At 45.7% G+C, this 125,364-nt stretch overlaps 1 protein-coding gene and 2 long non-coding RNA genes across 5 annotated transcripts; 1 reads left to right on the top strand and 2 right to left on the bottom strand.

Annotated features, from left to right (window-relative positions):
• The first annotated feature begins 25,727 nt into the window (after positions 1-25,727).
• On the top strand, positions 25,728-85,610 carry LOC135373036 (uncharacterized). The gene is made up of 9 exons (XM_064606349.1): positions 25,728-25,802; positions 31,942-32,013; positions 33,135-33,290; positions 49,870-49,932; positions 50,006-50,059; positions 55,418-55,501; positions 56,153-56,236; positions 72,822-72,899; positions 85,422-85,610. Exons 1-9 carry the CDS (start codon positions 25,728-25,730, stop codon positions 85,545-85,547), a joined length of 792 nt encoding a protein of 263 aa, XP_064462419.1. The 3' UTR covers positions 85,548-85,610.
• Positions 37,975-40,686, bottom strand: LOC135373035 (uncharacterized). 3 transcript variants are annotated; one of them, XR_010416236.1, is made up of 4 exons: positions 39,783-40,686; positions 39,640-39,703; positions 38,214-39,563; positions 37,975-38,105 (listed from the first exon to the last, which is right to left on the bottom strand). It is a non-coding gene; the product is annotated as an uncharacterized LOC135373035 (long non-coding RNA). The 3 variants fall into 3 exon arrangements; XR_010416237.1 differs by having other exon boundaries at positions 37,975-38,299; positions 39,099-39,563; XR_010416235.1 differs by having other exon boundaries at positions 37,975-39,563.
• Positions 85,611-87,414: 1,804 nt separating the features above from the next.
• Positions 87,415-89,130, bottom strand: LOC135373032 (uncharacterized). Its single transcript, XR_010416234.1, has 3 exons — positions 88,961-89,130; positions 88,698-88,867; positions 87,415-88,583 (listed from the first exon to the last, which is right to left on the bottom strand). It is a non-coding gene; the product is annotated as an uncharacterized LOC135373032 (long non-coding RNA).
• Positions 89,131-125,364: the final 36,234 nt, after the last annotated feature.

Here is a 125,364-nt window from a genome sequence, read left to right as displayed (position 1 = left end):
AGCTGCAGATAGGCCTTTTAGATGTACACTACTCTTTCTTTTTTTTTTTCAGTTCTTTGTTAGCTGCGCCCACATGCTGAAGAGAGCACAACACTGTAAGGAAGACGAAGAAGAGCTACGCTTTAGAACACCTGCTTTTTCTGGTTCGTGATTGGGAGTTTTGTGGACGAGATCCCGTATGGCTTCGATAAGGCTGGAGACTTCATCGCCCAGTGGCTGACGCCTGATCACATCCGCGCCGGATAGCCTTAATAATACCCGAAACGAAAATTACAAGATGCATAAAAGACATCTCTAGTTTTTTAATGCCGCACCCAGGGCACCAAATCAAAGAGCTAACATTCAACGGAGGAACACACGGTAAGTAAGGAATTCTCATTTATGTTTCCACTGTATTCAATGTCAACTTTTCATTTATTTCTCAACACTGAGCGCGTAAGTATGTACATGACATGAGGAAGGTGGAATGGCTTTAGCAGCACCACGTTCAGTGCGGCATGCGTAATCGACCGACAGCAAGTTTTAAATAATTAATGAAAATTTGTTCTATATTTGAAAAGAAAAAAAAAAAAAACTAGTGCGATGATTAACAACCCTCTCGGGTACCTTTTTTTTTATGTTGTCTCTTTGCGCTGACCCCTCTGTTCGTTTCAACTCGCTAGCGGATGGAACATGAGTGAAAGCAGTTTTCTTGATATTAGAACAGTCAAACAGACGACATCGTTCCGTTCCTCCCGTAGTTCGTACTTCTATAGGCGACTACCACTCTTTGAATCGTTCGTATTTGATGTGTTCAAGAGTTTCTAGTGCAGCTCCTGAAACGTAGAAATTCTTCTGTGTTGCGGAACTGACCAATGTTTAAAGCGACATGTGGACCGCGAAGAAGACTTTCTGGAGGAAGTGTGGACACTTATTTAACATTGGCTTAGCTTACTTTGTTGGAAAGAAAATCATAAAGTAATTTACAAACAGGTACAATTACGGTCTCACTGCAACAAATCGGGCACTACACCAGAGGCGGACCCAGACCCCGGGTTCGGGGGGGGGGGCGGTTTCTCGGGGGGCCGGTTGTCAAAGCGCGCAATCGAGCGTATAAACTGACGTTCTGCAGTGGAGGGCGATGGTCCCTCTCCGGATCCTTCCAAAACAAAACCTTTCGCGACTGTTTTCATAAACTATTCACTCTGCTGGACAACAAAAAGTAGCAAACGGTACCTAGTATCGGTATTTGACTGCGCGAAACTTGACTGAGTGCACAGTGTTTGCTTACGTCGAAACTACGCCGCCTTAGCTTTTCTAAATCTTTCTGGGTAATTTCAATATTTGTCTGCATTTGATTAAAGCTCTGTAAGCTGACGTTACGACAAAGAGTGAGGACCATTCCTCCTCAGGACAAATACCAAATGGGAGTCTGTGAATGGTGAAAGCCATTCTTCCTTAAAAACCCTAGACAAACCACGCATCGCGAAACAGCCACAGCTGATTTTTTCTTGGTTCCGTTTCTGTGATTGAAATAGTCGAAGGGAAACGTTTATCCGTTCGGATCGAGTTTAAGTTCGACGATAAGGGTCCAGTTGTGGTTCAGCTCCGGAATGCAGCTATAATGGTTCGAACCGTTGTGTTTTTTTTTAGAAGGTTCGGTTCACGAACCGGTTGAGGAAGGGAAAGAAGCACAACCAACAAGTTAAAGCACATTTCCTGTTGTGTTGTACAGTGATTGAAGCAGACAGGAAGACGGCAACGGCCATTCAAGATTTTTAAACAGTTTGCGCAGAGTGAAAGACAAGATTAGTAGTGCTTACGACATCAGTATAACCATGAATTACCGGTTGTGGGTTGTCTGCATCAGCACGTAGCTCATGTCGCTGTGGTGAACAAACCTCCCGGGTTGTTCGCCTAACCTCGACAAGGATATAACAGTCACCCAAGCGTGCTCCTCGGCCTCATTCATTTAAAGGGACAGTCTGGACCCTACATGTGACGTAATTAGGCCTTATCAGATGATTCCTTATATCTTCCCATGCCACTATGGAAAATATTTCGTTTATATTCGGCTCTGAGAATTCATAATGGCATTTTCAACTTGTTTCTTTTGCCCTCGACTGAAAGCCGCACTTCCCAAAGCAGCAAATTACTCCCAAATTAATCAGCAAACGAGCTTCATGGTAGTTGGATTGAAATGGTGCGATTCTGAGCCTGTGGTCTTTGTGCAATATACCCGTTACCGTTAATGACTGACCACCCCCTCGCTACCATGGTGCCGGCAGAGCAGCAGAGTGAAGTGAAGCAAAGACAGAGCACGGGAAAGTGCAAGTGCAAACAGAGAGTGCCACTCATTTTCTATCTATTCACGATTTTTAAATATTATGCATATTGTTACAAATATTGCTTTTGACGTTTTTTATTGTTTCACACGCTCATATAGAACGGGCTTAGTATGTTATGTACATTCTGACCTGCATGAGGGTGACTACCCTTTATTTTCTAAAAGGCTCATGTAAGTTCGCACCTAACATCGCATCTTGGAGCTTATCCTGCAGTCCTACACACGGATACGAGCTGTAGTTCAGCTCATATAGTTCGCCTTCGCAATGCACTGCGCAAGGACAACAGAAGATGAAACCAGGATACAAACGAAGAAAAGAAAATTTCGAATACCGAAAGTCGCACAGTCGACGACATATTTATTTATTTATTTATTTATCTTTTCGCCACGAAGGCATTACAGTATCGGGGATAAAAAAAGGAACGTGACGATATAAACAAGTGTTATACACACACGTCACAACATTGATACTACAAATTAGTGACCAACGAAGAGTAACAGTGAGTAAAACGTGTCAACGCAATTTGCATGAACACCATCACGAGATAGTCCATTCCAATCGGATATCGCTCTTGGAAAGTGAGAAGGTTTAAAAACATCCTTGCAACGAGCATATTCACGGACTACTTTTTTCAGTGATCACTCTTAGTAGCACATAGGTAGGTTGAGTGAAGTAACGTGAAGGGTGCGGGCAAGCCATACCGTGATACAAAAAGTAGAAGAAACTTGATCTTAAGTTCATCCTACGTCCTGAGAAGACGTCGCAACGCAACATGGCCTTGGGTTGGGACACCCAACAACCCTTTTCTCTCCCGTGACGAGAGCAAAGAAACCAAGCAGTGTTATTTTTAGGATTCCGCGTTTTCTACGTTTATTTTTGGGCGGATTCGGCGAATGTTTTCGATGTTTATTGATTTTCGCGAAATCGGAGTTTTTCTATGTTTTTCCTTGCCTGTACATGGTTTACCCGACAGTTATCGCCGAATAGCAATTAGAATGTAATTTCAGTGCTGTGCGCGCCTAATGCAGCCCTAACAACAACAACCAATTCGAATTACCAGTTTTACGAAGTACCAGTCCGAATTGTGTAAGTGCTGCAAGAAATGACCGGAAGGCGTTTGTTCACCTTGTTCGTTATGAGGATTCTTCAGAATCACGTGGCGCCGCGATTGCTCCGATATGCGCGTCGCACCCCTTCCACAGCCCACATTAGCCGTCACGCGACAATACTTGCATACGACAACATCTTCCTTCCCTGAGAGTTCAAGATCTTGATTTTCGCAAACGTTGTCCGAGGCGCTCTTCCTTTTTCGTCCCATCTCGGGTGCCGCACGTGGAAAGTGGAGGGGTATGTACTGTCGTAACATCTACAGTAAACAACCAAAAATGCGACATTCTTCTTGACGTCACGTCCGTAAACGGTTCACAAGTGTGGTGTGGCACATACAATGGCAGAAGAATGAGATCACGAGCTGCGCATCCGATCAGGGACAAAAAGATTGACGCTGGAACACTCTCAGTGTTATCGCAGGTCATCCAACCATAGGAAATACCAAGAAAAGAACCGTAATAAACGAAAGTCTGCTTGGCATGTTGGAATGTTAATCTGGGCATGTGCAGCAATTTATCTGTCATAATTCCTGGCATGTTCCTTTGTATTGGATGTTTTGCGAATAAAACCGAATAGGGAAAAATTTACCCGGCGTATGTTTTTCGATGTTTTTGGATTAAAACCGAATGCACGGAACCTTAGGTGTTTTTTGTACTTTTCTCGAGTAGCGCAGAGGACACGCCAGACTCTCACTGGCTTCATAACTAAGGACACTATACCGCCGGAAGCCCCCTGGTCTCTCCCGGTACCGCCCACGTTTGTACGCCTCCCAAACCTTCTGCAAAGAAGAGATCAGGTCCCCCCTCAAGTCCTCCGAGCCCATTTTCATGCTCTGGTAGACGAGAAGTTTTCTACGTTTACGGCAGCATATACTGATGGCGCATCCCGAAACAACAAGTCCGCCTCAGCCTTCGTCATTCCATCCGAAGGCGTCGTGCACGGAAGACGCCTTTCACATCCAACCTCCTCCACAGCTGCGGAACTCTATGCCATCCTTTTCTTTCTACAACACATCGCTGATTTTCCACCCCGGGAATGGGCAGTCTTTACAGACTCCAAATCTGCATTTCAAGCAATTGAAACTTCCGGCATACGAGGCCCATCCGCACCCCTAGTCACCGACGTGTTAATGGCTTACCACACTATCTACGCCGCAGGCCACAGGCTAGTTCTCCAGTGGGTTCCAGCCCATTGTGGTGTCGTGGGGAACGAGCAGGCCGACAGCGCCGCAGAAGCAGCACTCTCGTCTCGGAACCGGACCCGTATTGTTCTGCTCAGAGGAGACCGCCGTTCAATTCTGCGACGTCTAGTGACACCCCTGGCTTCCCGCCAACGGACAACCGACATTCTTCCCCGCTCTATGTTGAACAGAGTTGATCCCATGCTCGCTTTCCGGATGCCACGAAACACATCTCGTCAGGATGCTGCATTAATCCACCGCATGCGCCTCGATGTGGCCTTTACAGCTCAGTGGCGTTACCGCTTGAGACAAATTGATTCTCCCACCTGTTGCCACTGTGGTGCTCTTGAGGATCTGGAGCACATTCTTCTTCATTGCCCTCACTACGAACCTTCCCGAATCACACTCTCCGAGTCTCTTCGTCAGCTGGACTCTCGCCCTTTCTCCCTACCGAAATTGCTTGGTCCCTGGCCCAATCCAGCCCAGCAACGCTCTGCGCTCAAAGCTCTTCTGACATTTCTGGACACCATCGGACTTCGATCGTTATTGTAAAGGGCTCGTTATTTATTCCCCCATTCCACCAAGCACTGGGGTAGAGTATCGCCTGTTGCGATGAAACTCCCCACTCTCCAAGGCCGAAAATAAAGTTGTTGTTGTTGTTTGTACTTTTTCTATTTGACTCATGCATCCAACAGAAGGAGTGCCCCATAAAACACGTGCATTCGTGCCAGCTGACCAGCCATTGACAACCGCGCAAGGGTAGATTACGGTTGTCCACTCTCTCTCTCTCTCTTCATAACGAAATAAAAGCCTTGACGTCTGCGCACAAGAGTGAAGGAAAGGTTGTCTTTACTGGTTTGAGCAGCGTTTTTGAAATTTCCAGTTAGCATTCTGAGCCAGCGACTGGCCTTGTTGGTTGCGAAACGAATATGTCTATTCCATTTAAGATCCTCGGAGAAAATAAATTCCAGGTACTTGTATTCATCAACATTCCCCAGTATTGCATTGCCTACCCTATAAGTCGCGTGTGTAGAGTTCACGCTCTTCGCAAATGATATAGACCTGTACTTGCACAAGTTCTAGGGTAACTCCCAGTCGGCGGACCATTTAAAAATCATATCAAACTGTAATGCAACCATATCATTATGTAAAGTAAGCAGTGTGCAATATTTGGCGAAGCTTTGATGATCATTATCACCTTCACATCATCTTCAATGATATCGCTAATATAAACAAGGAACAAAAGTGGTTCAAGGATTGATCCCTGCGGGACACCTTGACACCATTCCACTTGACATGCGGGACACTTGATTCCATGACGCATACCTGAGATTAAAAAATCATTAATTACGACAGATTGCCCGCGCTTATCCGCGTAAGATTTGAGCCACGAAAGTACATTGTAAGGGTTCAACGTGGAGAGTTTCTACAAAAGCAGTGAATGGGGAACAAGGTCGAACGCTTTCCTGAAGCAAAACAATACTGGATTTGTATGCCCACCGTTGTCAAACGAAGACGACAGATAAAAATGAAAATCAACAGGCTGGGATACGGTGAACATCTTAGTCGAAACCCATATTGGGCTGATGTAAAGAACCCATTGCGAGAGAACTTTTCGATTAGGTCGCTGTATGTTGCTGTTGTATAAATATATATATATATCATGTTCATATATGTATATCTATGAGTATCAGTTTCTCTGCGTGCAGTCATAGAAGCCTTCTTAATCTGTAATTTTGAATTTCAAACACGTCTAGTATCATTTACTTGTTTCTTTAACGGCTTGTTTCCCTTCATTATAATTCACTGGCTTGCACTGCGGCATTGAGGAGTGCTCAGTCACCCTCCCGGGTGTATATCGCTCGCTGAGTGACCCCTGGTTTGCCGATTCCGAACGATGCGCAGCTACCCAGGGCTGACGAGCCGCAAACACGGCGAAACACGTGTCCTCTGGTGCTGTCGCATCGTTCCATGTGTATTTGTTTCTCGGCGTGCAGCCACAGAAGCCATCTTAATCTGTAATTTCGAATTTCAACACGGCTAGTGTCGTTTACTTGTTTCTTTAATGGCTTTCCCCCTCATTATAATTCACTGGCTTGCACTGTGGCATTGAGGAGTGCTCAGTCACCTCCCCAGGCGTATATCGCTCGCTGAGTGACCCCTGGTTTGCCAATTCCGAACGATGCGCAGCTACCCAGAGCTGACGAGCCGCAAACACGGCGAAACACATGTCCTCTGGTGTTGTCGCGTCGTTCCATGAGTATCTGTTTCTCTGCGTGCAGCCATAGAAGCCATGTTAATCTGTAATTTTGAATTTCAAACACCTCTAGTATCATTTACTTCATTTTAATGGCTTTTCCCTCTTTATATATATATATATATAATGTTTGCAATTCAAGCGTGCCACAATCCCAGCTGGGACGGCTGTTTCGAGCTTCTTGGCTCTCATCGGCACAGTGTAGGGATGTGACACGTTCTTTGGTCGGCACAAACACTGTGTCTCTGCAAGACATCAATGTTCCAGGGTGTTAGCAACATCCCTGGAGGCCGCAGTGCAAAGCCAGTAAGCATAGATACAAATATAAAAATGAGCAAATGCTCCATGGCTGCACGTGAGGAATATGTTTACAATTCAAGCGTCCCACAATCCCAGCTCTCGACGGCCGTTTCGAGCTTCTTGGCTCTCATCGGCACAGCGTAGGGATGTGATACGCTCTTGGGTCGGCACAAACACTGTGTCTCTGCAAGACATCAATGTTCCAGGTGTTAGGAACATCTCTGGAGGCCGCAGTGCAAAGCACGCTTGAATTGTAAACATGTGTAAACACGTGCAGCCATGGAGCATTTGCTCATTTTTATATTTGTATATGTATATATATATATATATATATATATATATAGTTGTGGAAGGAAAAATACACGGACAACAGATTTTAGGGAAGTTAGAAACACTAGTTCAGTTAATGGGCAGAAATTAAAAGTTGAATGAGAAACGGGGTCGACGTTTCGACAGTAGCACTGTCTTCCTCAGGACAAAAGATGCCCAGGGGTTACAGATTGCTTAAATAGGTTTGGTGTGTGACGTCATCATCGGTACAAGGCACGCCACAGGCGATTGTCGGTGAGTCAGGTTCGCGAATATTTCAGGAGGTCAAGTCCGGGTGGTGAGGTCATTCTCCTTTAGTCCCTCTCCGTATTTGGGGAAAAACATTCCTAGGCAGGGTGAGTGCCGCTTCGGACTTTGCTGAAAGAAAGAAAAAGGAAAGAAAGGAACGGAAAGAAAGAAGCTCAACTAGGCGGCCAGATTTCCTACCGTTGACAGTGCTCCGAGATCTTCGTTAATGGTTGATTGGAACTTGTGAATGAGATAGGATTCGCGTTGTTCTCTGCACCGATCTGAGCTAAAATTTGACTGGAGAATGAAAACTGACACATTATTTAGGGAATGACCTGTTGTTTGAAATGACGAGAGACCGGGAGGTTTGGCTTTTTTGTAACGTCAGACCGGTGGTTGTTGAACCTGATCTGAAATTATGTTTTGGTCTTACCTGCGTATTGTGCTTGGCGCATGTCGCACTGAATGACATAAATGACGTTAGATGAATTACAGTCAAAGTCACCATTAATTTTGAATGAAAAATTAGAATTAGTGCTTTTAAGTACTTGGGCGCTTTGCATTAATTTGCATGTCTGACACCTGCGACCATCGCACGGGCGGCAACCCGTTCCTGGATGTTCTGGCTTGCTAACCTTAGAGCTAATTAGATTACCGTGCAGGTCGCGTGCGCGCCTGTACGTAACATGCCGTGGCTGAGGAAAAATTTGTCCCATGCGCTCTGATTGGAGAAGGATGCTGTGGTGACGGTTTAGTATACTGTTAACGCTTGGAATATTGCTGCTAAATGTTAAAATGAGGTTTACGGAACTATCATCAATCATGTGTTTGTGGTTTTGGAACAGGGCTTTGCGATCTACTTTATGGGCTCTGTTTAGTGCGTCGTCAACCAAATTAGGTGGAAATTGGCGATCGATGAATGTTTGTTTGAGTTCAGCTAGATTGCTGCTCAGGTCGTCGTCACTGGAACAGATACGCCTGTACCGAAGTGCCTGACTGTAAGGGATGGCAATTTTAGTATGACGCTGGTGACAGCTGTTAAATGCTAGGTACTGTTGAGAGTCCTTAGGTTTACGGAACAGGTTTGTGGACAAGACTCCGTTGGTTAACTTTACCTGGACGTCTAAGAAGTTGACAGTGAAAGCGGAATACGAATGGGTGGGCTTGATGGCCGGATGTGCTTGGTTAAAGTCGCCGATAAATGTGATTACGTCTGTGAGGGAAGAACGAGGCGCCCGCTCTGCTTCCGAGAGGAAAAGGTTTAATTAACTAAAAACCGAAAAGCAATATGGCGAATATAGGCCCGTGACCACGAGACCCACCTCGACCTCCTTTAATCCGCAACATCATCCCCGGCCGCGGGTGACGAGACGTCTGCTTCCAAACGGCAAAGCCTTTGAACTGGACGGGTTATGGTAGTGCCGCTTGCGAGACGTACTGAGCATGCCCGCACTAACCCATCTCTCCCTCGTACCAACTTCGCTATGCGTCCGAGCTTCCAAAAAGGGGGACGGACATTATCTTCCGGAAGCACCACCAAATCCCCTTCCTTGAAACGACTTTGGGTAGGAGACGCAGTCACGTGGGCAGACCTCAGCTGCAGAAGGTACTCGTATCTCCAGCGCTTCCATAAGAGTTCCTTAGCCTTCAGCATTTCTCGGAAGTTGTGCCGGAGGTCCTCCGCGTCAGGCTGTGAGGTGGCAGCGTGTTCGCCCGGTAGAGAGATGGCTCGTTTGCCTATGAGGAAGTGGCTTGGCGTGAGGGGTACGAGTTCCTCGACAACAGATGCGACGTGGGTTAACGGGCGGGAATTTACGAGAGCTTGCACCTCGCATAGGGTTGTAGTTAGGTGCTCGAAAGCAAGGCGGCTTCTACCGAGACATCGCCTTAGAGCAGCCTTCACGGTGCCGATGAGGCGTTCCCACCATCCGCCCCACCAAGGTGCTCGCTCGACGATGAACCGCCACTGTATACGGCGCTGAGTTGCAAAATCTTGTACATCAGCTGTTGTGGGCGCAGACAAGATGGCTGCGCACTTGTGAAACGTTCGGGCGTTGTCTGAGTAGACCAGGGTGGGCACACCACGTCTTGAAACGAAGCGACGGAAGGCCATTAGAAAGTCTACAGCGTTCATAGAAGATGCGAGCTCTAGGTGGATGGCTCTGGTGACGCCACACGAGAAAAGGACGATGTATGCTTTTCCTGATGCGGCGTTCGTGATGAACAGCGGCCGTGCGAAGTCCAGACCAACTACCGAGAAAGCGTTGGCCTCTGTGATTCTCTCGCGAGGGAGGGGGGCCGTTGGAACGCTAGCGAGTTCTGCGCGCTGCAGGCGGCAGCTGAGGCAGGAGTGTAGGACGCGACGAACCGTCTGGCGTGCCCGGAGGATCGAAAATCGGTTCCTGACTTGGGTGATAGTATCTTGTACTCCGGCGTGCAGGGCTTGTCGGTGAGCGTCGACTATTACGAGATGCGTAAAGTGATGCTTGGATGGCAGAAGAATGGGGTGCTTTATGGCGTCGACCACGTTCAGTTGATGAAGACGGCCGCCGACACGCATGATGCCGTTGGCGTCCAAAAACGGTTGGAACGCATGTAGGGACGATGATGGTTTGACGACGTTGCCTTTGCTGAAAGCGGCAACCTCATGGGGGAAAGCCTCAGCCTGCACGCGACGGATCCAAAAGTTCTCAACATGCGTGATTTCCTCAAGTGTGAGTGGGCCAGACACGGATGGTCTCGCAGATCTAGCGTTGTTCGCAAATCTCAGCAAAAAAGGCGGTGACCCGAAGGAGCCTGGATAACGTCCCGTAGTCCGTGATTTCCATCCATTCTCCAATTCCGACGACTGCCGAAACGGAAGCATGTTTGAGCGCAGCTGGACATTCACTTGCTGGAGAGGCTCTGTCATCGGTTAATCGTACCCATGGCTGGCAAAGCTGGTTTTCTGTACTTACGAAGGTGCCAAACGACGATGAGAGCCAGCCGGGACCTGTCCACCACAATCTGCAGCACTTCAGAGTGGTAGCGGATACGTCCACCGAGTGAGCAAATCAGCGGGTTGTCACTACCGCTGCAGTGGAACCATTGATCAGTGCGCGATGAAGACAAGATTTCGGTTATTCGAGACTGAACAAATTGCTGGGTTTTGCTGCCAGATCCATGAATCCACTGAAGAGCGATGATGGAATCTGTCCAAAAATGTACTGTCACTTGACTGAGAGTCTTCAGCGCTGAAACGTGACGGTAGAGACGTGTAGCTAAGAGGCAGGCGAGGAGCTCGAGACGAGGCAACGACACCTGTTTTAACGGTGCCGTTGGGAGAAATACTCCGCAAGTGTATGGCAGTGCCATAGGCTTTCGGACTGGCATCTGCGAAACAGTGCACATCGACGGGTGAGTTATCTTCAGGGAGAGCGCAACGCGGGAGTCTGAACAGGTTCAGTTCTCCCAGGCTGACCTTCCACTTCTCCCAGATTACGTTGTCTGATTCGCTAACTGGTTGGTCCCACGATAGGCCATTGCGCCACAGGTCTTGAAACAGAATTCTCGCAGATATAATGACAGGTGCGATGTACCCCAAGGGGTCATACACAAGTGAAAGTGCTTTCAGGACAGTGCGCTTCGTGGCAGGGTGTGCGACGGCGAAGACTGCTGCTCGAGTCGTTTTGAGAAGAAGACCGTCCGTACTGCGATCCCAATATAGGCCGAGAACCTTGACGATGGGGTCGCCGTCGGAGGCGTTGTCATAGGACGTGCCGTCCATGAGAAATCTCTCGCGCAGGACCGGAGAGTTTGAGGTCCACTTGCGAATATCCATTCCAGCGGATTTCAATATTTCTACCGTTTCTTGGTATACCTGCAACGCATCACTGTATGACGTGCAGCCGACGACCAGATCGTCGACATAAAACCCCGTCCGGAGGCGGGATACGGTGTTGGGATAATCCGAGCAAACTGGCTCAAAGTGGTTTTGCAGCGTTGCTGCTAGCAGAAATGGACTCGAAGTAGCTCCGAAAGGGACTCTAGTCATCCGCCACTCGACAAGTTCGAGATTGCTGTCGTTGGATGCCTGCCGTACATCCTTTACCCACAGAAAGCGAAGGAAATCTCTGTCTTCGGGGCGAATGATGATTTGCAGGTATGCCTTCCTGATGTCGGCGGTTAAAACCGTGGAGCTGCAGCGGGACTGCAACAGAAGATGTAGCAGGTCTGCGTTTACCTCCGGCCCTTTCATCAGGAGAGTGTTCAACGATTGCTGACCTGGCAAGTGGGACGACGCATCAAATACAACGCGGAGTTTCGTGGTGACCGCCTCTTGTCGCACAACCGCGTGATGGGGCATGTAATAAACGTTTTCTTGGCGGCTGCTGATCCCCATTACCTTTTCAGGATGACCTTCGTCAAAATACTCACGTATGACCTCGTCATACTGAGACAGCAATTCTGGGTCGAACCGAAACCGACGTAATTGCGAGAGGAGGCGAGAGCCGTATTCCTGTTATTGGCGCAAGCAGGGAGCCCTAGTTCTGGTTTAACCATTAGCGGGACGACGTTGCGACCGTCATATTGGCGTACATGGCTTGTAAAGTAGGCGGCCGCGAAGTCATCGTCGGGATCAGGAACCGGATCGCTTATGCCAAGGGCATCCAAGCGCCACGCTTCCGAAGGGTCCATGTGGTCGAAGAATTCTTGTTCCTCGCAGGAAAGGGAGAGGACTGATACCACGGTGGACAGTGTTCGACTGGGTGACCGCTGGACTCCCTGAACGACCCATCCGAAAATGGTCTCCACCGTGACAAGATCGCCAGGTAGACGTTCCACTCGGCCGGTGACCAGCTTCCAATAGTAATCGGAACCCACCAGCAGAGCGATGTCCGTGGTGCAGCTCGTATCGGCCACTTCGAGGCCTCGCAGCGAGAGAAGGCTCATGGTTACGTCGTCCAAGGCTGGCGTAGACACGCGGCATAGTTCAGAAATGCCGAGGGCTTCAAGCTCGATGAACGACCGCGAATCCGAGATGGCTTCGAGGCGGACTTGCACCCGTTCGCAGTGGAATCTTCTGGGGTGGCGCGTACGTGCGAAAGAGAACACGGAGGGGTCCTCCTCACCAGTGATTTGGCACCCTAGCTCCTTCAACAGATCGCGACGTATAAACGTTTGTTGACTACCTGTGTCAAGAAGCAGCCGAATTCGCTTCTTGCCTGCAGGTCCTTCTGCCCAAACCGAGACTGTCTGAAGGCCGTCTCATTCCAGATTTTGCATGCACGTTCGAGGGTGATGAAGACATGACAGTCTGTGAGACGACGTTGTCCAACACTTCGCGCGGTGCCCCCATGTCTGCAGCCGCGGGGAGAGTGGTCGAACAACGCTGAGCCTCCGGACGTCTTTGAATGTCACACAATATGGAAAGGTGATGTCCGTGGCACTTCGAACAAGACAACCCAGCCGCAGATCGGCAAACCCGTGAAAAATGTCCGGATTTGCCGCACCTGAAACATCTTCCCGGTGTAGACAAACGATGGCGCATATCGGCTGCCGGTAAAACCGCCGTGCAGGACTGCAGCGGATGGTCCGGAGAGTGACACAAGGGACAGGGTGATGAACGTGCTTCAGCAGTCCGCTTCGGAGGTGCGGCGTTTGCAGCGGCTAGGGCAGCGGCAGTAGGAAGCCGAACCGGCTCGTTAGGACTCTTGCTGCGAGCAGCCGACGCTGGCGAAACTGCCCGAGTTAGCAACACCTCTTCCCGAGTCTCCACCTGCACCTGAAGAAATGATAGCAGCGCCTGAAGATCCTCGGCGGCCTTGTCTATCCCAGTGCTTTCATTGTTGCCTTGGGGTTGAGGTACTGCGGCTGTATCCCTTCTCCGCTGATGAAAAAGGACACAGAGGTTTTCGGGCAAGCATCGTGTCCTTACATCGTGTCCTTACAGCATATTTGTCCTTAGTTACCCCCAAAGAATCCAACGCTGCCATTCGAATGGTCACATCGTCATGAAGACGTCGGAGCTGGGGAATGTTCTGGGAATTCGAGATGGGACGAAGAGCAAGCAAATGGTCGATGTGCTCCGCCGTAAGGAGTTCCGGTCTACCGTACCTGTGTGTGAGCAGAGTGACCGCAGAGTCGTAGTTGTCGCCGCTGATCCTGATGCTTTCGATGGATCGCTTCGCGTCGTCAGTGAGGTAGGAGACCAAGTACTTAAACTTCTCGACCGGAGCCAGTGCTTGGTTGGAGTGGATGGTGGCATCAAAATGCTGCCAGAATTGTTGCCATTCCTGTAATTTTCGCGAAAACTTGGGTATCTGAAGCTTAGGGAGAGCGACGATTTTTTTTTCCCCGCACGACGCTGTTGATCCAAAGGTGCAACATTCTGCTGCTGGTGAAGCCTACGACGTGCCCTTGTGATCATTCCCTCGAGACATTCCTCGTACTGGAGCGCCCGTCAAGTTCCGCTCCCAGCTGATCTTCCGTGGTTTCCTGGGCGATGCTGCTATCGAGGTCGTAGAGCGATTGCCGTTTTGCCACCAAATAGTCCAACGCAGCTTCAACCTCTTCGACGGACGAGTCCTGCTGCCCCAGCAGGTCGGAGAGCCGTGTCATGGTCCGCGTCAAGTGTGCACGTAGTCCACCTCTTGTACGCTTCAAGCGTTCCATGGCAGGTCACGACGAGATGACCTCCGAAGAGAAAGCGAAGGAACAGGCGGCCTACGTTCCCGGGTTTCGGCACCAGAAATGTGTGAGGGAAGAACGAGGCGCCCGCTCTGCTTCCGAGAGGAAAAGGCTTAATGAACTAAAAACCGAAAAGCAAAATGGCGAATATAGGCCCGTGACCACGAGACCCACCTCGACCTCCTTTAATCCGCAACAAGGTCATCTTCTGAGTGTGGCCACACCATAAAGATGTCGTCGAGGAACCGCTTGTAAAGCGTGGGCTTCTTTATGCGCTTGGTCAGAAATTCCTCCTCTAGAGCTCCCATAAAAATATTTGCGTAGTTTGGTGCCATTTTTGTACTCATAGCCGTGCCATTGACTTGCAACTAATGCTTACCGTCGAATTCAAAGTTGTTATTTTTGAGAATAGGATTGAGAAATGTGGATATGACACACGGATCGTAGGGGGTATCAGAATATTTGGAAAACGCCCTTTCAGCTGCAGCAATGCCATCTTCGGGGGGGGATGTTGGTATACAGAGATGAAACGTCTAGCGTGACTAGCAGACTGGAAGGAGGAGGTTCACATTTACATAGTATTTGAAGAAAGTGGTTGGTATCCTGAATGTAGGATGGTAGTTGCGGAGGTATATACTTGAGAAGGTGGTCTACAAAGCTTGAGATGTTCTCAGTAGCTGTACCGTTGCACGAAACTATGGGGCGCCCTGGATTTCCAGGTTGATGGATTTTAGGCAGCATGTAAAACCTGCCCGCTATGGGGTTTTTGAGGAGTAGATAGTCGTACAGGGTGGTATCTATAATTTTTCTTGCCTTTAGAGCTTTTAGACTGCGGATAACATCTGCTGTAATTTGCTCTGTAGGGTCAGCGTCGAGGAGTTTGTAAAAAAATGTGCACGATAGTTGTCGAAGACCTTCGTTAACATAATTGTTTTTGTCCATTACCACGATTGCACCGCCTTTATCAGCTTTTTTGACGACTAATATATATATATATATGTATATATATATATATATATAGGGAAAAAGACGCCAGAGACTGAAGTAGGGAGTGGGGGAAAGTTATTTATTAAGCCGGCATTTAAAATAAGGGTCTGGGGAAGTCGACGTTTCGACAGAGGCTCCGCCTTCTTCGGGAGTAGCTCCGAGTAGAGCCCTGCAGGGGCCCGGGCCCGAGCCGGGCTTGTTATTGGATGTGTGCTCCCGGCCGGGCCGAGCCCGGGCCGACAAAATACGCTAGCACCACGGGCCGGGTCCGGGCCGTTAAAATACGCCACCATCGCGTGCCGACAGATATGTTTCCGAGAGTCAGGCCCGGCCGGGCCACGCAGCTAATTCCCCACAATGGAGATGCATTAGTTCATATCATCATGCGCTTGCGTCATTCCTGTGCATATTTTGCAAAGACAAGCAAGGCATTAGGCATATGATTTGACCCTCTAGAACATTCTGAAAGCCACTTTACATTGCTCCCCACTCCTCACATATTTCACAAGCACTTGGCAAAGCTCGGTGAGAGGGGTATGGACTGGGAGAAGGAGTTTGTCGACAGCGTCCTCTACCTCCGCAAAATCTTGACAGTGTAACGATAAAGCCCATGCCCGCGTACGTTCTGGATTTAATTTGGTCTGGTGCGGTTATGGTGTTAAACCACCATCACTTGTATGTTTGTCTTCTCTCCTTATAAATTTACTGATAAACTTGTTTGATAATCGCCAGAAACGCGTACGTCGCGGCTGGAAATACTAAGCTGGGATCTACTCGCCGGGTCAAGGGGTCGGGTCGGGCCGAGCCGGGCTCTAGTCACTGGGTCACCGGGCAGGGCGGGGTCGCGTAAAAATATGAATGTCCGGGCACGAGTCGGGCCGGGCCATTTTTCGATGCGCCCGAGCCGGGTCGGGCCCGGAAAAGTCGGCCCGTGCAGGGCTCTAGCTGCGAGTCCCCATCATAGTCCCGAAGAAGGCGGAGCCTCCGCAGAAACGTAGACTTCCCCAGACCCTTATTTTAAATGCCGGCTCAATAAATAACTTTCCCCCATTCCCTACTTCAGTCTCTGGTGTCGTTTTTTGCCCTATCTATATACAACATCCTGGTCCAGCTCTTTGGCTGCACGTATAGCACATGAGGCCCACCAAGGCCGAAACAGCCGTCCAGTACCGGCATGGCGACGTTTGACTTACAAACATATGCTATACGTGCAGCCAAAGAGCTCCTGCTAATTTCTTTCCCCCTTATACACTTGACTGGCTATGCACTGGGCTTTCAGAGGTGTCTTACGACACCCTGATGGGAGGCATCACGTGCCACGTGACCTTCTGACGCCATCCGCTCAAACGTTGCCTGCCTGCGTACTGCTGATGAGGCCCAAGAAGGCCGAAACAGCTGTCTGGTACTGGCATGGCGACGTTTGACTTAAAAACATATATATATATATATATATATGTTTGGAAGTCACAAATATATATGTTTGGAAGTAAGTTTGTAAGGCAGGGTCTTTCACTCTGTAGTGACCCCTAATTATTAAATAATGTACTCGGGATGAAAATTAGAAACCTTCTGCGTCATACTTGTGAAGGAATTTACCGCCCAAACAGGTGGTTTCCATCAGTGTACCTAATTTATTTGTCAAACAAGCTTAATTAGCCATGGAAAGGAAACGTTATATTACGCTAATTAGAAAGCGCATTACCAAAACACACCATTTCAGTCACAAGTACAGGATTAGACGGAGAACCTTTTCATATGCATGCACAACATGCAAAGTTTCGCTCTCAGTTCCGTATGAACCTTTCCTCCTCTGATTGTTGCCTTTCCCTCCTCCGTTTAGGCAGTGACGTCACGTCGCCGGGGCTTCTGCGGCCGAGGAACTAGCGCTGACCTGTGAACTTTACAATTCGTTTATTTAATATCAACGCACTTTTCGGAGGGAAAAAAATAGTCAGTTAGATTTGCGTTCCTTTAGAAGTAGTGCACTGAACCGACAACACCGGCTCCTAAAAAATGAAGGAAGTCAGCGGCAGCATGGTGGCGTTGTAGCCTATTTCCTACCGTTTGTTCGCGCTTTGTTTCTACTAGAACGCCCCTGGCGATGAAACTCCCCATTCGTCGTGTTAAAAATAGTTGGTTATTAGATTGTGTTCGTATTCCATTTCCCAAATCGGCACCAGCAATGTGGTAGAGTATCGCTGTAAGATGAAAGGAAAAGGAAAACTGAAAAAGTTATCCAGTTGTAGGACTCGAATCCACATTCTCTGGATTACCGATCCAGTTCTCTATGAATTGAGCTAAGCCAACACACCTCCTCACCGACTTCAAAGGGCGCGTCATCTGAAGGGACAAACCAACTCTCTCACACGTCCTCCTTTCAATCTTACATTTTTGCTCACTCATACAACTCAGCATCCAGCCATCATTTGGAGTATTGCCCCTGGCGATGAAACCCCCAACCATCATCATCAGATAAAGGTGTTGTGCACTGCGTACCCACGGTACTCTACTGTATTCTCATATACAGGGTACATCTTTGCGGTAGACAGACCCCACACCACGTACCGCTGATGCAGCCAACCCGCACCGCAACCGCCGCTGTGTTGCCCTGTTGTACATAACACTCAGCATATACTGAAACCACCGACTGAGCCATAGACCGTTACCGACTGAGCTACCGAGGTCGGTAAAAGAGACATTTGTTTCTGGCGGTTCAATATATATGGTGAAGGCGTCTTGTTCATCGTCTTACAGTTCACCATTATCTGTTGTAGCGTAGCTGTGGTGGAACTCCTTGGCATAGTCTTACACGCACTTGAATTGAAAAAGTTTAGTCCGCACAGAAATCGTCCATAATTCGAGTTTCCTACATTAACGGGTCCATATTAGCGAGGCACGACAGTATATGTTATGTTTACTGCCACAATCATTTAAAAAAAACTCATAGCATTTTCATAACCATCTCTGGTTCTAAAGAGATGCAGTTAAATTGTGAATACATTCGAACAAGAACAAAACAACAACTTTATTACGGGATGATGGCTGTAGAGTTTCATAGCTGGGGCGATGCTCTACCCCATTGCTGGTGGTAATGCAGAAAATGAAATCATCAGCCCCAAGAGCAAATATCAAAGTTCATCATCAACTTTAATTAAAGCTAGCGATATCCTTCACACGAAATGATAACGCAAAAAATTACAGTATCAAACACTTAACCATGCGTTTGAAATAAGACGGTGTGGGAAATTACCGCCCACAAACCCTGGGAACGTCACCTAGCTACGGAAGGCCAGCTCAGTGCCCCTTCCCCGTCCTTCGTTATGTGGACCTTAAGAGCCAGAATTCGTCTGCTACTGCAATTCACCGTTCTGCCAATTCAAGAACCTGGAAATGACTGCAGCTCACCTAGAATATGTAGACATAAATATTTATACAAAAAGTGCAAGACGCTTTCCAGAATAGCACTTTTGAGAAAAACTAAGACCCTGTTTGCGCTTTATTTCCAAGTTTTCCCATTTGGTACGCGGGAATGTTAGATCACTATTCGCAGACAACACTGGTTCGTCTGCATGGCCACGACCGCTGAAAGTTTGTTTGTAATTGGCTATCGCCATTGAAAGCATAATGCTGATTGGCTGATTCTTAATCGTTACGTCACGTTGACGAGTGTGCAGGCTTCCTGTACCTAGGTGGTGTTGGCCTGGGTCGCTCGACTTCCAACCTGCCGACAACAACCGCAACCCCGAAAAACACAAATCAGTCAACGACAAAGAACAGCAAAAAGCGTTTTTCTTTCTTTTTTGTTTTTGCTTAAGTGAAAGAAGAAACGCTGCTGGCATTCCGTCGGTCCCGAGCAGCAGGCAAACCATTGCCAAGTCACTTTTCTTGGCAAAAATACGGCCATTCCGCACCCATACATAGGCATAGCCATTTGCGTTAGCGTGCTCTGTACTCAATCTCAGGATGTCTTTGTTTTGTCCTGTTAGATTTTCACAAACAAAAAGCTCCTGGTAGGGTTTTTCATTTGATACCTTTTTGATTTCAACTTTGGCTTTAAGCTATCCCTGTACAGCAGAACGCTTCTTAAATCTTATCAGGATGATGAGTTTGTTCTGAAGATCCTACTGGGAGTCCGTGGTAAGCTTCAACTTCAGTTTTGGATAGGGGCCGAACATTAATTTTTAGTACCAACTCATGCAGCGTCTTAGTAATGTCTTCACCAGGGCTCTTACATGTGAACTTCGCCGCACAGTAAACTCCTAGTCAACAATAATCTGGAATTATATCGTTATCTGTCCTGATTTGTTCAGAACGCGAGGCGTACGCCGTTTTTGCAACACTTATTGGGGTAGATAATGATATCATTGGAGATGATGGTTGGCTAGGAGAGTGCTACGCGGTGAAGGTGCAGTTCTATGTTGAATCGGCGGCCGCGCCTGCTCGTTGTAGCTCATTGTCTTCTCCAGTTGCAAAATTTTATCTTTTCTTCTCAAAAGCACCTCTACATCGGGTAGCGTTTCGTCAGTTGCGTCGAACGTTTTGTCAGACGATGATCGTCTTGTCATTTCGCCTAGATGCGGCGATCGTCCCTGGCTAAATCAGAGAGGGAAGGAAAATTTAAGGGCGACTAATCTAATGAATGCGATGAGATTGCGTTGGCATAAGACATTTGTCTTACTTCTGATTGCTTCTCATACAGAATGCAAACCTCGACCACAGCCATTAGATACAGCACACCGCGTACACCACACCACACGCGGACATGGCTCATATGACATAAGCCACAGGGCATGACGCACAACCTCAGCCCGCTCGTGAAACTCTTGGACAAGGAAAGAGACAGGTCTGAACTTTTCCAGAGACGAGGCGCGACGGACAATACGACTCAATCTCCAGGCCGCTGTCACTCCACGCTTCCACTTGACGGGCACCTTGGTCATACCTCTATAATACGCCGGATTCTATTCGAAATGGGGCTTGTAAAGTTAACGAGTTTAAAAGGAAATCAAGCAACTCAGGAAAAAGGTGTTGACTCCAGGATATGACCCTGGAGCCAAGATTTCCCGTCATGGATGCGTACGCTACGCCGGCACAGCAGGATTTTCTCCTCAGCTAGTGTGCTCCAGAGTACATTTGGCCTTTGAGTGCCTTTTTCAAGTGTCTTGTAAGCGCCTCACGAGTCTTAAATACTTGACATATTTGCGTTTTGTAAACTTTGGCACTCAGAAGCTACAACTCCATGACGACGCGCTTGACCTGAGCGCTATTTTTGCGGAAAACTGTTTTCCCGACTTGTTTTGTGCATTGGATTCATGATGTTCATGTCGCACTTACAGGATTGCGTGAAGACTTCAAAACACAACTGGATAATCTCGTCTCTGTTCTTCTCTCTCCGGAGAACCTTGTACCAAAAATGCTAAATGGAAGGCCAGTAACCTGCGACGATTTTAAAGGTCTTCTCCTGGTAAGTCACTTTGCTCTTGTTTGACTTCCTGTATTGTTTGACACCCAACTTATAGTGCCAATATGAGCAGTGAGAGGACTCTACAAGCAAACCATACATGTGTAATCAAATAGACATAAGTTACACAATCTAGTACAATATACTGACCACGACCAGCCAACAACCCCTTTGGATGCCATTAAATTGCAATGGACCTCTACCGACGAAACGTCGCCGCGATGTAAATCACGACGTTGGTAGACATAACGAAACCAAAACAGAGCGGACGGAGAACACAGTCATTTCACAAAACCATGTTCCTACACTAAGGTACACGGGGCTTCTTTGTATAAGTGGCACACGCAAACGGGGTCACGTTTTTAGCCGCTTTCGTGTCTTCATTCGCGTTCCAAATCCACTCCCACCACGACGGAAAGAAAAGAAGGCTTCACCTCAACCGCTGCATCGTCTGAAAGTCATTGCCGTAATCTTTTGCGGAACATGGTTGTTATCACGACTTAGTTCGCTATTGCTTTGTATAATGACACCACATGCACTCCGAGAGGAACTCGTGCCTTCAGGCTCGAGAAGATGGAAGAGCCTGGTAGTCACCCTTAGATAGGGCTACCGGTAGTATGGACCAGAACACGACCATAATAATATGTAAAGAATTGCAACAAAAATATTACAGTATGAGATGCCACATCTAAACGTGGCGTCTTATGACTTATTGATTTTTTGCTATGGTAGCTTCGCTCTGCAAAGTCGGCGGCGCCGTTGTACGATCTGACGTAATTTGTTTCTGAACAGCGATAGGTGTACTAATTAGTCATTAGGACCTCCCAAAGGAATTGAGATAATCCATTGAGTCACCAGACTATTTTGGGAGCATCTATCTCGTGTCCAGAGGGCGTTGTGTGTAGTGTTGTCGGCTAGCCGTGGTCATAATAGAGCGATAGAAATAGAACGGAGAGATATAGTTTAACTTAAAATGAACGACACCACCTCGAAGACAGCGGTCCGGTGCGGCCGCTGGCCGTCACTGGGTAGATAGGTGCACAGACAGTTGACTACCTGGTTACAAAACATCACATCTTCCAAACATCTTGGGACTTCATGTGTCACGTCATCATGGCATGTCTGGACAGGTTAGGACAGCTCTGGACAAGCAAGGAGAAAGACACTTCTAACCTAGGCAGAGGAATTCAAATTTTAAATTTGAACAAAATGAACTTTGACTTTAAAAACAAACTTCAAATTACATTTACATTACTCATTTTAAAGTAAGGCATCATCTGAGTCAATGCTGAACTCGTCGTTTTCATGTCGACGTTATAAATACGATAGGGACACAGAAAAAGAGTAGACGGCTAGACAGTCCGCCACTTGCGACAGAAACACGGCGCATGCGCACATCCCCCTCTCCATCTTGCTTCCCGTTGGGTCTCGAACTGGCTGGAAAACAAACGCCATTTCGCCACTGCTGCAAGCCATGCCTGTGAATTGCGTGCCTTATGGCTGTACGAATTATTATGTGCAGGGCAAGATGTTACGTGTTTTATGTTTCTGTGTGATACGTGATATCCCCAAGAACGCGAAGCGTCGGTTCGCGCTCTAAACAGACGGGAAGCATTGTGAGACATGACAGTATTTCCAGCCGTACAGGAAACACACACGAATTTTTCCAAAGCTTTTCGCAAGATCCCCAACATAAGATTAGTACTCGATACTACTGAAGTCAGAATCCAGAGGTCATCATCTCTCAATGCAAAGAGACATCTTTTTCGCGTTATAAACATTACAACACATATAAAGCAGTTGTTGACTGCGACACAGTAGGCTACATCAGCTTTGTTTCCCGGCTTTGGGGTGGGTCCGTATCTGGTGTGGACATAGTACAGAGTAGAGGATTGTAAGATGACCTCGAAGCTTGTGGTGCCATAATGGTAGATAAGACTTTCAATGTTTCGTGTCTCCCCCAAGGAATTGTACAATCCACCATTTAGGATGAGAGGAGAAGCCAAAATATCCAAGGGTAGTGTTCAAAATACAAGAGAAATTGCCTGAGCAAGAGTGCATGTTGAACGTGTGACCGACGCGGGAAAGAATTTGACATTCATTATCGGGCCTTTCCCATCAGCATAGTGGACATAGCTGGGCAGATATTTCATGTATGCAGCTACCTCAGTAATTTCCAAATGCTCTTAATCAATCAGGTCTTACTGGGCACAGTGAAGCTATTAAACAAGTGCGCATGTATTACCTTATTATCACAATGTAATCTGTGAAGTCACCTGGTTATGAACAAGGTAATAAAAATGACTCAGATATGAGAACAGCATCTGGGAAAATGTTAGGTACACTACATATATGCATTTACTACATTCATTATAAGCAGTTACTACACACACATATGCATCCTGTACATACATTATGTTCACACACTATTCATTAACACTATATGCATTATACCGCTACAGTGCTGCACTCAGACGGGACGCAGGTTTTTAAAAGAAGGCGACAAACGTATCTGCGGACGTGAACTTCCCCTCTTCCTCCCTTTGATCAACTATATGCATTATACATTCACCATATGGACTACAATTTACAATACATGCATTCATTTTGCACTTCACGACTGGAGGCTCTTGACGAATCTTGAACTCCCTGATAATGTCTAAGACAGGGTACCCAGTTATATACTCTTTGTATAGGATACAATGCCCCAAGGTTCCCAGGCGGTGGATGCGTTTGGTGAGAACTTCTGGGACCAGAGCATACTAAAAAAAATACATATATTATGCGTAACGGAAACAAAGTCGTTAGTGCAAGGTTACGCTGCGGCATTGCGAATACCAGAGCTGACGTACCAGCAGCGTAGCCAGAAAAATATTTCGGGACGCGTTCTAGAAGCACGTTACATGGGAGAGGGGGAAATTTCCCTCATTTCCGTCTCCGAAATGCACTACCAAAGGTACCATTTGGGGTTGGGGATTTGAAGATCCATCACTTCCTCTGGTTACGTCAGTGCGACGTACTTTGAGGTGGATTGTCCTGCGTCTGTGTTCTCTTCTCCTCAGCGGTTCCTTAGGAAAACGAGGCGGGGGAAGATGTAAAACATGGGACGCCAGAGAACCAAAATAAGTGAGTGGGTCATTAGTGGCAGTAACAAAAATCACGAAAACGGAATGCCTTCTAAGGACAGCTTTGCTGCATGTTCTCCGCAGCCTAACAGACGGACCTGATCATCAACACGTTGGCCATCAGTTTGGTGGGAACCTAAACCCCCATTCTCAAGGCGAACGCCCTTCCGCTTTGCGACGACGAAAAACCGAACGGAACGAAGTCAAGTAGCGCCAAAACGAGGTTTATTACCGAACTCACAAATGCTCCAGAAACAGGCCGTTATAAACCAAGTCACGCAGGAAAGTAACTTACAATCACCGCAGCCTGGAATCTTCTCTTTTTCTTCACGTCGTGCGGTTTATAACATAATATTTATTATAATATAATATTATTATAATATAATATTATTATAATATAATATTATCATAATATTTCGGTTTTGGGAGAGAAAATTACGTGAACAAAGCGCAAGGCAGCTGTTTAATACCATCCTATTTAGACAGTTCAGTACAGACTATTTAAGGACTATTTACTGCACTGTATAGGGTATAAACATTTGGTACACAATAAAAACATAGTACGATTGCGGCAAGTATCGATGCCCAATTACCCTAGAACTAGCTATGGTTACGGACACTATGTATGACTTATCGATAGTTCTGCATCACTACTACGCGTTCCCTTGGTAGTTTTCTCTCTGGCTTTTTCTTGAATGTGCAGTCTGGTAGCGCAGCAAATTCATGAACACCCCATTTTCCATTTGGTACGTTTGAGGCAAAATCAGCCTCTTTCAAGCGCCGTGAGCATACTTTCCTGTGTCACCACTGAACTTATCTTTTCTCTTGATTGCCAGCAGTCATTTCTGCCCCAGGGAAGCTATTGAAGGTGACTGTAAGGCAAGCATGAGATGTCCTCGCACTAAATGATTGAAACAGTCAGAGTGAACCGTCTGAGGGGCGCATCTGTCCACCAGCGCAATGTACTCAAAGTCGAGTGCAGTAGGGGTGGACGGTATGCATCTTATCAGTAATCTTTAGTTTCACGAGTCTGTTCAAGGCCTTCCACTTACCCGTCCACCCCTATTGCACTCGACTTTCAGTACATTGTGCTGTTATGGGTAAGGAGGACACTCTGTCTGGTAAACAGTCACATGAAATGCAGTGCAACCAAACATGACAGTTATACGGGAGATGCTCAAATAACGAAAACTCAGATTCACCGAGCTGAGGAAACCACAGTTTATACCAGTGCGTAACGGTGCATATCACAGCGGGTTTCATAGCAAGAACTGCAATCGTACTAAGCGTTTATTTTTTCACCAAATGTGTCTGCTGTATAAAGTGCACTAACAAGTTTTCAAATGAGCTGTACTAAATTGTATACATTTCACCTGGGATGGGATAACAGCATCGTTCCACTAGGTTAACGTAATTTTATTGTCCAACCTATGTCACCGCGCTCAACAGTTTCGTTGCAATAAGGAATAGATATATTTGAGGTTTTCTTACCTGGTTTACATTCCCCTTTGAAACGCGCGTCTGATAACATAAGTAAGATATTGAAACAGCATATGTGAGAAGCATGACACGCGAGAAAATTGTTTTATGGCAATCATTTGCATTGCTCGGGACGGGTGGGACGCCTCATACATGGCGGAATGTCGGTAGGTTCTCGGGACTGCTACGAGATGGCGCTCGGTTTTGCATACGGTCTATTTTGATCGCCAAGATAGTTTCATCATTACTCCAGTAGATGGCGGCGCTGGCATAGATGTCTTCTGTTGTGGTATGGGAAACTTACGACGAGCCTTGTGTCGCAGTAGGTTGGTGGCAGGTGTGCGAGAAGGTGAGAACGTTGCAGTTCCCCAGTACCAGGACAGTCTCTGTAACAGTAACATGTGCACTAATGTTCTGCACGTTAAAGGCTCCTATCACCGTATTGTCGTTCTTCCTGACGGGCTGCACCATATTTTCAGAAATCTCAAGAGTAGCAGATACCTTTTCGCTCGTTTAGCGTCTTGCACTGTGAATGAAGTTGGTGACGTTCGTTGTTTTCGCCCGTTTCGCCCCTGTAGCTTGTCGCATTTTACATAATTTGACACAAACGTTGCTCTGAACTCTCCCGCGCGAGTGGTTTCTCTGTGCGCGTTGACACGCATACTCTTGAACTGAAGAAGTTCCTTCGCCAACGACTGCTAGGCCTCGCCGTGACATTTCGGCTGTGACACGAGAGCGTTGGTGGGCTGGATTTCGCCAAGTACCAATCAATTTTAAGCGACAGAAGGAAACGTATTATAAAATAGCACAGTGCTATGATAGATATCCTAGTTGCGTGATGAACACAAATGAAAAAGGGGAGCAAGGAATTTTCCATGTCTCACGAAGATGACGTTTTAGCGCTCAGGGCAATAACTGAGCAGGTACGCGATGTGTTTCTCACATACTTTAATGCCTCTTTTCAGACGCTATTCATCTATTGAGTATAAGAGGGAAGCTGCCTGACGCAGCAGACTGTGACTGACGAAGTATGTTTCGATTTATGATGGCAGTGCCTATAGCATAAGTAATTAAATAGCTAGCTAAACACTACTCTGTGGTACTTCACACAGTAGTGCAAAACCCATTTGCGAATTTTGGAGATAACAACTACTAGACGACTTTAACCGATTTCAAAGCCTAGAGTAAGTTTGTTCCTGAAAACAGTTGTATACTATTCAAGGTTACGTATATTGTACCATGAACCCCATGACCATACCCCGTGACATCATGATTTATGTGATGATCCGTTGTCTTGACTCACATATGATGTGAGACAGACTGCAGTCCCATCGCCCATCGTGCTCCTCTCCTTCCCCACGATGCCCCTGGGTGACACGCTGCTTGATTCCCTCGGCGCACATATACAGTCTCCCACATAGAATGGACAAGCCGTTCTCTTGCTCACACTTGATGTGAGACAGACCTGCGTCCATCGCCATCGTGTTCTTCTTCTTCCCAACGATCTCCCTGAGTGATGCGCCTCCTTGATTCGCTCGGTGCACAAAAAAACCACTCTCCCACATAGAGGCCAAAGCGTTCTCTTGCTCACACCTGATGTGAGACAGACACTGCGTCCATCGCCCATCGTGTTCTTCTTCTTCCCACGCTCTCCCTGAGTGATGCGCCTGCTTGATTCGCTCGGTGCACAATAAACAGTTTCCCACATCGAAGGCCAAGCCGTTCTCTTGCTCACATCTGATGTGAGACAGACCTGCGTCCATCGCCATCGTGCTCCTCTTCTTCCCACGCTGCCCCTAGGTGACACGCCTGCTTGATTCCCTCGGCGCACAATAAACAGTCTCCCACATAGAAGGCCAAGCCGTTCTCTTGCTCACACCTGATGTGAGACAGACCTGCGTCCATCGCCATCGTGTTCTTCTTCTTCCCACGCTCTCCCTGAGTGATGCGCCTGCTTGATTCGCTCGGTGCACAATAAACAGTCTCCCACATAGAAGGCCAAGCCGTTCTCTTGCTCACACCTGATGTGAGACAGACCTGCGTCCATCGCCATCGTGTTCTTCTTCTTCCCACGCTCTCCTTGAGTGATGCGCCTGCTTGATTCGCTCGGTGCACAATAAACAGTTTCCCACATCGAAGGCCAAGCCGTTCTCTTGCTCACACTTGATGTGAGACAGACCTGCGTCCATCGCCATCGTGTTCTTCTTCTTCCCACGCTCTCCCTGAGTGATGCGCCTGCTTGATTCGCTCGGTGCACAATAACCAGTCTCCCCCACAGAAGGCCAAACCGTTCTCTTGCTCACATCTAATGTGAGACAGACCTGCGTCCATCGCCATCGTGTTCTTCTACTTCCTACGCTCTCCCTGAGTGACGCGCCTGCTTGATTCCTTCGGTGCACAATAAGCAGTCTCCCACATAGAAGGCCAAACAGTTCTCTTGCTCACATCTGATGTGAGACAGACCTGCGTCCATCGCCATCGTGTTCTTCTACTTCCTACGCTCTCCCTGAGTGACGCGCCTGCTTGATTCCTTCGGTGCACAATAAGCAGTCTCCCACATAGAAGGCCAAACAGTTGTCTTGCTCACATCTGGTGTGAGACAGACCTGCGTCCATTGCCATCGTGTTCTTCTTCTTCCCACGCTCTCCCTGGGTGACGCGCCTGCTTGATTCCCTCGGTGCACAATAAACAGTCTCCCACATAGAAATCCAAACCGTTCTCTTGCTCACATCTGGTGTGAGACAGACCTCCGTCCATCGCCATCGTGTTCTTCTTCTTCCCACGCTCTCCCTGTGTGACGCGCCTGCTTGATTCCCTCGGTGCACAATAAGCAGTCTTCCACATAGAAAGCCAAACCGTTCTCTTGCTCACATCTGACGTGAGACAGACCTGCGTCCATCGCCATCGTGTTCTTCTTCTTCCCACGCTCTCCCTGAGTGATGCGCCTGCTTGATTCGCTCGGTGCACAATAAACAGTCTCCCACATAGAAGGCCAAACTGTTCTCTTGCTCACATCTGATGTGAGACAGACCTGCGTCCATCGCCATCGTGTTCTTCTTCTTCCCACGCTCTCCCTGGGTGACGCGCCTGCTTGATTCCCTCGGTGCACAATAAACAGTCTCCCACATAGAAGGCCAAACCGTTCTCTTGGTCACATCTGGTGTGAGACAGGCCTGCGTCCATCGCCATCGTGTTCTTCCTCTTCCCACGCTCTCCCTGGGTGATGCGCCTGCTTGATTCGCCCGGTGCACAATAAACTGTTTCTAGAATTTCGGAATATTGTTTCGAGCAGTAAAATTTCCTGACTGGCATTGTAAGCGCTGTGTGTTTAACGCCTAATTTACAGCCGCTGGTACATCCAGTTGAGAGTCTCCGAAACACCGACATCTCGCGTGATCTTTGATAGAATATGAAGTTACCTATCCTTTGCCATTTCCTGATTTCTTAATTGGCAATCGCCTTGTGCTCAGACTCACTGCTGGCAACGTTCGTTCATAATACCATCTGTGTGTGTACTGCCCATGTTGCCATCCGTACTATCCGATCACACTTGTTACCTCGGCATACAGTAAGTATGCACTAGTAAAACAATACGAAGAGGAACTAAAAATTGTATAATCAGTCAGCACAGACGCCCGTGACTCGTGGAAACAATAATTGTAGCATAAATATATAACAACAAAATAAAAATAACAAGGTACTCATGTAGCAATAGGAGACAAGCAAAAAGACGTGAATGTCTCGAATCGAGCTGCGGACATTTCGTGTCAAAGTCCGACACTTTATCTCTCGACAAACAGCGCAGAGGGTGCGGACCGCCTTAAACTCGCGACGTCAACCATATACAATGGGAATTATTTCGGAGTCGGAGGTGAACGGCGTGAGAAGGACGGCGGCCGTGGCGCCATCTAGAATCGGGAAAACCGTGAATCGGAGTTGCTCCCCGACTGGTATGGCCTCTTAACACATCCAACACCAGCGGTGCGGATGAGCCTCGTATGCCAGACACTTTTCAATTGCGTGCAGCGCAGATAAAAAGTCAGTGAACATGACCTATTCCGCGGGGTAAAATTGACGATGTGCTTCAGAAAGAAAAGTATTTCACGAGGAATCCGGGTTTCATCGCTACCGTTGCATGTGTGCATTTGTACATTTTAACGTAATGAACTGCTCAGGGATTATTATTAGTAGTATACTACATGAAGAATGGCATTTAGACTCCGCTGTGGGATCCTTTATTTTTTAATAGATGTAATAAAACTCATATTTCACACATCCCGTGTTTCTTGTCGCGTCGGCCTGTACAAGGATCTTCCGCTACGTCGAGATGCATTTACATCGTACACCACCCACAAAAAGACAAGTCAACAGTGGATGAATAAAATACCAGTTGCTCATCTTCCAAAACTATTTGGGTAGATCACTTAAACGCTCGTAAATTAGAGTCTTGCTCTCAGACGACCTAATTTAATAAAAATTGCTTGGCCTGGTGCAAAAGCCCTTGGCTCTTTCCTTGTCTTTCCTTTGCATGAAACATGTCCCCCACGGCTTCATATGGTATCTTCTACCTGTCTGGACAGCTACTCCTTGCTGCATAGCTTGAAAACGTACACTCAAGTGGCGATAAAAACAAGGAAAAAGACAAGGAATTTGAAGCATCCCTTTGGAGCAGTTGTGAAGAGTGCTGCTGGACTACATTAAACGAATGCGAAGAATTAAAACGCTCCCTTTCTAGGCGATGTACTGTAGGGGACACGGTTGTTTAAGATCAGCACCCCATGATTTATCTCATCTCACATCTCCCGATGTTGCAAGACTTTCTTTTGTGTAGTAAACACATGCAGTGCACTGTCCTTACCTTCAAATGCCATATGGGCACGCCAGTTTCAAGCGCAACTGAAGCAATATGGGTAGGCGAAGTACTGACCGGCAATTTTAGCTAACCTTGTCCCCAGCAGTGCATCAATGGAAGTTGTTCGAGTGAGTAGTTGTCAACTTTTTTCTGCTCACTATTCGCAAATTTTTCTCCTGGGGTAACGGACAAGAACGATATGTCAATAAATTTTCCCCTCGAAGCCATTCTCACGAAAGACACTAGCTGCATTTAAGAAATGAGCTAACACGTGCACTAGAACAGCATGCAAACAAAATACTCACGAGTATTTACTTGCCAGTGTTTTGTTTGTACGCACTTTTCAGCTTTACGTCGACAGTGGCTTTAGCCGCGCCTACCGAGACAATCCGTCTTAAATAAATAGATAATCCAATAAAATACGATAGTTAGCGCCTGTGTGTTCACAGGATTCCTGGCCGTATATCAATAAACGCCCCCTTTCCTGCATGCTCTTTCACTCCCTGCACACATGACATGCTCACATCATGTCCCTGCTTCGTAGCGTCTACTACAATTCGACGTCGTCTTACTGCCACGAAATCCATATTTTTTTTGCCAATCCCGACATTTGCGCCCCTCATCATTAAACAAACTCGAAAATAATGCAATGCACATTTTTTTCTATATTGTCAACTTATCCAGTTAGCTATCGCAAGCCTTACTTCGTGCTACAGGATTAAAAAGTCGTTAATATGCCACACAACATCAATTTGGCTCTGCAATATCGCGCGTAAGAAATCACGGCGATCGCTGAGCGGTATCCTAGGGAGGCAGCGCTTCTTGCGGAGGGCGTCAGAGACAGAGGGTTCGGGCGGCTCTGTCTGATCGCGTTACAGTTGGACAGGTATTCTCGAATATAGGAGGCTATTGTCTCACCGTATCCGCACTCAATCAGCTTGGATCCGCCTGGAAACCTTAGAAACAGATGAGGCTGCAAAGCAGTTCTAATAACGGCTGGTAAGATGTAGTTGAACTAGTAATTATACCTAATTTCAAGACTTCTGTAGTGATTTTAGTTAAACGACTAAAGGGCTAGTTACTGCCCGTTTGAGCTCGATGTTGCAAAGAGCAGTCCTGTGAATCGGAGGCCAACTGTTCGGTCAGCTGTCTGGGCAGGAATCTTTTTCGTGACAAATACGCATGCATCCATATACGGGGGAAAATAAGCTGCTCCTCAATGCTCGCATGTAATGTATGTGGCTTTTAACATCATTACACCAGAAAACGCGGGGGCAGCACCACTCAAGACATTCCTTATTTCAAGCGAGGGGTGGAAGTGGTTATGTGTAGAAGGTGTCCTAGCAACGTATGAGAAGTGGTCCTAGGTAGGAGATATATAGAAGAGAAGTCTCCTTAAAAGAGGACAAAACAGACGTGACAGTATCCTGCCAATGGGCGTGAGCCAAGGGATGAGCAATAGAAATAGGGACGTGTCTGTATCGGTCTTCTGCTGAAATCCTCGGATATGGTCATAAAGGATAACCGGGACACGTGGTTCTTAGTATAATCAGTCTATTCATCTATATTATTTGCCAGACATGTGCAGAAACCGTATGTAGCCAACGGGCGTTTTTTGTTTCTTTTACATGAGCAGCAAGCTGCGTTCGTCCACAACCAGAAGGTCCTGAAGAATATTGACCAGGAATATGAATTAGCCATCACAGACGTAAGTTGCGACCTCATTCCGTGCATGACTTCTTTTTCTGAGGATTGGCGAACGCAAAGCGCCGTGGGAATGAGTGGTCTACGAACGTAGAGAGGTCCTGATACGCCAAGTGAATGGGCATGAGTTCAGTAGTGTGTGAAGTATGCGTGATAAATATCCTGGAAGGCAGAAAGAAAATGTCGGACACAGAAGGAAGAATGTTAAAGCAACCGTTGCCAGGATTTCATTCTGTGACACCGCAGTGTTCAGTGTGACTTTTAAGACACTACATACGAACGAATGCCATTTTTGCTTGGGAACGCAGTTCGTTACTTATTTTCACGAAATACCCATGCTAGCAGTTTTAGGTGAATCATTATGCTTATACTAATGAAACAAACAATGTGAAACACACCACTAACGCGCACAATAAACAGTTGAATTTCTGGTGAAATACCGGCGGTTGATAGAAAAGAGCCGCCTACAAGCATCGAAGGTATAGCCTCCGATTCCTAGAATTCATACCGTTGCTTCAAAATTCCAAATGCGTCCAGTTGCTGATACTTTACACTCTGCGGTGGTCATTGCCATAGATATGCAGTTGACCGTTGTCAACAGTAGCGTAGCCAGAAACATATGTTTCAGGGGGGGTCCTACGGGAGGTATACATGGGGAGATTATTTTACCCTGGTTTTCCCTCTCCCAGATGTAGTAAAAGCACGATTTTGGCGGGTTTCAACCCCGGGATTCCCCACTGTGACTACGCCACTGGTTAGGAAACTTAAGTGAGACATAGGCCATCGCCATCGTATGATGGCGACTTGGTGTCTTTTGTTTTGCTGACTTCCAAATGTAAATAAATCTTACCTGAGTAAAAGGAATATAGGACACGTTTCATTTATTTTACAGACTCCGTATGCAAGACCTAATTGGTGCGAACTTTGTTTATCATGTGATGAGATTTCCGACGGTAGACATGTTGTACAAGAGTGCGGAGTGTTCTTTCGTTAGAGAGCTGTATTCATGACGCTTGCCTACGAATTAATTTACACGTGTGCAAAGAGGACTGGAGTCGAAAAACATGTGAAATGATGTGGCAGCACTCAACATCGTGAGTTTAAGTAACAAACTGTTTCCCGCAGGAGGTTGAAGAGATACTGAAAGCACCAGACGCAGTGGACAAAATCGGCGTGCTGAACAGAGCGCACGACAGACTGAAACGAGAAGCCTTATCAAAACTTGGAAATGCTCCTGTCATGGGGAACAGAATGAATGAACTTCAAGAACAGTTGTCCCAGGCGAGTTCGGGCGTAAAATATGTGATTCGTTACTATTACTTTGCTACGTATCTTGTTACACACGAAACCCTCCACGATGACCATTACTGTTCTTCAGCGCATTCCAGGGGAAAAACTTGTGTGTGGGAATTGTGTAATTTTTATTCAGCACATTATTATGTCGTTGTGGTTTCCGTTGCCTAACCGTAGAGTTCTCTGGTAATGAAGCCGGGGGAAGGCACTTGGAACACTCTTTTTTATACTGCGTCATATAAGCATTCCACGTTCAGGAACGGTCACGCAAAGTGTTTCATTTGGAAAGTGTGAATTTTCTGTCAAAATTGCTTAGCGGGTGGGAGCGCACCTTCGGTGGCCTCGCCCAGCATCTTCTTGCGTCTTGTGATGTCATATGGCAGGTCACTTTTGATGGGCAATCGTGAATTATCTGCTAAGGAGAGCGACCAGTCGATACGCTGGACGGGCTGGGGCGAAATGAAAAGAAAGAAAATGAGGATTAAGAAGGCGCTATCCTCAGTATTGGAGGGACACATGACGCTGCAGACTCCCAGCCGAGGACATCAACGAGGAAGACCAGTTCGCGTCACTGAATGGCTAGCGTGCTCGTCATGCCACGTCGGTACTGGGAGGTACCCTGATTCTGATCCCGGTGCTGACTGTGCCGCCTGAGTTTTTTCCTGGGATTTCTTCAGACGTTGTCAGACATATGTCGGCGCAGTTCCCTTACAAGTCAGCCCAGGAAGCACATTCCCGCAGAGCATTAGTCGTGGCGTTACCCACCTCTGAGTCGCCGACCATGGGTGAGTTCTTCCAGAAGTACCACCACCGAGGAGGGCAGGTCGCGGGATATTGAGAGGGGGAGGAAAGCTCTCTTGACCTCCAGGATTACCCCCTTGTTTTTGGGAGAATGTGTGTCCCAGGACTCCCAATACAAATTTCTAATTCTCCCAATATATCTGTTTTCCAGTCCTCCCATGCTCTTTTAAAAAAGCGCTTTTGTGGCAAATTGTAAGCCTTCCTTTTTTTTTGAAATGTGACTCCTTCGTCAGGTGCCAACTGACTGCAATCGCGCATTGGCGTTTCGCGGCTGCGACACCCATGACGAGTGCATGTGCGCATTGCCTGCAAGGTCATCTCGCATGGCGAATCGACACCCTGGACTTGGGATATTTTTTGTTTTTGAAAAATTTTGATATTTCAATTATGCAGTTCCATAAAATTTTGGTTATCGTTGTTGAATCGGACGTCGAATAAGGTCCATGTAGAACCTCTCAGGAGCTTTTTAACGACACCTCGATCGGCGTCCTAGCTTCTCGCGTTCACGAGATACACTGCCTGCAGGGTACCCCTGTCTCGCATGCGACCGCCACACCTAGAAATTGCGTCAGCCGCTGCACTGAACTTATTAGATAGAATCTTACAATCAAATCGTACTGACGCAGGATCCACATCGCGCAGAATCGTGATTAGGCAGCGATTATGATTAGAGCTGCGCGCGGGTGTGGCTAAACCCGCGGGAACCCGCAGTTACCCGCACATAGTCACGATTTGCAGGTAGGAATTCATGTGGGTAGCCGGTAAAATGCGGGTGCACCCTCACTCCATGGCCAACTAAGTGATACCTTTCTGTAGCACTCGAGCTCAGCAGTGCCCTATGTCGTTGGCCGAATAAACCCATGTGACAGACCGCAGCAGTCAAGTACTTGAGGAGAAGTTCGATTATTAATGCAGACATATACGGCTCTCTGTTGAACTGCAGTTCTATTGACATACGAGTGAACGCGTGTATACCGCTCACTTCCCCCTGCTGGTCTGAATGCGAGTATACAGACAGCACTGTGGGTGCGGGTCGCCGAGATTAAATTGTTGCTTGTGCGGGTCACACACGCGCGGGTACTGTGCGGGTGCGGGTCCAAGTTTGCTTACCGCACTCACCTCTAATCATGATATCCCTCAGGTGCGGACAAAGCCAGTCTGGACGACAGAGATCGACAACGCACCAGCTCGCGTGGCTCAGTGGTTAGCGTGCTGACCATGTCACATCGAGACTGGGAGGTAGCCGGATTCGAACCCCTGCACTGTCGGGGATTTTTCCAGAGTTTTCGTGAGAGGCTTTCCGGCATGTGTCACTTTAGAAGTCAGCCCAGGACGCACATTCTCCCAGGGCGTCAGTCGTGACGTTGCCCACCTGTGTGAGGCCTACAACAAGAAGGCGTTTCACAACCGCCCCCAAATGGACAACGCAGGCACTTGTTCGGTTCGCGAACATGATTACATACTTCAAGGAGGGTTGGCGCAGGCGCAGCGGCTTCCGTTCAGCCTCGCCTTTTCGCTGCTCGCAGTGCCGGTTCCGAGCCGGCATGATGGGGGCGATGACAGCGGCCCGCACGAGCAAAACAACATCGACAAACGCGGGAGTAGATGAAATGGCATTTTTGTTAATGTGAATTTATTTCAGGTAGATATCCCTGGACCAATGTTTTCTTTTCATTTGAAACTTGAGTGGATATTGTGCAAACCGTCCGCAGGACGGCTGCAAATGAAAACCTCGATTCTGTGATTCAATCTCAACTCAGGCACGGTGGTCCGGACACAATCACCAATTTCCCTTGAAAAAATATGTGTTGTATTACAACACGCATACACACGGGAGCAGCAAATATTGTTTTGTGGTCTGCCCGAAAAAAAATTCCCAAAGAAATTGACTCGTCGACGGCGCTTTCTGACGGAACGACTTTGACATTTCATTCCTCGCCATCGGACGGTCCCAAACTATAAATTTTTTTGCACAATATGTCAGGTACAACGACTTTCAGCGTGCGCCGCACGGTCATTTCTATTTTGAACTTTAATTAAAAATCGCCAAAGTTGCAACAAAATCCACATTTTGCTCATATTTGTCTTTACGCTGTACTCCTGCTATACAGGGTGTCCCAGAAAACGTGTCATTGAATTATAATAAAAAAACTACACCACCTAGAGTCATGCGGTCAATGGCATTTGTTCTTACTGGGTTTTTGCCACCTCCTCATGTGAATGTCGTGTAAGGTAAGTTTAATTATGTAAATTTTTGCGAGCTTAAGTCAGAAATTTGCTTAGTAAAGGTCACTTTTTTACCCCACCAATGTGAAGAGCGTGTCTAATTTAGTCAAATTAATGATAATTGACAGGGATATTCAGGAGCTGTCCCATCGGAAAAAATAGCCGGACATTATGCTGTACGGAGGTCGCACAGAATAGCGCACGATGTATTTTTCAGTGCAATCTTTGTCAGTCCGACGAAAGGAGGTTGGAAACCCAGCCCTCCCCGACATCGCAGAAAGAGATAAAACAGGCACGGCTTATCACGTCCGACTTTCGCTGGGATAATGCTTTCCCTCTCCCAATTTTAGGAACTGTTACTTTTTCTACTATCACTCTGTGGGCTGGCTTCCGAACCTCCTTTCGTCGCACTGAGAGCCATTGCGCTCAAAAAGTCATCGCGCGCTATGGTCCGGTGCTCCGAAAATCATGATACACTCTGAGAAAAAAGGGAGTCAAAAACACTCCTTTGTCGGGGCAAAAAGCTGTAACTCCCAGGTGCAAAATTTTAGGCTTCTGAGGAGTTACCTTAACTCCAGGACAAGAGGGAGTAAGGTTAAAAACCCACAGCGGAGTTCCGTTAACCCCCTGTTGCGGAGTATATTAAGCACCTCTGAGGGAGTTGAGCTAAACCCTGTCACAGAGTATAATAAACACCCCCCATGGTGTAGGGTTCAACCTGTGACAGAGTATACTGAACACCTCTGACAGAGTTGGGTTAATCCATATGCTGGAGTATGATGGACCCCTCCAATGGTGTTGGGTTAACCCTTGTCACAGAGTATATTAAACACCTCTGATGGACTCAGGTTAAACCATGTGATGGAGTACACTAAACACCTTCAATGGAGTTAGGCTAACTCCCATGGAAGAGCATACTAAAAGCCTGTGAGGGAGCTTATCAAACACTTGTGGGGGAGTATATGAAATGCCAGTGAGGGAGTATAGTAAGCTCTGATGATGGAGTTATGTTAACCCCGATAGTGGAGTCCAACTAACCCCCAATAGACGATATGCATAAATCCCAGGCGCCAGTGCGATGCAGTGTCTTGGGAGCCTGTTCATTCCCTGGCGCTTCCTTCTCCTTCCTGATGGCATCAGGTTCGGAATGAGGGAGAGAAGGATGGTGCCAAAGGAACGAACAGGCTCACAAGATGTACCGCATTGCACTGGCATCTGGGATTTATGCATATCGTCTATTACAGGGTGAAAATAAACCTCTAATGACGACTAGCTTCCTCAAATTCTTCCAGGACGCACAGCATGACCCTACAGTGCACTCAAAAGCACCACCGCAGTCTTTAATTTTGAAAGAACGTTCCCAAGCAGCACAAAGGACCGGGGCGAAGCCGGTCCAGCATCGGGAAAGAATCCTACAAAGTCGGGGGCATGCCACCAGCCGATACCGGTCCTTCCTCCAGTTTGCAACACCGGGATGATTAAGGACCGACATCGGCAGCAAGTATTCGGTCCCAGCAGGTCCCCGGCGGATCCCCGATAATGCTGGCAGGGGCTCCCCCCATGCATATTTACCCCCCCCATGCATATTTTGGCATTAATATGCTTATTTTTAATAATTACAATAATTTTGAGTGTAAACAGTGTGTGTAGAGCCCAACATTTTATTTTCGGAGAGGAAATAGACTGACACAACACTTGGAGCACCTCAATAGACTAAACGACGAGTGGTGTACACTAAGCAGTCTGCCTGCATCATCCAATGCATGCCAATTGTGTCTGAAATGAAAAACAAAAAAAGAGGGGTATACAGAAATATGCAGCATGTCCGCATAACTACTGTCATTGCCAATGTAGCCTGAAAAGAAAAGGGTGGAAATGGTCTACCGTAATATCCAGCCTGCCTGCGTAACCACTGGCCCTTCAATGGTGTCTCAAAAGGGGGGGGGAACGTACACAGTAAGAGGTGGTCTCTGAAAGGAAACAAAAAAGGTATGCAGTAGTAGGCAGTCTGCCTAACCACTTGCACTTCGGCAATGGCCCTGGAAGAAATGAACGGCTTGTAGCATTAATATTAGACGTAACGGTAAAATTGCTGCATGGTGGGAAATGGTATACAGTAATATGCAGCCTGCCTGCGTAACCACTCGCACGTCAACAGTGTCTCAAAAGAAAGAAAAAGTATACAGCAAGAGGCGGTCTGCCTGTCCAAGTGGTGGTGCCTCAAAGAAAACGAAGTTATGCAGTAATAGGCAGTCTGCCTATCTGCTCACGCTTCAGTACTGCCCAGACACAAAAATGAATGGCATGTAACATTAGACGTAACGAAACAATTGCTGCACTTCAGCACAAAATAGTATGTGCACGGTACGTGGAATGAGCTTTATCAAAATGGTAAAATGCACAGCGTAGGGATTACGAAACTCAAGAGTTACCAAGAGAAAATTTAAATTATGAAAAAATGACAAAGCCAACGACTGGGAGAAATGCAAGTCCAGGAAAGAGAAAATAGTTCACATCCAGCGCCTTTGGTGCAAATGACTAGCAATTACTACAACGAAAACTGTAAAAAATGACAGCTGACCGGGACTAGAGCTGACAGTCAATGGTGTGCGCATATTCAGCGTTCCTTCACAAAAACGTCAATAAGCAAAAAAAAAACATGGTCAAGGAGAAGCATCCCTATTGAAAAAAAAGCGACATCAGGTCTGATGTTAACATCACAGCTGCTCTGATGATGTTAACATCAGAGCTGCGCTGGCTGATGCTCACATCAGAGCTGTCTTGATGCTGATGTTGACATGAGAGCTGCATTGATGCTGGTTATGGCAATCTTGAAAATGCTGCAGTCTTGGTTTACTGAAATGTTCTGCAAAGAAAGCCCCTCATGCCTGCGGTATATGAGTACCGACAAGAACCCTCACGAAACAGGAGATAGCAGCAACGAATCACTTCACCAGAACAATTCACCACTCCGGAGTACGTACCTTTTAACGCATATCCATTTATCATCAACATACCTAAGCGTTGAACTCACGGGGGCACAAAAACTGGTAATGATCGAACGGTGAACAACAGCGCAAAAGAGCACACCTAGGTCCTCATTTCCGGTCCAACTTGTCCTTCTTCCGAAAAAGCACTTCTAAGCGTTGTCATGGCCAGCAAGAGTCCCCACTGCATTTGAACACGGTGCTTGAGTTTCTCTTGCTGAAGGCCGCTGCGTCATACACGCTGAACCTGCAAGAAATATCGTTCCAGAAAATACGATGGCAGGACACCTATATGTAGAGCAGTGTAGAGACATATGACATACCGTCTGCACAAAGTACACAGTCGACTTCACTTGGCGTTCTATCTCCCTGTCGTTGCGCAGATCCCTGCAAATAGAGTAAAACGAACAATGAGAATGCATGGCGCAGTCGAACATATTACTTCAGAGTTATATTAATTACACACCTGAAACGGCAATAATCCTGAAGGCGAAGAACGATTTGGCTTCACATGCAAGGTAGCGTCTTCACTCTTTGACATGTCAAACGAGACCGACTGGTTTGCTCGCGGTTAGAAGAAACGCTTCCACTTACAGACAGTTGCAATATCAGACGGGTTGCAAGAACGACAGCACCAGGTGAGAACAACAATACAAAGCCTCTAAAACGCTTTAGACTTGCTGGAACGCTCGCAATTACGCGAACTACACGCGGCGACGAGAAACGACCGTTACAGCAGCCAAAGCGAAGCCAACAAGAGCAGCGCATGCGCGACAGGCAGCGCGCAGCGCTGGCTGGTGGCATGGAAGACAAGCGACGACGCGCGAGCGAGCGCGGGTGAGCCTGTGTTGAAATGGGCATGGAGCCAACATCTCCGCGCAATGGCTTGGCGGACGAAATATGACGACGGGTAGAATCGTACTACCTCTTGAGATTGTGGCCGTTCCAGGATCTTTCAGAAATGCTGCTGTTTTCATAAGAATCCCTGAATGTTGTGTTTGAAGCAAAATTGCAACATGAGATTGGCCAAAGCTAAGGTATTAGTTAGTTATGATTGTGAACAGATCGGCAGTGCAACCTGACAGTGAGAGATCAATAGAATCAAAAACAACAAAACACTCACTGTTTTGCCGACCCTTTCTCTAGTGTTCTTTCTTTCTTTCTTTTTTTTTGTTTGTTATAATGAAGGAAAGCAAGGTTAAATGCTACATTTTTCTTGACTGTGTGCGATGGTGTACATCGCAGGTTCCTCATGTGCCATGAATCTACTTAAAAGCTGCTGATGGTGGCAGGGATTCACATTTATAACAGTGACCAGAATGCGGCAGGAGTACTTTTGAGGCACTCTGGCCACGTTGACCACAAAACGGCGTTCCGTACTCCCTCCGAACCAAACTTTGCAAAACTTGTTGCTCAGAAACATTAAGAACACACACGCCGGCCATTTGCACCCAGCAATGACAACCAAAACAAAGATGATGGCGATGGCAGTCGCGGTAGCCAAATGCAGGGAGCTCCAGCGTAGTCTTTGCGGGTTTCGGTGCAGCGGTTTTCGTCCGATCAGTTCGACTTGCTAAAGCTCTCTTCGTTTCGTTTCACGTGAGTTTTTCGATTCGGGAGATTCGGTCGTTTCGTTCGGGCGTGGCCGACTCTTCCCGAGTATCTTGTACTTGCGTGCTTTGCAGTGAGGCTCCATTAATACTTCTGTTCAGGGTGCTGCGTGTGCATGTTTTCCGTCATACAACACAACACAACACAACACATGAAGTGAACTGCAGCCCAATGTTTGAAAGAGTTACCTCATACCAGACAGCCAAATTCCTTCCTGAAGGGATGCTTCACTGTCTCGTACAGCTTGGGACAAAAGTTTCTGAAACACGGGTGTTTTGTATTTCACTTCTCTACGCCTCCCCTGCGGCCTAAGGGGAACACTTGTTGAACAGAATCCCCAAGGATTCTGCTCAACAAGCATTTCCCAAAGGTGGCTGGGAAAAGTCCAATACAGAAAACCCGTGTTTCAGAAACTTTGTCTCGAGCTGTACCATCCGATCACGTGTTACCGAATCTGCATAAACATCGGGAGACGAGCGGGAAGAAATACTTAGCCAGTACACCACAGCAGATCGGGACGTTAACGGGGATCCATCGGGAAAGAATCCTGGCCGGGACGCAAACGGGAATCTATCGGGAAAGAATTCTGACCGGGACACGAACGGGGATCTATCGGGAAATAATTTTATGTAGTTTCCCTCTCCCTCAATTCTTCCCCCTCACATAGTCGGGAAGCAGTCGGGCTCGTGACGGCGATATCGGCCACCTCGAACCCATCATCCCCGTTACGTTCCCAGCCGAATCCCAGTCCTTTGTGCTGCTTGGGTTTATTTAGTAGCCTCACCGTGAGGAAAATATCACAAGACAGCAGATACAGGTCTCAAACTCACTCGTATGGTATACATATCAAATGACCTACTTTCCTTCCACTTGGTTCATGCATGCTACAGATGCACAGAACAGACAAGAGGTCACATTTTGGGAAAATTGTTTGAAGTACGAGACAAACACGAAATGCTGCTATTATGTTGAGCCAAGGAATTTTCTTTTCGTCTACTCTCCTTTGCACACTTCCCATTTGAATTTTTTCAATTTGAACCCTGTCCCAGGGAAAGTAATAAGCTTCACATTGAACAGCCAGAGCAGAGGTACTTGCAGTAAGTCAAACCTGGTTCGCGCCATTCTCGTCCATTCTCAGGATTGGCGGCAACCCGAATTCTGGGAACGGGGACAAAATCTCGTCGGCGTAATATCGAAACCTTTATGTCATATGCAAGACAGCGACACAGTAATCGTGAAACAGGTTGCGCACCTTGCTAAAAGGCACTGCACTGAAAATCACGACAGAGCACAGTTTCGGTTTCTTTCTCATAGGCTACCATGTATAATTTTTTATTCGCCAGGGGAACAACAGAGATTAGAGGTAGGTGTGTGCTCCGTATTTTATTAAGTAAGTTACACGTCGAGGTAACCGAATCTGCTTGCGCACTTGCAAAAATTCTAACCGCTTTTCGCGAAAACGCGTTGTTAAGGAGCATTGCAGGGGAAGCACGCTTCCAGGCGAAATTGGCCGCCGATCCTGCTCGTTTATTATACTCTCATGACGGAGTACAGAAAGGGTCGAAGGAGTTACGATAACAGCAAGACGGAGTAACCGCGAGCGTGGGACTTTTCAATGGAGTTATCTTGACCCGGTGGGAGTAAAATAAACTTTTACTCCTGCTTAACTCCAGCTTGACTCCCTTTTTTCTCAGAGTGTATTCGGCTATTTTTTCCGATGGGATAGCTCGTGAATATCACTGTGAATTATCATGAATTTGAGTGAATTCGGCACGCTCTTGTGACCTTTAGTGACCTTTAAAAAAGTGGCATTTAGTTGGCAAATTTCCAAGTTCAGTTCGCAAATATTTACATAATTAAACTTTGAGTACATGACATTCACATTAGGATGTGGCAAAAACCTAATAAGAACAAATGCTGTTGACCGCATGATTCTAGGTTGCGTAGTTTTTTTATTATAATTCAATCACACGTTTTCTGGGACACCCTGTATACGCCATCGAGATATATGAGGTACCGCTGTGTAGGCCAAAGCGCGCTCTTTAAATTGATGTCAAATTTACATGTTTGTACCTTACCCACTTGCGTCAAGACGGTGTAGAGTACAGCTATGTTTTCAAAAATGTTTTTTTTTTTACTCTTGTTTCTGAAAAACCCCACTTCCGATTTCCTTCATATTTTGTAGCTATCGGCCAGGCCTATATCACATGCTATGACCTACATGTGTTCGCAAAACGGAAGGTTCCTTCTTAGCACAACTCGGGATAGCCCGCAACAAACGTGGAGTGCGGAGCACACGATGTACACCGCGACTGGGAGAACCACGCCAGATAGTTAAGAGGATTATTGGTGTCTACTACTGCCGACGTCTCCGGCTTTGAATGACAGAGCTCAGGATGCAGATCTACCGCAAATCCCATCCTAGCAATATATTTTGAGTCTTTCTGACTCGTTTTTCCCACAGTCGGATCTCAATGCCGTTCACGTGAAGTTCAGCGACGTTCTGAGTCGGTGGCTTGTGTTTTCGATATGAACGCCAAGTACAGTATGGATCGCGTGTGACTGTGCTGACTGTGCGGTGCTATGGTATCCATCTTAAACCAAAAAATCAAAAGAATGACGCTTTTGTTATTAGAAACAAGTTACCTAGAAACATACCGGGTCTCAAATAAGGAAGGATGGAAGACAGCGCGAAGCGCTGTGAAAATCCAGTCTTTCCACATGTGGACGAAAAACGTGGAAGGAGATGGACGCGTCACTGTCAAGATGTCCAGTATTCCCAAGGAACAACAAGAGAACCTTCTGAAAAGAAACATTAACAGCGTCGTACAGCCAGGTTATACCTTACACGCTGCGTGATCTGTGTTATCGATTTTCTGAATTTTCTTATATAAACAAACCATTTCTTGACGACTAGATGCTTAAAAAGTGTTCAGTTCTGTTTTATTGCACGCGATTATTACATTTTGATGGTATCACGGCTCAAGGTATCATTCTGCCCAGCATTCCCAACTTGTTTCTGATAACAAAAGCGTAGTTCTTTCGATTTTTTGGGCTTGAGATGGCTAGCATAGCACCGCACAGTCGGCACTGTACAATCCACACGTACGGCAGTCCATACGGCAATCATACGGCATCCAGGCACGGCAATCCATACTGTACTTGGAATTAATGTCGGAAACACAAGCCATCGACTCAGAACATCGCTGAACTTCATGTGAACGGCATTGAGATTCGACTGTGGGAAAAACGAGTCAGAAAGACTCAAAATATATTGCTAGGGTGGGATTTGCGGTAGATCTGCATCCTGAGCTCTGTCATTCAAAGCAGGAGACGTTGGCAGTAGCAGACACCAATAATCCTGTTAACTCTCTGGCGTAGTTCTCCAGGTCGCGGTGTACATCGTATGCTCCACACTCCACGTTTGTTGCGGGCTATCCCGAGTTGTGCTGAGAGGGTACCTTCCGTTTCCCGAACACATGTAGGTATAGCCTGGGCTATATAACTACAAAATATGAAGGTAATCGGAGGTGGAGTTTTTGAGAAACGACAAAAAAAAACACATTTTTGAAAACATAGCTGTACTCTACACCGCCACAAAGTGGGCAAGGTACAGACATGTCAATTTGACATCAATGTAAAGAGCATGTTTCGACCTACACAGCGGTACCTCATATATCTCGATGGCGTATATAGCAGGAGTACAGCGTAAGGACAAATATGAGCAAAATGTGAATTTTGTTGCAACTTTGACGATTTTTAATTAAAGATCAAAATAGAAATGACCGGTGCTGTTTATACACGCTCAAAGTCGTTGTACCTGACATATTGTGCAAACAAAATCTATAGTTTGGGACCGTCCGATGGCGAGGAATGAAATGTCAAAGTCGTTCCGTCAGAAAGTTCCGTCGCCGAGTCAATTTCTTTAAGATTTTTTTTTTTCAGGCGGACCACAAAACTTAGAACCAAAATATTTGTTGATCCTGTGTGTATGCGTGTTGCAGCACAACATATATTTTTTCAAGGAAAATCGGTGATGGTGTCCGAACCACACTGTCTGAGTTGAGATGGAATCACCCGATTACAAACTTACGGAGGGTGCTGCGTGCCCAGCGGGACTGCGCTGACCATTATAGAGGACCGATCCAGATTGTGTGCGACAGTGCGTTATGGGTGTAAAACGTATACGCTCTCTGGATTTAGTCGATTGGTTGGTATCGCTCTATTTCTCACCGAGTTATCGCATCATGAAATTCGGCATAATTTCGTTGCACCGCAAAGTAGTGACAGAATGTCGTTACCTGTCGTAAATCTGCAAAACGGGACTAAATACATTACTCGTTACAGAAAACCGAACAGGTTTCGTTTCAGTAACGTTTCATGATCCACACATCCAAATTATGGACACGTCTTTTTATTATCACTCATATTTCACATTAAACTTAATTTCAGCAACAGATGGTGCGCGATATGCCCATCGGACATTTTTGTGTGTTTTTGCGCGAGAATAGCAGCGGCGATAATGACAAGGTGCTCAACGGAAGCATTTGAAGGGACAACCATCTTCGTTGAATTAATAGACCGGCAAAAAGACGACTCACGTATTTTGCGGTCCCAAATGACCTTCCAACACGGTCGGCAGAGAAGGCACTGGTGCAAAGCATTAGTGTTCATTTTTCGAGCTTGAAATGAACGCCTTCAACAAGTGGCTATATGTACAAACGATATAACAGAAACAAGATATGTGCTCAACATGTTTCCTTAAATTCTAGGAGGATTTGCTGGACGTGCTCAGGCATTTCGTTCTCAGAAGGCAGAGAAGGCACATAAATACTAAATCAGCCCCTACTGGAATTAGTCCAATTCAAAATAGATCAACATATCATTCGGGTTAAGTGGATATCGCATTCACAATTCTCATTGAAAGTGACCAAAATTGCTCATTCTGAATTGACACTTTTGGACAAATACCATATCGGAAACAAGAATTTGTTGGGTTTCGGTGAGAAATCATTGTAAATGTCAATGGGAACGAGGTGGAACTCCGCTCGGTCTGACTGGCCAGCCTAGTCTCCTATTGGCCAAATTCACACCAGCAAGGGTGCTCCCATTCAAGTCACATTGAAATTCTCATTGCCGATGCACTTTTTAATGTGGAGTGATCATTATGTGGCGTCAAATGATCAGAAAGCTTCTTGTCGCTGTAAAAATGAATTACACACAATATCGTTCCTGCGTGAACATTTATTCTTACACATATAACAATACAGTAGATCTGAAAATATTGCAAGTGGCAAATACAAAGGTGAACGTTATTTTGATGTTTTCTATAAGAGCGAATATTCACCAAGCGGTTGAAAATCGCTAGCAAAACCTAGTACACACCAAGAATAGAAACCTAAATGAGCACTTATATGTTGTGAAAGCATGCTGTGCTTCATCAACACACGCAACATGATCCACAATGAGAAACTTCAAAGAGATGTACCCCATGTCGGAGCAGTGCCGACGAAAGAAAAATCTCGAATGCATAATGATCTCCTGTGCTTCGTGGGAGATTTATAATGCCTCGTCCAGCTTGTAGAGGACGATGGTATTCCTCTACATGAGCCCCGACCGGCGATGATGGCATGCCACGGAGAGGCGATGACGGTGGCCTATCACTATGGCCGCGCCGGTGGAACTGAGAAGCGGGTGCTCCACGCGCGTGGCCATCGCTGTCGTCGTCCAGCGTCCGCTACACGGGTCCCCCGGCCGTCAGATGCGTTGCGGACGCATCGCAAGAGCTGGAGTCCAGGTAACGCTTCTGGGAAAAGCTGCAGTTGAGGGCGACCGTGGTAGGCGTGCAGACGTGGTGACGTGTGGTCGAACAGGGGCACGGCACACGTTGGCGGCATTTCACAGAGGATGGAGACGGGAACAGCGATCCGTCAGGTAGAGACGAGCGAGAGAGAGTGAGGCGCTCGGTGGCGTGGTCCTGGGGTGCCGCGACCGGCACGGGAGCCGAAGCTCGAGAGTCCCAGGTGGAGTGAGTGAGGTGCCGAGACGGGCTGAAACGTGCCGAGGCGTCGGCTGCCGCGACTGCCGCGACCGGCAGGTGAGCGCAAGGCTCGAGTGTCGTGGCCGGCAATGAGAAGCGTGAGAAGAGGAGTGAAGAGTACCGAGATGCGGTAGGGAGTGAAGGCGGGCCGTGTGTGCCGGAGGTAGTGCTGCTGGATAGTGTCCTCACAAATTTGGGATGGTGAAGGGCCGAATTGCTCCGGACGTGATGTTCTTCGTCCGGGTCACCAAATGTAGAGGACGATGGTATTCCTCTACATGAGCCCCGACCGGCGATGATGGCATGCCACGGAGAGGCGATGACGGTGGCCTATCTCCATGGCCGCGCCTGTGGAACTGAGAGGCGGGTGCTCCACGCGCGTGGCCATCGTTGTCGTCGTTGTCGTCGTCCAGCGTCCGCTACACAGCTTGCCCCTCTTGCGTGAAAATCAAGGCAATCCAGCTTCGTTGAGGTTTCGTTTTGACCACCTGCCGACAACTGCCGACAAATGTTCGACGCCCCTATCCCAGCCGCGTCGTGCGAGGATCACTTTCAAGTAATACCATTTCAAAACATTATGTAAAAGGTGCTGTAACAGCAGCATGTTAACGTAAGTGAGCATCAAAATATATTACATCCTCTTGCACACAGCGCGGGTGGAAACATACTGACAGCACGATCCTCCCACCAACGGAATGGAAAACGGCATTGAACAACGGCCAGAATGCTTGACAAATCGACTAGCTTAGAAGCAGATAAAATCCTCACTATGAAACCCGAATGACGCCAACTGCTTGTGAGCGACGGCGCACATCCTACTGCTCCAACATTTCGTAAGAAATTGATTAATCCGTCAGTGGTGGTTTCGGCGGTTTCTGAGAACGCGCCCACGTACATGCACTGAATCTTGTACGAAATGCAGAAACAATAGCTTACAGTAAGAGGTTTAATACCAATATACCACGGCACATGTACTTTTGAGGATGTGTTCATAAGCATTTGAAAGAACTCGAAATATTTTCAACTTGCACGAGCTACTTCGTGGTGCGGCACGGGAATGTATTAGAACGCGCCCTCCTGGCGACATCGCGGCCCGCGGTCCGCTAGCCTCCTCAGTTGATTCGTTCCGAATAAATCTTTATTTAAATTTTTCATTCAAATTTGACTCGCAATGTTTTCGATAGAATTCGTAATCTGAAATTCCATTCGTTTGAATTGGACGCGTTCTCGAATTAGTTCATCCACAACACGACCGTACTGCGTTGTTCCTAGTCATATATTAGAATTTAATTTGAGAGTGATGATGTACCGTTGGTCACCATTCAGCTCGTTCCTTCAGCGACTGACTTCTCAGTTACTGTAGTGGCGGGAATGGCAACATGTTGGATCCCATTAAATCAGTTGGAGAGCAGTTTCTCATTGATACACATTAGGCCAGTTCCTCATTCCTTCTGTTGGCGCAGTTTGTAATGCGCAACATGTTGGATCTCATTAAGTCACTTGGAAATCAACATTTCTCATGGACGCCCACTAAACCAATTCGTTGAATTGGTTTCTTACTTCGTTGATGCGGTTTCCGCCACACAGCACGGCGAAGCCCGGTTTCGCGAAGACAGCTTCCCTGCTTAACTTTCTGATTCTAAGTCTCATTTCTCATTGAATCTTATTGAAATGAATGAGATCGTGCCTGCCATTTGCAGCAGGGGCATCGCGTTTCTCCTCTTCCACCTTCATCACACCGTCTAACGCAGGCCAGGGTCACGTCATTGTACTGACTAAGTGTGTGGACCTCCAGGCTTCTGGAACACGGTCTTGAACTTTCAAATAACAAGGGTTATCGTTTTTAGGCATTTCTCTTGTTTCCCGGGTGCGCCACCAGAAGACAAACAGGCGACCGACCGCACGTGTGAGGAGGGCGTACCGAGAAGGTATAAACGCGGGCACTGTTCGCATGAGGCTCCATTCTGAGCTCCCGGTTGACGGTGTTTGTAGATTGCCGTGCAAGTCATGAAATAAGCCTTCCTTTGTTGCTCGAACTTCTTGCTTGCTGTATCTTCCTCGGAGACAGAACGGACGGAATGACGCCCTGAGGTTGTGGGAACACGGGTTTCCAAACGTTATATTTAAAGCTTGCGTGCTGCAAACGTACCGCAGCGGGCACGCGACAACAGTTTTGCAAGACGTCTACTTCAAATAAACATTGTGATTGGCCCTCGCGCGAGAGCTCGTGGCAAATCACAGGTGAAGTGATGCATTTAAACATAACTTTAAGATAGGGGCCCAGAAGTCGAGCGTTAATATAAAGAAGTAGGCGCGAGACAGAACGCATCACAGGTGAAAAACGCCTACCACTTCAAATGGTTTATTACATAATTTACACTGTGAAGCACTTACATACAAAGTGGCTTCAAGTAGAAATTGTTCCATAAATGAGTTGTAACCGAAAAAAAAGGAAAATAAAACACCTGAGGTGGTTAATTATTTTGGAAGCTTTCTGGAGTTAGTGACTGAAGCAGGGGCGTAAAGCAGCGCATCATCCAGGTCACGTTTATGACATTGACAAGTGCAGACAATGTCCCCATAACCTCATAATACCACCCGAGGAGAGTCTGAAAGACCAAGAAATGGTTCTTCCAGAAGGCTCAATGTGACTGAAGGTCCACGTAGAGCACCACTTGCGAGACACAGCGATGGCGCGTCAATTTCAGATGTTTGTCCATACTGCAGCAATAGGGGAACTGGAGAAAAAATAAAATAAGGAGTAACCATACAGTAGCAAGTTTTTTTTATTTTTGCAAAGAAATTCATTGCTAGTTAATTTGAGAAAAGTAACGGAGTCGTTGGACCTTATTTTTACATCGTTCCCCACGAAAGTAACTAGGTACCTATTTGTATGTTACAGATGATCGACGTTTTCTACGCGAAATGCAAGAAGCCAATTGTGTTCCTGGCAAAGGAACCAAAGGTGCGTTTTGTGGGTTTTCGTCTTTACATCAATCTGAATGAGCGCGTTTCGTGAATCATTTTTCTGATTCCAGATGATGCGAAAGCAACGTGCAGCTGAGTCCCAATTCAAGGAGCACAAGAAAAAGGTACGGATGAATGTTCCTCGTGAACTTGCACAAATTTAGATTTAATGATGATTAACTTGCACAAATTTAGATGATTCTCCGAAGTTCATTACAGTGCATGAATGATCTGACGTTAATTCCAGTAACGTCAGTTGTCGGTTATCGGGTTTGGTCTCCTTTTCTCTATAATGATGATATTTCACACCGAGGCTGTGTGGTGAAAGGTTCGAATCCGGTTGTCTGGATTTTCCTTAGACGCTTTAACAGCAATCTCGGCACGGTTCCCTGTGAAGTTGTGCGAGGGCACACGGTCCCCCGTGCGATAATCATGACGTTCCAACTTGAGCGTCCCGCTTACAGCACCACCATCACAGTGTTAAGAAGTGGAATTCGGCTACCCGAGTCCTGCCACCACGACGGTGGAGGCAGCCATCTCCTGTTTCCAGAGATAACCTACTGGACACGGCGGGATTTGTCATCAGTAGAGCCCGGATCCCTAGCAAATGCCAATTTCTTTTGTGTGGTTCTGATAATTCATTTTCAGTACAGGAGCACGGACTGAGAACCTCCTGTAACGTTTTGACAGCGCCTATCAATGTCTATTCCGCCTTTAGTGCATACTTTGGCGTAGGTGCCTAATTCGCGGATTAAACATCAAAAAATGTCTATAATAGTATTTGCGAAGAGGCGATACTCCACTGTGCAGGTGGAGTCAACATTGGTCACTTCGCGTGTCAGTTTAAAACCGTCGGCCCAAGCAGCACAGCACACTTGGACCAGTATTGTACAAATATTGGCAACGTTAACCCAGTATTGGGCCAATATTGGCAATGTCAACCCAATATTGAACCAATATTGATCCAACGTCGGGCGAAGATGTTGTGCTGCGGTGTCCCGTCAAATTCGCGAGTCAAAAATCGCGACACGTCAATATTGCGACAAGTCACAATCGCGGCAAGTCAATATCGCGACACGTTAAAATCGCGAGATGTCAAAATCGCGATACGTGAATATCGCGACACGTGAAAATCGCGAATACGCCATATGCAGGGTGTCCTAGAGAAAATAGGCCAAGGGTTAAAATAAAGACGAAGTGCTCTATGCCAATGAAACCAGCTGTACATTGCTCACAGTTTTGTGAACGATCCATTTTTTTTCATCGGACCTAATCAATTAATTAGCGATAATTAATTTTCTTATTCTTTAATTATTGGTTCTAGTGCCACGGTGCCAATTAGTTGCTGCCAATCAAAGTCAAATTACAGGAATAGATGAAGCCACTTCCATGCCAAAAACTCATGTATATTACACGGCCTGATACTTTCATAGTCCCTGATGTCATTTTCATTTTTGGAACTGCAAACTGACGAGGGGACTGAAATCTCGGTGCTGTACGTGACCAATTTTAATGTGTACCAACAAACAACTGACGTATATTACGGAGCCTTACAGCTGCAACTGAAAGTTATAGGCTATGCCTGTCAAGTAGTCCATGATGTCACGATTTTCATAGTCCTCGGCGATCCTTCTCACACGTAGAGCCGTGTCACGGTAGACTTTCTTGCTGGGCGGCGGCCGAGCGCCCCTCAGATGTTGCTCCACTCTCACCTCGGTGAGGCACTGCTCCTTCTTCAAGCATTTTATGAATTCCCATATGTTAGGGTGAGAGCACCCGACGAGGTTGGCGAAACCTGATTGCCATCCTTCCACGGAGTTGTTTGTGCGCGGAATGTCACTCACCACAGATTCGTAGCAGTTCCACGAGGAATTGGGGGAAAGTGGCTCGCGGCGCCTTCCTCTACGGTCGGTGCGGCCAATCCACGTGTCCTCAAAATAATTTATGAGCTCCACAAGATCAGGCTCGTTCTGAACGTAGAAGTCCGACTCCGGGACAGCCTCGAACGACGAGGCTACGTCGACCACGGGCACGTAGGCTGGCGCAGCGATGTGTAGGGCGAAACTCCGGTCCCGGGCGTATCTCTCTTGAAGGCCGGCTCGTTGAATGCACCGGCATATACATTGCGAGAAATGAAAGAAACACCCCCGAAGCATCGTGCTTGGGAACGCTTCCTGCAGAGAATTCCTTGCACTTCTTTCAAAGTCTGTCATCACAGATCTGGGGCGCAATGATGGTTGCAGTGAGTTCAAAGCAGAAAACGCCATTTGGTATGATGCCGTGTTGCGCTTCTCCATCAGGATATACGCAGAAGGGATCACTTCACTGTGCTGTACACCGTGCACGGTGTACAGCTGCTGAAATCTGCTGGTCAGAACATCAGTTCTTTCATGCTCAAATAGCAAGGGCACGGTCTTGAAAGTCCCATCGCAGTACCAGTGCTCACACTCACTCAGTAGCTGCAGATTGCGCTCCGTGGAAAATATAAGAACCCGATGACCGTCAACCATGTTGTCGTGCAGCAGGAACGGTTGTCCCGCTTCTGTCGTTGCGAAGGTGCCGTCAATCGTTAGGCCGCGCAGGGAATTCGGAAGTGGTGGCAAGGTGGAAGCGCTTGCTCTCCTCCGCTGAACTGTCCTTTTCATCAGAGAGAGGCACGGGAGGAGCCCTACAACAGCTTGTGGCGTGCTGGATACCGCTTCAGATATGACAGCCTGAGTTGGAATCTGGGACCCTATGCTTAATTCCTTAACAACATTGAGAGTCTTCCTTAAAAGTAAATGGCAATACATGATCTCAACTGACCTCAGGCCCCTCGCTGTTATTTTCATATTTCATAGCTTCGTTTCGCTATCAACCAGTCATTGTTAGCTATCAGCCGGTCATGCTCGATTGTCTCTGAACAACTGAAGACGCCAGCTGCATGATGGTATTAAAAAATTATCTCTGCAGCATATACAACAACTGTGGGTCGCTAAAGCCTGTCATTTGATATCAGCGGAATTCCAACAGTGTAGATGTGGCAAGCTTCTCTGACTTCAGCCGCAGCGGCATCCGGAACGTGACTGTGGGCCGTCTCGGAAATAACTACACTATTCACCGTCTTTGCCTTTCCTGGGCATTTCCTTTTTTCCGAGAGGATGCACCTCCAGTGTTGGCGGTCTCCAAAGAGCTTGTCTTTTCTGTACAAGAACCCGTTGTGCGACAGAAGTGGACGATTCTTGTTGCTTAGGAGAAATGTCGCCATGGCTTGTGGAGCTAAAACTCACATCGGAATGACCGAATATTGTCACGCATCCAATGCATCCCTCTTTTTTAACCCTGTACTTCGGCCCTGCCCAATGAGATCAACCACACAGAATGACGTAGTGACCTTCTTTGAACTTCTTTGGAACGACAGCCCAAATTGTCTTTAGCGACCGGTTTCAAATCCGGGGTCGCTACGCCACAAGTGATTACCACCTCTTGGTGATGACATGTCCTAGTTAGAGGTTGGAATGTGCTTTGTTACGTGCTGGGGAAGATGCTCTGAAGAAAAGTGAGAACACAGGACCAACTGCAGCTACCCTTTACTGTTGAAAATTTTTCATTTCTTCTTCTTTTTTTTTTTCTTTTTGGCCTGGAAGCTCCTCGCGCGGGGATTTGGACCGGAGCTCTTAACGAAGAGGTCGCAAATTCGCGGAAACTGAAGTTCGCGACCTTGGAGTGCACGCGAAAAATAATTCCGGAAGAAAAAAGCCTGTCTTTAGCTACCTCGGGCAGCACATCGGCCAAAAGGGAGGTAATTACATGCTAATAATAATTCGGGGATTTACATAATCCCACTATCCTCATAGGCTGCATGACGGAGAACAGAGAGGTAATTAAATCACATTTATGGCCCAGGATGCACTAGAAAGACTAGAAAAAGTAACGAAAACACAAGAAGAAACTCATATGTCCGAGATGTCCATACACTGCCGCGTGTCACGATTCTGACGTGTCGCGATATTCACGTATCGCGATTTTGACATCTCGCGATTTTGACGTGTAGCGATTTTGATGTATCGCGATATTGACTTGTCGCGATGTTGACGTGTCGCGATTTTTGACGGTAGCGATTTTTGACGCGCGGTTTTGACGTAGAACCTTGTGCTGCTTGGGTGTATCGCTTCTAATAACCGAGTATCTCAAACGTACCGGAGTCCAAGCTGGGAACTGAAAATCAGTTACTCAGTACAGTCGCTTACTCGTTGTTTCTCTCTCTTCAGGAATTGTATTGTTGTTGCGTGGTTCGCTGTGATATAATATAGATACGTTCAGTAATGATTTTGTCGAAATCTAGAACTGTCAGCCCGGCCTCTGATTCTCCAGAAGAGCGATTTCGATGTGGATGCGGGAGTTGTAATCCGTTGCTAACAAGTAGTTCTTCCCATTGGCATGAAAAAGATTCATTGCCATCCTTTGCCATGAACTGTCAGGGAAAGGAGTTGAAATAACAGGTTGGCTCCGAGGCAGTTTGTGCTTCATGCAACTCACACATTTCTCCACCATGTCAACTGTATCATGCGATATGCCTGGCCACCAGCAATACTCTTTGGCTCGCCTTTCGCATTTGACTATGCTATGCCCTCATATCCGTCGAGGAGAGAGCTACGTACTGAAGGACGCAATGCTGCAAGTATGAAAAATCTCTGTCCTCTCATCAGAATTCCTTCATGCAAAGTAAGTTCATTTCTGAACTGCCAGTATGCTAAGCAGTCTTCGCACACTTCTGACTTGGTGTCTGGCCAGGTAGTCTGAATACGGTACGCAAAGTTTTGCACACGGTGTCGTGGTTTTGCGCATGCAAAAGTTTCTGATGACTTACATCTGTCACACGCACGCCACGGAGAAGAGCCTCTTCAACCTCTGCAACTTCCTCCGCGAGATGTGCATTTTCTTGTTCGGGGAGTGGGTGTTTGGACAATTTATCGGCGACTACGAGGTCTTTGCCTGGAACATGTTGCATTGTATAGCCAAAGCTCATCATCCTAAGACGTAAGCGTTGAAGGCGCGGTGTGAGGTCATCTACTGGCTTCCTGGTGAACAGATGAATGAGTGACTTGTGATCTGTTTCTACGTGAAACTTCAGTCCGATGACGTAGTCTTTTAATTTCTCACACGCCCATGTGACTGCAAGGGCTTCCTTTTCTTTTTGAGAGTAACCACCTTCTGCCTCTGTGAGTGACTTGGATGCGTAAACAACGACCGGCAAAATTTTGGTATCTTGTCGCTCCATGAGGACTGCTCCAAGGCCATAACCTGAAGCATCGGCCGTCGTCGGTGGGTGATGTCGCCATTGTGAACGTTACAATGGGATTGCCACGTATGTTGATTGTTTCGAACAATGTGTATCATCTGCGGGAAGTTGTTGGATGTAACGGCGTAGACGAAACGTTCACATACACACACTCTAGAGCACATGACCAGCGCATGAAACTACAACTTTTCCTTCTTTGCAGATGGAAGACTTCCATAGGCAGACTGGTGACACTGAAGAGGATTCTGATGAGGAGGCATTATATTGGAAGCAAGCCATTAATAAGGTGTGGCGTGTTTCCATATAGGTTACAACGTGAATAATGTAGAAAACACTATCTAGGAGCAACCTCTGAAGTCACAGCCTCGCCTGCGCTGACGTCACTGCCACACCCACAGAAATCTAGTATCACGCAAGAAACCTTTGCGACCTCGGGCGATTCGTTCCGGAGAGCCGTCGCTACACGGCCCGATGCTCTATCCAACGCCAGTAAAGCATATTGTTAAGTTGTGCTTTCGGTTGATGGCACCATTGTTTTCGAGTTCAATGCTTCGCGCCGTCGTCTGTGGGTGATGTCACCACTGTCCATTGGTGTTTCCATTTAGCCCGTATGAAAATTCCGATCCGACAGTCGCGGATGCGCATTGGTTGTAGGACGCGTAATTTCGCTCAAACGACTCCCTCACTCTCAGTCGGCTCGACTGATTGGCATTGGCATCGCGAAGCAAGATGGCGGCTGCTTCTAGAACGTGGAAAGCTCAGTTGTTGAGTTCTAGTGAACGTTACAATGGGGTTGCCACGTATGTTGATTGTTTCCAAACAATGTGTATCACCTATGGGAAGTTGTTCGATGTAACGGCGTAGACGAAACGTTCACATACACACACTCTAGAGCACATGACCAGCGCATGAAACTACAACTTTTCCTTCTTTGCAGATGGAAGACTTCCATAGACAGACTGGTGACACTGAAGAGGATTCTGAAGAGGAGGCATTATATTGGAAGCAAGCCTTTAATAAGGTGTGGCGTGTTTCCATATAGGTTACAACGTGAATAGTATAGAAAACACTATCTAGGAGCAACCTCTGAAGTCACAGCCTCGCCTGCGCTGACGTCACTGCCACACCCACAGAAATCTGGTATCACGCAAGAAACCTTTCCGACCTTTGGCGATTCATTCTGGAGAACCGTCACCACACGGCCCGACGCTCTATCCAGTACGCCTGTAAAGCATATTGTTAAGTTGTGCTTTCGGTTGATGGCACCATTGTTTTCGAGTTCAATGCTTCGCGCCGTCGTCGGTGGGTGATGTCGCCACTGTCCATTGGTGTTTCCATTTAGCCCGTATGAAACGTCCGATCCGACAGTCGCGGATGCGAATTAGTTGTAGGATGCGTAATTTCGCTTAAACGACTCCGTCGCTTTCAGTCGGCTGGACTGATTGGTATTGGCATCGCTAAGCAAGATGGCGGCTGCTTCCAGAACGTGGAAAGTTCAGTTGTCGAGTTCTGGTGAAAGTTACAATGGGGTTTCCATGTATGTTGACTGTTTCGAACAATGTATATCATGTGCGGGAAGTTGTTCGATGTAACGACTTACTGCATTGGGCATTTCACACGGTTAAACGTCCAATCTTGCCGTGCTGCTTCTGCATTTGTGCAACGCGGGTACGTACCATTTTCTGTATTTTCAGTAAATATGGGTTGTACAGGGGTAATATGGGGCCCATATTGCCAGGATTTTCCCAATATTGGCTCAAACTGGGCAATGTGTGGCCCATATTACCCATTTCCAGCCCATGTTGGACCCATATCGCCAATGACCAGCCAATATGGGCACAGTATTGTGTGCTGCTTGGACTATGCAGTAGTGGTATATATAATATCTCGTAACAATGGGCCGCTCAGATTACATGCGACACGCACGATAAGATATATCAGAAACCAATGGAATTCATGTATCGATAGTGTGAACAATGGGTTCGCAGGCTTGAATAACATGCGCCGCTAGGATCAGGTAACGGTTAACTGAGGTAAACAATAAGAACTCACGTGTCGATAGCGTTTGATAGGCACCTGGATGCACATTTAATGACATGCAATAACACGCAAATGACATTTAATAACAAGCAATAATATTCGATGACATTTAATAGCATTTTTCCGATCGGGTTGACGTCACGATCAGTCCATCACCTAGGTTGGTTGCCGCATCAGAGCGCCAGGTGGTTTTGGTTTCGGTTTGAAATACCCACCAAACGCCCTCTAGTTTTCAAGCTGTGGCCGTCTGTAGTTTTGGCTTTAAGTAAACGGATGCCAAGCTTTTGAATGGTTGCCAGATGCCCTCTGGTTTCAAGCTTTTGACCGTCTGTAATTTCGGTTTCAAACCACAGCACGCTAGTTTCGCTGTGACAACGGCAATGCAGGTTTTTGAATGGTTGCCAGATGTCCCTCTAGTTTCAAGCTTTTGACCGTCTGTACTTTCGGTTTCGATTTGAAAAAAAAAATGGATGCCGTGTCACAAAACGATTTTTTCCCCATGCCACCTTGATAAGTACACTCAAATAACGATGTATGTCAGAGACCAGACAACAATGTATATATTCCTTTTTTATTTAAGCACATTATTTTTCTGCTCTTTTATTGAACTAATGAAAGATATTCTACAAATTACCAGAGTCTTGCTTGACTTCATCCTTGTACAGAAGCAATCTGCACAAGCAAAGGAAAAACGAAACGTCCTGTGAATGTTTTTCTCAATCAGAACAAAGTCTAGGATGACTCAAATCTCGATCAGGTGCCAGGCAACAACAACAAGCAGCATTATCAAAAAATGGGTTAAACGTTTTCCGCTTTCCGATATGCCTCTGATACTGTAATGCATTTGCATTGGAGTACGACCTTAGGATTTGCCACATGGTAAAGTAAATAACTCAGTGCAAACAATCACTATAAAGTAGAGGTATGCTATACACACGCATTTCCAAACTTGTGTTGCGCATTGCAACAACAGCAAACAGGGAATCGAGAAACATTGCATGACCACGTATTGTGGTTACCAGCTGTAATTGTTTCGAGATAAAAATAACAAAAAACTGGCATAAGGACAAGGGGGTACACTCACATCCTTCCAAAAGTTGCCTCGTCGATGAAGGCCTGATGGGTCTCAGTCGTCGACAGCTAGCTTATAAGACGCTTGATTTTTGTTTTATCAGGGATCATATTAGGGAAGGAGGGATCACATGAATGCATCGTGGACAGCTTCTCCTTTCCCAGGAGCAGCATGTGAAATGCGATACCTCTTGAAGACGCGCTCTTTTTTCTTCTTCTTTTGTTATGATAACACAACCGCGAAACACCCGTCCGGCTTTTTCCAAACGCTCTTTGGGAACACCAACACACACAAAAAAAATACGTTATCGCCCTGGCAAGATGCATTTTCGACTGGTGGTATACGCTGTCTGCCACGCACGGGCTTCCAGCATTGAGTGTGTCACGCAAGAGCAAAGTGATGTGAGTATTTCAAACCATTCTTGTGTTATAGTGTATCTTGTAGCTAAATGAAATACGGGCATGTATTTGTTTTCAATTATTTTTATTGTTTCGTTCACATGAGACAGCAGAAACATGGTAGCAGATTTTAAAGATAGTGATACCGTAACTGCTGTGCTTTCCATTCCCAATGAGTCTTGCAATATTGTACACATTGCCGGGGCATCGTTCTATCGGTCTATTACATAGCTTTAAGCACTGGAAGTTGTAATAATCGTTGCTTAATAATTGTGTAATAATTGCTTCTTTCAAGCGATGCCATAGTTGATGTGTATCGTTTTGCGACAGATTTACTCCGTATCTCGTCGGATGACCATTGCTGAGCCAAAGGCGTACGGCAGTTACTGCAGCTGGGCATCGGTGACGTAGAATTTTTCGTCAATCTGAGTCACGGTAGTGCATTTTCCCTGTTTCAGTGTTGGTTTTGTAAATTCTGTTGTAGCTACGAAAACGAATAGGGAAACAGCACTCGGAAAGGACAAGGTGTAGAAGAACATCTCCGGGCATCTATTTACCATGACGACCTACAGTAAAATGAGACAACTCGTCATGGATTTCATTATTGTTTATTGGTAAGCGTCTTTGGGCGACAGCCTATTTTGCAATAGGTCAATTGTCATGTCGTTTATGTACACAGCCAGGTAATGGGAGCCGGTCTTCATTGCGTAGTACATGATACATAGACTTTCGGCCACCAGTTGCATTACGTCGACGTCACAATCACCGTAATAGCTGAATATGGAGCTGATCTGTTTTCCCCATTCGGAGATCAGGTCGAACGGGTGGTCGGATAGGTTTTCACACTTCTTGTGTACCCTGGCATAGATTGTGTTTGAAGACTCCCACACAGTCTTTTTTGTGGGAAGGTTCAGAGGCAGGGGCTGGAACAGGAAAATACCTCTCGTTATCTTAGACGCTGCGACGAGCACTGTGTCCTCCGTTGACATCGATGAACCACATTCTAACATGTCACTCTAACAGGTATGAGGACGGCGACATTTTCCTTGGAATTGATGATCCTGGGTAACGTCCCGCATGCCGCACACATCATCACCTAATTGGGACCAGGAATCGCCAGCATTGGCTGGCTGTTCGACATCGGACCAGTGATCACCAGTCATTTCGTCGTCGGTGGTGGCAGGTACTTCTCTTCCTTCTACGACTTCCAGCAGGTTGCAACAGGTACTGCACCTTTCCATTCCGAACGCGTCTTTTTTAATGCAGTGGCCCTTTCCAGGCTGCACACGCGTTAATTCGCTTGCATAAAATTGACCTTCAATAGGTTTTTACTGCTGGTCACGTAAGATATAGGTATTCGGGTAACCAATCTTGACTGCTGTCACCACAAAAATTTCACGCGTAAATGAACCAAGGTAACTTTTGACTAACTGGTGTCTGAGTTTTGCTATTCTGACAAGGTCGCCAACACGACTCTGGGGGTTTGCTCGGAGTAGGATAGAGCTTTTGCCTAAATAAATGTTCATTTCCTTTGTTGACATCCACAGGTCGTGCCGACAGAGTTCTATGAACACGATGATTATATGCTTTGACCAGAGGCTGTCAAACTTTCAAGTACGATTTATGTCCCTGATATTCGGAAGCACGATAAAGTGGCGTCATAAGACTTCGAATAGATTGTTCTGCAATGCTTGCTTCCGTATTTGAATTAGAGTGGAAGAGAGATATCCCTTTTGATTTTAAAAATGCTCCGACCGATTTATTGTGGAGCTCTGTACCACTGTCTAAATGAATCAGTCTCGGAGTGCCAATACGTCTAAAAGCGAGTCTCATTCCACGTTAATTTCCGCTGCTCGTTTATTCTGCACAGGCATTACAGCAAGCATACGAGAAAATGCGTCCATACAAAACAAAAGAAGCGCAAAACCCTTGTTGCATCTCGACAGGTTCTGAAGGTCTTTCAAATCTATTTGAAATATATCCTTCACACCCAAAACGATGGTCTTCCGGAACTGACGTGGTCGCTTAAGTTCTCTGAAGAGAGAGCACACATGACTGGTTTCCAGCAACTTGGCAACATTTGCCGGCTTTTCACCTATATGGCTCATGCGAGTCGTTCAACACCACCTAGAGCACCAGGATGGTATACGTGTACGTAAGCAGCCATTAGCACGATTTTCTTTCGCAAACACGAAGTCCGTCGAATGACAAATAGGCATTTATAACGGCCGCAACGTCACTTTTGTACCAAGAGGGCGATCGATTGTGCAGTTCGTATTTTATAAGCTCGATGACAGAACTACTTGGAACAACCCGAAAATGACAGATAATCTTTCCCTCTTCATATATCGCAAATACAGTCTTTAGCATCGGCAGAATGGCGACGGCCTTCTTCCTGTGTCGAGCGGGAACATGCGCCAGAATGTTTTCGTCCCGAAGGTAACCACAGTGTTCCTGTTGCGGTTCCAACGTGCTCAATACTGGTTCTATTCTCGAAGTCTCTTAGCCGCTGTTGTGATAACCGGAGAAATGTGTCGACGAGGTGTCTGAGGTGTGAACGTAGGACTGCTGGTTGATGACTCTGCAGTCTCCTTTTCAAGTCGAGATGGATGTACGATAAGTGTCGGTATATTTAGCTTGACCAATAGTGGTAGGATTCTCTCGAGATACGCGGGTCGCCACACATTTCGCACTTTTGTGACCAAATAATAAACAAGGTCTACAATGTTGGTATTTGTTGACCATTCACAATGAGCTCAAACGTTCTGCCGTTCCAGCTGAGCACGGGTTTTAGGAAACGCAGTAATTGGCTTGCTCTCATCTTGTAGCCGCTCCTCATAAAATTAACGATGGCATGTTCCTCATCGTCTGCTTGAATCTGTGTCTGCTCGCTCGTCGACGCCACAGGATTTGTCTCCTCACTTGCTGCACTAGGCTTTCTTAATGTGTTCGCGGGAGGATGCAATAGCTTGTGCAAGTACTGGATGATCTCCATGGCCTTGATATCATCAGGCTCCTGTTTATTCAATATCGAGGGAATAGTGCTTTCCTGATAGGGAACAAGGTCGTATTTCTGCATTCTTTAAATACCGATTGCTTTTGCGATGCTTTTGACCGCTAAACTTGAAACGAGACCTAACAAGCGTGGCAACAAAAAATGCAAAATCCCGCCGGACTGAAGAAGAATCCGCTTAACTTTCTTCACATCTGCACGGTCTTGCCTGGAAGCCAGTGTCCTAATGGGTGTTGCAAAAGGCTGCAATTGCTTTTTAACTTTCGGCGTTACCTCGACGTTTCCTTTGCAGAGGTTCATGCAAATCTCCCTGATTGTTCGTAGCTGTTCCCTGCTGGGATGTTGAATCATGTTGTAACGTTCTGCTGGTGTCTTTGCTTCAACGATGATACGTAGAAAACGAATGTGTTTGTTCAGCCTTTTCATGACCTGTATATGATCTGTCTGTGATCGTCCGGGAAAATGTTGGTCCACACCTTATATAGTGATCGTTGCTCTGTTGAGACAAGTCGATAACTAAGTATGAGTGTGGTTTCTGACAGGCATCTTTATATATCGTGGGTAACAAATAATTTCTCCCAAAAATCTGCCTGGACAGCATACGCAGCAGGTCTGTAGTGCGTGGTGAACGAAATAAAACGAGAGCCGTGCTATTGAATTGCATTGTGCGATACAAAGGGTCGTTGACGAACAGGTATTGCGAGATGAACACGGCCGTGATTGACAGGTGGTGACACCCAGCAATATAAAAATTGCAGATTTCTTTCAGTCTTTGCCGGTCAGCTAAACACTCGTCAAAGATAAATACTGAGTGGCTATTATTCTCCGGATCTGCAGAGATGTCTTGACTGAAATTTACTTCAGGAAGGGTATCGAATACTGACTGCTTATAAAGGTAGATATACAATATTTGCTTGAACGGTTTGTCAAAGAGGACAGCTCTTTTGTGTTTAATTAGTCGTGCCACGAAGGTGGATTTCCCACTTTGACTAGCCCCTGAAATTGAGACCAAGGCAGGCGTCACGTACCTAAAAGGTGCCATGACTGTCATTTCCTGCAAGGGAATGAAGTCTGGTCAAGATACGTTTTGTTAGATAAACAAGTCCGTGCTTGCAAAGTGCAGGAAAAAAAGCAGACTGCAAAGGTAGGTTCGACTGCAGAGCTGACGATGTAAGAAGAAAGACTGCTCAAGGTTGCCATGCTGGCAACTTCTTATATAAGAACCGTCTGACGCTCAGCTCCTTCACTCTCGAACCTCCTTCTGAGGAGGTATGGTGTTCAGAACGGTGAAATAGTTTGCAGTGTTCTAACATGTGCTCCTTTTGTTTTCAGCCAGTCCAACCTGCCCGAAGGATCATCATCATCGTCATTGCATCAGTGTACAAGTAAGCATCATGTCGTCGTCGATCTTGCATAAACTTGACAAGCTAAAGAAATATGGAGAGTTTCAAAAAATGGCGACAATTCCTAAAATCATCAAGTATGACGTGGTCGATGTCAACAAAATTGAAACGAGGTATGGCGAGGCAGTCTACGTAGCAATTGTGAAGGATCACGAGCACGTAAAGGTGTTCCTTCCTGCTCGGTTTCATAAACTAAGCACTCAAGACATCGAAGACATGAGGAACACGAGCGGACTCTGGATGGAGAAGAATGAGCTAGTTGGAAAAGACGGGACATATCTTCTTTCGCCAGATATCGTGTTCGGTCAATGCGAGTAAAAAATGAAAAAGAAATGGTGACATGGCACCTTTGTCCTCCGGCCTATCGGCAGCACTACACAAGAGCGCTGGGACTTCAAATTGATCTGGCTAACGTCCATAACCTTGCAACACCCTGTATCCCATTTTGTGAGACACTCTGTACGCTCCGCTACACTAATCGCTATGAGCTTCATCTACATGACAGAGACGACGACGGGCAGGATGTCAGCACGTTCTTTCATGAAAACGGACGCTACCTTGCCAGTGTACTTCGACATTTCGGATTTCCGTTACGCTTTTATGTTTTGCTGAAGGCGGAACTCGGGCAACATACGCCTGAGGATGAGATCATATTTGTCACTCAATTTATTCCTTGGAGTGTGCATACGCTGTGGTCGGAACGAGACGTAGGACGTGCTGTCATTGAAGTAGGTACTGAAGTGACCAACAATTTAGAAAAGCTTGAAATGCAAGGATCGGGATTTTTTTTTTATTTCGAATTCACGTCTGCATTTTTCATGTTGGTCGTCTCGCACCACAGCTCATTGGATGTACCGACTTTGAATTGCCAAACGAATTGAAGAAAAAGTGTCGCTGTCTTCTGAGTGTCGACCTTCACGAGGATAGTGAACAGAACATGTGTTTCGCATTTTGCGTACTTGCCGGTCTACATCCTGCAAAGGGCTCTTACAAACGAAGAGCTTCATCCTACAGGTCGTACCTGTCTCAATATGTATTTCCAGAGACGTTTCCTATAGTGTTCCCGAAAGATGTAGAAATGTTTCAGAAGCAGAACGATGTGAGCATTAACGTGTACGGTTATGAGAAAGACGAAAAATATGTTTACCCGATTAAGGTTGTCGACGACCAGTGCAAGAAGCATGTCGACCTACTGCGAATTGACTTCCATTTTGTACTCATTACTGATTTCAATGCTTTGTTTACACCACCTGGTTATTTTCACTGCAAACGGTGTACGATGGGTTTCACCACCCCGGGTGTACTCGCCGATCATCTACTAACGTGTAAACAACAAAAAGTGTCCACGACTATTTTTGCAAAGAAGGGTGAGACATTGTCGTTTGCCGAAGAGCATTTGATGTCGGAAGTTCCCTTCTACTGTGTATACGACTTTGAGAGTGTACTATCATCGTGTTCGGCAGGCGGAAATGTCTACGAGGAACACATCCCTTCATCCTTCTGTCTCCTCGTCATACGCTCGTGCGATTCGTATGTGTTGAAGAAATATATTTACCGTGGTGCAGACTCCGTTTCCGTTTTCATGGAACTATTGCGTAATTTGCATGATGAGCTGTATGCGATGTTGCACGAGACTGTGCCCTTGCAAATGACCCCAGGAGACGAACTCGAACATTCTGAAGCCACTAAATGTAACATCTGTAAAGAACCATTCACAAAGAAGCAGAGAGTACGAGATCATGATCACGTAAGTGGAGAATATCGCCAATCGTTGTGTCAGGGATGTTATCTGAAACTGCGGATACCACGTAAAGTGCCCATCATTGCGCATAATGCCAATAATGACCTCGGATTCATAGCAGCTTATCTGCACCTGCTTCGGAAGAGAGACATCAGAGTGATAGCTTCCAGTTGTCAGAAGTTTAAAGCTATAGACATTGGTATGTTCCGCTTCATAGACTCGTTAAGCTTCCTGAATGCTAGTCTCGACACACTGACCAAAAATCTATGCGACAAAGGTGCGTCTAACTTCAGGTTGAGACTTGACTTCAGCTTGAGACTTCGTGTTTGTGTCTGTCCCTTCGTGTTCCCTAGTCTCGGGGTTTTTTACATTATGCATTAACTTCAGGTGTCTGCGTCAGTTTTTCGCAGAGGAGGACTACTTCAAGTTGGTTGTACGTGAAGGGGTTTTCTGTTATAAGTACGTTACCTCTTTTTAACGTTACGACGAGCCCTGTTCAGAAGTGTGCGAGGAAGATTACCACCATGCGCAAAACGTCTTTGAAAAATTCAACTGAAGAGCCTGGGCGAGTACTCGGATTTGTACCTTCTGACGGACGCACTGCTTCTGGCAGACGTGACTCAAAACTTCCGAATATGGGCGTTGGAGACACACAAAAGTGAACCACTTCATTTCGTGTCACTCCCAGGACTAAGCATGTCTTGTGCACTAAAAATGAGTCGGATTAATCTGGATTTAATGCACGATCCCGATGCCTATCTGTTAATTGAACGGGGCAGGCATGGTGGTATGACCCAGTGTTCAATGCGAATGGCCCTTGCAAATGTCCCAGGGACAGAGCAGTACGATCCCGAAAAACCAATGACCATAATTCATTACATGGACATAAATGGACTCTATGGCACAGTGATGCGTGAACCACTCCCATTCGGAGGCTCCGAATGGCTGTCACCCGAAGAGGTTGCAGGTTTAGATGTAATCCTTGTTGCAGATTATGCAGACGTCGGTTATTTTTTTAGAGGTAAACCTGGCCTACGTACATGAGCTCCACCAACGACATAGAGATTTACCGCTCGCGCCCGAAAAAATGAACGTTCCGTATGTGTTGCTCTCAGATGACCCGATGAAAAAATTGAGCCTCCCACAGCATGGTATAGAACCAAAATTACTCCTTACATTGCTTGACAAGAGGAAATATTTTCTTCATTATCGCAGTCTAAAGTTGTACCTACAGTTGGGTCTCCGGCTCTCGGGTGCTCAGGTTCAAACAAAAACGATCCTATGTTGACTTCCATCACGAACTACGCAAGCAGGCAAACAATATCTTCGAACGTAACCTGTACAAGTGTTTACTTGTACTATACTCCGTATATGGGAAAACATGTATGAATGTACGAAAGTTCGTCGACTGGCGCTTGGCAACTTCCGGTGAGCAAGTGTTGAGATTCTTGCGTAAACCGAACCTCAAACAATTCAGGGCTCTATGCTCTAACGTAGTCTTGTTTCAGTTCGCTCAATCGATTGTCCGTATGCGACAGCCTCTGTACCTGGGGTTCACTATTCTCGAGCTCTCTAAAGTCATACTTTTTTATAACAACTTGCTTCGGGTAGCCCCGGACACAAGGCTCTTGTATATGGACACAGATTCTGATATCGTGATGCTGAGCGATGAGAAGGCCCTTGCGGAGCCCAACGACCACATCCTAAGGTTATGTTTCCTGAAACCAAAGCTCTATGCACTAGACCTCCAAAGGAAAAAAAAAAAAAAACGATACAGTCGTGCTAAGGGGGTGAAACAATGTGAAGCCCAGAAGTTGCATTATTCAATGTACATAGACTCTCTTAAGCTTGGCGAAGTTTTCAAAGTTTGTCAGATCCTCATTGTGCGCAAGAAAAATATCAACAAAAGTGTATGTGTTACGAAAGTAGCTCTAAATCCCCTGGACACAAAGCGTTTCATTTGTGAGGATGGTATCCAAACGTTACCCTTTGGGTACACATCCAATGGAAAAAAGTAGACAGTTTTTATGTATATGTTGCCCTAGCTGGCTGTTGTTGTTTTAATGCTGTTCTTTTTTTATACAGGGTGTCCCACCGAAAAAGGGCCAGGGGCTAAAGAAAAAACGGAGTTCTTTACACAAATGCAACCAACTGTACGTGCTTGGCAGTTGTGTGGTCTATCAAAAATTTTTTTTTCATCGCCCCTTGTCAATTAATTAGCGGTAATTAATTTTCTAACTTTTTAATTATCGGTTTTAGCTCTCAGATGTCAATGAGGAAGTTGTAGTACATGTCGAAAAAGACGCAACTGAAGTGGTTCGAGGTTGCTATGGCTTGTGGTTTAGTTTTTTCCCGGGTTTAAAAATTGGTTTCTGAAGCCGCGCGCACCACACAGCGCTTCCCATAATTCGGCGCCCGCGTGCGACGATTGCAGTGCTCTCTGATAGATGTGCCTTATAAATATCTTCCTGTTGTGTGAAGTGGCCCAAGGATGGTCTCCAAGTGCTAATATCAAAGTCAATGTACGCCGGAGGGCGCTGGAATCCTCGCGCGCGGGGGCCGGATTGCCGGACTTTTAAGCTCGGGAAAAAAACGAAACCACAAGCTATAGCAACCTCGAACCACTTCAGTTGTGTCTCTTTCGACATCTACTACAACCTCCTCATTGACATCTGAGAGCTAAAACCGATGATTAAAATGTTGGAAAATTAATTACCGCTAATTAATTGACAAGGGGCGAGGAAAAAAAAATTTGGATAGACCACACAACTGCCAAGCACGTACAGTTGGTTGCATTTGTGTAAAGCACTCCGTTTTTTCTTTAGCCCCTGGCCCTTTTTCGGTGGGACACCCTGTATAAGATTGTGCCTGTAACGACATGAAAATAAATACCATTTTATTGTGTCAAAGTACACTGCAACATGACATGTTGACTGTCTTTCTTAAGAATTGCTTGCGTGCAAGGACGGGTATCAGCTTCTCATTTAGTGTGAAGTTTGTTGACAACAATCTCTGAGTGCACTCTTGGAGCGAAAATCCACAAGCCCGCATGCTGCCTACATACAGGCAGTAGAGGCCACATGTAGATGATTCGTAGCCCCGAAGTGTTTTCTTGTTAGAGTAAAATGACCTGGTAGGATGAATGAATTGGTAGAATTCTTTGTAGACGGGCTGCTCGACTGCTCAAGGGTACACGACAAGGCTACACGACTGCTCAAATTGAGTGACTGTCCAGACACACACTGTGGCAACATGTTGCCTGCTGCAATTATATGCATATATACTTGTGACTTTTCAACTTTCCTGAAGCATTATGTTCTTGGGGCTCAATGGAAAATATCGTCCAAATACTCTGTTAGATGATTCAAGATGTCCACAAGTCAGTTTTACAAGGAACCAACCAAAAATGAAATATGATCTGCGACATGTAACTCTGTAGTTTCTGTACTGCTATCCTTTGGCTTTGACAGATCGGCATCTCTGTTGGAAATGGATTTACAGTGAACTTGGTGAGAACTTTGTATTAGTTAGTTTGTATTGTTTTATCTCACGTATGTAGGTATGGGTTTAAGTAGCTTTTTTAGTTTATACATCTAAGTCATGAATAAAGTTTGTACTCACCTATAAACCTTGCAAAGGAACGTGTTTCTTCTGTTGTATGTGTACAAAATTAGGTGATAAATAATAAAATAAATATTTTATCATTGACAGGCTCAGGATATTGACTCTCTATTAAAGCCCTACGTGGACATGCATGGTCTGGGGAGATGTTTACTTGCGTATGCCCATATCAACTTCTCGTTGAAGCTAAGATTGACTGAGGAGAGCTCCTTAGTACAACTTGAATTGATCGACTTAAATTAATACGCCACAGCAATGACGAATTCCTAGGTACAGATATGCAGACAGTAGAATCCACAAGTAGCGACCCTGAGGACTGGTCATATGCTGTAGCTGTCAAGGTTCGAGATGGTTTTGTCCTTTCAAAAGTGACACATTATTCAATGTTCACCTGGAGAAACTTGTGGGGCAGAGTGCGAAACAGAGTTCACGTTCAACTTTTTATTAGCAATTTCATCACAGCTGAAGGTTCCAGAAATAAGTATTTCGTACGAAGAAAAGGCTGTATAGAACTTTAACTCTTCCATTCTTCTTTGAATCTGACATGGCTTTTTTATCCTTGGTGACTTCAAGTTCAGAGGGCGTTTCAGACACAAAGAGCACCGTGACAGGTGCGGCGAGATTTGCTACAAATGTAAGAGTGAGACGAGTACTTGCCTGCATGACTGGGCTGAGTGATAGGTTTTCTGAGTGTGGAATAAGATGATAATGCAGCATAAAATAGCGCACGCGTGACGCCAGAGTAGTGACGGTTTAACGTCAGAGTACCGCGGGGGTGGCAAGACGTCGCATGACGTCGAGTGAGGTCAGTGCGAGCCTGGCTGTGACGTCAGACTCTCCCGATAGCGGGCTGTTATCTGTGACGTGAGATTTTGCTCAGTGATAGTGCTTTATATACTGCTAACATGTGATTTATTCTGCACTTGAAGCATGCTAATTTTGGCTATCGGGACTATGCCCTTAACAACACGGCGTGTCTGTTTCGAACGTGGTCTCGGTCAGATTTATCTGTACGTTGCATTGTTTATATGCGGCTCCAAGGATACTAATTGCGAAAGTGATGTCGTCGACGGACTGTAGAGAAAGCGTTTTTCTTCGTTCCCGAGATACGTGACCATCTGTGCTAAATCTTATTTTGCTGTTTGTTTTCGGTGCAAGACATCCAGCGAATACACTAAGAACTAGCTTTCCTCCAGGTTTGGGAATGTCACCGTCGTCAGCTGTACTGCTTTCTGACAGACCCATTTCTAAAACAGCACATGTGCACGGTCCATCTTCTGTGTTCGCGGAGCAAACGGGGATCCCAGATGCTGGGCTAGGTGTTTCGAGGCTAAGTGAAGGGCAAAGACAGTTGGGCGATTCCACGCGAAACGATCCGGCGGACCTGCTCGGCCCCTCAGAAGGCTATCGTGATTTTTTTCATACGACGACATACTAAAAACGTTTCGCAGGTCTTCCCAGATCTCAATGTGGCGGGTGCTAGACACGAGCAGAGCTCGCAGCGCTGGCGAAAACCGTGCCTCGCGTGAACGACAGCTGCGGCTCATATAGCGCCGTGACCTCCGTGCGTGTCAAACACCCGCCACACTGATGTCTGACGCATGTCTGGGAAGAAACGTTTCGTTGTATGTCGTTTTGCGCTATTAGGGACAGCGAAAAAAAAAAGAAATTCGGGAATATTCGCGATAGTTAGATAGGGCGGAGCAGGTTCACTGGATTCGTTCACGTGGAATCGCAGAATCCATTTTCTTTTTCTTTTTTTTTTGTTACGGTGACCTGAGCCTGTGTAGTGTCATTCCTGTAACATTTCCTGGATGCAGCAAAGGGAGCCCTAATAAACGCCTGTAAAGTGAAGCCCTGGCTCGAATAACGGCCACCGATATCACCAGCCCGTGTCATACGTGCCATGATTTCTCGATTTGTGCAGAGGAAAGACCCATTGTGAAACGAGTAGAGCTAAGAGAGTGGTTCAATAGGTGACCTTGAAGCTTCAATTAAAATACTGGACTGTAGTGATTACTGATGTGATAACTCTGCTATTTATGTATTCGGAGGAGAGCGCGCGAGATAATCTCTCCATTATGTGACGATATTGCTGCTGTTGGGGCGGTAGAAGCATTTTACTCAACCTGTTGTGTTTTACGACTTCCATGTAAGCACAATACAATTAAAAATGGCTGCCCCGCTTCAAGTTTTCACGCGGGGGAACAACAGCCAGTCATTCAATCCGTCAGTCCACCCCAGGTTCGGCGTTATCAAGAAGGATCTCCACAACTGTTTCCCGCATCATTCCTTTTCAATGTTGTTCATTAAGTTATATACGGTTACCTATTGAACGAAGCTCGTATAGCATAGTTAGCTCATCCTATGTCTAGCCTAACGTCACCTATGACACGATATCCTGACTTTCCGATCCTACCAAGCGTTTCGAGAGCGGTTAGTGACACCAGGTGTCTCTGGGCCGGATTGTTTCTATTTCAGGAAATTGATACGATGCTAGTCAATAAGATAGCTTCATGTGTTTGTTGATTCCTGTATGTAAGTTGTAAGATGTAAGTAAGTAAGTTCTGCTCAACTGTCACGCGAATGGCGTATAGCAATATTAGTAGTGCTATCATCAACATTTTTTGCCCTCATATACAGGGTGTCCCAGAAAACATGTCATTGAATTATAATAAAAAAACTACGCCACCTAGAATCGTGCGGTCAACGGCATTTGTTCTTACTAGGTTTTTGCCACCTCCTGATGTGAATGTCATGCATCGTAATTGTTTAATTATGTAAATATTTGCGAACGGAACTCGGAAATTTTCCAAGTAAAGGTCACTTTTTTACTCCATCAATATGAAGAGATTGCCGAATTCACTCAAGTTCATGATAAGTAACAGCGCTATTGGCGAGCTATCCCATTGGAAAAAAATAGCCGAACATCATGCTTTCCGTAGCACCGAACCATAACGCGCGACAACTTTTTGAGCGCAATCGCTCTCGGTGCGACAAAAGGATGTTCCAAACCCAGCCCACAGAGTGATAGAAAAAGAGTGACAGTTCCTGAAATTGGGAGAGGGAAAGTGCGATACCAGCGAAAGTCGAACGCGATAAGCCATACCTGTGTTATCTCTTTCTGCGTTGCAGGTGTGGGCTGGGTTTCCAACCTCCTTTCGTCGGACTGACAAGGATTGCACTGAAAAATTTGTCGCGCGCTAGCTCCGTAGAGCATGATATTCGGCTATTTTTTCTGATGGGATAGCCCCTGAATGTCCGTGCCGATTATCATTAATTTGAATAAATTGGACACGGTCTTCACATTGGAGGGGTAAGAAAGTGACATTTACTTGGCAAATTTCCGACTTCAGTTTTCACAAATTTACATAATTAAACTTACGTTACACGACGTTCACATCAGGAGGTGGCAAAAACCTAGTAAGAACAAATGCTGTTGACCGTCATGATTCTAGGTGGTGTAGTTTTTTGATTATAATTCAATGGCACGTTTTCTGGGACACCCTGTATGCCCTCAGCTATAGTGTGGAAAGTTTTTTGCGTCGAGCCCGTAATTGCCCGTATACAGAAGATTGTACCACGTAAACTACTTGGAAAGCTACACGTGTTTGTTTTATTTGGATCCGCCGTATGTCTTCGCGGTGATTCTGTTTCTGTCACAACTGTAGACTTCCCTTATGGGCTGGTGTAAGATATTTTATCCGATTCAAAATTATAAAACAAAATTAGCTTCCGTAATGCGCATTTCCTTCTTACAACGTCCTAGGATGGAATGTAGTGGTGGGAATCATAAAAGCTTTTTCGGTGCCTCGAAACAAAATGTGTATCAGTATTGTGTTTCCGTATTTTATTGCCATAGAGTGAGGAAACAGCTTTGTTGGTAAAGGCAGGCGCTGCATCAGTGAACGGACCGTCTCAACACTATATGATCTTCACCGTCACCTTGTGGAACATCCTGATAGTAAGCCAATGTTCTCCTAAATGTTGCTGTCATTCTATGGAGCGTGACAAGCACCGCAGGACTCCGCATAGCCAATCCCTTCCAACGATCTATAGAGGACACTTGTAACCAACCCTCCCCTTTCAGTGCAGTCATTCCGGGCATGAGCTTGGTCATGTCAAATAAACATTCCTCTGCCGTTTCGGTGACGTGTTTTCTGTTATTGATGTTGAAGGTCTTCCAGAATCCGTGCACATGCACGGTTCTTTTAGTAATGGAAAGAACGCGCACTATCTACTTATATCCGATTACAGGTTTCCCTCGATATATGCCATAGGTGACTATGACTATTTTGATGTACTGCTTTCTTTCTAGGGTTCTGATTTTTGCACAAACGCAAAGAGAGATGTCATCGCCAGGCACATGAAACAGCAAGGAGTTCTTCTGGAGAAGGTAATGTTCGAAAGCCTAGCATGCCCAGTAGAAGGTGAGAAAATCAGAGGTAGGAGGTCAAGCACAACACCTACGCATGAAACACCCACTTGCACGACTTGCACGAAAAAAGGACACCAGTTGATTGAAACACCCACGGAGGAGCTTCACCACACTCACGCACATAATCCGCACAACGAAGTGATTATGAGCGGTATAGCTTGCACACCTGAGGATGTTTCAGCGTGCGCTGAAATGTAGGCACGTGGCACACCGGACTAGCAGGAATTGCCTACTAAACTTGCCACCAACGAATGAAGCCAGGAACTACTGGTTTCATCCGTTGAGGTCGAACCCACAATCTGAATGCAGGATTCCCTAATCTTTTCCTGAACTGGAAACTTGCATGACGGTTACCGAAATGCTAACGATCTGATATCAGTTAAGTTCTGTGGACGGATGCTGTTGCACCTAAAGTAACTGATTGATGTCCTTCACCTGAAGCATCTATTGCACAATATCGGAAAGCAGACACGAATCACATGCATAGTGCATGATGGTCAGTGTAGGGACTGTTCATTTTACATCATTCGGGAACCTACAAACGAAGTCATAAGAGAAAACGCGAAAACCTGCCACGTCACTGATTGTGGCATGGCAGGTGTAACCTCATAGATTAATGGAGCAAGTTTTCAATAGTTCACAGGGATGAGATTATGCGTGTTTCACTCGGTTGTCCGGCATACTTTCTGGGAACGAAGCTTTCCTCCGGATGTTCCCTTCAAAAGTCCTTCCAGGGGCATCACTAACGTCACGAAGTACAATTGTGCCCTTGTTTTATTTGTGGACTCTTTCAATGAGTGTAGAGTGTTCGAAAGGAGTTTAAAACAGAGGCCTCACTCGCGCTTTGCAGGTCATCTGCGCTCATCAATGTTTCACAGGAATTTATTACTAATCCGACGCGCCAGAACCAAAAACAAAATAATTATACCTGTGTTACTTCTTCATACCTTTGTAACGCAATTACAGCCAGAGAAAAACCACAAGCGTTCTGTGAGCTATCACGCAAGCATGAGCTTGTTCGGACTCAGCTTTGGCGTACGGTTATAACTCCATCGGTTAGTCCATGATGGCGAATAGCAGCGACAAGAACATAGACAGAAGTAGACAGGACAACTGCAGGCTATCAACTGAGGTTTAATGAAGGAAAACAGCGTCTCAAACGCAAATATCAAGATCACTGACTATCAACCCCCTACTCTGAAAACCCTGAAGGCGGACTTCACAATGTATATGGCGAGGACAAGGGTTATGCTGTCGGCTGGGAGGTTGCACTCAACTCTTTGTCTATGTGTACAAAATCTGTTATATTTCGGCTATATAATATGGCTATATTTCCAAATCGGTCAATGCGGTTGATGGGGAGCTGACGGGTGTACCCTGTTACTCACTCTTAATAATAAAACTTTTGAAATCCACGCTAAGAAATCCACCCTTCGCAATCCATCCCTTTGAAATTCACGCTGTCAAAATAAATCACATTGGGTCGATGCAGTCCAGTGTTAAGCATGGTTTCACGTGAGGAAATCAGTGTTTAAGAGGGTCACACTCCAGAATAACGAGTCTTTATGCAGTTCTGTGTTGTATTCAGCATGTATCTGTCAATTATTCATTAATTTAATTAAGTTATAGGCGTAAATAACTACGCGTATGAATACCAGGAAGACAACGCTTCAGCGGTTCGGCCGTTCGGCTAGGATTGGGAAGGAGGCTATCTGAGAAAATGGAGCATCGACGGAGCAGTATGGTTCGTACGGTGCTGCGGATGTGCTGCATAAAAAGGATAATCACTGCAAGCTCTTATAAAGCATATGATTCTTCTGCCGATTTCGTCAGGTATTTTTCAGACGTGTAACGACTTGGTGTGCTAACACGCGTGCAACTCATCAAGGAATTAATGGGTGAAGCGACATTGATACAGTAGTAGCTGTTTTGGACAGGAAATGGGGTAGTGAAAAATGTCCAGGATGAGCAACATATAAAACGTACACGCCGGTTTCACGTCAGTTCAGGCAGGGAGGTCCCATCGACCTCTTGGATTTTCATGTTTTTTTTTATATATTTAGAAGCTCATCATACATGATAACCAACAGCGGTAAAATGAATAATTTCTACAGAATAGTTTTCGAGCAAAAAAATCAAGAAAATCGGGCCTGAATTCGAGTGTTTCAGTTTTGCTGTGTTTGCACGCGTATATCTCCCGAGTCTTAAACATACTGCAGTGAAATTGTTTTATGCTTGAGCATGCCTTCGGGCCAGTAGTCCAAGCGCAAATTTTGGCGCGCAGGAGCAAGGATCTGTGCTAGAAAAATGGCGAACATGCTCTTTCGCGCACTTTTGTTCCAACTTCGACGCGTAATTTCTCGGCTGTACATATTCCTCACTGCCATATCTGGTATCACTTTACAGAGCTTTTAATGCTCTTTCATTTGATATATATATCGCGCGTATACCCACTACAGGTAACTGTTGAAACAGACAAATATTAAAGTATATTTCGAAAACACAAGGATTATGGGCGTCAGTTTCTCGAAAATGCCCCTTTTTATTTCTTTTATATTTTGCCAGGAGATGGCCCGATGTCAGACCTTTCATCTTACGTAAAAGAATTCTGCTTCAAACGGCGTGCACTGGCGTTTAGCGCGTAAAAACGCAGCCCTTATCTGTGTGCGTACGTGTCGGGGCCCGGCTTCCGGTACCGAGGGATGGCTGGCCTCGTGTCGATAATCCCTTTGTTTGAGCAAGGTTGTCTAGCCTTGGCCTTACCTGAGCTATTCGTCGGCAAACTTTTGACGTCCTGCTGAAGAAATAATTCACTCCTGGGAATTAGTTATTTCCAACAAAGCATCTGAATGAAATCCTTGCCGTAAAGCGGTATTTCAACGTACTTCTAGGTCAAACTTAATGGTCAGCGAAGGTAAAACCTCACTCTTGCAAGCTCCGTACACGGTGATACCAATACTGTACAAACAAATATCGAGGTAGGAATTGCTTTTTCCAGGGTTCCCGCAAGTTCCTGCGAAGCTCGCTTTACTTCATTTTACGATATTTTTAAGTTATGCAGAGGGCCTTTAGCACAAAATGCGTGTTCTGTGCTGAACTTGCAGCAGTACATTTCTTCTCAGAGCTGGGGAAGTGGGCGGGTTCTCGCAGTTTTCATAGTTACATGAGAGACGTTCAGAGCAGAGCCATCCGGGAGACGCACCTAATGCACCTCGATGAACTCCACGATTAACTCAATTTCTTATAACTTTCTTGAACAGCATCTGCAACATGTGCGAGGTGGTTTAAACCACGCTTATAACTACGTCTTCTATGTAACCTATTCGAACGAGTTTCGTAAAAACACTTTCACAGAAGAAGCCAGAACCGAAGCGGGTCAGTTGTTGCAGTAAATAAATGGTTTCGGTTTATGTATTACGACAAAAGTACGTAATTGATTGGTGTAAGGACATCATTCATTGGTGAATAAAGGAGTGAAAGAGTGTCGTTTTGCGCTTCACTGCGACCAACCGCGACAGAAATATGAAATGAAATGAATTTATTTTATCTTTCGAATGGAAAAGGAACAAAAAGCCTAGTGGCTTGACAAGGCTCCTTTCCCAGTGTACAACAACAGCAACAATTTTACATAGAAGAATATGGTTTAGCCAAAACATTTAAAACATAAGTACAGTCAAAAAGGCAGAAGTCAGACAGAAATAAATTCAGCACACACCTTATCAATAATAAGTCAACTGTGAATTAATTATGGTCTTGAAAATACTGCACTAATTTACACCTACTCATAGTCAAAGGGTTCAGAGGTTTACCAATATATTGGTTAAAAACAGAGGCAGACGTGTAACAAAGTGATTGCTTGCCATAATTTGTTCTGCATAGCGGGACAAGCCACCGTTCATGACGTAGTTCATACGACGGTATATATGTTCTCAAATTGCACAATTTCAAGAAGGCCGTATTGCCATTGGGAACACTCCTTGAGTAAGTTAATGTTAAATTGTAATTGTAAATGTTGGTCATAGAGAGTATGCTATAGCGCTCGAATAAATCTGCAGTATGTGAAGAACGGCCGACATTGGCAATCAGTCGCAGTGCTCTTTTCTGTAAAGTCAGTAGCTTATGTATATTTCTCTTTGTTGCGGTTGACCACACTAAAGAGCAATAGTTGTATCTAGAAGAAAATAGTGAACTATATAGCTGTAGTTTCACCTTTTCTGGTAACGTGTGCCGATGTCTACACAACATTCCATTTACTGCGGCTAGTTCTTTCGTAACATGGTCTACATGTGCATTCCAAGTAAGGTACTCGGAGAAAATTACCCCTAATTTTTTAAAGAAACAGACTTTCTCGAGTATCGTATCATTGTAATGAACCATAACATCGTCATCGATTTTCTTGTTTAACGGACAAAATAACATCGTTTTAGTCTTATTTGTGTTAACCTTTAGAGTATTGGAGTTACACCACGATTTTAGTGTCCGCAATGTCTCATTGGCAAGGAGCTCTAGTTCTGTTTTTGAAGGTCCAAAAAAGAGAAGAGTGGTATCGTCAGCATATATAATGAAATTCAACTGTACAGAGCTGTGAATAACTGGTGCGATGTTTACTATGTCATTAATATATATATTAAAAAGCAGAGGACCCAAAATGCTGCCTTGGGGAACGCCATATCTTATGTTACCAAAATCGGATCGAAAATTATTCAAAATTACGGCCTGTTTTCTAGAAGAAAAATAAGACTTTACTAGGTCTAGTGCGATGCCACGGATTCCGTACCAATGTAGTTTTTCAGCCAGGACATCATGGCTTATACAGTCGAAGGCCTTACGTAAGTCAATGTACACCCCGAGAGTTAAAGGGGCCGTAAACAGGCCACCAAACATTTCTGAAATAATGATACCCCATGAAAGAACGCAGCTCATAATACCCAAATATACATTTCGTTCGGCTCGTGCCAGCTCATTGACCCGTATAACTGCTTTCGAAGACGAGTAACCAGCGAGCCTCTCTCCACCACGCATACGTCACATGGCTACGTAGCGTTTTGCCGTCCAATCGGGCGGCCCAGCTGCGCTCATGACGTTTCAAATTACCAGCCAATAAGCATACTTCGTTATCAGCTGTGAGTCGGAGCGCTCAGTTTGTTTGTGCGAAACGACGTTTTGCGCTCCGTGGTTGCGAAATTCAACGTCATGACATCTTCATCTCCGGCTGGCGCAAACGTGAACAGCTGGGCTGCTATCACATGACGCGATTCGAATCCGGGTTCCTCCCAGTCACGACGTGACATGGCCAGAACGCTATCCACTGTACCACGCGAGCTGGTGACGCGATGCCGCGTGGATCAAACCAAAGTACGGCAGCCCAGTTGTCGGAACCATTCGAAGATGACGAAGATGTTCCTGTAGTCCCTGAAACTGTAGTCCCGGATATTCATTCGCGCAGGTGGTGTGCTGCGTGCTACTACCCAGAAAACGTAGTGCGCGTATGATACCTAAATTAAACGCATTTCTTTCTCAGTTTGAGGCTGTAACTGTTTAGATTTTGAATAGAAGAGGGTTCACGTTCATCTAGTCCAATTTCGCATTTGAAATAAAATCATACGTGGAACACTCAATCGTAATTGGTGGGGAAAGCGCTACGTCAAAATGACGTAAAGTTAGAGCACGGGGCGGAGCTAAAATGCGAAAGAGTGCAGTGAATATTTCATCCGTATGCAAGCGCCTTTTGCTTTTAAGCCTTAGTAATTGCAAGGAGTTTTCACTGACTAAGTTCCAATAATATAACACAAAGAAATGTGCACCTTTTGTACCTGTTTACGGCCCCTTTAACATCTTCTTCTCTAGATTCTGTAGAATTATTTATTTTTGTTTTAACAGTGTTATTTCCGTTGACCTATGTTTCCTAAAACCAAACTGTTCGTCAATAATTACATTATGCTTACTGAAGAATTTCCCCCCCCCCCCCGTCAAACGGGTATAGATAATCTTCTCAAGGTCCTTCGAAAATACTGGAAGGACAGATATCGGGCGGTGGTTAGATGAATCATTTTTGTCACCGCTCTTATATATAATGGAAACTCTAGCATTCTTCAACTCATTAGGAAAAACACCACTTTGCCGTGATAGATTGTAAATGTAGGTGAGAACTGGGGCAACTACATCAATAACATACTTAATGGGACGAATTTGTAGACCATCGATGTCGCTGCTTTTTTAGTTTCTGAGTGACAAATAGTTACTGCACACTTCTACAGTGTCTGTTGGGTGCAAAAAAGCTGAATCGCTTACAGGGTTCTTAAAAACTCTCTCGCCCCAGGTACTGGATTTTCAGTAACTAAATTAACAAATAAATTATTAAACCGATTTGCTAGCGATTTCCCACATAATGTAGCACCATCAATAGTGATTTCGGTGATATTCTGCTGAGATGACTTTCGGTTCAAAATATCGTTCAAGTTCTTCCACATTAAGTCACTGCGCAAACATACAAAAATAGTCCATCTTTGCCTTCCTTAACGCTGCGTTTACTTTATTCTGAAAGCGCCGAAATTGCTGCAACTTCTCGCTTTCTCTTCTCTTCAAAAAGACTTGGAACATGACATTTTTTTTTTCCTTTATAAGTTTACGAAGCTCAGATGTTATCCAGGGTTTCCTAATTTTCTTAGGGATAACCTTACTCACTTCAGGGAAATGTTTCCGGTATACGCTGAATTTGCTGATGAACAAAGAATAAGAAGCACTCACATCATTTTCAGCGTACACTGCGGACCAGTTCTCAGAGCTAATATCCTGCCTGAAGGCACGTAATGACTCCTCAGTAATTTTTTGAAAGCGTATCTCTCTTTGCGTCCGTTTCCTATATGTAAAACGAAACCAATTAATTGCTGCAACAAACCCGCTTCGGTGGCAGATTTTTCTCTAAAAGGTGTCCAGTGAAGGTTCCAGAACGGGTAGTACCCATTTTAATGCCAACAGCGCCCTGCTTTTGAAGCTGTCTTTTTTTTACGAAACCCATTTGAGCTGATACTTCTGAACTGATACTTCTAAAGACCAAGAAGTCTATGGCAGGATTAACGAGAATGCTTCTTGTTATTTCGTGAACAGCGATAGCTGTCGGGTCCCCCTGAGGCATTACAACGGGAGACTGTGGCACCCTCTGAGAGATAAAACGGACGCGCGCTGTAGATTTCAGTGACGAAGCTATGTGCACAGTGATCTACCAAAAGGACGACAAGGCTCAATCAAAATCATGATGTTTCAAGTGACTGGAGTCAGAGCAATGTAACTTCGCTAGCAAGCCAGGGCTTTGTGAGACATCAAATAACCATGTCTCGACGTGCCACTTGTTTGTGTGCCACAGGTTTGACACAGGCAGACGCGGGTGGCTGTAGCCCCTTCCGCACTGTTAGATACATTATAAACACGCTGGTTGCCTCTGTGCAGTTTGTTTCCATTCTCTCCTTCGCGCCACTGAAAGGTTCCACATTATGTGCGTTTCGAAAATCAGCCCTTTGAATTAGGGCGGTCGACACGCAAACTAGACTTCCACTTGAGAATACATAGAACGGGGGGCGTGGTATCAAGTCGGGTACTTCCAAGACCGCCACTGGCGGCGCTGTCGCAACGAAGAAACGCGCCCTCTTTAGGTGTCGCACGGTGCCTATAGAGGGTAATTAATCGCAGCGTGTTATTTCTTATGGAAATAACTAAACCTACACGTCCTCATTTGTTTGTCAATTGTCACAAGTGTTAACTGTAGGCTAACAGCCAAGCTTATACGTTGTCATAAAATATATCACCACGGTGAACACCTAAGACACACTATTCTTCTGCCTCCGACATACGTATCGACGCGACTTGATCACCGACATAAAGTAGGAATTCATCGTTGCAAAACAAATGCATTTTGCAGATAAATCGTCCCCCGAACGTCTGTCCAATGGAATCACCTCCCCGGTTCAGTAACCTCAATTGCAAACAGCATACATTTCAAACATGCATTAACTACCCACCTCATCACACACCCAGATTAGGTCCCTGAGCGCGTGAGCGTTATTTCTAATTACTATGTTATATTCTTATGTTGAGCTATTCTCTGTTACCTCTAATTATTATGTCATATTAAACAAATCTGTGTATGTGCGCGATCAAGATTGTGTGTGCGAGGATTCAAATTATTTCGTCCTTGTTACGTTGTACAATTATTTCGTGCACCGCTTTCTTGACTACCACACACTTCGCAATTGCCGGTACAGCATTCCACGTTCATCACGTTATTTTGTGAACCCCACCCCCTCTGTAACGCTAACGCCTGGGGGTATGATAAACAAATAAATAAAAATAGTTATTGGCAATAAATACTGTCCACCCACAACAACAACAAAGAAATTAATGATAATGAATGGAGAAATTCGCCGCGTAACGTGCAGCAAACAACCGCAAGCCATAAAGGGCAGGATGAGATATGTCCTGATGATGAGGTGGTGAACGACGCTAAATAGGGACGTCAAACATCAGAACGGTAGGCAAAACCACAGCACGCACACAAAAAAGAAACACACTGCACACAGGTACGCAGGCAGATCATAGGGTAGAGAGGAGACCAGTGTCCCGGCGAAAAGTCTTTAAATACTCAAGAGCTTGGCGATGGTCAATCTAGTTAGACAAAGGGCCGAGAATGGTTGCCAATGTGAATGGTGCGGCCGTGATCGACTGCAGGCGACACTGTAGAGCTCCTCTTTGGGAGGTGTAAAGATGGCAGTGGAGGAGCACATGCTTGGTATCCACCAAACCAGCACAGCGAGAGCAGAGCACGGAGTCGGAGCGGCCGATCAGATGCTTGAAATTGGGGGTGAATGCAACCCCAAGACGAAGCCTGTGTATCAGCGACGCAGAATGGCGGGGACGACGAGAAGGCATGATGAAACCAAAGTCAGCGTCCACTTCACGCATCAGAACGCTTGATGGAACGTCCCGAGACCATTGCGCATGTGCGAGAGGCCTCACCACATCATTTAGGAAGGTTCGCCTGTCACCTTTGGGGAGGGTAATCCGCACGCTTGATCGAGAATGATACGCAGCTGCTGCAGCCTCGTCAGCCTCCTCATTGCCGCTCATTCCTCCAGTATGTCCATCACCACAGGCGCAAGTGATCCACGGATACCCATGTTCGTTATACACTGGAAAGCTGCGTTGGAGTCACAGTATATCACACAGCTGCTGATAGAGGCGGATGGAATGTGCTTGCGGAAGAACAAAACGGCATGCAACTCTGCAGACGTGGATGAGGTGCGATGGGAGAGACGGTATGCGTGGCAAGACGACATAGTCGGAATTGTAAAGGCAATAGTGGAGCAGTGTAAGTTGGTCGACCCATCTGTGAATACTGCAGTGTGCGAAGTGTAACGGCAGTTGGTAAAGTTGTTGGGCAACGGGTAAAATTGTTTCCGCACAGGTGCTGCAACGTCACCCCTCTTGCGCTTGAGCCCAGGAATGGAAGTAGAGATCGAGGGTATCGAAAAGGCCCACGGAGGGGACCTGGGGACGACTGACCTTCCAACAAAAGCCGGTAGCAAGGGCTTTACAGCAGCGATACAGCGAGAAATGTTGCTCTGCCATTCAAGACATTCAAGACATTCAAGACGGTCGGATCTTGTTTGACTGCGAAATAAACCCGAGATAATTTCTCGTTAGGTCCCGGGTTTACTTCATAACTATGCACCAGCTTGTCAGCACGGGTTCGCTTTTGTCGACCGCCTCTTTGTGCCTAAATTTGTTCAAAGACTTGAAGTTTCAATATTTCTCATAGAAACCGCACTGCTTTTGAGGAGATTCCCAGCGTATGTAGAATATGATGATTGGTACGTGTGTATGCGCAACGAACGATGCGAGAAAGCTGTAAACGCTGACAGACGCTTTCTCGTTCATCAGCACTTGAAGGCAGGGAATGTTGCATGCAGCTACGTATGGGCCAGAGTGCATCTTCTACGTCCAAATGTTCTGATTTTCGGATGGACCTTTGTAGGGCATTTTGTCTCGTAAATAATCATTTTTAAGGTGCAAAATAATGAGCGACGTGTATTTCTTGAGAAGTCACACGCCGACAGCAGACGCTTCAGGACGGTGCGTAGCCTCTGTTGTCTTCTGGCCACTTGGGCTGGGCACATGTGAAAAGAGTTCCCTACTGACAGTCGAGGAGCTTCCAAAGGACAATCATTCGACAGTGGCACAGCCCTTCGTAGACTGTGTTCAGATGTTACTCAACGGGCATGCGGATGCAAATGAGGTTCTGCTTTTTTGTTACGGACGCGGCTCCTTACATGGTGAACGGTGGTGCCGCTTTTCGTGCTATATACCCAAAAATTGTTGACGTCACTTGCGCACCCCCCACGTTACACGGGGTTGCACACGAGGCTCGTGGCTGTTTCCATAATCTTGGTGACCCCATATCGAGCTTGAAGAAAGTCCCATGCTCGCGCAGCTCTTTAAGGATTTGTCGCCAGCTGTCGCTTTGGCTCCTCAGGCTGTGCTGACCAGGTAGGACACGTGGATGGAAGCAGCAAAACATTGCGCCGCAAATTTTGAAATCGTGCGTCAAGTGGTCAGTAAGCACAAAAAAGAAGACGTCACAATCATTCGTTCGGAGCAGCGACTCTTTGAAGACGTTAGTGTGAAAAACGGCTTACCATCTATTGAAGCTAATTTCTCGTTTCTTCCCATTTCTATCACAAAGTTGGCGTCTGCAAATTTGACTCTCGTGGAGGCTTTGGGCAATGTTTGGGACATGCAGGATTCCTTACAAACGGTGCGAGGAGCATATGCATCTGTTGTTAAAGCAAAGCTTGATCCGTGCTTGACAAAAATAAGGGGCTGAAACTGTTGCAGTCCGTATGTGCGATTCTTCAAGGAAAGGAACAAGACTCCCATGCTCTGTCTGGATATAGCGCAGATGATCTATCTCCTTTCAAGTTCGCAAAAATAGCGTCTTGCGATGTAGAACGTACGGTTTTAGCGATTTTACCAGTATAACGTACATTTTCTCCATACAGGACTGTATTGTCCCACAAACGGATGCCCTTCCAATTTGAAAACTTAAAAATGGGATTGGTTACATACTGTAATGTCGTAAAGTTCAGAGTGGTTGAGTTCAATAAAAGATATACGTCTGACATTCTATGGTACTTTTCTGGTCATTATTTTACTGCATAAAGAGGTTCATGGTACAATAGGCTTTTGTGCCACACTCTTGGCATCATGTTTCAGCGAGAATTTTGCTGTGCATATTTTGAGCATATTTGACCGTTTTTTTTTTCGCATAGTTGCGAGGATCTGCAAATTTCTTCAATATGTTTTTGCATGATGTCCCGGGCCCAGTATCATCGTATACCATAGTCTGCGTGCACATTTTCAAATGATACCACCCCGCATTCAACGTAAAAACTAATATATGGTTAAGGAACACAGAGAAGACAGAGACGGAAAACAGACATGCAGCGTCCAACGGCAACTGCTCCACGTTGCTTAACCATTTATTCCTTTAACCAACACGCTGTTTTTTCTACCCTCAGTATTAACGTAACAACTTGATCGCACAATCTTTTGGACCAAGAAACAAAACAGCAGATATTAAATGGAAGCGTCTGTTCATTTGCGCAACATGAATTTTTATCTCGCGAGAGCCTCCTGCTACTGCAGATGCGTTCATCCAAACAACCCACTACCGTGCCCCAGCAAAGCACCTCAAGCGCGCTGGTTGTAAACCACAGGTGTACAAGCCTAGTGACAATTTTGCCATCCACACATGATGTTCACGTACAATACCAGTGAGCTCTGACAACGTCATTCCTAGCCCTCTAAAAACCTAGCCCCCTAAAAATTCTATGCCAGTTATGAGGACGGTGCCCAGAATATGAACACTCTCTGTTCGAAACGTCCGCGGCTCTCGTCCAAGGGTTCTTTCCTCAACACTTTGATAATGGCGGTATTTCAACTTTACTTTGCGTTTGTATTATAACATCAATAGCCCCCAGTATGGTTTCCCTGTGCCTGGAATTTAAGCAAGAAGCTTCAGTAAAATGGCAAACGGTCATCAAGACATCGCGTATTGTTAAAAAATAGTGCAGACTGACGTCTCGCAATATTGGGCTACTTTTGGAGGAACGAGATTCCTGAACTGTGCCGTCAGCAGCGGTAGTAGTGCCTTATGCGCGACAGTGTCGAGGACAGTAACACGTACCCGAAACACTAGAGAAGCGCCCTAGGAGACCACTGAGGAATCTTCTATATGCTCGTGGAAACATGCTCTCGTTTATAGGGAATGTATTTGCCCAACCTTCACAGCATGATTATGTTTGGTTGTGTGGATTATCTGCTCACATGCTTATTGCTCCAGCGTTAGCTGTCAAACCATGTTACCTAATGCTATATTTCGTACAGTTTGATGCACTTTACATTGGGCCTCGCTCTCTTTCTTCGCAGGAGGATAAGAAGAAATATGCCTGTGCACTCGCCACCACCAATATTTTTCGGAAAATCCTGATAGCCGTTTGCAAACGTGTTGCTCCTCCTCTATTGTCCATGCTTTTACCGGCGATTGCCTTCTGATCTGCGTGAAGCTCGTGGAAAGTACTCTCATTGCTAATAAAGGTTACTTTACCACACCGTGTATGTACAGGTGCCTGCTTGTAGATCTGTCCCAGTAGTTACATCATATGGGCCGCGCCTCCTAAAGCCCAAATAGTGATTTCTCGTCCCGGAGTACATTCACGGCTTCGGGCCAGAAGTGGATAATCGGTAGTAGCCAGACTTGTGCGTAACGCGTTACTAGTAATTGCGTTACTTGTAATCAATTACCTTTTTGAGTAATTTTTCGAGTAATCAGTTACTTTAGTGTCAAAGTAATTTTTCGAGTAATCAATTACTTTTCTGAGTAATCGATTACCCAGTAATTGATTACTTTTCCGGTAGAGATTAGCTCACCTTTCAGATCTTCTGCCCCAAGTCAAGCCCCTGGTGCCATCAGCCTTTGTTGTGCTGTTCTACTATAGCAAGCGGAGGTCATTGTAATAACGCTCTGGAATTTCAGAGTCTCTCTCCCTAATCTCTTCCTACACCAGTGTGATGGTACCTGAAGCTTTGGGGGTTTAGTGAGTCATGGGGAAGTTCCAAGCAATGTTCTTCCACAATCTGGTCAACGTCTTCCCGGGCTTACAGTCAGATCTCCTTGTCCTACGTGTTTTTGTTTGTCTTGTTATTTCAGCTGTTCCGCCGTTGAACCTTTTTTTTTTCTGAGGCACACAAAGTTATAATTTGCGTGAATGCAGAGTAACGACCGAAGTAACGCGTTACTTTTCTACTCGTTACTCAATTACATTTGAAGTCGAGTAATTGATAATGGTAATCAATTACTTTTTCCACAGAAGTAACGGTAACGGTAATCAATTACATTTTTCGAGTAACGGGCACAAGTCTGGTAGTAGCTTTAAACATAACAACAAGGCAAGCACGTAGCGAGGAAGTTGTACGTCCCAGCTGGAATACATTCCTGCAGGAACCTCCGGCTTGAAATTGAATGCAATCCCCCGGAAGACTTGCACGGATAGAGTTCTAATACATGGAAGATTTGCTCCCTTTCATACACCTATATTTAATTTCGATTACAGATCAATGGAAAATCCCTCATCAGTGATAGTTGCATTCGTAAGCAAAACTTCATTCAACGCAGTAGCGGCGCTCACATTATTTTCATGCACGGTGCCCTGTAACCAACAAATGCTTCTGAGCCAGGAGATGAAGTACACACTAAATCTTTTTACACCCTTTTTGGTGTGAATTGGGTGCGTCATATCGCACACCCTTTTGAACAACTACACCGAACATAGTGGGTGTAATGAAATATAACTTAACCATGGGGTGTAATCAGTAAACTACCACTGAAATCAACAAGTATGTCGGAGGCAGCACAGGGCATCGCTTCTGTAATGACTCCTCCGCTGCTCAGCAGCTCATCACTTCGAACTCAGTTACAGAACTACTGCTGGTGTCTCGCTAGTGTCTACAACTACAAAATAAAACTCATTATATAGTTGAGCAAAAACTGCATTATTTATTTTCTCACATTATCACAACTTGTTAGAATACCTATATTATCACAACATTGAGTAATATTATCACAGCCTGTTCAAACGATTATTCCATTAACTTCCATTAACGCAGCTTGTTAAAAAAATGCAACGGCTGCAGGTCTCAGCTTGGTTACACTTGACGCAAGGCAAATACTTTCAAGCAGGCACATGGTATTGAAAACCTTTTGGGGTTCACGGAGAGTCCTTCTTCTGCATTTATGATACGGAAGAGTTTCAGTTGGTCCACGTACATGTGCATTTCTTCCGCTGATAGAATATCGGTCCCGGTGTAAACAATGCAAGGTGTGACTGGAAGATGTGCCTGTAAGTAAACGAAATGAAGGCATTACAAGTTAAATATTGTACTGCATGATCTAAAATCAATCTGTTCTTATATATCTTAGCCCAGTATACGAAACTATGCTTACTTGGTAAGTCCCTGCAAAGTTATAAAGGAACAAATACTTATAGGACAATCAACATTAACATAATTTGTACAAGTTATTAAAATGTATTAAGGATTGTTCTGGTAAAACTGATCGTGCAGAACATAGGCAAAATTTTTCTTTTACTGTCGAAATTCTCCAAGTGATACTGAAACTGGGCACACTGCTTCTGATGCAGCAGAGGGAGTATGCGATATCCTGTCCACTAGAGTGACATACGAAGGAAGAAATTGGGGACATCAATAGAAATGCTGCATCTAACCACAGGTATCTTCTGGTAATTAGATCATTGCTAGGAATATGTTAATTTGACCAACACCTTGTACCGAATCATCGTACCAAAGGATCAAATAAATGCAGTCATTTGCAGACACAGTCTGAATTAATTACATGAATACAGTGAATGTGATGCATCAGGGATGAGACTATGCATAATCCCTACGATGTAGAGTCATTTTACCTTTGGCATTACCATTTCAGGGATATTTGAGAACAGCATACCACATGCAACAGCATGCATGCTGATGCGCAAAATCTGAAACTGGTGCTAATAGGGTCGCTACAATGCAATTATTTTGAACTTCAAAGAAAATATAAGCCCGACCTGAGAAGTCACTTAGTGAAGTAAAATATAGCTACGCTACAGTCAGAACATATTTTATAATTTTTCAGCTGACTCTATAAACCAGTTGCAAGAATTTCACCTCGGTACATCATGCATGGAGTTTTCTCATAAAACTCTGTAGCGAATGAAAGACATCTATATGCATGAGCTGAATACACCAGCAACACATCAGCAACATATCATACACTAGTGTGATGAGCCTGCAGTGTCGGTCGTGTTACATCACTCACAGTGGCGTAATGTTGATATCTCTAATACAGTCATTCATACTAAGACGTTCAATATAAAATCAACAGTAAACAAGTAAAGTTTGTTCAATTATGCCATTTCCATCCCTAGAAAAGGAACAGGCAACTTACATCATATTTTACAAAAAGGGTATCGCAAGCGTTTGGATCCCTCACGCAGTTGCAGATTATTTGCGCCGCATACACTGCAAGGACGTCTAGAAACAATGCAGCCATTTAAATCATATAGCCACCAGAATAGCCTTTGCATCTGCATTTGTAAGCAGTGGAAGAACCAATGCTGCTAAACCTAAACACAAGGTATTACGTACGGTTCCGACGTGTTTCGCCGACAGAAAGTGTAGGGACTTCACATATTATCTGTGGCAGCTCTGGTGGACACTATCTTTCCGGCAACAGCAACGTCTCTAATTTTCTGAAGACCGGGTTTTGTGTGGAGCAGCGGATCCTCGCCCTGAAGTCTCTCATACTCCTTGAGAAACTGAAAAAGAAAGCAGAACACAAGAGATTGCACTACAGCTATAGTAGAACAACAAATTAAAGAATAGAAAAAAAATCTAACGTTGCTGCATACCCTTATAGAAGTCATGAGGTAAGGAAACTGCTGTCTGACTGTGTTGATGGGGGGGACATGACGCTAGAACTGCAGTTCTTCTTTAGAATGTTGCGTCCATGCGGATTTGTACTTGAGTCTCGTCAGCGGTTCCTTTCTTTGCTTCTTTCAAAAGCCACTCTTCATCCTCGTTCAAGCTCTTTTCGTCTTCTCCTTCCAAAGCTTGGATGTCACGGGGCTGTGAAGAAGCAAATTTTTTAGGGTTCTTGTAACAGCAAATCTAAATTCAATGGTCATTTAGCGTCGAAGATGCACAAGCACAATGAAGTACACGTGGTGAAGCTTTCAGCTATTTATTGCCGAAGCCGCAACGCATCAGGTCCAAAGAAAAAAAAAAAAATAGAGAACCGAAACATACTCTAAAACTGAACTACACCGCATAGCATTCTCTATGCCAACCAATGCCACGAGTGATGCTATTATCGCTTCTGATTCGAGGCGAATGAGGCGTACACCTTTTTCTGTCAGTTAACATATATCCAAATTGACAGTAAAAGCGTACGCTTCCCTTTCTCCTCGAATCAGAAGCACTAGAGCGTAGAGAATGCTATGCGGTGAACTTCGGTTTTTAGGGTGTACCCCAACAAGGGTTTGCCTACATCGTGTATATATTGTTTTTGTGTGACGTTAAGTTCAAAGCAAACCTCTACTATGATTCTGGCATACATCTTTTCACAGTCCTTGCATAGTTCAATGCTACCGTATGATTGGAAAGTAGGGAAGATCACCCCAATGTCTAAGTCTGGCGACACCCAATTAGCTAATAACTACCGACCCATATCGCTAACAAGTATCTGCTGTAGACTACTAGAACACATTATTTATTCACATGTTGCGAGATTTCTTGAGAAGAATGACTTCTTCTATCCACTTCAACACGGTTTCCGTAGGGACCGTTCCTGCGAAACTCAGCTTGCATCTTTTCTTCATGACCTCTTTTCTAACGCTGACGTATCTGCACAAAGTGACGCAGTATTTCTAGATTTCCGTAAGGCTTTCGACAAAGTACCTCGTAATTACCTTTTACAGAAATTTCGTGCTACTAATATTGACTGTAAAACCTATTATTGGATACAAGACTTCCTCACGAATCGCTCTTCCTTCGTAGTATGCAATGATCATCGTACCGATTTTTTTTTTGGTAACATCTGGTATCCCTCAGGAATCGGTGCTTGGTCCCCTTCTCTTTCTTATTTATATTATTGAACTCCCTAATAATATTTCTTCCACCACACGGCTATTTGCCGATGACTGTGTTATCTATCGCAAGATTTCTTCCTTTTCTGATCAGGGGTGCTAGACTCGTCAAAGCAGAACTAAGTTCAAAAGATGACGTCGCGCGGGGAGGAGTTTGGAACTTCCGAAGTTCAAGAAAAATGTTTCCCTTTCCCGGCAACTGAAGTTGGGTCTACGTCAGTGCCGATCAAGATCAGTGTGTGCGCGACCCGCCCACTGGCTCGAGCGTGATAGAATGAAGAATGAGCAAGCGCACCGCTTCTCTCCGCTCCGGTGAAGAGTGAAATGCAGAGCAATACATCCTTGAACGACTTAATGTCAAACCGTAGATTGTCAAATATATTTGGGCTGTGCGAACATTAAAATATTTCAGATCTCGAGGCGCATAACTGTGTTCCAAATCGAATGCGGAACTATATGTTCAGTTTTGAACATTTCTTTTTTGAACATTTGAACATTTCAACATTTCTTCCAAACTGAATACATACAGAAACAGCATGGCTCGAGGCCTGATCCTATGGCATCAGAAAACACTCGCGCTACTCGTAATGGTAAAAAAGAAACGGAGAACTGTTGTACGATTCACGGACATTGCCGGCCGTGCAGTCCTCCGTCAAGTTATGCAAACAAACTAAACAAAAAAGCATAAACGGTCGAAAAGACGAAGCTACCCGGTGACACGGCTTTTCTTGTAACCTCTTCACAATTGCTCCTGATAGCTGCGTCGTTTCAACCTTGCTGCCGCTATCAGCAGAAGCATGGAAGAGGGAACTGAAGGAGAGACTCATCTTTTCTTTCCACAGTATTCTACATTAAGTGACGGAGTAATTAACGCCGTCGAGCTTTTGCGCAAAAAAAATTCTCCCCAGCTATTTTTATTGCTGAAGGGTAGTGTGTTTTGTGTTGAAATTGGTTGAGAAAACGAAATGCCCTTTCTGTTACGGACAAGGAAAAACACAAAGAAAGACAAAAACAAACCAGATTAAAAAAGTTGCGCTGACTTGGCACATTTCAGAGATCTATTCAGAACATTTCTCGCGACTGAAAATCGAAAAGTGCGCGCAAGTCACACCAAAAGTTAGTCGATGACAACCGCCAGTGACACACCGAAGTAGAATTTTAAGCCTCTGTTTCGTGCCACATTACATGACACACCCCCTGTATCGTCGTGTGTGCTATACGTGTATTTGAGATCAGTGAACCCAAGCAGCACAATGTACCGAAAGTCGAGTGCAATAGGGGTGGACGGTATGTGTCTTATCAATGTTCTTTAGTTTCACCAGTTCGTCCAAGGTCTTCCACCTACCCGTCCACCCCTATTGCACTCGACTTTCAGTGCATTGTGCTGCTTGGGAACACAGCAACGCTTCGGTTCAAAACTATTTGTTTCCTATTTCCTTTCTCTATGTATCTGCTGGCTTCTTTTTCAGAATGACCCTGTGTAAATTTGAGCACATATAAGCAGACTAGTGCCCGCACTGCGACGACACAACCACTTCATCGTAAATGGGACGGAAAAGTCGCGTGTCCGAAAAACCCTGGGTCCGTGCACTTGCAAGCGCTCATTTCGAGGTGCTGCTCCGCTGCATAGAAGAGCACCGACGCTTTCCAACGCCCTGCACATGCAGTGTTCATGTCTCTGTTGTGAGCATTTTATATTTAGGATGCATCTGTTAATCAGAAGGAAAGCTGTTGTCCTCATCCGCGTCTCAATGGAAAATCCCATTTTTGTGCAACAAGGAAACCACGTTAAAACAAGGACATCACGGAACCTGCGGCCAAGGGAAGTACAATGTCATACGTGAAGAACACAACAATCTTGTGCGCAGTGATATCATTATCCATGACGAGGAGCGCATCTTGCGTGGATCCTAGAATCTCAGAACAGAACTTCACGTTATAGCACGTCATCCATAAACCATAGTTACGAATTATAGGATTATCCCTTCTGGTTCAAAGAGCGAGGCAGCGTATAGCAATTTGGATATGCGATAATTGCTATAAAAATGCCAGTGTCCCCTCTCTCTTCAAATCGGAAGCGATAAGCATATCGTTCGTGTCTGTAGCCTGCGCACAACATGCTATGCAGTGAAGTTCTGTTCTGATAGTGTAGGCTCTGCGCAGATGGTCACACAGCGAACGTTCTTCGACAGTCGGTAAAAGTGGCAAAAACCATCGTTTGGCATTTCAAACGATACTCATGATAAGTGTAGACTCAGAGGCGCAGTAGTAAATCACGGCAATAAAAGCGGCTGCAACTCTTTCTAACAAACTTCGAAGTTCGCCTCTATCTTTCCTTGAACTTTTCTCGGTGGAAAAAAATGTTGCGCAACGTCATTTTGACGTCACGGAACTTCTGCCCAAAGCTGCATTTTCCCTTTCCTTGTACTTTGGTTTGACTGACAACACGGGCCGTCACGTGGGCCAGAGAAACTGTCCAACGGCTGTCTTTCCTCATATCTCCCGAATTGTTTACATTGTTGAAATCTGCAAAGACACCATCCTCCCGGGCAGCAAAAACGTCATTTTGACGTCATGAAAATATTTCAAAGTGCGCGCGTCTCGGTAGCCTTGACCTGGTGGTGGTGGTGGTGGTGATCGGGCTTGCCGTTGTCGGCCTCACGTATGTGGGCAACGTCACGACTCACGCCCTGGGGGAACGTGCGTCCTGGGCCGACTTCTAAGGGAACTGCGCCGACATATGTCTGAAAGCGTCTGAGGAAAACCCAGGAAAAACCCCAGACAACACAGCCGGCACCGGGATTGGAACCCGGGTACCTCCCAGTCTCGACGTGACATGGCCTTGACCTGAGGTTTGATTGACAGTCAGGAGCGCTCACGTGGGCCACGGAAAGCATCCAATGGTTGCGCTCCCTCCTATTTCTTGAACTTTCTTCGTGTTTCAAGAAACGACAAGTCTAGCACCCCAGGTTGCTCTACAACATGACCTCTCACTAGTTCGCTCGTGGTGTTTAACCTGGCAGATGCCTCTTAACCTTAACAAATGTAATGTTATTACTTTTGCCCGTCGCAATTACGGCCGTTTTTCTCCATATCCATACTCATTAAACGACATTGCTCTTACTAAAGTAAGCTCTTACAAGTATCTTGGCATTCATCTCTCCCAAGACCTAACTTGAAACAAGCACATTGAATTCATTGCTGGCAATGCTAACCGGACTCTTGGCTATATTCGACGTAACCTGAAACTCGCACCCCAGGGAATTAGGAAACTAGCGTACTTATCACTAGTACGTTCAAAACTGGAGTATGCTTCAGCTTTGTGGGACCCTCCTCAGCAATACTTATCCTCCGCTCTTGAAGCCATCCAGAATAGAGCAGCCCGTTTCATCGTTGGTGATTACTCACGTCATTCTTCAGTCTCGGTAATTAAACAACAACTTCAACTCCCTAACCTAGAAAGACGTCGATACATTGCAAGGTTGTCTCTGTTTCACAAGTTCATTCATACCATTCCGCCTAGCATTTCCCCTATCACTTGTTCTTACACAATCTTTCCCCGCTTCGACCATTTGTACAAGGTAACTCGTTTCGTCTGCCACACTGATATCCTTGCTATATCATTTTTTGTAAGACTACTATTAACTGGATTGATCTTCCCTTGAATATTGCGGAGCTCACTGATCACACCACGTTTCATAGGAAGATATCATCTACCATTTAACCATTCACTAATAATCAATCGATTCCTTTCTTTTCGCATCGTTATTTGTCAAGTGCATTTATTGTTATACCTAATATCTGTACAACCCAACTCACCCATGCAATGCTCGCAAGAGCCTTTGGGGTATTGTAAATAAATAAATCTTCTCCGCATATTGATCTTTTTAGCGCTAACGAGTGCATTTTTTATAGATCACTTTATACGTGTCAATTGTCAGTCTTCCTTCAGTTGACTTGTGCACCATTACTAAGGCTACTGCTGTTCATGGGCACCTAAAACAAAATTGATAATTATTTTGTCTAATTACCTTCATTGAACTAAAAAAAATCCAAGGAAAGGTAACTTTCTTGCACTAATTTGAAAGGCCATGACTCTAACACCTCATTTCAGTCGCAGTTACAGGATGATCCTTCCACAAAAATTCGACACCCGTAAACTTGCCATCTCTGCAAGCCTATTTTCGCATTTCATCAATGGCGGCGCTATCGGCAAGGCCCAAAGACACTCCCACTGCATATAGAACCAGCATGAGAAAAACAGAAAAAGAAAGAGGGAAGGGAGTTGCCTCAGTACAGAAGCCGCCGATATTTCGAACAGAGACTGTTCTTCTTCTGGGCTGGGAGAGTGGACTGGGAGAAAGAAAGAGTGGGCTGGGACCAGCCTAATCACGCATTTTGTCTTGCAGGCTTGTCTGTTACATCCTTAGTTAACAATAATTACCGACACTGGATGTTCTGTGCTGTTTCCTGTGTTGTCCCTTCCTCCTCCCCGTAGTTAGGTGAGGCAACTCGAACGAGCGTGCCTTGATAAGCGACGGGTTTTCGGGCTGTTTTTACATATTTTCGGCTGTCAAACTGTTGTGGAAAGATCGCGAACGATCCTGTAATTGTGTCTGAAATGAGGTGTTGTGGCCATGGGCTTTCTAATTAGCGGAGAAAAACAAAACAAAAAAGACAATACCCCTCTCTAAGAATTTTTTTTAGTTCAATTAAGCAAAATAGACAAATGAATAAGGCACACTGATCAAAATCACCTGTTTGGGCAGCAAAAACGATCACAAAGATGACACAGAAGGTTTCTAATTTTCATCTCGAGTACCTTTTTTTTTATAATTAGGGGTGAGTCTTAAGTGAAACACCCCGCGTGTATTATGTAGATCGTGTACGCAGATCGTATCAATCATCACTGAGAGTTGGACTACATATGTCATCAAACCGAACTTTTGTTCAAGTAAGTCCTTAGAAAAAACGCTTACTGTTGATGCTTTTGATTGTATTATCTGCAACACTTCTCCAGGACTTCCAGGAGATGTACACTGTTCTGTGTTTTTCCTTGAGCTAGCATATCGTTCTCGTGCTTCGTTTGTGCTGATGTCAGATTGCATTTTTCGGCGTTGGTTTTTAAATTTGTTGCGTAGAGCAACAATCCAAGAATCCTGTCGTAACACATGTAACATACACTGTAACATTTCACTGTGCAGTAAAACAACAAAACTTTGTTCTACATATCAGCAGGACCCGTCATGAGCCACCTCCCTTAACATATTTGCTGCGACGAGCAGTGTTGAGAAACAGAAAGCGTGCACACCAAGAGTTCTCAATTGTTCCCTTCAGTAAGCACTTATTCATGCTGCAGTTACATAGCAACGATGTACAACAGTGTCAACAATAGTAATGACATGCAAGAAATCCAGCGGTGATGTGCTCTTGGTTAAATATAAACTTCCATGAAGTAGACTACAGTTCTTCTCAGCCGTTCCACGACAAATGAAACAGACGTGCCGCTCGAACCTCCCTAAGATTTTTGTGAATTATCTTGGTGGTTCCTTAGAACTGAGAAAGCAAGAAAATGTTGGTTTTTGACAACGACATTGACTTTCATGGGATGCAGAGCCCCTTCAAAGCAGTGTTTGGTAAAAGCCTCTGCAGCTTTGAGCAGACATTATGGCCCCATAAGAGCTTGTAAGAAAACGTCTTATTTGATAGGTGAGAGCAAGATATAAGAGAGGTAAGCAATTTTTGTCATCTCACTCAACGGGCTCGACGCTTGTGACATGCACAAAATTTGCAAAGGCTGTGCAAGGTTATCAATTTTTTGCAATATTAAATTATCAAATTTCTTACTCAATTTTTTTTTCGACAAGCACACAAAAACAAAAACCAGTGCCACGGGAGCACTGTTAGCCGCAGTAAAACAGAAGGAAGAGTTCGAAATTCATAAAAACACACAGGAGGTCGGGATACAAGCGTGATCAAGGTGTCGTTCAATGCATCGTCTTCCTAGCAAGATGTGGAAAAAATATCTTTAGGTGCATTTTGTTAACTTAAAATAGTATTTTTTTCTATTGCAGTGAACTTCGCAAAGTTGTATGCACGCTGAGGTTCATAGTAGCGAGTAAAAAATTTAGTGCTTAACTCACAGAGCAGTAGATGGAAATAAGTCACTAATTAGTCGCATAATGGAACAGCAAATAATGGGTACACACAAGTGTTTCCCTCCTTCGAGATCAGGTGATTATGCAGTACACGCCCGTGAATCTTGTCATCTTGTGCGCCAATGAAAGTTTTAGTCAGCTCCCAGTGTTGGTAAGTGAAAGGTAATGGAAGACGTGGAGATATGGCTTAATAGAACCCTATAGTTGCTTTTGTCCGTGGTCGCATCTGTCTCTTGAGTCGTTGACATAAGTAAAGTAAAGAACAGTTCACGACATGAACAATCACGCAGCATTGCCTGCACCCAGGTGCAGATCTAGAGTGGTGGTCCAGGGATCTGGACCCCCTCTACTCCAGACTTGAACATAGGGTTTAGTGGACCATTCCCAGCGTGCACGTTTACATAGCGCCCCCCCCCCCCTCAGGGGAAAATCATAGAACCGTCCCTGCCTGCACCGAACACAAGCAGATCAAGTTCCATTAGTGTTTTCGTGTCATTCGTTCGTTTATTCTTTTTCTCCATGTGTGTGTTAAATTTCTCCTGTATTAGAAACAAATTAGCATCATTTCAGCTGTAACACCTAAACATGACTATGTTCATAAATCTTCCTTATTAGTAGCCGTAATGTATTAATTTTCGTTTTGCTCTTTCCTTGTGAATCTACAGTGCGGATGTTATTGTTAGAGAGACACTTTGTCTGCACAGGTGTTATCACTTTCGATATTAAATAAGTCATCTAGGGGCACTTCTATTGTGCACATGGCTATGATGCTGTGTTATTCAGGCTGCGTCTTCATTTACATCATTTTCCTCTTGTATACCAGGAAAAGTTATTTCAGAGAAACAAGGGAGGGTTTACGAGATGCCATGCAATGTGGAGACACCTTAGTGCAAAACATGATCCCTAAACATCAGTTCAGGAGGACCTGTGACTTTTCATATTGTTCCTTTTAACCTGATTTCTCCAGTGAAACAGCGGTCACAAGGGGGCAAGTTACCAGTTTTTAGTGAGTTGGACTGTGAAAGCCAAGATCTAGGTAAAGGAAGAAGGTGAAAAGGCCCGGATCTCCTGGAAAGTATCACGTGATGAGCAGTAATAATGCGTCTATCCTCTAACGCCCGGAAAAGTTTATTTGATGTAACTATCCCTGCACGCAAGATGAACAGGGAAAATGTGTTAGACACGGCTTGAATAACACAGTATCACAGCTTTGTACACAACAAAATGCTCCGAAAATGCTCCGAAAATGCTTATTCGATAGTGAGAGTGACAGAACCCATGACTGGCAAAATTTTTCCCTTATACGTACATCTCAACTGCTTGCGCGCAAAGCGAACACATCGTACATCGGAGCTACTGAGTAAGTTTTATATATGTGTAAGAGGAGTAGACAGGTAAACAAATCTGCTTCCAGTGCTGAAAATACACACATGCAAAGACAGAAAAAAAATGTAGCAATTGTACAACCTGAAGAACTTTACTGGTGAAAGCATTATCAGTGTGTGTTTGGCTCATGCAGTACCTGATCAGTGTCCATATCGTGACTCTACTGATGTCAACGGCTCAAGTAACGGATGCCGTATGCCACACAGCAAAAAATCACACACATAACACCACAAAGCCTGAATGGACACTTGTCTCATGTCTCTCCTTATCTCTCACTTACACCAGCACCGCACGCGAGCTGGCTAAAAGTTTCGTTTGAGCACAAGTTGGCCGGATTGAGGAGCGCTCACAGTACAACCATAAGGCCTCGAAGGAGGGAACCACATATTTGCAATCGTTATTTGCTGTTCAATAATGTGACTGCTTAGTGTTCTCTTTCCATCTAGTGTTTTGCGAGTTACCCGCTCAGTTGTCCATTCGCTACGATGTGTCGCAGTGCGTATACGTACACGTTTACGAAGTTACCTGTACTTAAAAAAATATTTGGTTTTATCAAAAAGTACCTCTGAGATTTTTTCTCTATGTCTTGCTGCGAAGATGATATATCGAACTGCACCTTGATCATACTTCTATCCTGACCTCCTCACGCCGAATTTTTGGAACAAAAATGTGCATTTTGTGAAATTTTCAGAACTGCCTGATTCTTTACTGCAGCATACGCCATCAACACTGGATTTTCCTTTTGTGCTTAAAGTACAACGCCACAGATATTCTCCAAAACAACTCTCTCCTATCGAATGAGACGCTTGCTAAGGTGGTCCGTGCCTTATGTTGCCATAATGTCTGTTCAACAAACAGTTCTCGCCAAGCACCACATCTTTGAGGAGCTCGGCGTCCCCTCAAGACCAATGTTTTGTTGCTTTAGGAGTCCTAAGGAACCAACAAAAAGTTAATATAAAATTCTAGGGGGGGGGAGAAGGAGTGGCACCCCTAGATCACTTGGCGTGGAATGGCCCTTCTGCTTGTTTGAGGAACACTCGTGACACCTCAAGAAATATCGTCTGTTATACATGAAAACATCTGTTCAGTACGTTTCACACCTGGATTCGTTGCACATAATTGCTGTGCAGAGATTGAGTTCAGTCATCAATGGTACATTTTACTGTTATCAAAACTGACACTAGAATCGAAGGAATCATGGTTTAACACTAATAAGGTCTACAAGACCACATGCCAACTTATGGAAGGAATACACATACATATCCTGTCCCAGTGACATCGGCAAGCTGAGGGTAGCGCAGAAGTAGCTGGTTCACAGCTTTGAAATAAATTTCTTTGATGGGTACCTGAAAGAAAAGGAAGAGTGTTCTGAATCGTCCTTGCTCTTATAGGTTCCAACTGCACAAAGTGCTCACTAAGCTCTTTTAGGAAACGCACATCGTGAAGTTGTTCGTGGAATGGTAGATAACACCTACTATCTTCTTGTGCACTGATGAATTCAAGTCTTCCCCGATACTGATAGCATTATATAATGCACCAAAATTTGGGAGAGAGAACGCATTCCCGTCATCATCTGACGCAGCGGTCCTGCAATTGGATGGCCAAAAGTATAAAAACTGACACACAATACACCGTAACGTAAAGTGCTGCTGCCTCGTTTCACCAACCACGGTTAACGTTTAAATCACACCAGAAAAGGGAGGGTGATAAAACGTTTTTACCTGGAGACCAAAAATTAGAGGCCATTATTGCTACTGCCCATACCCGTCACACGTGTTGAGGTTTCTGGTGCGATCACATATTGCATTTCAACTTGATGCGGCTCCTGCGTCTATATTTCACAGCACATGTTTCATTTCCCAAACAGCATACACAAAGAAAGAACAGTGGACATATATCATTCGGTCATACCTGCTGCGCTGGTGCATCGTGAGTTATGAAAACGATGTCCTGGCCCATTGCTGGCTGCTCAGAAACTCGGATGCGAGACATGTGGGGAATCTCGTCAGTTTCTGAACGTTCTATGTGCTCTTGGAAGTCTTTATCGAATATCTGGACAGAAGACACGCAATTTATCAGACGAACACTTCCATACGTTACATAGGAGCAGCTTACCTGGTACCTGCTCGTGTCACCAGCGTATGAGGTTGAGGCGTAAGACAAAATTGCCTTTTTGAGTCCAGCTAATGAAGGCGTTTTTAGTATGCATTTTCGTTTCAGGCCGCCAGGCATGACTTCCACAAGGCAAGTGACTTCTTCCATCATAGATGCCCGGCCCTGCCCGCGGTGCTGGCGTATTTTGTCGGCCCGGGCTCGGCCCGGCCCGGAGCAGGGCTCTAAACACTGGTAAGGGTGTAAAACAATTTAGTGTGTAATGCGAGTGGCATCTCGGTGATGGAATTTGAGTACATTCGGCATGCTCTTGATATTATTATTAGTATTGTTGTTGTTATGATGATGATGATGATGATGCGTGGTTTGTATGTGAAAATCACACACAAATAATTGGTCCCGGGGGTAAGACGTGCGACCACGCCTCGCACAAATGAATCTTACATAAGATGAGCAATACCGCAGAGATACACAGCAGTGACATACTGTGCTCAAGCGGAACCCACTTATACACAACCCTATGCCGGGGCCATGATGGGCCTTCTCGCGCCCCGAAAGATTTGCAGTTAGAGGCTCCTATCATGCACACCAAAAGCATAATGAATAATACTTTCGGGGTGATTATGCTGGTACAAAACGGTTGTGTGGCGATCGGAAGACACCACATAATCATCGTTCTTTATCATCGTCTATGGTGAAACGAGTCTCCTTGCCTTCCAGAGATGATTGCCTGCAAATTAACTCATTCAAGTTATACGCGTAGGAAGCCAAGGCGCCTCAGTCTCATCAGAACATGAGTAACTAAACCAAAACAGTCATGTCCTGCTATAACATAATGCCAAGCATGATGGCCACTGGGAGGAGATCAAGTATGAACGCTCGCAAGATGAGAAAAATCTCACGTTGACGCGCCTGTCCAATTTCGTCTTCAAGGTCAGCTTTGCAGAATCGTCATGGAAGACACCACCGCTTTCAATGCGTACGAACATCCGATACGGCAAGCACTTCAAGGCCTGGGTAAACTAGCATATGAAAGTTTTCTGCAAGTCGCATTTTAGCCTCACTGTTCCAATACGTTCACTTTCTGATATATGTTATTTCGATATTGCGCGCGAAAAGGAAATGTATTGTGGTGTACTGCATAGCGGTGAAATATAGAACTGTGGTTTCACCAAAGACGATGATGAGCTTTACTCTGGAAACATTTCACCTTAACAAAACGAGCAAATACCTTCCCGAAAATGCTGCTCTTTCTTCTACGATGATGCGTCCAACGTTTCACCCGCTATAATGACCGCTCCCCCTGTTTTTGAAACTGTCATATCCACTAGAGATTGAGTGCATGGTAAATTATCATGAGATTCGCGTTGTTGTCACAGTTGTCTCACTCTGGTCTCGCACTTTTGCCCGAAATGTAACTAAGAGTGCATTAATGAACTTTAGATAGTTAAGTTATTTTTATAGTTGCATATCTTCGAGAGGATGTGGGCCTGGCCGCAGAACTCGACTGCAAAAATGCTGCTCTCACGGCTCTCGTGGCTTTTAATTTAAAAAATCTGTAGCCAATTAAAAAAAAACCTCTCTATATATTCGTATCTCTGAATGTTTACCGTACTTTACCAGATATGGCAAAAGATTACGTTGTTCTCCACCACAAGAAATAATACGGATACGGCCCAGAAATACAATACAGCAACACTGCAACATTTCATCTAGTAGTTGCTCTGATCATGGAATTCGTCTTGTATCATGGTGTTTGGTATTGTTCACGCAGGCTAAATTCCGCAGTTAAAATGTTTACCCACGGGCTTGCCACACTGAACCAATATTGGCAGTGTCATTGTCTCAATATCGGGCCATGTTGCACGACCAATCTTGAACCAATATAACTTATATCGGTTATCAATTTTGGACCGATATTGGACCAATGATGGCGTTCCGCTTGGGTTACGTGTCCGTGGAGAAAAACAGAATTCGCACGTCTGCACATGCGCAGTGGATGGGCGGATGAATAGTTGCTGCAAAATGTGCGCACGAACTCTCTCCACCTACTCCACCGACCACAAAACACACCACGCCATTCTCTGTGGATGGGCAACTCTTCACCGGATGCCTCCGCACGTTTTATCGCCGCACACGTTGCAACGCTGTCTTGCAGGCGTGCTTTGGAGCCACCTCCCCTGGCGAATGCCACTCCCGCAACTGCACACTACAATCAGCGGGACACGAACGACTTCATGGCGTCGTTGTCGCACTGCTACAGTGGTATTCCGCCCGTGTGCCTGTGCTACCTGACCAGCATTTTCTGCCTCGATGGCCTGTAGACTGGTACACGGATCACCTACGTCCATCGCGTCGGTAGTATCCCTGGGTTGATTTCCGGTGGACGATGGTTTCGCACGGTTTCACGCATGATTTTGCATGGTTTGACACGCAAATGGGATTTTTTTAGCAAGGTATGAAATGGAGCAACCACGAACGCAGAATTGAGGCTCACGAAGTACATCATCGAGGCCATTCGAATTTTTATTCGATGTGAGCTCTAGATGATATTTTCACTGCGCAATGCCTGCTCACTCGTTTTTCGCACTCATCCACACATCTTTCGAAGTTGTGCGAAGTCGAGAAGAATAAGCTCGAGAGCCACTCAAGATAGGGGTTGCAATGTCATTCGCTCAGCCCTTTCACGGTGCTCGAGTTGGGTTCCAGACACGCCTGACAGGAATTATTGTTCTCTTTGAGGTGTTGTTTCACGTGTGGGCACATGAAGAGTTTGCTTAGCGTTGTTAAAGGAACTGAAAATATGAACGCATTGAGACTTGAGCATGAAAACGTTCAAATGTGCAAAACGCTCCGTTGAAATCGGCGTATTTTTAAAGAATCGAATTTGAAATATTGCATGTCCCGTGAGCTGGTGGTAAGCTGTCAGGCTGGCGACTGCTTCATCACCGGGCCCTCTGCTGAGGACGTATGCAATATGCGGGCTCTCACTTGCAAATCCGGCAAAACCGAAAACAGTTGATCTGTTTCAACATCGACAATGTCGCAGATTCTGAGAGCACCAGGACTTCATATTCTGTATCTAAGCAGGCTTCTGTTCGTACGATTGCACGCTGGAACGTTTGTGCGTTCCGACAAGATCATCTGTGTGGCCGTCGTCCATACCAACAGCCACGGTGCCAAGAGCTAACCGTGTTTAGAACACGGACTGCTGAGATAAATTTACAAGTGCTCCAAGAACATTCGTCGTCCTCAGGATGCTATCAAAGTGTCGTCATGTCCTCGTCCGTGATACGGTGAACTGAGGAGGTCCACAGTCTGTCATCGTAGGAGCTTCAGTGATTGTCATCTGCATACATCCTGTGGTCTTCAACCGGAGGACAAGTGCAGGAGAACATTATTTTAATACCTGTTTAGAGTAATCAAGTTCCATCTTATTTATCTTTGCCAAATGCAGTCAAAGAAGCTGTGCTCACGTATAAATAGTAGCTCTTCCACAAGGAGTAATAGGTAAGCTCGGAGAGTTGCGGCCGGTGCAGGATAGTCTCATTGTCAATGCCGCATCAGTTTTTCTTTTTTCTAAGTCATAAACGTACCTAAAAACGTGACTTAAATGACCGCAAAGTTGTACGTCTAGCCTCATTTGGATTAATGTAACCGTGTTTAGGTCTGCACCGAGTATTCCCATAGCGCATTCAACTCGGCACAACCGCACCAGCAGAGAATCAGGACAGATAAATAATGAATACAAATACGAAATAGTGACGCTGCAAAAAGAGGTAATATGTATCTTTGTGTTGGCGGAGTATTGTGCGCTCCTTAAGCTCAAGAGGTTACATTACCTCTAACCTACTTAATCAAGCCTACATTAATATCTAAATTAACTGACCTAACTAATCTAGGGCGCGTAATGTAGTTATCCGAAATGACTGTTTCGGTTGTTTCGGTTTGTCTACTGCGCGACGCATTACGTCAACGACACGACTGTGCTACACCAAAAAGACACTTTCGATGGCGATATTTCATATAAATCGCGCTAAACGCACACCTCTCTAAAACAACACTACTTACGATTATACGAGCCCTTTTTTTTTTCTTTCATGCTGATAGGATAATCTTTTCTGGGACCATTATTTATGAAACAGTTTTTGCCCCGAACCCAGCATGAGATATTATGCATGGTTGCTGTGGAACTCACATCGCCTCTTAGTTTTCACCATCTCCATCAGTTTTCCGACACAGCTTGTCAGGCTCACAGGGCGAAAAGTGGTCAGGGCATTTGGGAGTTTGCTGGCTTCAGGACGGGAACTAATGCCTCCTTTCAGGTCAGCATCCCTGGTAGGGTCGCTGGAGCAAGGGATTTATAATAAACATGAAGAGGCGATTTCATTCAGATGGGGTCCTAACCTTTGTATCTCCGATTTCTTTTAAAATTGTTCATCTGATAGGCCTGTCTGTACCATGAATATCATAACTGATCCCACATAGAAATAGGATATAAATTTCTGCAGGTAACGGGGCGAAATCTGTGCGCTTCCTTACTCACCTGTTTCGTCAACTTTCGAGCACTGCATCCCCGCACTCATAGCTTACAACAAGAAAATAGATTTCGTGGTCCGCCTCATTCTGAACTTTCACTCTGCGAGATAATTTCAGTTCCTGGTGAGAGGCTAATTGTCTTTAAATTGTCTGTAAATGCAAAACCCATCTTTGATTCTAGTAAAAAAAAGTATTCCAAGAAGAAAATGTAGGCTTTCTCATTATAGTTCACTTCCTCATCTGGCTTCAACATCCTTAACCATTTTCGCAGATACCTCCCGAAAAGCGGCTCACTCGGGCTTTTATCCGCAAATGTGTCAGGAGCAGCTCGATAGGAAAACGAAAAGTTCCAGACGATGTTGCAATGACCTTCTGCGTAACTTTTTTCTTCTAGCACTTGCATTAACGGTGACTGTTTCAAGGTTTCTACAGTTCTTTCCACTGGTCTGTTGGATTGCGAAATGCACGGTGGTGTTAATGCATGCTCAATGCCATTCAACTTTTAAAAATTAGCAAACACTTCAGCAAAGGAGCAAAATCAGCAAACACTTCAGACCGCAACTGCGGTCTGTTATCAGTGACAACTTGTCTTGGTAGTCCATATGAAGCAAAAATGGACCTTACAGTTTGCACTGTTTTCTGGGCAGTCGTGCTAGACTTTATTTTCACCTCCAACCACTTTAAAAATGTATCCACCAGTAACTAAACCTTCTCTGCGAAATCGGTAAGCACTCTTTCCCAACGAACTGTAGACACGGACCGTGATTACAAAGCGACAGACGGTGATGCTGGTCGAATACTTTGACATATCACGCAACTTTGTACTCGCTGCATAACTTGTTCATCGACGCCTGGCCACCAAACAATGGTTTTTGCAAAAGATTTCATTTTGCAAACTCCAGGGTGTTGTTCATGCAACCAATATTGGACCCGTGTCGCCAATGACCACCCAATATGGGCGCGATATTGTGTGCTGCTTGCGTTGCTGTTAGGGGATCTACTCTAATAGGAGAAAAGTAGTGTAATTCTTCTTGGTCTTTCGCCACATTTGGAAGCGGTAGTCTAGAAAGACCATAAACATTTGGTAGGGTTCTTCCTCTACGATACTTGATCTTGATGTGGTATGTTGGGAGAATGTTTAACCAACGGTGTACTCTTCCCACCGCTACACTGCTTGTATGTCGATACGGATCAAATGCGTGGCTAGTGCTTGGTGGTCAGTTATGATGGTAAACATCCTGCCCTAGCTTTTCTGAAACTTGTTTACGCCAAATATAATGGTGAATGCTTCTTTTTCTATATGAGGATAATTACGCTCACAACGTACGAGAAGCATATTCTGTCGGTTTCAGTGTGTTGTTAAAGGGACCGAAAAGTGAATATAAACCTATCGAAACGCAACGAAAAGCTTGAACCTTCAAAAGTTCAAATATCAAAGAACTCCGCTGAAATTGCTGTAGTTTTTCTATAATCGAATTTGCCATAATTGCATGTCCAGGGACATAGTAGGAAGCCGAGCAGTCTGTCAACAATTGCATGACACCGCGCCATCTGTCGAGGACGCATGTAATACGCGCCATTTCGTTCGCTAATCCGGCGAAAGCGAAAATGGCAGTGGGCGTTTGTGACCACTTTCTGTGTCGATAATGTCGAGCCTCTTTAACATCAGTGCGCTGGTATTCCGCATTTGAGAACTGTCGCTCACACAGAACTTCTGTTCGTGCGTTAGCGTGGTGGAAATTGTGTGCCACTGGTGTGTGCTTCGAAGCAGAAGATTCCTGGTCCAGAGATTAACCGGTGTTGCATTCGTCCTCACCAGTAGCTCGCCGTGCTATGGACATGGACTGCTTTGTGAAATTTCCGTGTATCAGGGAGAAACACTTGTGTCAGCCGAAACAAGCGCTGTTTTTTCGTTGTGCAGGTGTTCATGTGTGAGATGCAAACCGACGCATACTACGGTTTATACGGTCTATATATATATACAGCAGATAGACAATTGCATCACAACTAACGAATATCTCGAAATACTGTGCCTTCGCATGCGCGGCAGCGCCGTGTGGTCTTTACACGCTGCTTGAACGGCAAAATTGGACGGGAAACCCTTATTTCTGTCACCTGTCGACCACTCACAAGAAGGATATGGGGTGCTCCGAGAAAATACAATAGAAAGTACCAAACTGGATCACGATCTGTGTCGTGCATGCTATTAGGGATGCTTTCTAGGATGCTAGGACTACGTAATTATGTTGTTGGTAAGTTGTCGGCATGCTGATGTGCTATTCCGTTATAGCACATCAATATAGTAGAGAACACAGTAGAGAGCGTGATGGCTGCAAACTCTCAATTGAATATTTATTCAACAGAAGAAGAAACCGAAATCATAAGTAGAAAAAGGCAGTGCCCATGCAAAGCAGGACCACATTAATCTATGAGAAGGTAGGATTGGGAGAGCAATAAAGCGAAATGACCATTGTTTCCGAGATAAGGGAAGTCTGCAAATTTGGGTCCGATATGATGTAGCCTTGCATGGCTCGCTGCAGCTGTGACACGCTTTGAACAATTCCAATAGGGGGCTTCAAAGACAATGAACCTTCTTAGAGCAGTCGTGTTTTACTGGACATTCAAGTGTAGAGGATGCATCTTCAAAAAATTAATTAGCGTTCTTTAGTCATAACTAGCCTCAACAGGAAGTATTCCTCTACCCTTCAAAGTAGCTAGTAGTTCTCATCGGTTTCTTCTCCTACAGTTGACGTCATACGAATGTTCTGCACGTTTCCAAAGACTCCAAAAATGTCACAGAGTCTGCAACACGTAACAGATCTAGTGCTTCCATATGTGGACTTTGCATATCTGCTTTCAGCTATTTCTGTCATGTCAACTTGAGTGCCTGGATCACACGCACACGAAACAGTCTAGCTCCACTTCAACACTGAAAGGCACCTAAAATCAACTGTATTGATGCTGACAATGCTCAGTACGGGACAAGTAGGATAACAGCAGTATAACAGCAGTAGGTAATAGTAGGACCAAGTTAAATGGAATTGCTATACAGTAATTTATACATGTGACACCTGTACATACCTAAGAGGTTGTGTTGAACTCGTCACCTCGGTGAAGCAAAATCACTGGTTACTGAATATCAGTTTGCTTCGGACGTCTTCGCAATTCGCCTACAACGTCATCTTCGTTGTCATCGGCAGCAAAATGAGCTCAGCACACACGACACGACTGCTCTAAGGGCTGTGTGCTACGAATCACATTCGTTTTCGCGCACTGTCCTGTGGAATCTTGTGGTAGGAAACGCCCGTCGTCGAAGATGAATAAAGACGATTTTTGCATCCCCGAACACCAAACCTACGCCAGGCATATGTATGTCTTTCGAATACTTGACACAGCAGCCACAGACATGTCGTTCACTTCCATTTTCTGCTTCGCGCGACCAGCATGACCACCCACGACATAGACAATAAACCACGATGAACGCGATAATACAGACGGCCTTGCAGATGGCGCAGTGGTTCGTAGCTCGCGGCGAAGTAGCTGAATGCTCTATTAACGCTTTAATAATGTAGAAACTATGAATGTGAACGGTCATTTTTAAAATGTGGTTCTCCTATTCTTTCACATAAAGACCTCTATGTTCCTTTTCTTGTTTTTTTTTTCAACAGGGCTGCCCTCGGTGTCCGTGTCCAACCGCCTCATAGATCCTTCGTATTGCGAACTGTAGGATGGGACAAACGGAAGCTTGTCCACATCCCACTTAAAACATGATTCTGCTCTCGCACAAACTTGTAGAGAAACAAGTTGTTGCTGGGACAATCGCCCCCGAAACGATTGAAATACTGGAGAAATGTTACTTCGACGACCACTGCAAACGCAGATAGGGTTCTGGCGACAGCTACCCATCACCTGTGCCAGCTATAGAAGTTTGCTCGTGTGGCGGAAGTGCCAACAATCAAAGTGGTCGCCTCTCGGGCCTAGCGGCATCCATGCTCAGTGACATGGTCTGGCTCAAGCTATCCCCACTGGTTTCTTTTCTTTTCCTTTCATTTTTTTTTCTTCTTGCTGGGATGAGACTGATGTCCTTCGGTATCATCGAACGTTTGCGGGAGCGTTAGGTGCAGGAAAAAAATGAATAAAATGTTTCTACTCCTTGGCGTACTGCCAAACGTGTGCAAAATGCGACGCCGTTATAGCAGTCCTAGGATGGGACTCCTTTTTCGGATGTAAAAGATACACACTATCGCTTGTTTTAGAAGATCAGCAATATTCTATCTAAAGGGTACCATAAAGGAAGCTGTACAATCGAAAGTGTATAACGTCATGCAAGCCACTTCGAAGGAATCGAGCGATTCACTTACCATGTTTACCGAAGCGTTGCTGTTAAGACCTTCCGATGTTCTAAAACTCTCTATTTGTTCCTAAGGCAATGAAGCTGAACGTACGAGTGTCAGCGCCGTCCACCACTCGGGCAATTCTTGTTCGTCCGTGTGGTCCTAAATTCCGGTAACGCAGCGTATAGGTTTGTGAATTCTGTAGTAGTTTATGTTGTCCATGCAGCGTACGCTGTATGGCTTGCTTCACACGGCAGCGTTTCATCGCGTGCAGACAAATGTGTGCGTACACGCACCACAGAAGCGATCAGCTAGTGGTGGTGGTGAGTCAAAAGGCTAGCCGTTGTCGGCCTCACAGAGCTTGGAAACGCCACTTGGAAACGCCACCGTGGACAATGTGCGTCCTGGGCCGACTTCTAAGGGAACTGCACTGGCATATGTCTGGAAGCGTCTCAGGAAAGCACAGGAATAAATCCAGACAGCACAGCCGACACTGGGGTTAATATTCGGGAACTTCACATGCATGCGTGGTGCCGCAACTGTCACCCAACGCGGTGTTGTGACGTCAAGTTTAATGTACACATTTTAGTTCGGCGTGTCGCACACTACAGTTAGTTTGTGCGCAACTCAATTGTTAACGTGTGATTAATCCTGAATAGCTCTTGTTACCTCCATGCATTCCATGTTTGCTACGGCCATGTTGAAACATGTATTGTCACGTATAGGGACAACGACTAGTAGGAAAATCACCTCTCTCGATCTGCTCCGAATGAACACCAACAGCCATAATTTCCCGTCATATTCGATGAAGGTGCAGGGCACGATAGGTGAACTTCCCCGTCGTCGTTGTCCCCGTATGTGACAATATCAGGAGGAGAAGTAATTCAGCACGAACTCATAGAAGGCAGCGATTGGTTCCAGCATGTGGCTCGAAGCGTTCGTTGGAGAAAATAAATTGGAGAAAAACAAATACTATATGGAAAGCGCAGCAGACGAGGCGTCCCGGTGGAACATAATTATGCAGGATGCCACATGCTCTTGCTGCTAGGGGCAGACAGGCGTTTAAAAATATTAAGATAGGGAGCTACAAGTGCTACACTCCTAAAAAGAGGTGTACATAGTGAGTAGAAAGGAATTAATAGCTACCTCCCAAGCAGCACACAATATTGGGCCCGTATTGGCTGTTCATTGGCGATACGGGTCCAATAACGGGCAAGTATCCGGTAAGATTTCCCCCATACTGGCTGAACTGGGCAATACTGGCCCAGTTTGAGCCAATATTGGGAAAATCCTGGGAATATGGGCCCTATATTGCCCGTGCACACCCCATATTGACTGAAAACACAGAAAATGGTACGTACCCGTGTTGCACAAATGTCCTTCATGATGCAATACAGTGTGCTTTCGCCACGTCAAACGAACGCGTTTGGCCGCTATGGTGGTGGGTACTTGATATTATCTAGCATTTTCTTGAAAACGAAGCCTTGAATGGTGTTTTGAAATCCAGTCGCGTCCGTGCCCTTCTTTTGTCCCGAAGACACTTCGCCATTGTCGTTCTGAAATTTTCTTCTATGAAAAATAATCGCATTGAAAAATAATGCAGTTTATCTTTCAATGCCACTGGCTCAAAAAGTGGCCACCAGCGGGAGGAGCTCACGAGCATGCCACGTCACAACGACGTCACGATGTGACGTAGGTGAAAAACTGCCTATTCGTAGATACAACACACCTATCCTGGTGCCACTGGAACATATTCCAAACACGTCACCTGGTCGAGCTGAAGTGGTATCACGTAGTGCCCAATTCCCACCAGCCCAGCTTGAATTGCCACCAGTTTGGTGCCAGTTGACCACAAAATTGTGCAAACTGAAAACGAACAGGTACCAGTTGACTTCCCAGTTCATTTTTTTTGCCTGGGCGCAGGTGTTTTGAGGCCCCTACAGAAGAGTCTCCAGTTAGTGAAATATATCAGTAAAGTACGAGTGGCCTTCAAGCCAAACTTGAACTCTTCATTTATTGCAAAAGTCAAATGAATTTACAGGTGAGAAATTAGAAGAAATTAAATTAGAAATTTCTCAGTGTAATCTCCAGCTGCACTAATGCACATGTGCCAGCGTTTCGGCCCAGCGTCCCATCGCGGCTTGGATGCCAGCAGCATAGAAATCCTTACCGGCGCGTAGGAGCCATGATATGATGCATTCTTGACATCGTCGTCGCAGCTGAAGTGGCGGCCCCCAAGGAACGCCTTCTGCGGCAGAAGAGATGGAAATCGCTGGGGGCGAGGCCTGGACTATAAGGGGATGTTGCAGCAACTCCCAGCCAAGTTCCTGTAAGGTGCGTGTCGTGCGGTGCGCGGTATGCGGGCGTGCATTGTCCTGCAGGAGGAGGACTCTTTTAGTGATGAGGCCCGGCCACTTTTGCTTCAGCGCCTTATGCACGTCCCTGAGAACCTGGCAGTGATATGCAGTATTGATGGTGGTACCACTGGGCAGAAAATCAACATGAACAACGCCGGCATTGTCCCAGGAAACTGTGGCAATGGCCTTACCCGCAGTCCAGGTGCTTCGCAACCTCTTGGGAGCTGGTGAACCCAGGCGGTTCCACTGTTTTGCTGTGTGTTTAGATTCAGGTGTGAAATGGTGCACTCACGTTTCATTGCAAGTGATGATCCAATCAAGGAATGGCTGTCCTTCAGTGTCAAAACGGTTCCGTAGCCCTTGGGAGGTTTCCAGTCTTCTCTGTCGGTCAAATACGGATACCTGCATTCTTTAAGTGGCACAATAAACATGCATCGAACGGTGGTGAAAAAGCATTTGAACACTGACCTGTACCTTGATTGTGAGTTTTCCATATATGCATGCAAACAGCTCAGCTTATCCTATTGGATAAAGGCCGATAGAACCAGCAACATGCAGTAAATTGTTCCAGATGCGACGTAATGGAAATTGCTTGTTTTGAGGGTAAACAAGTAAAAAGACGAATACAACATGAGCTGTGGCGCCACATCTGCTCCTCACAGAGCCAATGATAATGAAAAAAACGTGCGCTGTTTGTGCATACCCATGTGACATGTAGTGTAACATGCGTGAGTATTTTAATTAGAATGTATTTAAATACCGCCCATCCCTGGTTGGCGGTATATTCAAATTGTGCTGACTATGGTGATATCTCTTACATATTTTTTGTTCCTCGCTCTTCTTTTAGAGTGAGAAACAAAAATATATAGGAGTCTATGCTTTGTTTAGACTTTTTAGCAGTGCCCGTCAGTGTCTTCTTAGCAATGACTTAGCAGTGCCTTTCTTGTTGCAATATTTACCTGCCACAGGCCTTTTGTGGTTTTCTTGTGTCTTCCACTGATATGGGGACACGGTAGCAACATATGCTATGATGCCTTGCAACTAGGCAGATACCTGTCGTCGATCTCTGCAACTATATCAGCCGCCAATGTGCAACATGACATGGTGGTCCGTCAGCTGTTCCGAAACGATTTCTTCGACACAGCATGGTTGATTTTCAAATAAATTGTTTCCCTCCACTCTGTTTCTATGCCTTTCTTTTGATGACCGCTAGTAGCCGGCAACACACAGAGTGGTCTGAACACGAGTTACATGCTCCCGAATTAGTATAGTGACTCACTAGATGGTCCCAATTACTGTGGGGGTCCTAATTGCTAATTAATTGTTCATTCTGTGGTGGCTGGTAACGAAAGAGTCAATACGAGAATAAACCTGATGAAGCAAAGTTGTAGCGAAAATTTTCAGAAGTGATGATAACTCTAGACATTAATGCTACATAACTTAATGTACGACTGTAGATAGGTAAAGCGAAGTGTGCCGCGTGGTTCTGAACATATTTTAACACCTTCACAGTGCAAGGATTCGAGACAGAAGTTAATGTTTGATAAGGCTTGAGTGCCAGATGAAGTCAAGAGACGAGTTAACTGCATTACATATGTTTGTGAGATGCTCTCTCTATGACAGGTATTTAAGTATAGAAATTGACACAAGGACATTGCTATTAATTGTGTATGCGGCTTGGAAGGGAATGTACATGAGTGAGTAAATCATAAGTGTTTGGGCTGAGAGACACATTATGGGGATGGTGGCTGAGTGTGGACTGCATCTAGATGCAAGGAAAATAAATATTTCCTTGTTGTTGTCTGAACTCTAATATCGGACTTGAAGCAAGGACTCTTCATGGTGGTAGCATCCTTGCAGAAGGAGGGCATATGCAGCCAGACTAGTCAGTCATTGCAACATATGTACCTGCACAAATTCTGTCTAATCGTTGAGGGATGCGCTCTTAACTAATGTTATTGATTTATGCTTAGTAGTCGATCTATACTGTACAGTCAGCACCTTTGTGAGGAGCATACTACTCAAATTATACCTCCTATGGGAATATCAGCTACGTCTTTGTTGAAAGCCAGAAATACACAAAACTACTAGCCAAAGTACCAAGCACTGCACGCTTAACTAAACGGTACTCCCTACTTCACATGGCATACTGAATATAAGCGTACGTAGATGGGTAGAAATCCAGCGAACCGGTAGATATGTAGGAAGGGAGTTGCCTCAGGACAGAAGCCGCCGATATATCGAACAGAGACTGTTCTTCTTCTGCCCAATTGCTTTATTGCTGCCTTATTTCTTCTGCCCAGAAGAAGAACAGTCTCTGTTCGAAATATCGGCGGCTTCTGTCCTGAAGCAACTCCCTTCCGAAATATAAGCGTGTTCCACATATTCCACACAAACAATATCCGTATGTCTTCGGCAGTGAGCAGCAATGCATGCACAGTCTTCATGCTTTCTTTCACCGAAACAACAGGTTATAGCTGTGCAGGAATCAGATTATGTCGCTAAAATCGCTAGAACCACACTCTCAGAAACGAAACGGGAAAATTTACGCTTACATCCAATCTTACCCCTACTAAGCGTAGAGTTCGACAAAATCGCAGACGCCGTATCCGTCAAGCTCTTTTTTACCCGTAAACGCGCTCGCTGTAAGCGTAAAGGGCGGTGTTTTATGCGTAAATGGGACGGATGACATGATTTACTCCTATATCCTGACGCATACAATTTCGTCTTGACGGATAAACTGAGGATATGCGTTGGAGTATTAGCTGTTTACGCCTTTGTTTACGCTATTAACACTTATTGTTTTTCAATTGTTATACGGGACCTGCCTTCTGAGAACACGTACATGGAGCGTCTTTTCTTTTGTTTCGTTAAGGCGGTGCATCACCAACGACGCTCTATGGGAGTCCCCATACATTTTTCAACTCTCGTAGCGCCGCGAAAATTTGGTTGATCTCCGTGCAACTGCTTTTAAATGGAAGAGGATGCTTAGATCTAGTGCCTGATCGAAGCAGATTTTGCGTTTTAGACTCAGAATTTTTTATATCGTCGTCGAAAGGTTTAGGAAAAGCTATATTTCGAGATTCCGCTCGCTTACAAAAAAGAGCCGCCCAAAATCGAAAATCTGGCTCGATCACGCAAGAGAAAAACATATCAAGAACTTCACTCTTTTCACTCTGGCTTCTGGCGTCTCACGGTCTCACATCATGCACGGCGTAGCAAATGTAAGTTGTCACATTTTGCGCTGGGTGTCTGTAGTTTTTTCATATTCATATTTCACAGGAAGAGATGGCATCGAACGAGACAACGTCGCACGATATGTGTGCAAGGCACGCGGACGACGCTGCTAACAATTGTGATTCTCCAAGCTTTCTCCGCGCTACAAATTCGTGTGTGTACGCCCATTGTTCACCATGTGAAACTCTCTTTGTTCTCGTTTTTCTCGGATGTGCGTTTCTCCCCGTTGAAGCATCTGTGTTAACGATTCCTCAATCCGTTCTTGTAATAGGAGTTCGGATGATTATTGCTGATTATACCGCAGCATGATGTGTTGACATGAAGCAAATCGATTTTCTGACGGTCACGATTTTCGATAAGGTGGTTGTGGTGGTGCTGCAAAACACGTGTGGAACGCTACTTCTCAAACAGCTGAAATGCGTTACGCGTCTAACATTATTCAGTTAACTGTTATCTTAAAGGACTACAGTGTTTCGGTTTATAGTAAGTGGTTTTTGAAGTCCATGTTACGTTTATGACTATTTCATGTAAGCAGCCTCTGCGGGTACAGACTCAGGTCTGGCGAAGAGCACCTTATCGGCATGATTTATTTCGGCGTTACCATATTTACGAGATTAGCTTTCCCATTTAAACGCTAGAAACAGTATCAGTTCCACGATATATACTGTTGCACAGACACGTGCACCCATTTGACAGTACCGCAGATCACATCAATGACATGATAAAATGACTTAGGGGTCTAACAATATTCAGCGGAATGCTACTTAAAGGATGAGAAAGATTTCAGAATGCTATGCAGCATGCTGGCAGCATGTGACCATTTCATGTGGGAGGTCTCTCGAGATGACCCAGGTCTGGCGAAGAAGACCTTATCTGCATCACGTATTATGACTCTAGCACATATTCGAGATTATCTTTCTCATTGAAATGCAATACCATATCTTTGGAATCTACTGTTGAACAGACATGCGTAGCCATTTGACAATATCAGCAAGCACATTATTTTGCGCTCATGACAATAAACTTCTATGTCCAGCATCCTAAGGAACAGGACACGACACGCTCCTCGTAGCCATGCTGGACTGCATAATACCACGCATGCACCCTCAGCTGCATTAGGTGGTGCTCCTCTAAAATTTCTACTGTACGACACATTCTGGGAAGAAGTACACAAGACTCTACTCCCGCACGCATGTACAACCAGTACAACTCACCTGTAAAGATGACTTGTAAGTTGTGACTGCTTCATTAGTAATCATGCGTCGCTTGATAAATGCAACGTCTGCAATACACTGAACTATATGCTTCAGTTATTATACGGTGTTCAGTGTTCGATGCTTGGCTGAGCGAGCTCGCGCTAAGCACGGACGTCGCTTTCTATCGCTCAAGCTGTAAACTAGGCTTAGTTCTGAAATACTTCTACTGCACCGTTAAGGTCTTCCTTCGGTCCACCCTTGGGCCTGTGGGGTCTCCAGCCTGCCTATGGAGGGCGGGCGAGAGACTCCGCGAGCTCCGGCAAGGCAGGCAAGAGTCTTACGGAGATCCAGAAGTCGATCGCCTGTTGGGCGTTCCCCTCCTGCAAGTCCAACTGGTGCCAATCCACCCGCCGTGAATCCACCAGCTGCAAGTTCACCCGCTGCAATCCCACCTGCTGCAAGTTCGATCGGCGCAAGTTGTGCTGATTTTCAGATGGCAGAGGCAAGTGGCTCTCATAATCCTGAGCTTTCGCACCGTGACTGGTCGGAGACCACAATCCCATACAACCCCGGGAGGGACCCTGTAGATGATGAGATGGGGGACCGCTTTACGTTGGTCACATATAGAAAGAATCGGCCAAAAGGAATACCTGTGCTGTTCAAGCCCGTCGACGTCAGCCGTTCCTTCTGGAAAGTAAACCCAAACGATGTGGCTAGAGACGTCTGGACTGCTGCGCAAGAGGCAATCCCCCACCATCGTATAAACAAGGATGGCAGCTTGTGTGTTTTTGTGAAGTCTGAGGGAGCTGTATCGAACCTCTTGGCGCTTGAGTTTGTAGCAGGGATTGCGGTATCTGTTTCAATACCGTCCTCCTACGTGTCCAATATGGGTAAGATCTATGATGTCCCTCTGGACTATGACAACGGGGACCTTGCCTTATACCTGGAGAGAGAAGGCGTCATCTCTGCACGCCGGCAAGTCCGTCATGTTTACCACGAGGACGGTACCGACAGCTACATTCCTCTTCGGAGCGTTATCCTTACGTTTAAGCCCACCCTGAAGCTTCCCGACAAGGTACACTTGGGATTTGGCACACATGATGTTTATGAGTACGTGGATGGCCCAGTCCAATGTTATAACTGCCAGCGTTTCGGCCATCTCGCGCGCAACTGCCGCTGGCCCACACGGTGCAAGATCTGCTCAGGCTCGCACACCCTTCAGGATTGCACTGCGCGGCGTGAGCCAAAGTGCTCAAACTGTGGTGGACCACATGCGGCCTCACATTCTCTGTGTCCTCGGAAGAGATCGGCGATCCAGCGCTTCCAGACGGATGTACTCCCCAGCGTAGGCCGACCTGTGGTCAGTAGTAGCAACGATGCCCCGGTGGAAACAGCGCCATGCAAACAACAAACGACTGCTGCGGCGAAGTCCCGTAAGAGAAAGCGTCGCCCAGGTCGGACTCAGCGGTCTCTGAACCGCAACCAAGAGCCCATGCTGGAGCTGGATGCCAGGACTCCTCTCCCGTCGTCGTCTCCTTTGCGTGAGTCCTATGCTGCTGTCGCAGAGCGGGCCGCGGTCCCCCAGTTGAGTACACGTAGGAATCGAGTGACCCCGACCCAGCGACAGCAACCAAGTCGAATGGCAACGAGTCGTGATGACTCGGCAGCGGTGCTACTTCCCTTGGTCATAGCGGTTCTCAAGGCACTTTTGGCTGCTTTTCCGGGTGCTGCGGGTCTACCAGAGGTTCAGGCCTTGCTTGCGACCGAAAGGCTGCTAACAGCAAGGCATGGAACACCTGTATAGGCGGGCTACCCTCCTCCAATGGAATGCGCGTGGTCTGCGCACGAAGCTCCCGGACCTCAAGTTGTTTCTGTTGAAATATCAGACTCCCCTTCTGGCCATAAGTGAAGCATATGTGAAGTCGGACTTTCGTCTTAGTGGCTACAATGTTTTTGGTCTACCCGGCGTGTCAGTGTGGAGAACAGTGCTCTGTGTGCGGCGTGACTTGACTGCAACGCAGATACACCCGGTGGGGCCACTGCCGTTCGACCTTGTGCATTGCAGAGTTCAGCTTGGAAGAACTACATTGTCTGTTCTAAGTATGTATGCTCCGCCGTCCGTCCCGGTGACAATGCATGACTTACGGTCGGCTCTTGGTGGATTGGGTGCTCCCTCGCTTGTAGTTGGTGACATAAATGCGCACCATCCTATGTGGGGAAGCCGTAAGCGCGATGGCAAGGGGCCTCTGTGGTGCGACGTCATTGAAGATCTTGACCTCTGTGTCTTGAATGATGGGTCTCCAACATTCTTGCGTCGAGACTTCTCGACGGACGCACTAGACGTTTCGCTCTGTTCCAGGGATCTTTTTCCACATGTCACTTGGAGTACGGATTTGGACGGCAGAGGCAGCGATCATCTCCCCATATTCCTCTCGTATTCCAAGTACGCGCCCGGAGCAGGCCACAGGATCGCTCGGTTGACCAATTGGCAGTCCTTTCGCAACCTGAGCAAGAAAGATGTGCAGGCGGGAATGACAGCAGAGGAAATTACTGATCTCATTGTGCGGTGCATAACGTCGTCCACTACGACTGCTAAGGTCGCTGCTGGTCATGCAGGTACAGATCCAGTAGTGGAGCGTTTGCGTGCTTATAGGAGACGGGCGGAGCGAAAGGCTCGGCGATCTGGCCAACTCACGGATGTTCAGGATGCCCGTCGTGCAAACGTAATGGTACAAAAGGCCCTGAAGGCCGTGGACATACGAAGATGGCGGCAGTTCTGTGCGTCTCTGACCCCTTTTACCAGTACTGCGAAGGTATGGCGCGTTGCTCGAAGTCTCCGGGAAGCTCCTCCGGCGAAGAACCCTCTGCGATCTCTGTCTCTCTCGATTTCCAAGCCCGAGAAGGAAGTTGCATACGAATTTTGCAAGACCATAGCAGCGAGCTCCGAGGCGGCGAAATGTTCAGGCTTTCAGGAACATGTTGTGCAGCTACAGCGCGCTACTAGCCAAGCTCCTCTATCATCGGACCCCGACATGGATGCAGACTTCACGGTTGCAGAACTCAAGGCGGCCCTGGCGTTTTCTCGGAAAAAGTCGTCACCTGGTCCGGACTTGGTCACCTATGCTGCGCTCCGTAACCTGAATGACACCTGCCTTCTGGTCCTCTTAGAGATCTACAATAAATCATGGAGGGATGGACAAGTCCCTGCTCAGTGGAAGGAGGCCCTAGTGGTTCCCATACTGAAACCTGGAAAACACCCCTTGGACCTGGCGTCTTTTCGGCCTGTCAGCCTTACCAGCTGCCTAGGGAAAGTTCTGGAGCGCATGGTGCTGCACAGGCTCGAGTGGTGGCTTGAGAGGAGATGTGTTTTCCCCCAGGAAATGTCAGGCTTCCGTAGGCGTCGCAGTTCAATGGATTCGGTAATGGATTTGGTCTCTACTGTTGAGGAAGCGAAAGCCCGGAGGCAAATCGTGATGGCTGTCTTCCTGGACGTCAAGCGGGCGTATGACACCGTAAGTCACCCCGGTGTTCTGCATGCGTTACTTCGGTCGCAAGTGCCTGGGAAAGCGCTTGCATGGCTTTCCGACTTCCTGAGCCAAAGGCAAATTTTTGTCAGAACAGGCGAGGGTGACACAGAAAAGACTGCTGTTCCGCAGGGTGTCCCGCAAGGAAGTGTCCTAAGCCCGTTACTATTCAATATCGTCATGGTTGATCTCAAAGAATGTCTACCGAGGAGAGTAAACCTCTCCATATATGCGGACGATGTGTGTATCTGGACTGTTGGAAAATCCCGGCCGGCAATTCAACATCGGTTGCAAAGAGCACTGGATGCCATCAACAACTTCTTCTTGAACGCGGGGATGGATATCTCCACCGAAAAAAGCGCTGTCCTTCCGTTTACTCGAAGAGAAATGCGGAGGTCCCAACTGCGGATTGGGGATTGCCCCCTCATACAAGTCAAGTTCCACAGGTTCCTGGGTGTTATCCTGGACCGCAACCTGTCGTGGCGAAGGCACATTGACTTCATCATCTCAAAGGCTCAGCGCTGGGGGAATGTGATTCCCCACTTTGCCGGCGTGCGCTGGGGCTGCACTGAGCGGGATCTTCTTGTGCTCCACAAAACTCCGGTTCGCGGCTCCCTGCTATACAGCTTGCCCGTATTGCACGGTATATCAGCCACGTCTGAGCACAAGCTTCGGTGTACACTGGCACGCAGCCTGCAGACGTGCCTTGGTGTCCCGCGCAGCGCTGAGACACGGATGGTGATCGCCGACGCCGGGGAAATACCCATCGATGTCCTCCGCCGAAGAGAAACCATCCGACACTACCTACGGTTGCTCGATCACCACCGGCGTCATCCTCTGGTTCAAAAGCTACGTAGGCGGAAGAACAGTAAACTCTCGCTATGTGTTACAGCAACATCTGGAAACATCCCTGACTTCACTGTTGCCCCGACCGCCCCTTCAGTGGCACCATGGACACTGCCGAGCCCATCCCTCTCGACACACATCCCTGGCCTCCTGGGGCCGAAGAGCCAGATCCCCGTTTCGGTTCTCAAGCAGTCTACTTTGGAAATGATGGATACAAACTACAGAGGCCGCACGGCTGTGTTCACAGATGGTTCGTCTACGTCGGATGGCTCCTCCGCTGCCTTTGTCATACCGGAGGAGTCACTATCATGTGGGTTCCGCCTGTCACATCCCACTTCGTCGACCTCTGCGGAGCTGTATGCCATCTTGTTATCTCTAAAGTCTGTCTCAAAGTACCCTCCCCGTTCCTGGGTGATATACACCGACTCAAAATCAGCCCTGCAATGTGTAGGAACCATGAGCATCCGCGGCTCGTTGGCCCCGGTGGTTGTTAGTATCCTGACGGCGCTCAGGGTTCTCGGCGAACAGGGACACCGGGTGACCCTACAGTGGGTCCCCGGCCACACCGGCATTCAGGGCAACGAAGAGGCAGATTTGGCGGCTGCTGCGGCCCACCGTATCTCCAGAGCCCTGCCCATTATCCTCTCCAACGGGGATAGGCGCTCCTACTTGTCTGCGTTGGTGTCACCCTTGGCCCGCCAGCAATGGCTGCATGACATCACTCAATGGTCGCTCCTCCATGCAGTGGACCCGTCATTATCATTTAGGATGCCAGGTGGCTTCCCTCGCAGCTTTACGACACTCCTGCGGCGTCTACGACTCAACGTCGCCTTCACCCCTGCGTTCCGTGCTAAGCTGGGTTACAGTAACACGGCGCTGTGCCTAGCTTGCCGCACCCCAGCTACGATCCCCCATATCATCGAGGACTGTGAGCGGTACACGTGTGAACGCCGGGTACTTCGACGCCAACTTGAACTCCTCGACCATAGACCATTCAGCTTGTCCAAAGTACTTGGCCCATGGAGCTCCCCTGAACATCAGTGCCGGGCTCTTCGCTCCCTTTTCGTTTTCATGCAGGCCACTGGACTCCTTGAAGAGCTCTAAACAGAACTCCGACCTGTCGTTGCTTCATTCTCCCCATAATTCATCCTCTCATATTAACCACTGTGAAATGGGGTAGTGTCCTGTGGCTACCACGGGGAAACATCCCATGTCATCATCACTTCTTCATTTATTGTTGTTGTTGTTGTATTATACGGTGATTTCACGCCGGGCCATGCACGGTGGTAAATTTTTTTCTTTCAAACATATATTGAAACCTCGTCCTTAGGAGGCATATTGGCGCCGAAAGTAGCTGAAAATAATCGCTGGTTCTATTTTAATGAATTATCATTCTGCTGTGGACATTTCGACCATTGCGTTTCCTACGCAGTTTGACGCCACGTTCTTCATAACTATTTAATTCTTTGTTTTTTTTTACATATTGTCTGGGTTGGGTAGCATTGCATCGTAAGTTGTGAAGATGCTAAGGTTTGCCTTTGAGGAGATAAAAAATCGCAAATTTGCCTCATTTGTAAAATATGGTACGTTTTGGGAGCCTCACAACTCGGCTCCCAGTTGAGATACCCGGATCTCATACCCGATATCTATATGACATAAGTAACATTGATGTGAATTTATTTCGTATGCGGACGATGCAAGCGTGTTTTCCAGTGGCTCTGATATTGATGTAATAACCACTACTGCTAACGAGATGCTTTGCAACTTGGGAAAATGGGTTAATTGAAACTCTTCACGCATTCATAGTAGTAAAAGTGACGCAATCATATTTCGACCAAAAGCAGGAGTGTTAGTCTGAATAAAGAGAGAATATATCTTAATAGCCCTGTTGATATTGTAAAATGCATCAAATGTTTGAGCGTAGTCTTTAAGGAACAGTTGGGATGAACACATTGACTATGTTCGTTACTAGATGGGCAGGTTGATACATGAATTAATGAACGAATTAAGCTACAACTATACCGTTCACTGTTCATGTCTCACCTAAACTGTTGCCATTTAGTCTGGGGTAAGACAACTATGAATAGTCATGATGAATGCTTGCGAGCAAAATGAACGATGTTACGAGTAGGAATATATGGGATGCGCGGTGTCGAATTTACGCATTTTCCGTAGATATCCCTCACAAAAAGCCTATTGGGGGCGTTGCCCCAATTCACAATACGACGTACTTGCGAAGAAAGGGCATTTCGAGACGAACACAATGATGTAGATTGTTTTCGGGTATCACAACTGGAGGAGTTATGAGGTTCCCAAAACGTACCATATTTTACAAATGAGGCAAATTTGCGATTTTTCGTCTCCTGGAAGGCAAATTTTAGGATCTTCACAAATTAGAATGCAATGCTACCCACCCCAGACAATTTGTGAAAAAAAAAAAGAAAGAAAAAGTAATATGCTGAATATATAAAATGGTTATGAAGATGCGTGGTGTCAAGCTGCGTAGGAAGCTCACATCTGAATGATAATTCATTCAAAATAAACCACCAAATATTTTCAACCAGTTTCAGCGCCAATATGCCTGCTAGGGACAAGGCTTTAACATATGTTTGAAAGAAGAAAAAAAAATGAGGAGGTCGACCGGACCACCTTGCCTGATCCGGTGTGGAATCGCCCTATAGATAATTAGTTTATGACCTATCTGCTATGGATTTATTTTTGTACATGTCTGATATTCTGTGTATCTCGATGCCTCATCCTGTGATATAACGGTCATTAGATGTTTTTCCATTATAAACATAATTTAATCCAATTACTACCTCATACAGCTAGCCTACAATTTATATTTTGTTGTGTTGAAGTGTTGTGAAGATGCACAAATGTCACTTCATAATTCTCTAAAATATTGCAGGTGTTATAATCTGTTGGTTTATGGCTAGTATGCTGTTCCCATTCTTTTAATGTTTGGTCGCGTGCGCCTTATGCCACATCATTTTCAGGCCACGGGTGCAATATTCTATAAACACATGCATGTATCTATTATTCTGGACTCCTTCCTGCAATAAAGTGGAATTATTTACCGAATTTTTGTTGCATTGCGGTTTAGATGCGTGCTACTAACGCTGTGGGAAATACTTCCATGTATTCAGATGTTCTCATTTAAATGAGATAGCGGCGTACGCGGGCTATAGTGAGAGGATGAACCCGGTTCAAGTGATGCACTCGTGCTTCTTATTTTTCTTTTGACTGTCGCGAGAACTCTTGTATATTGCTTGCCTCGCGCAAGAACGTGCCTTTTATATCTGTTATTCACGTGATGGATGCGTTTGTCTGTGTCATACGATTTTCCAGTGCAGTGGGCCTAGCTATTGTGGCGTACTGTCAATTGCCAAGTCTTTTGCATGAGCAACAAGCTATGCATATACCATGGATATCTTTTAAGCGATAGCATATAAAAGTGAACGGGCTTCCGTCCGTATACATGCTTGGTGCACCTATGTGGTACTGCTGACGAGTCTCAGATGATACGAACTGTTTTTTCATGCCCTGTGAGATTCGTATCATCGAGATCCTGTTGTAGCAGCTGCTCTTTTTTTCCAATGAAACAATTTCGCATGGTATGCCGTCTTTGCACAGAGAATTGCACCGACAGAATGTCGCACAGTACGCATCATATCTGGGAACCTTAGGCGCCGCGTGATGTCAGCGTCCCTTTGGCAGGCATTAGCTGCAATGCAAAATTGACACGCAATCCGATTTTCTGCTCTGGAAACTTATTTCTGATGCTTTTGGAAATCGGGAACCACATACCCTTTTACAGAACAGTCGCCGAAAAACCGCATTGCGGGTCGCCTAACAAGGACCGTGAGGTCACGTGACGCCTACGGTGCTCAGGTTTGTCGCATACTATGTGGTATTTTTAGGTGCAGTAAGCGGTATCACATGGGTAGCGAAACAGCCCATAGAATAACCGGCATCAAACACCGCATACATTTTTTTTGCATTTTTTACGCTTACTATCCGTCATACTTTTATGCGTAAGGTGTTGACCCTTAGAATACGGGTCAAAAATTTGACGATTTTTTATCCTTGCTCTCCGGTTTGTTTGTGAGAGTGTAGAGGCAATAAAGTAAAAGAGACACAGAAAATACCTCCGCCGGGAATTACTCCTCCCTAAACTAGACATTCATGCTCACACGCTCCAAGTTATTTGTACACATCCAAGTTATGACAAGGTTGTTGCTCCTTTTTGTTCGCGCTTACCTTCCTAATGGGTGCTATACCATACTTCAGTGGAACTGCCGATATCTTTTTTCAAACTTGGATGACGTTACTGACTTGTTTGAGGAACACTATGCAACTTGTTTCTGTCTGCAGGAAACATACTTAAATCCAGAAAATTTCAAGCCCTTTCGTACGTGCAATATATCTCGAAAAGATCGGTTAGATAGAGCACGTTCGTCGGGTGATGTAGTCATTGCTCTTCCGCGCTCTGTACCTGCAATGGATATTCTCCTTACAACAGACCTAAAAGCTGTTGCTGTTTGTTCCTCCTTCAACCTCCGTAGGTCAGAGAGTTTGAGAAGTTAACTGACCCTCAGCCCTTCATGATTTTAGGCGGCCTCAATGCGCATAATCCCCTGTGGGGAACGAGGCGAAGGATTTTTCAAAGGTGTGCAGAACAGAGCTCTCTCGCTCTCTTGTCACGTACGCTCAGGGTTCTTCAGCAGGAACTGCTTCTTTGCACCTCAGCAGTCCTTTAAAAGAGGCCCGATATTTTCCCCTATATTATTTGTTTTTGCGGCCGTGGGGACTGTTCCGAAACAAAATGCCTCTGTCTGAGAAAGCTCTCATACATCATCCCATTCTTGGAAACATAGAACCCATCAGTGTAAGCCAATCGGTATGAGCTGAGTCGTACTAGAATAGAAAGCGAAGAGCGCTGGTGGACATTCTGACCTGATGCAAAGACATGCCTTGCGGCTGTCTCAGGCAGCTGTATTTGTGCACAACGCACCGCACAGGAAAAATGTTTTGCATTTTTCGCATGTTTTGCATTATATCCCCGAGGGACTGTTTGACAGACAAAACCGGGTTCGGAGCCGCATTTAATGCCACCACATTGCTCCTCCAAAACAGTACAGAGAATCAATAGGTCTGAAGTTTCCTTGTATTTTTCAGCACTTTTGGTGGCTGGATGGGCTGAAGAGGTGCAGATTATGTTTGCATTTAATGGGGGCACATTTTTGTGAGGCACATAATATGCTCCTTTCTTTCTAAGACGATTTTTATATCTTGTAGAGTTCCTGCAGTCTCTCATTGATCCTAGCAAGTTTGGAGTCCCACGGTGCATCAGTTTTCAGGGGACTATTTCAAAACTGGTTAACCCTCGTTATTGGTAATTGAACTTCGGTATGCAATGAGGAGATGAGTACGTACTTTTAGTACTTTTTTTATGCAATTACACCTACATACGAGT

Source organism: Ornithodoros turicata, unplaced genomic scaffold, assembly GCF_037126465.1.
Source record: "Ornithodoros turicata isolate Travis unplaced genomic scaffold, ASM3712646v1 Chromosome190, whole genome shotgun sequence".
Taxonomy (NCBI): domain Eukaryota; kingdom Metazoa; phylum Arthropoda; class Arachnida; order Ixodida; family Argasidae; genus Ornithodoros; species Ornithodoros turicata.
This window is presented reverse-complemented; position numbering and strand designations above follow the sequence as displayed.

Coding starts and splice junctions, on each gene's coding strand:
- LOC135373036 (XM_064606349.1), top strand. CDS start 25,728: ATGTCTTCTGTTGTGGTATGGGAAACTTACGACGAGCCTTGTGTCGCA. Junction 33,291..49,869: donor TTCAAGAACAGTTGTCCCAG/GCGAGTTCGGGC, acceptor TGTATGTTACAG/ATGATCGACGTTTTCTACGC. Junction 56,237..72,821: donor GGAAGCAAGCCTTTAATAAG/GTGTGGCGTGTT, acceptor CTTTCTTTCTAG/GGTTCTGATTTTTGCACAAA.